Source organism: Bombina bombina, chromosome 5 (assembly GCF_027579735.1).
Source record: "Bombina bombina isolate aBomBom1 chromosome 5, aBomBom1.pri, whole genome shotgun sequence".
Classification (NCBI taxonomy): Eukaryota; Metazoa; Chordata; class Amphibia; order Anura; family Bombinatoridae; genus Bombina; species Bombina bombina.
Window position 1 is genome coordinate 87,272,415 of NC_069503.1, and position 144,179 is coordinate 87,416,593.

The 144,179-nt window shown below is 37.1% G+C and overlaps 1 protein-coding gene across 1 annotated transcript; it reads right to left on the minus strand.

Annotated features, from left to right (window-relative positions):
* Nucleotides 1-31,104: 31,104 nt before the first annotated feature.
* Nucleotides 31,105-104,236, minus strand: LOC128659942 (gastrula zinc finger protein XlCGF26.1-like). The gene is made up of 3 exons (XM_053713532.1): nt 104,133-104,236; nt 34,735-34,901; nt 31,105-33,892 (listed from the first exon to the last, which is right to left on the minus strand). The coding sequence occupies exon 3, from the start codon at nt 33,435-33,437 to the stop codon at nt 31,638-31,640; it is 1,800 nt and encodes a 599-aa protein (XP_053569507.1). The 5' UTR covers nt 33,438-33,892; nt 34,735-34,901; nt 104,133-104,236; the 3' UTR covers nt 31,105-31,637.
* Between the last annotated feature and the right edge of the window lie 39,943 nt (nt 104,237-144,179).

A 144,179-nucleotide genomic window follows, 5' to 3' on the forward strand; every position in this document is an offset into this window, starting at 1 on the left:
AAGTCTGGTGGCAAAAAAGCTGTGAAACTTAAGAGACCTATTTCAATTGGTTCAAAAATCTCGCCAGCTTGTTTCTAGTTCTCATGTTCCTTTCAGAAATGGAAGGAAAACCCCTGCTAAATCCTCTTCTTCCAAGAGGTTACTGATGGGAGATGCTATAGACACTAAAAATACTTTGGAAATGTCTTCCTCTTCTGAATTCAAGTCAGATAATTCAGATGGCTATATCATCCAATTTTCATCAGAAGATTCTAATGCCTTTCCTAAAATGAAAAGACTTCCTTTGAAGGGATTCAGAGGAAGGACATTTTTATTATTACTTGGGAAACCCAAGATTTAATGCTGATGAGTTACAACATCCCAGATCAGCAGAATGGTGTCCATCTTTGAATTTTGACAATTTTATCGATTACCAATTACGCAAACCATTAAAAAGAGACTCACAAAATAAAACAAAGGCTGAATGCCCCAGGCATATCCTTCCCAATAATGCTGGATGTACCCCCGGAGTAAGATCTGGAAATCTTAAAATTTATAGGTACTCCTGGTTTTAAATTTAAAAAAACTAATGGATAGAGAATGATAAATTTGCCAAGACAAAATGTTAGACACTATTGTTCCTTTGTCTAAACTTTTTGAGTTAATGGAACAAGCTGTTTTTGATAATTCATTTTTGGATCCAGTTATCGTTAGAGAATGGCTCCAAAGAATGCTTAGTTTTCTTGGAAACAGGAATACAGCTATGTACACTGAACAAAGACGCAATATTCTCAGAAGGATTGACCCCAAGGTTATTAACTTTGCAGTCAATGCAATTCTTCCTGACACCAATGGTTTACTTTTTGGAGACACTTTTATTAAAGATTTAAATAGTTATGTTAATACGTTTTCCAATCTAAATAAAATGAGAACTTCAATGAAGAAAATCATTTTTCTGATCAGGCCAGGAAAGGTAAAGGCTGTTTTCCTTGCCATGCATCCTACCCCATTGGTCTTAATTCTCATATAAACAATTTCAACATCAAAGACAGTTACAGAAACTTCCTGTGGAAGACCCTAGAATCCTAGATTTTAACTTTCAAGGCAAAGATCTCAAACTCTTCAAGGTAAACCTTCTTTCTTTCCTAAGATATGGTGAGTCCACGAAATCATCAATTACTAGTGGGAATATCACTTCTGGCCAGCAGGAGGAGGCAAAGAGCACTACAGCAAAGCTGCTATATATGTCACTTCCCTTACCCATAATCCCCAGTCATTCTCTTTGCCTGTGGTGCAAGGAGGAGGTGAACATTTGGTATCTGATCTACAATCAAGATTTTTTTATTTTAAAAGCAGAGTAGGTTTGCTCTGATCTTTCTAAATAGTCTAGCCTTAGCCCATGTCAGTCTCTTCAGGCAATGGTGGCTTTTAAGCAATTGGGAACTTGTGGGGTACAATCCTCACTGCGTTTTCCCAAAACATTTTGCTGCCCTATTTAGAGTAAGTAGAGTGAGTAAGTGCCAGTTTTATTTTTTTATGTAGCAGGGAAAAATGTGGCACTTATTCAGCTGAAACGCTGCAGTGGGACATTTTCTATTATTCCTGTCAGGGGGCAGGTTTTATTGCAGTTTTATGGCAGTGTTTTGCAGGCACTGTTAGTGTGAGAAGTTATTTATTTTATTGATGACTCAGTGAGGATCCATTTTTAGTAACGGATTATGTACTTTTATTTAGGGGTTTTATTTATTATTTATTTATTTTAAGCCTGTTTTCAAGAAAGTTGTTAAAAAAAAATAAATCATAATTTATGTAAGACCTTACCTGATAAATTAATTTCTTTCATATTGGCAAGAGTCCATGAGCTAGTGACGTATGGGATATACAATCCTACCAGGAGGGGCAAAGTTTCCCAAAACATCAAAATGCCTATAAATACACCCCTCACCACACCCACAATTCAGTTTAACGAATAGCCAAGTAGTGGGGTGATAAAGAAAGGAGTAAAAAGCATCAACAAAGAAATTTGGAAATAATTGTGCTTTATACAAAAAATCATAACCACCATAAAAAGGGGTGAGCCTCATGGACTCTTGCCAATATGAAAGAAATGAATTTATCAGGTAAGTTCTTACATAAATTATGTTTTCTTTCATGTAATTGGCAAGAGTCTATGAGCTAGTGACGTATGGGATAGCAATACCCAAGATGTGGAACTCCACGCAAGAGTCACTAGAGAGGGAGGGATAAAATAAAAACAGCCATTTTTCACTGACAAAAATTAATCCACAACCCAAAATATAAGTTTATTCTCAAAAATGAAAAGAAAAACTTAAAACATAAGCAGAAGAATCAAACTGAAACAGCTGCCTGAAGAACTTTTCTACCAAAAACTGCTTCCGAAGAAGCAAATACATCAAAACGGTAGAATTTAGTAAATATATGCAAAGAAGACCAAATTGCTGCATTGCAAATCTGATCAACTGAGGATTCATTCTTCAAAGCCCATGAAGTGGAGACTGATATAGTAGAATGAGCTGTAATTCTCTGAGGCAGGGCTTGACACAACTCCAAATAAGCTTGAAGAATCAAAAGCTTTAACCACAAAGCCAAGGAAATAGCAGAAGCCTTCTAACCGTTCCTAGAACCAGAAAAGATAACAAATATACTAGAAGTATTCCTGAAATTTTTAGTAGCTTCAACATAATATTTCAAAGCTCTCACCACATCCAAAGAATGTAAGGATCTCTCCAAGGAATTCTTAGGATTAGGACACAAGGAAGGGACAACAATTTCTCTATTATTGTTGTTAGAATTCACAATTTTAGGTAAGAATTTAAATGAAGTCCGCAAAACCGCCTTATCCTGATGAAAAATCAGAAAAGGAGATTCACAAGAAAGAGCAGATAATTCAGAAACTCTTCTAGCAGAAGAGATAGCCAAAAGGAACAACACTTTCCAAGAAAGTAGTTTAATGTTCAAAGAATGCATAGGCTCAAAAGGAGGAGCCTGTAAAGCCTTCAAAACCAAATTAAGACTCCAAGGAGGAGAGATTGATTTAATGACAGGCTTGATACAAACCAAAGCCTGTACAAAAGAGTGAATATCAAGAAGTTTAGCAATCTTTCTGTGAAATAAAACAGGAAGAGCAGAGATTTGTCCCTTCAAGGAACTTGCAGACAAACCCTTATCCAAACCATCCTGAAGAAACTGTAAAATTCTAGGAATTCTGAAAGAATGCCAAGAGAATTTATGAGAAGAACACCATGAAATATAAATCTTCCAAACTCGATAATAAATCTTTCTAGAAACAGATTTACGAGCCTGTAACATAGTATTAATCACTGAGTCAGAGAAACCTCTATGACTAAGCATTAGGCGTTCAATTTCCATACCTTCAAATTTAATGATTTGAGATCCTGATGGAAAAACGGACCTTGAGACAGAAGGTCCAGCCTTAATGGAAGTGGCCAAGGTTGGCAACTGGAAATCCGAACAAGATTCGCATACCAAAACCTGTGAGGCCATGCTGGAGCCACCAGCAACACAAACAATTGTTCCATGATGATTTTGGAGATGACTCTTGGAAGAAGAACTAGAGGCGGGAAAATATAAGCCGGTTGATAACACCAAGGAAGTGTCAACGCATCCACTGCATCTGCCTGAGGATCCCTGGACCTGGACAGATACCTGGGAAGTTTCTTGTTTAGATGAGAAGCCATCAGATCTATTTCTGGAAGCCCCCACATCTGAACAACTTGAGAAAACACATCTGGCTGGAGGGACCACTCCCCCGGATGTAAAGTCTGATGGCTGAGATAATCTGCCTCCTAATTGTCTATACCTGGGATATGAACCGCAGAAATTAGACATGCGCTGGATTCCGCCAAAGCAAGTATCCGAGATACTTCTTTCATAGCTTGAGGACTGTGAGTCCCACCCTGATGATTGACATATGGCACAGTTGTGATATTGTCTGTCTGAAAATAAATGAACAGTTCTCTCTTCAACAGAGGCCAAATCTGAAGAGTTCCAAAATATTGAATGGTAATCTCACCTCTTGAGATTTCCAAACCCCTTGTGCTGTCAGAGGTTATGGAGCAGCGGTCTATGTGTTTCTGGTGAGTCTGAAGACTCACCAGAAACATGGGCCCACAAGCTCCATACGGAGCTTGATAAATGGGCCCCTTAGGGTTAGGGTTACGTTAGGATTAGGGGTTAATATATTTATGTAGAGTTAGTGATGTGGGAGGTCAGAGGTTTAGAGGTTAATACTTTATTATAGTATATTTCAATGTGGGGGGCTTGCGGTTTAGGAGTTAATAGGTTTATTATAGCGGGTGTGTGGGCGGATGGCAGATTAGGGGTTAATAATATTTAAATAGTGTTTGCGATGCGGGAGAGCGGCAGTTTAGGGGTTAATAGGTTTATTATAGTGGCGACGATGTCGGGGAGCAGCGGAATAGGGTTAATAAATTTTAATAGTGACAGTGATGTCCGGCTCAGCAGATTAGGGGTTAATAATTGTATTATAGTGTTTGTGATACGAAAGGGCCTCGGTTTAGGGGTTAATAGGTAGTTTATGGGTGTTAGTGTACTTTTTAACACTTTAGTTAAGAGTTTTATGGTACAACTTTGTAACGTAAAACTCATAACTAGTGACTTCAGATGGCGGTATGGGATCTTTTCGGTATAGGCTGCACTGCTCACTTTTTGGCCTCCCAGGCAAACTCGTAATACGGGCGCTATGGAAGTCCCATTGAAAAAGGATTTTTTTTTTAAAGTGTGGTGCGGACGTTGCGTGACGGCCAAAAAGGTGTGCGGTACAGTTATAACTACAAGATTTGTAATACCGGCGGTAGTGAAAAAGCAGCGTTATGAGCCATAACGCTGCTTTTCACTCATAACGCCAAACTCATAATCTGGCTGTTTATTTCTAAAATAACTAATCTTTTTCTACCTCTATTTATCCATGCTTACCCTCTGAACCTTCTCTTTAGGTGGTTCTATGTCTATGTCTTCTTCTTCTAATCAACTTTTGCTAACTTTTTTTCATCCTCATTCTCCTGTGTCTTCTACCTCTATTGCCAGGAGGGTTAAATGGGTTATGAGTGAAGCTGGTATAAATTTATCTTTTTCTGCTCACTCTGTTAGAGGATTAGCCGCTTCTAAAGAATTTTTGAAAGCTGCTACCCTTCAACAAATTTTGGATGCAGCTGACTGGTCTTTGGATTCCATTTTTAACAATTTTATTTTAAACCCATTGAACATGCCTCTCTAAAATTATTTTGTTAGTTTGCTTTAAACTAGCAAAATATGAGTCTCTGGTCTTGTAATAAAATTCTAATTATCCTAAGTTATGAAGGTATAATCTAGATTTTATTAAAGACACAGAGACTAGTATTTTCGCTCCTCTACATATGTGTTATCCCTCCCAAATGTTTTTATCATTTAATTAATCATATTTTAGTGTAGATTTTGTTTAAGTTTCCAATCAATAATCAGGAGCTTATCTCAAGTGGTTTCGTTCCATCTCATGTGATCTGCAAGTCTTTGCTTCAATCAAAACCCTTTTGGTTTCTAAAGTGTTCCAGTTAGTTTTCAAATAGTTCAGATCATCTTGATACTTCCATCTGGAGGGTCATCGTCTTCAGGATTTTTCTTTTCAGTCTATTTTGTTGCCTTTTAGGCTTCAGTTATCTATATGTTATGGACCTGTTTTCTTCAACACCACTTTGAAATGGCTGCATCACTATGACATCATGATCTGGGCTGCATATGGCATCCAAACACAAAATCTCACTAGTTGGACTATCATTGTTATTCAGCAGAGTGCCCAGATGCAGCCCAGATCTTGATGTCATCAATGGGCGGAGCTTGGCAGCCATTTCAGTCACCAGAGACAATATTCATTTTAAAATAACTTTTTTACCATTCCTGCTGCATGATATAGAAAAGGTGCAGGAGGCTTTTAAGATCACCAAGGTGTAGACTGTCCCTTTAACTCCTACAAAGTCAGCTATAGAGCAGCAATGTACTAGTGGGAGCTAGCTGAGCATATCTGGTGAGCCAATGACAAGAGGCACATGCATGTAGCCACCAGTCAGCTCTCAGTAGTACATAAGTTTGATAGCAGAAGTTAAATTAAAAGTGTCATAAAATGACAAATTCAATCTGAATCATGAAAATGTATAATTTCTTATCCCTTTAAGTATGATTTAAGTAACAGAAAATGTCTGTGTATAAAGTCTTGCTGGTGATTAATTATCTGGGTTGGTGAAGGTTGGGGGTTAATTTGATATTGTTTTATGTACTGTTAAAGGGACAGTAAAGTCAAAATTAAACTTAAATGGATTGGATAGAACATGACATTTCAAACAACTTTCCAATTTACTTATATTATCATTAGTACTTAGTTCTCTTGGTTTCCTTTGTTAAAGAGTAATCCTAGGTGAACTCAGGAGCGTGCACGTGTCTTCAGACAGCAGAGTTTGCAACAACATTTATAGCTGTTATACATAGTTACAAACACTAGAAACTAGATAAATAAAAGAGTAGTCACAGCTACAAAATACTTGCTGTGAAAAAGAATGACAAGGCAGCACTCAAATTGCATAAATAACAAGTGGTTTATTTGGTAAACCTGCACATGTCAAAAACAATTCCCAAAACCCTTAATTAAACTAAAAAGGAGTAACTAATAAACCCAGGCCTGGTTTGTGCTTTATCTAACACATTACCGTAAAGCTACGGTTAATACAAATGATTGTTCGAAGTATATGACATATTAGAACTATGCACTGTTACAAACAAACAAAAAATGTGTGAAAGATACACTGTTGCAACAATATCCAAAGGAGACACAGATAAACAAATGTCCGTTTGACAGAGCACTTAGTGTGAATCACACGCTCTGCAATTGAAATATGTTACAAAGAAGCAGTTCCTGCGTTACTGATTGGAAGGTCAACTGTTATAGATTACTGAGCAAACAGTCTCACCACATTCGCGGTACAAAGTTCCAGTATTCGCTTCAACACTAGCTTGTATAGTTACCACTTGATCACTCCAGACTCTGCATTTTTCTCATGCCGGATCCTGGTAATTCTCCAAACAAAGCAATGTGTGTTGAAAGCTCCATAACGGTTTCAGTACCTCCTTGTATTATAAACCGGAACTCCTCTTCAAGACTGCTGCATGCTTTTCAGTTGTCAGAACCACATAAAGGTAACACAGTATGCTTTTAATCAGCTGCCAGGGATTTAGGGATTTAGTACTCCACTTCAAACAGTTGCCGCTTCACAAAACGTCAGACATGACGCGTTTCGCCCCTCCCCTTAGTGGGCTGACTTTAGGGCCTCATCGGATGCTTACTTGTGGTGAAAACACCCCTTTTATAGCACTATAGCTAATTTAAATATTTGATTGACAGTTTTAGCACCATATTGCAACCTTATATTCGAAGATAAACAAAAACTTATTATTGCACAAACATCATATTTGTTAAATAGTTACATGTTATGCAACATATACTTGGGTTTTACTTTTTCATTCTGGGATGGCAAAATCGACGCTACACCATTTTTCTACCTTTGCAATTTATTACATCTCAAAACCTTTACTTATCATTAAGGCTAAACAAATGACTATTATATACACAACCAAAATAATGCATGTATGAAGAGTCCAACAGGTTCTTTTACAGTTGTCCCCTACTAGGGTTAATTCTACAGAAAGCATGAGAAATCTATTTTTTCATTAAGGCCATTTGGAGCCAGAGTGTTTAATCGATAAATCCATCGAGATTCATTCCTTAATAACATATTATCCACATCACCCCCTCGGCGGTGCTGTTTTATGTGCTGGATGCCAGTTACTTTCATTATGGTAAAATCAGAATTATGATATAATTCAAAGTGTCTAGCCACTGGGCTATCCTGCTCTTTATTCTTAATGTCATCCCTATGCTCTCTGACTCGATCTTTTAGATCACGTTTAGTTTTCCCTATATAGAATAGGGGGCATGAGCAGTGCAAGAGGTAAATGACACCTGTAGTGTTGCAGGTTATCCATTGTTTTATATTATATTGTTTACCTGTTAAAGTTTCAAATTTACATGTTTTTTGTATAAACCTGCAATACACACAATGCCCACAAGGACTACAGCCTTGCCATTTGCCTCTTGTGCTTAACCAATTGGTTTTCGGTTCTCTTGTATATTCACTTCTAACAAGCTTATCCTTAAGACTGTCAGCTCTGCGTGCTGTCAACAATGGAAAGTCTCCTACATAGTCTTTTAGTTCAGTATCAATAGTCAGCATGTGCCAATATTTATTCATGATGTCTCTAAGTTTGCCCCAGTGTGCGTTATATTTAGTTATGAGGCGTACTTTATCACCATTCCTTTTAACTACATTCTGTTTATAGAGCAGTTCATTTCTTGTACTGTTCCTAGCCCTTGTCCAGGCCCTTTTTACCTGTCTTTTAGAATATCCCCTTTCAAGGAACCTAGACGACATGTCTTTGGCCTGTGATTCAAACTCCTCTAAGTCGGAACAATTCCTTCTCAACCGAAGGAATTGGCCAACTGGAATGCCAGTTTTTAGGCATTCAGGATGGTGGCTAGTAGCATGTAAAAGGCTATTAGTGGCCGTTGATTTACGATGGACCCTAGTGGTTAAGTGTCTACCTTCTTTCCTAATTGATAGATCTAAGAAAGTTGCTTCATCTTTACTCATTTCACATGTAAGAAAGATGTTGTACCCATTGTCAGAGTTTAGTATACTCAAGAAATTTTCAAACAACTCTTTACTGCCCCGCCACAGGAGTAGAATATCATCCACATAGCGGAGCCAGAGTGCCACATGTGCCTCCACTAGGGACTCAAAACACGAAAAAACCTCTCGTGCCTCCCATAAGCCTAGATGTAGACAGGCATATGTGGGTGCACATGTGGCACCCATGGCTGTGCCTTGAAGCTGTCTATAATATCTTCCATCAAATTGGAATATATTATTATTCAAAATGAGTTGTAACAAAGAGATTACAAAATCAGTATGCTTTTGAAAATCATGCCCTCTCTGTTCTAGAAAATATCTAGTTGCTCTGATTCCCACATTATGGGGGATCGAGGAGTATAACGACTCGACATCGAGGGTCACTAACCATGTGTCTTCATCAACCTCAATGCCATCTAATTTCCTGAGGACATCTGAAGTATCTTGGACATAGGAGGGCAGTGAACTTAGAAACGGTCTCATAAAGTAGTCTATATATCTACTCGCTCCTTCCATAGGCCCCCCTATGCCCGAGATAATTGGTCGTCCCGGCGGTTTGCTCATGCTTTTATGCAGCTTGGGGATGCAGTAAAAGGTTGGCACAATAGGAAACTTTTTGAACATGAATGCATGTTCTTTGGTTGTTATTAGCCCTTCTCTCAAAGCATCATTGAGAATGAACAAAAGCTCATTACAAGATGTATCAAATGCAATTCTGTTTGTCAATTCATACTGTGTAGTGTTGGATGATTGCCTCTGGATTTCTGTCACATAGTCATTATCATTCATGACCACCAAGTTACCACCCTTATCGGATGATTTAAAAATGAGTCCCTTCCTACTGAGTAATTCTTTGAGAGACTTTCTCTCATCTAAACTCAAATTATCCTGAACGACTTCACATCCTTGTAAATCCCCAATCTCTCTTTCAACGCATCTTACAAAGTTTTGAATCTCTGGAGCTGTTGAGAGTGGGGGCATATATTTGGAAGTCGGTCTTAGATTGGATTTTTTAGGGTGTTGAGTAATATCAACATCCTCATTTTGCTCCTCTAAAAGTGACAGTAAGTCATCCAGAGCAGGTTTGTCACTTCTGTCCAGAGGCACATCCGGACCCATTTTTCTATTCATAACTTTTTTAAGTACCAGTTTCCTGGCAAATAAATTTAGGTCTTTTATGAATTCAAATTTGTCCAGATGTGCCGATGGGCAGAACGACAAACCTTTACTTAGCAGTGACATTTGTGTGAGGGACAGGGGGACGGAAGACAAGTTCACAACCCTGAGGGTGTCAACACCCCCAGATCCATGTGAGCCAAGAATAGAGCTCATACCCTCTGATTCCTGGTTAACATCCGTGTGCCTCTGTTGTTCTTGTACCTCCCACCACCTCTTCTCTTGTTTGAAGAGCGTCCACCTCCCTCTCTTTCTCCTGCCCCCCCTCCTTGTTTTCCGCCTAAAGGGAGCAGGTCTGAAGAAGAGCCAGCCACAATTTCATTTTGTTCATTATCTGAGTTGTCAGTCCCTGAGTCATATGAAAACCTACTGTTATTACTATTTCTGTAGATGTAGATCTTATTTTTCCTTTCATCATCCTGATCTCTCATTAATTTTTTCCTCTTTCTAAATTTCACTTCATTTTGTAATTTATCTAGATTCCTTTGAATCTCTTTGTTTAGTTTTTCGAAAGCTGGATCTACAGAAAAAATATTCACAGCTAGATATGCCTTTTCTACTTCAATCTTACTTTCTTCTAACTTAATTTTATCCTCTGATATCATTAATTCCATCAGTTCAATTGTGCATTTTGTTAGAATTGCATTCCATTTTGCAATAAATTCATTATCAGCATTAGGTCCTCTTAAACTAATACCAGGGTCCAGTTTAATCCTTAGACCTCTTGGTATTAGTTTTTCTCTAACATAGTTCTCAAGACTAGCAATCTCCCATTTAAGTTTCAATTCTTTAATGGCTTTAGCTTTATATAATTTGAACGCTGTGAACACATCCTCACTTTTTTCATCAATATTTTGCTCATCAATGATAATTGTGGCTTTAAAAGCTTCACTCACATCACTCTGCCATCTCTCATCAGTAATTTTAAATGCCATTTTACCACCCCAGAACGAAAAACAAAATAGTTCCCGACAATATGAAGGATACCAAACAATAAATAAGCTCCACTCGGTTCGTAATCAAAGATAGGTGCTCAACTGAAACAGCATTAAATCAGCTGTGTATGTCAAAATTTATAAGTTATAAGAATGTGTGCACTCTATCTAGACTACAAACAAAACAATTTTGGTGCTAGCAGTCACAATACAATAGAAACTAGATAAATAAAAGAGTAGTCACAGCTACAAAATACTTGCTGTGAAAAAGAATGACAAGGCAGCACTCAAATTGCATAAATAACAAGTGGTTTATTTGGTAAACCTGCACATGTCAAAAACAATTCCCAAAACCCTTAATTAAACTAAAAAGGAGTAACTAATAAACCCAGGCCTGGTTTGTGCTTTATCTAGCACATTACCGTAAAGCTACGGTTAATACAAATGATTGTTCGAAGTATATGACATATTAGAACTATGCACTGTTACAAACAAACAAAAAATGTGTGAAAGATACACTGTTGCAACAATATCCAAAGGAGACACAGACGGACATTTGTTTATCTGTGTCTCCTTTGGATATTGTTGCAACAGTGTATCTTTCACACATTTTTTGTTTGTTTGTAACAGTGCATAGTTCTAATATGTCATATACTTCGAACAATCATTTGTATTAACCGTAGCTTTACGGTAATGTGTTAGATAAAGCACAAACCAGGCCTGGGTTTATTAGTTACTCCTTTTTAGTTTAATTAAGGGTTTTGGGAATTGTTTTTGACATGTGCAGGTTTACCAAATAAACCACTTGTTATTTATGCAATTTGAGTGCTGCCTTGTCATTCTTTTTCACAGCAAGTATTTTGTAGCTGTGACTACTCTTTTATTTATCTAGTTTCTATTGTATTGTGACTGCTAGCACCAAAATTGTTTTGTTTGTAGTCTAGATAGAGTGCACACATTCTTATAACTTATAAATAGTTACAAACACTGCTGCACAGAGTGCTAAATACACGTGCACGCCCCTAAGCTCATATAATATCAGCCTCCTAGGGTTACTCTCTAACAAAGGATACCAAAAGAACAAAGCAAATTAGATAATAGAAGTAAATTGGAAAGTTGGGTAAAATTGCTGCTCTATCTGAATTATCAGCGTTTAACTTTCACTGTCAGATTTGGTTTCTGTCTTTGATGATATTTTCCTAATTATTCTGTGATATTGTGTTGTTAATTAAACAAAAAACACAAAATACTGGTCTGGATTACAATCACTTTTTATTTGCAGGAAAAAACATTGTATATCATTATAGTAAACAGCAGCATTACATGATCTATGCACACAATGGTATAAATATACCTAACACTTGTGCTCTTGATACAAAGGGATTTATCAGATATATAATGTTTCCCTTTAGTTATAGTAGCCATTTAAATTAAACTGATTATGATCACATGACACACATATTACATACCCAGTATACATGTAGGTTATAGTAGCCATTTAAATTAAACTGATTATGATCACATGACACACATATTACATACCCAGTATACATGTAGGTTATAGTAGCCATTTAAATTAAACTGATTATGATCACATGACACACATATTACATACCCAGTATACATATAGGTTATAGTAGCCATTTAAATTAAACTGATTATGATCACATGACACACATATTACATACCCAGTATACATGTAGGTTATAGTAGCCATTTAAATTAAACTGATTATGATCACGTATGTACCGGTTACTGATATTGTGTCTCCCTACTACTGATATTGTTTCGCCTCAGTAATTCCTCTGGTTTATAACACGTACAATGCTAAGCATCTATTGCTATAAGAAAACCATAATTTATGTAAGAACTTACCTGATAAATTAATTTCTTTCATGTAATTGGCAAGAGTCCATGAGATAGTGACGTATGGGATATACAATCCTACCAGGAGGGGCAAAGTTTCCCAAATCTCAAAATGCCTATAAATACACCCCTCACCACACCCACAATTCAGTTTAATGAATGGCCAAGTAGTGGGGTGATAGAAAAAAGGAGTAAAAAACATAAAAAAAGGAACTGGAAATATAATTGTGCTTTATACAAAAAATCATAACCAGCATAAAAAGGGTGGGTCTCATGGACTCTTGCCAATATGAAAGAAATGAATTTATGAGGTAAGTTCTTACATAAATTATGTTTTCTTTCATAGTGACATATGGGATGGTAATACCCAAGATGTGGTATGTCACAAAAGAGTCACTATAGAGGGAGGGATGAAAATAAAAATAGCCATTTTCCGCTGATAAAATTAAATCCACAACCAACAAAATAACGCCTAGATTACGAGTTTGGCGTTAGCCTTAAAAAGCAGCGTTGAGAGTCAGGCAAGAAAGGGTCTATCGCTCACTTTTCTTCCGTGACTCGAGGCTACCGCAAATCCCCTTACGTCAATTGCGTATCCTATCTTTTTAATGGGATTTGCCTAATGCTGGTATTAAGAGTCTTGGAAGAAGTGAAAGGTAGACCCTCTCCTGGCAAGACTTCTACCGCATTTAAAAGTCAGTAGTTAAGAATTTTATGGGCTAACGCCGGAACATAAAACTCTTAACTAAAGTGCTAAAAAGTACACTAACACACATAAACTACCTATTAACCCCTAAACCGAGGTCCCCCCACATCGCAACGACTATAATAAAATTATTTAACCCCTAATCTGCCGACCGGACATTGCCGCCACTTTAATAAATGTATTAACCCCTAAACTGCCGCACTCCCGCCTCGCAAACACTAGTGAAATTTTATTAACCCCTAATCTGCCTGCCCTAACATCGCCGACACCTACTTACATTTATTAACCCCTAATCTGCCACCCCCAACGTCGCTGCTACTATATTAAAGGTATTAACCCCTAAACCTAAGTCTAAACCTAACTCTAACCCCCCTAACTTAAATATAATTTAAATTAAACAAAATAAATTTAACATAATTAAATAAATTAATCCTATTTAAAACTAAATACTTACCGATAAAATAAACCCTAAGCTAGCTACAATATAACTAATAGTTACATTGTAGCTATCTTAGGATTTATATTTATTTCACTGGCAACTTTGTATTTATTTTAACTAGGTACAATAGTTATTAAATAGTTATTAACTATTTAATAACTACCTAGCTAAAATAAGTACAAAATTACCTGTAAAATAAATCCTAACCTAAGTTACAATTACACCTAACACTACACTATCATTAAACTAATTACCTAAACTACCTACAATTAATTACAATTAAATTCAATAAACTAAATTATGAAAAAAAAACCCACTAAATTACAGAAAAGAAAAAAAAATACAAGAAGTTTAAACTAATTACACCTAATCTAAGCCCCCTAATAAAATAAAAAAGCCCCCTAAAATAATAAAATGCCCTACCCTATACTAAATTACAAATAGCCCTTAAAAGGGCCTTTTGCGGGGCATTGCCCCAAAGTAATCAGCTCTTTTACCTGTAAAAAAAAATTACAATACCCCCCAATATTACAACCCACCACCCACACACCCCTACTCTAAAACCCACCCAATCCCCCCTTAAAAAAACCTAACACTACCCTATTGCGAGGTCAATTCTATTGGCTGATCCAATCAGCCAATTGTATTGAACTTCAATCCAATTGGCTGATTAAATCAACCAATCGGATTTTTCCTACCTTAATTCCGATTGGCTGATAGAATCCTATCAGCCAATTGGAATTCAAGGGACGCCATCTTGGATGACGTCATTTAAAGGAACCGTCATTCGTCGTTAGTCCGTCATGCTGGAAGGATTCTCCACGACGGATGTCTTCAAGATGGAGTCGCTCCTCGTCGGATGGAAGAAGATAGAAGATGCCGCTTGGATGAAGCCTTCTGCCGGTCCGGATGTCCTCTTCTGCCCGGATAGGATGAAGACTTCTGCCGGTCTGGATGTCCTCTTCTGCCCCATCGGATGAAGACTTCTGGATCGGATGACCACTTGTGCCCGGCTGGGTGAAGACGGCTCAAGGTAGGGTGATCTTCAATGGGGTAGTGTTAGGTTTTATTAAGGGGGGATTGGGTGGGTTTTAGATTAGGGGTGTGTGAGTGGTGGGTTGTAATGTTGGGGGGGGTTGTATTTTTTTTTACAGGTAAAAGAGCTGATTACTTTGGGGCAATGCCCTGCAAAAGACCCTTTTAAGGGCTATTTGTAATTTAGTATAGGGTAGGGAAATTTTATTATTTTTGGGGGCTTTTTTATTTTATTAGGCGGATTAGATTAGGTGTAATTAGTTTAAAATTCATGTAATTCTTTTTTCTTTCATGTAATTAGCAAGAGTCCATGAGCTAGTGACGTATGGGATATACATTCCTACCAGGAGGGGCAAAGTTTCCCAAACCTCAAAATGCCTATAAATACACCCCTCACCACACCCACAAATCAGTTTTACAAACGTTGCCTCCTGTGGAGGTGGTGAAGTAAGTTTGTGCTAGATTCTACGTTGATATGCGCTCCGCAGCAGGTCGGAGCCTGGTTTTCCTCTCAGCGTGCAGTGAATGTCAGAGGGATGTGAAGAGAGTATTGCCTTTTTGAATTCAATGATCTCCTTCTACGGGGTCTATTTCATAGGTTCTCTGTTATCGGTCGTAGAGATTCATCTCTTACCTCCCTTTTCAGATTGACGATATACTCTTATATATACCATTACCTCTACTGATTCTCGTTTCAGTACTGGTTTGGCTTTCTACTACATGTAGATGAGTGTCCTGGGGTAAGTAAGTCTTATTTTCTGTGACACTCTAAGCTATGGTTGGGCACTTTTATATAAAGTTCTAAATATATGTGTTTAAACATTTATTTGCCTTGATTCAGGATGTTCAACGTTCCTTATTTTCAGACAGTCAGTTTCATATTTGGGATTATGCATATGGATAATCAATTTTTTCTTACCTTAAAATTTGACTTTTTTTCCTGTGGGCTGTTAGGCTCGCGGGGGCTGAAAATGCTTCATTTTATTGCGTCATTCTTGGCGCAGACTTTCTTGGCGCAAAAATTTCCTTGTCATTTCCGGCGTCATACGTGTCGCCGGAAGTTGCGTAATTTTTTTGACGTTTTTTGCGGCAAAAAATGTCAGCGTTACCGGATGTGGCGCCATTTTTGGCGCCAAAAGCATTTAGGCGCCAAATAATGTGGGCGGCTTTTTTGGCGCTAAAAAATTCGAGCGTCATTGTTGTCTCCACAATATTTAAGTCTCATTATTTATTGCTTCTGGTTGCTAGAAGCTTGTTCATTGGCATTTTTTTCCCATTCCTGAAACTGTCATTTAAGGAATTTGATCAATTTTGCTTTATATGTTGTTTTTTCTATTACATATTGCAAGATGTCTCAATTGGACTCTGAATCAGAAGCCACTTTTGGAAAAACGCTTAACTGAGTTTCAGTTCTACCAAAGCTAAGTTCATTTATTTTAAATGTTATAAATGTTTATCTTTAGCTATGGTTTGTAATAAGATATTTTGTTATACTTTTACATGCGGAATCCATTAGTATTTATGCTTTATATATTTTCTTTTCTTACAAGAAATATTTAGAAGACTTATAAGAAATATTTTTCTGATTCTATGTTAAAGGCTTTGTCTGACTTCGTGCCTTCTAATAACATTTTTAGGTCTTTTTCACTTCTTTTTTTAATTATTGAAGTTTCAAATGACCAACAACATACTAATTTAGCCTTCTCTGATGATGTTTTTTTCAGAAATTTTCTTCATCAGATATTGACACTAACAAATCTACTTTCTTATTATTTTTCAATTATTAAAGTACATTTGTTCTTTGTTGAAAAGGTGTTGATTATTTTGGATATTAAGGTAACTAGTTCTTTAAGACTAGCTGACATCATTTCTGCCTATTTATTTCTTTAGAGGTTTTCTTTCCAATTCAATATACTAGGGAATGGAATAGGCTGAGAATGTTCTTTTATTCCTTTTTCAAAAAGGTTTTTAAACTATATTCTTTGCCAGCAGTTAAACTTAATTTGGAGGGTTCTCCAATTTATTGGGGCTATCTCTAATTCTACTAATTCTACTATTGTTTCTATAGCAAAATAGTATTTATTTTCCTTTAGATAGCTGTATCTTATTTATGGAAAATTATTTAGTTTCAGGCTTGGTCCTGTGATTTATTTCGATATTGCAATTGCTTCATTTTCTCTGTTTACTTTAAGATCAAGTATCAGATTATGATTTATTTTAGCATTGTTTAAGGGACAACATTTACTAGATTGGATGCTGTTGCATTTGTCTTGTTGTTTTGCATTTATTGATTATGCAAGTCCACTGTATTGGCTGGTCCTTTAAACTGAACTATCATGCTAATAATTTCATTTGTGTCTTCATTTTATTGAATATTTTCGCAAATGAGGGTTAATCTATGTGTCTTTTTTAGCTAGAAGAATTTTGTGATTTAAAAAAAATAAATAAATCCATATTTCCTTTGTTCTAAGATAATCAATTATTTGTTTTATAATTGGATTTAATTCTTATCTGTTACTCTGGGCTTCAAGGTTGAGTTCCAAGACTAAACTTTAAGCTTATACTAGTTTGGTTGTTCTTATTAGGAACGACTTCCTGAGTTCTTTCCCAAGTAACATGTCTATATTTGGAGTTCGAAATCAGCTCCCTAAATTTGCGATGTACGTGCCGTATTCCAGCTTGGCTGGTAAGGGGCAGGTTAAGGCTTCTTTGAAATTTATTTCCAAATTTCTTTGATTTTATTCCAGCAAGGCTAACACTTTCTTTAACTGTGTTTCTGTCCTATGTATTTTGGGTACTGTTGAAGCATGGCTGGGCACCCATGGGGTTCAAGCGCTGCTCAGACCTGGAATCTTCTGGGCTATTTCTTCCAGTTTCTTTTGAGAAACCGGGTTTTGAAGTTTTATTCAAATTATTTTGCCTTTTTATGGTCTTTGATAGCATTATTTGTTTTCATTAGATACAATAAATGCATATTTTCATTTTTCTGTTTTCATTCAGATTATTTTCTGAGGATGCGGAATCTCATATGATTCACTTACTCTTCAGGACATAGTTAGAGGATCTTCTTTTCTAAAGCTCTTGATTCCTCACACAAGGGTCACCTTTTTTTAGGTTTCCAGATAGTTTGTGTCACTGTCCTTGTCTCTATCAGACAAGGGATAATGTTATTGGGTTCCGTCTATCGGTACCTTTAGTCTCTATTATTTCCTTCAGTTGCTATATATGCATAGAAGTTTTAGGTCTTATGACCACAGCATTGGATTCAATTCCCTTTGCTCATTTTCTCTAGAAAGAACCTTCCAGTCTTTTATAAGTGTTGTTTCTTCAAGAACATGATTCGAGGATCAATTTGCCTTAAAGTTCGTTTGATTCCTCAGATAAGGGTAACCTTTTTAGGTTTCCTAATAGATTCAGTGTTCTTGATTCTGTCTCTGACGGACAAGAGGCATCTGAAATTGGTTTCAGCTTATCGAAACCTTCAGTCTCAATCATTCCCTTCGCTAGTCTTAAGCATGGAAATTCTAGGTCTTTGACTGCTGCATTGAACGCGATTCCCTTTGCTCGTTTTCACATGCGACCTCTTCAGCTCTGTATGCTGAACTAGTGGTGCAGGGATTTTACAAGGATATCTCAATTATTATCTTTAAAACCGATTGTTCGATACTCTCTGACGTGGTGGACAGATCACCATCGTATAGTTCAGGGGGCTTCTTTTTGTTCCTCCAACCTAGACTATGATCAATAGATGCAAATCTGACAGGTTGGGGAGCTGTATGGGGGTTTCTGACAGCACAAGGGGTTTGGGAATCTCAGGAGGTGAGATTACCAATCAACATTTTTGGAACTCTGTGCAATTTTCAGAGCTCTTCAGTCATGGCCTCTTCTAAAGAGAGAATCGTTCATTTGTTTTCAGACAGACAATGTCACAACTGTGGCATACATCAATCATCAAGGAGGGACTCACAGTCCTCTGGCTATGAAAGAAGTATCTTGGATACTGGTATGGGCGGAATCCAGCTCCTGTCTAGTTTCTGCGGTTCATATCCCAGGTATAGACAATTGGGAAGCGGATTATCTCAGTCGCCAAACGTTACATCCGGGCGAATGGTCTCTTCACCCAGAGGTATTTCTTCAGATTGTTCAATATGGGGACTTCCAGAAATAGATCTGATGGCTTCTCATCTAAACAAGAAACTTCCCAGGTATCTGTCCAGATCCAGGGATCCTCAAGTGGAAGCAGTGGATGCATTGTCACTTCTTTGGAAGTATCATCCTGCCTATATCTTTCCGCCTCTAGTTTTTCTTCCAAGAGTCATCTCCAAGATTCTGAAGGAATGCTCGTTTGTTCTGCTGGTGGCTCCAGCATGGCCTCACAGGTTTTGGTATGCGGATTTTGTCTGGATGGCCTCTTGCTAACCGTGGACTCTTACGTTAAGACCAGACCTTCTGTCGCAAGGTCCTTCTTTTCCATCAGGATCTCAAATCCTTAAATTTAAAGGTATGGAGATTGAACGTTTGATTCTTAGTCAAAGAGGTTTCTCTGACTCTGTGATTAATACTATGTTACAGGCTCGTAAATCTGTATCTAGGGAGATATATTATAGAGTCTGGAAGACTTATATTTCTTGGTGTCTTTCTCATCATTTTTTCCTGGCATTCTTTTAGAATTCCGAGAATTTTTCAGTTTTTTCAGGATGGTTTGGATAAAGGTTTGTCTGCAAGTTCCTTGAAAGGACAAATCTCTGCTCTTTCTGTTCTTTTTCACAGAAAGATTGCTAATCTTCCTGATATTCTTTGTTTTGTACAAGCTTTGGTTCGTATAAAACCTGTCATTAAGTCAATTTCTCCTCCTTGGAGTTTGAATTTGGTTCTGGGGGCTCTTCAAGCTCCTCCGTTTGATCCTATGCATTCATTGATCATTAATTACTTTCTTGGAAAGTTTTGTTTCTTTTGACCATCTCTTCTGCTAGAAGAGTTTCTGAAATATCTGCTCTTTCTTGTGAATCTCCTTTTCTGATTTTTCATCAGGATAAGGCGGTGTTGCGAACTTCTTTTGAATTTTTTCCTAAGGTTGTGAATTTTAACAACATTAGTAGAGAAATTGTGGTTCCTTCATTGGGGCCTAGTTATCAAGCCGTCAACCTCAAATACGCTGGAATTCCGCAGCGTATTTGTGGCGAGGCTGATTCGCCTTAGTTATCAAAGGCTCGAGACTGGCAAAAGTAGAATTTTGTGACGTAAGCATCGATCCGCCGGACTCAGTCCGACACAGATCGATTCTTACGTCACTCCAGATGTTCCGCACACAAGTGCGGCACATTCTCACTACTTTTGCTAGCTATCAAAAAACTAGCAGGTACGCTCGGCACTTTTACGGCCCAGCGTACCTGGTTTTCAAAGCGCCAGCCTGGAGGCGGCGGATCCCATAGGAATCAATGGGAGTCTGACCATAGCGAAAGTACAAGTTCGCTGCTGACAGACATCCCATTGATTTCTATGGGAGCTGTCTACACCTAACACCCTAACATGTACCCCGAGTCTAAACACCACTAATCTGACCCCCCCTACACCGCCGCAACTAAATAAAGTTATTACCCCCTAAACCGCCGCTCCCGGAGCCCACCGCAAGCTACTCTATACATATTAACCCCTAAACCGCCGCTCCCGGAGCCCACCGCAACTATAATAAATGTATTAACCCCTAAACGGCCGCTCCCTGAACCCGCCGCAACCTATATTAAATGTATTAACCCCTATCCTGCCCCCCCTACACCGTCGCCACCTATAATAAATTTATTAACCCCTAATCTGCCCCCCTACAACCGTCGCCACCTATAATAAATTTATTAACCCCTATCCTGCCCCCCACTACGCCGCCGCCACTGTAATAAAATTATTAACCCCTAAACCTAAGTCTAACCCTAACCCTAACGCCCCCCTAACTTAAATATTAATTAAATAAATCTAAATAAATTAACTCTTATTAACTAAATGAATCCTATTTAAAACTAAATACTTACCTTTAAAATAAACCCTAATATAGCTACAATATAAATAATAATTATATTCTAGCTATTTTAGGATTTATTTTTATTTTACAGGTAACTTTCAATTTATTTTAACTATGTACAATAACTATTAAATAGTTATTAACTATTTAATAGCTTACCTAGCTAAAATAAAGAGAAATGTACCTGTGAAATAAATCCTAACCTAAGTTACAATTACACCTAACACTACACTATACTTTAATAAATTATTCCTATTTAAAAATAAATACTTACCTGTAAAATAAACCCTAAGATAGCTACAATGTAATTAATACTTATATTATAGCTATCTTAGGATTTATATTTATTTTACAGGTAACTTTGTATTTATTTTAGCTAGTTAGAATAGTTATTAAATAGTTATTAACTATTTAATAACTACCTAGCTAAAAGAAATACAAAATTACCTGTAAAATAAATCCTAACTTAAGTTACAATTAAACCTAATACTACACTATCATTAAATTAACTAAATAAACTACCTACAAAGAACTACAATGAAATACAATTACATAAACTAACTAAAGTACAAAAAATAAAAAAAGCTAAGTTACAAAAAATAAAAAATTAAGTTACAAACATGTTAAAAATATTACAACAATTTTAAGCTACTTACACCTAATCTAAGCCCCCTAATAAAATAACAAACCCCCCCAAAATAAAAAAACTCCCTACCCTATTCTAAATTAAATAAATTTCAAAGCTCTTTTACCTTACCAGCCCTTAAAAGGGCCATTTGTGGGGGCATGCCCCAAAAAGTTCAGCTCTTTTGCCTGTAAAAGAAAAATACAACCCCCCCCCAACATTAAAACCCACCACCCACAAACCCCTAATCTAACCCAAACCCCCCTAACAAAAACCTAACACTAATCCCCTGAAGATCATCCTACCTTGAGTCGTCTTCACTCAGCCGAGCCACCGATGGAACTGAAGAGGACATCCGGAGCGGAAGAAGTTAATCCTCCAAGCGGCGCTGAAGAAATCTTCCATCCGATGAAGTCATCATCCAGGCGGCGCTGAAGAAGTCTTCGATCCAGCCGATGTCATCTTCAAAGAGGCGCTGAAGAGGTCTTCTATCCGGGCGAAGTCATCTTCCAAGCCGGGTCTTGAATCTTCCTTCCGCCGACGCGGAACCACCTTCTTCACCGACGGACTACGACGAATGACGGCTCCTTTAAGGGACGTCATCCAAGATGGCGTCCCCTCAATTCCGATTGTCTGATAGGATTCTATCAGCCAATCGGAATTAAGGTAGGAAAAATCTGATTGGCTGATGGAATCAGCCAATCAGATTGAGCTTGCATTCTATTGGCTGTTCCGATCAGCCAATAGAATGCGAGCTCAATCTGATTGGCTGATTGGATCAGCCAATCGGATTGAACTTGAATCTGATTGGCTGATTCCATCAGCCAATCAGATTTTCCTACCTTAATTCCGATTGGCTGATAGAATCCTATCAGCCAATCGGAATTGAGGGGACGCCATCTTGGATGACGTCCCTTAAAGGAGCCGTCATTCGTCGTAGTCCGTCGGTGAAGAAGGTGGTTCCGCGTCGGCGGAAGGAAGATTCAAGACCCGGCTTGGAAGATGACTTCGCCCGGATAGAAGACCTCTTCAGCGCCTCTTTGAAGATGACATCGGCCGGATCGAAGACTTCTTCAGCGCCGCCTGGATGATGACTTCATCGGATGGAAGATTTCTTCAGCGCCGCTTGGAGGATTAACTTCTTCCGCTCCGGATGTCCTCTTCAGTTCCATCGGTGGCTCGGCTGAGTGAAGACGACTCAAGGTAGGATGATCTTCAGGGGATTAGTGTTAGGTTTTTGTAAGGGGGGTTTGGGTTAGATTAGGGGTATGTGGGTGGTGGGTTTTAATGTTGGGGGGGGGTTGTATTTTTCTTTTACAGGCAAAAGAGCTGAACTTTTTGGGGCATGCCCCCACAAATGGCCCTTTTAAGGGCTGGTAAGGTAAAAGAGCTTTGAAATTTATTTAATTTAGAATAGGGTAGGGATTTTTTTTATTTTGGGGGGGTTTGTTATTTTATTAGGGGGCTTAGATTAGGTGTAAGTAGCTTAAAATTGTTGTAATATTTTTAACATGTTTGTAACTTAATTTTTTATTTTTTGTAACTTAGCTTTTTTTATTTTTTGTACTTTAGTTAGTTTATGTAATTGTATTTCATTGTAGTTCTTTGTAGGTAGTTTATTTAGTTAATTTAATGATAGTGTAGTATTAGGTTTAATTGTAACTTAAGTTAGGATTTATTTTACAGGTAATTTTGTATTTCTTTTAGCTAGGTAGTTATTAAATAGTTAATAACTATTTAATAACTATTCTAACTAGCTAAAATAAATACAAAGTTACCTGTAAAATAAATATAAATCCTAAGATAGCTATAATATAAGTATTAATTACATTGTAGCTATCTTAGGGTTTATTTTACAGGTAAGTATTTATTTTTAAATAGGAATAATTTATTAAAGTATAGTGTAGTGTTAGGTGTAATTGTAACTTAGGTTAGGATTTATTTCACAGGTACATTTCTCTTTATTTTAGCTAGGTAAGCTATTAAATAGTTAATAACTATTTAATAGTTATTGTACATGGTTAAAATAAATTGAAAGGTACCTGTAAAATAAAAATAAATCCTAAGATAGCTAGAATATAATTATTATTTATATTGTAGCTATATTAGGGTTTATTTTATAAGTAAGTATTTAGTTTTAAATAGGATTCATTTAGTTAATAAGAGTTAATTTATTTAGATTTATTTAATTAATATTTAAGTTAGGGGGGCGTTATGGTTAGGGTTAGACTTAGGTTTAGGGGTTAATAATTTTATTACAGTGGCGGCGGCGTAGTGGGGGGCAGGATAGGGGTTAATAAATTTATTATAGGTTGCGGCGGGTTCATGGAGCGGCGGTTTAGGGGTTAAACTATTTATTTAGTTGCGGAGAGGTGCGGGATCAGCAGGATAGGGGTTAATAATTTTATAATAGAGGGCGACGGTATAGGGGGGGCAGGATAGGGGTTCTAGGTATAATGGTAGGTGGCAGCGGTGTCCGGGAGCGGCGGTTTAGGGGTTAATACATTTATAAGAGTTGCGGCAGGGTCTAGGAGCGGCGGTTTTAGGGTTAGTAACTTTATTTAGTTTGCGGGGGCCTCCGGGGGCGTGCCGGGTATAGGGGTAAGAACAGTGTAGTTTAGTGTGAGTGCTTAGTGACAGGCTAGCAATAAAGCTGGGAAAAAAGCCGAAGGGCAGCGAGATCGGATGAGGTGATAACTGTCACAGTCCGCTGCTCATCGCCCCGCGGCTTTTTGACAGCTTTATTTGATAACTTAGGCGCACGTATTCAAGGTCCGCGGTGGCGAAGGTAGGCGAGCTTAGGCGGACGTATTGGGCCGGCGAAGCCAGAAAAGTAGACGGCTTGATAACTCCCCCCCATTATGTCCTAATCCTAAGAATTCTAAGGAGAGATCATTGCATTCGTTGGATGTAGTTAGAGCCTTAAAATATTATGTTGAAGCTACTAAGAGTTTTCGAAAGACTTCTAGTCTTTTTGTTATCTTTTCTGGTTTTGGAAGGTCAGAAGGCCTCTGCCATTTCTTTGGCATCTTGGTTGAAATCTTTATTTCATCATGCTTAGTCGAGTTGGGGTTAAACTCCGCCTCAAAGGATTACAGCTCATTCTACTAGGGTCAGTTTCTACTTCCTGGCATTTAGGAATGAAGCTTCGTTGATCAGATTTGCAAAGCAGTAACTTGGTCTTCTTTGCATACTTTTACTCATTCTACCATTTTGATGTGTTTGCTTCCTTCTGAAGCAGTTTTTGGTAGAAAAATACTTCAGGCAGCTGTTTCAGTTTGGATTCTTCTGGCCTATATTTTTAGTTTATTTCATTATAAGATTTAAACTTTATTTTGGGGTTGGATTATTTTCAGCGAATTGGCTGTCTTTATTTTTATCCCTCCCTCTCTAGTGACTCTTGCGTGGAAAGATCCACATCTTGGGTAGTCATTATCCCATAACGTCACTAGCTCATGGACTCTTGCTAATTACATGAAAGAAAACATAATTTATGTAAGAACTTACCTGATAAATTCATTTCTTTCATATTAGCAAGAGTCCATGAGGCCCACCCCTTTTTTGTGGTGGTTATGATTTTTTTGTATAAAGCACAATTATTCCAATTCCTTATTTTTTATGCTTTCGCACTTTTTTCTTGTCACCCCACTTCTTGGCTATGCATTAAACTGATTTGTGGGTGGGGTGAGGGGTGTATTTATAGGCATTTTGAGGTTTGGGAAACTTTGCCCCTCCTGGTAGGAATGTATATCCCATATGTCACTAGCTCATGGACTCTTGCTAATATGAAAGAAATGAATTTATCAGGTAAGTTCTTACATAAATTATGTTTTTATTTCTGTAATTTTAGTGTGTTTTTTTTTCCGTAATTTAGTTTATTGAATTTAATTGTAATTAATTGTTGGTAGTTAGGTAATTAGTTTAATGATAGTGTAGTGTTAGGTGTAATTGTAACTTAGGTTAGGATTTATTTTTACAGGTAATTTTGTACTTATTTTAACTAGGTTAGTTTATTAAATAGTTAATAACTATTTAATAACGTATTGTACCTAGTTAAAAAATAAATACAAAGTTGCCTGTAAAATAAAAATAAATCATGAACGCTAGCAACAATGTAACTAGTTATTTATATTGTAGCTATCTTATGGTTTATTTTATAGGTAAGTATTTAGTTTTTAAATAGGAATAATTTATTTAATTGTAGATATTTTATTTAGATTTATTTAAATTATATTTAATTTAGGGGTGTGTAGGGTTAAGGGTTAGACTTAGGTTTAGGTTTAATAACTTTATTATAGGTGGCGGCGACGTTGGCGTGGGGCAGAGTAGGGGTTAATTAATTTAATATAGGTTTGCGCGACATTGGGGGGTGGCAGATTAGGGGTTAATAACTATAATGTAGGTGTCGGGCGGATGTTGGGGGCAGGCAGATTAGGGGGTTATAAGTATAACGTAGGGTGGCGGCGGTGTCCGGATGGCAGATTAGGGGTTAATAGTATAATGCAGGGTGGTGACGATGTCGGGGGGTGGAAGATTAGGGGTTAATAAGTGTAATATTAGGGGGTGTTTAGACTCGGGTTCATGTTAGGGTGTTAGGTGCAGACATATTTTTTATTTTCCCATAGGGAAACAATGGGGCTGCGTTAGGAGCTGAACGCTGCTTTTTTGCAGGTGTTAGTTTTTTCTTCAGCCAGCGTAGCCCCATTGTTTCCTATGGGGAAATCGTGCAACAAGCACGTTTTGCCAGCTTACCACTACCGTAACAACGCTGTATTGATGTGAGATGTGGAGCTAAATTTTTGCTCTACGCTCACCTTTTTGCGGCTAACGCCAGGTTTAAAAAAAACCTGTAATACCAGTGTTGTCTTAAGGGAGTGGTGGGAAAAAAAGGAGCGTTAGCCCCGCAAGCCTTACCGACAAAAACTTGTAATCTAGCAGTAAGTTTTTCTCATAATTGAAAAGAAAAAACTTAAAACATAAGCAAGGAATCAAACTGAAAACAGCTGCCTGAAAAGACTTTTCTACCCAAAAACTGCTTCCGAAGAGCAAATACATCAAAACGGTAGAATTTAGTAAATTTGCTGCTTTGCAAATCTGATCAACTGAAGCTTCATTCTTAAAAGCCCATGAAGTGGAGACTGATCTAGTAAAATGAGCTGTGATTCTCTGAGGCGGGGTTTGACCTGACTCCAAATAAGCCTGATGAATGAAAAGCTTCAACCAAGATGCCAAGGAAATGGCAGAAGCTTTATGACCTTTCCTAGAACCAGAAAAGACAACAATTTGACTAGAAGTCTTCCTGAAATCTTTAGTAGCTTCAGCATAATATTTCAAAGCTCTTACAGCATCCAGAGAATGTAAGGATCTTTCCAAAGAATTCTTAGGATTATGACACAAAGATGGAACAAACAATTTCCCTTTTATTGTTGTAAGAATTCACAACCCTTAGGAAGACATTTAACTGAAGTCTGCAAAACTGCCTTATCCTGATGGAAAGTCAGAAAAGGAGACTCAAAAGAAAGAGAGCAGATAATTCGGAAACTCTTCTAGCAGAAAGGAACAACATTTTCCAAGAAAGTAGTTAATATCCAAAGAATGCATAGGCTCAAAAGGAGGAGCCTGTAAAGCCTTCAAAACCAAATTAAGACTCTAAGGAGGAGAGATTGATTTAATGACAGGCTTGATACGAACCAAAGCCTGCAAGAAACAGTGAATATCAGGAAGCTTAGCAATCTTTCTGTGAAATAAAACAGAAAGTGAAGAGATTTGTCTCCTCAAGGTACTTGCAGACAAACCTTTATCCAAACCATCGTGAAGAAACTGTAAAATTCTAGGAATTCTAAATGAATGCCAGGAGAAATAATGAGAAGAACACCATGAAATATAAGTCTTCCAAACTCGATAATAAATCCTCCTAGAAACAGATTTACGAGCTTGAAACATAGTTCTCTCTCCCTCCTCCCTATGTATTTTTGCTGTATTTTACTGTATTCTGCTTGCTTTGTTTTTATTTCACACCTACCCCTATCCAGCTAACCAGCCCGCCCACCTTCCTGCTGTATTTAATGCTGCTCCCAGCACCATTGAAGTAAGTTCTCTCTCCCTCCTCCCTATGTATTTTGCTATATTTTACTGTACTCTGCTTGCTCTGTTTTTATTTCACACCTACCCCTATCCAGCTAACCAGCCCGCCCACCTTCCTGCAGTATTTAATGCTGCTCCCTGCATGACCGCACAGCGGACGAGTGCAGCGGGCGTGCCGCTGGTGCGCCAAAGGCATGCCAAATGCAAGCCCATCAGCGCCCGTCTGCTCCTTGACCGCACCCAACGCCATGAACCACGACGCCAGCACCCTCCACATGCTCAACACCGGTAGATCATCCGCCTGCCACCACGCATCCCTGACCAACACCTTCTGACCTTTTACCTGCTGCAACTGCTCCTTCACCTCCCTCCGGACCACAACCCAACCAACTAACCCACCCAAAAACAGCCGCAATTACTTGAACTGCATCCTCCTCAACACCCACTCCATCCACAAGCACGCCCTCGAAATCTGGAACCTGCTAGACTCCACTTCCCCAGACATCGCCTTCCTCACCGAGACCTGGCTAATCCCCACATCAGTGCCGGACACCACCACTGCAATATCCAAAAGCTACAAGATCTGCCACAAAGACTGCAGCAACCGACCTGGAGGAGGCATCGCCATCATCCACAAACACACCATCCAAGTCGCAACCAGCTCAGATGAGCACTCACCAGGCCTAGAACACCTACACTTCAAGATCCAGGTCAACCCCAACACCACCCTCCATGGCACCCTCATCTACAGACCTCCTGAACCTCGTCCAGCCTTCTGCGACTCCATCACCGACCACATCGCACCCCATGCCCTCGCCTCAACAGACTACATCCTCCTCGGTGACCTCAACTTCCATCTTGATAACCCCAATGATCACAACACCTCTACCCTCCCGGAAAACCTCAGAACCATCGGGCTGAAGCAACTCGTAGACTACCCAACCCATGCAGCCGGCCACACACTCGACCCGATCTTCTCCTCAGGCAACCACATCTCAGTCAATAACATCACCGAACTCCTTGGGACTGACCAACACTGCATACACTTCTCCTTCAACAAACCCAACACCCACCTCCGACAGTACCACCCGCCCCGCAGAAACTGGAACAACATCACCCAAGACCAACTACACCGCACCCTAAACAAATCCTCCCCACCTACCTCCACAGATGCCAACTCCTCCACCCACAACCTCCACCTCTAGATTACAGACACCCTTGCCCCCCTCAAAAAATTGTCCAGCCTCCAAGCCACCAACAAGGCCAGTTGGTTCACCCCGGCCCTTCAGGACTCCAAACACCACTGCAGATGATTGGAAAGAACCTGGAGATCAAGCAAGACCCTTCTGGAAAAAGCTGCCTTTAAGGAAGCAATCACCACCCACCACCACCTCATAAAAACCGCCAAAAAAACAGCCATCCGAGACAGAATCAACTCTAACGCACACAACAACAAGGAGTTGTTCTCAGTCATCAAGGAATTATCTAAACCCAACAGCGACACCACCAACATCCCACCCTCCCAGGACCTCTGCAATACTCTCGCTGCACATTTCCACCGCAAGATCCTCGACATCTATGACAGTTTCACATTTCATAACTCAACCTCCACCACCCACTCCCCTACACCCAACGACACATTTCACAAACTCGCCCCCCACACCACACACAGACTATCTAGAGCCCCCTCACCACAGAGGACACCCTCAGAATCATAAAATCCATCCACTCCAGCACACCCTCGGACCCATGCCCCCATCACATATTCAACAAAGCAAGCGACACCATCGCTCCTGAACTCCGCCGCACCATCAACTGCTCCTTCAAAACCGGCACCTTCCCGGATGTCTGGAAGCACGCGGAACTAAAACCCCTGCTGAAGAAACCCTCAGCAGACCCCACGGACCCGAATAACTACCGCCCCATCTCTCTACTCCCCTTCCCGGCCAAAGTCATAGAGAAGTCCATCAACTCGCAACTTATTGACCACATTGAGGCCAACCACACCCTGGACCACTCCCAATCCAGTTTCAGAAGCAACCACAGCACCGAGACCGCCCTCGTGCCATGCTCGACCAAGGAGAAACCGCCATCCTCATCCTCCTAGACCTCTCAGCAGCCTTCAACACTGTCAACCAAAACACCCTCCGCACCCACCTACATGACGTCGGCATCTGCAGAAAAGACCTGGAATGGATTATCTCCTTCCTCCATGGCAGGACCCAGAAAGTCAGACTCCCGACCTTCTCCTCCAAACCCACACCAGTCAACTGTGGTGTACCACAAGGCTCTTTGCTGAGCCCCACCCTCTTCAACATCTATATGGCTCCTCTCGCAGCCATCATCCGACGCCACAACCTCAACATCATCTCCTATGCCGACGACACCCAGTTAATCATCTCACTCACCCAAGATCCCGCCACCGACAAACAGAACATCCACAAAGGCCTGACAGCAGTCGCCGCCTGGATGAATGACAACCGGCTCAAACTGAACACAGACAAAACCAAAGTCCTACTCCTCGGACCCAATAAATCTGCATGGGATGACTCCTGGTGGCCCACAGCCCTCGGTCACCCTCCAACCCCAACCGACCATGCACAAAATCTAGGCTTCATCCTGGACTCCTCACTCTCCATGAACTGACAAATCAATGCCATCACCTCAACATATTTCCGCATCCTCCACCAGCTACGAAAAATCTTCAAGTGGACCCCTACCGAAACCAGGAAAACAGTCACCCACGCCCTTGTCAGCAGCCGGTTGGACTACGGTAACACACTCAATGTCGTCTCCACCATCAAACTCCAAAAGAGACTCCAATGTATCCAGAACGCCTCAGCCAGACTCACCCTCGACATCCCTCTCCAATGCCACATCACCAAACACCTAAGGAACCTTCACTGGCTCCCCATCAACAAGAGAATCACCTTCAAGCTCCTTACTCACACGTTCAAGGCCCTACACAACATCGGACCTGAATACATCAACCACCGCGTAAATTTCTACAACCCCGCCAGACAACTCCGATCGGCCAACCAAACACTCGCAGTCACCCCCCACATCAGAAAATCCACAGCGGGTGGAAGATCCTTCTCCAACATGGCAGCAAAGCCATGGAACACCCTCCTGCTTAAGCTCAAAACCTGGCTCTTCGACTGAATGCCTATACCCCCCCCCTCCTATCTGCTTTCCCTTAGTGCCTTGAGACCCTCACGGGTGATTAGTTCATGCTCTATAAGTACCCAATAGACAGTAGAAAATCAAGCACAAACTTACTTCAGCACCTCCATAGGGAGGCAAAGTTTGTCAAACTAAATTGTGGGTGTGGTGAAAGGTGTATTTATAGGCATTTTGAGGTTTGGGAAACTTTCCCGCTCCTGGTAGGATTGTATATCCCATACGTCACTAGCTCATGGACTCTTGCCAATTACATCAAAGAAAGGTTTATCCACATGATTTGCACATTAAATATATCTCCCAGATGTCAATCATTTGAGACTGATATTCTTGTTTATATAATTGTCTAACACTCTATTCATATAAGAGTATTTATTCTGTAAATGTAATTATTTTCTCCCATATGTAAATCAAATGTACAACTCCTAACACTGGCATATTAATAAACAACACTGGGGGTGCTTTGGTGGTGAATGGTTGTGTAAACTGGTCAGTATGAGGACAGATTTGTATATTCCTGTGTGGTATTTGGATTCTATCACATTTATATGAGAGAAACTGAGGTGCACATATATAGAGGAACAAAGAACAGCAGGAGATCACTTCCAATCTGGGGCTTTTATAACTGGGATTTAGTAAGAATTATTTACAATAACATATTTTTTGATGCTTCTATTTAGAGAGTTTGTCCTCTTTAGGATAATTGTAAAAAGGTTTGTACACTGTGTATATAAAATGTATTTGTGTGTAAATATTTGGTGTTTTGTGATACCCAATTTCAATAAAACCTTTTCCCACTTTCTAAACATGTGAAAGGTTTCTTCCCTAGTGAATCCTTTCATGATTTCTCAGATTACTTTTATCTCTAAAACTTTTTCCACACTCTGTACATGTAAAAGGCTTTTCCCCTGTGTGAATCCGTTCATGTTTACTCAGACTACTCTTCTCTGTAAAACTTTTTCCACACTCTGTACATGTAAAAGGCTTTTCCCCTGTGTGAATCCTTTCATGTTTACTCAGACTACTCTTCTCTGTAAAACTTTTTCCACACTCTGTACATGTAAAAGGATTTTCCCCTGTGTGAATCCTTTCATGTTTACTCAGACTTCTCTTCTGTGTAAAACTTTTTCCACACTCTGTACACTTGAAAGGCTTTACTCCTGTGTGACTCATTTCATGATATTTCAGATCACTCTTTTGTGTAAAACTTTTTCCACACTCTGTACATGTGAAAGGCTTTTCTCCTGTATGAATCCTTTCATGATATGTCAGACTACTCATTCGTGTAAAACTTTTTCCACATTCTGTACACGTGAAAGGCTTTTCTCCTGTGTGAATTTTTTCATGAGATTTCAGATGACCCATTTGTGTAAAACTTTTTCCACACTCTGTACACGTGAAAGGCTTTTCTCCTGTGTGATTCCTTTCATGATATTTCAGACTACTCTTCTCTGTAAAACTTTTTCCACACTCTGTACATGTAAAAGGCTTTTCCCCTGTGTGAATCTGTTCATGTTTACTCAGACTACTCTTCTCTGTAAAACTTTTTCCACACTCTGTACATGTAAAAGGCTTTTCCCCTGTGTGAATCCTTTCATGTTTACTCAGACTACTCTTCTCTGTAAAACTTTTTCCACACTCTGTACATGTAAAAGGATTTTCCCCTGTGTGAATCCTTTCATGTTTACTCAGACTTCTCTTCTGTGTAAAACTTTTTCCACACTCTGTACACGTGAAAGGCTTTACTCCTGTGTGAATCCTTTCATGAGATTTCAGATTATCCATTCGTGTAAAACTTTTTCCACACTCTGTACACGTGAAAGGCTTTTCTCCTGTGTGAATCCTTTCATGAGTTTTCAGACTACTTCTTTCTGTAAAACTTTTTCCACACTGTGTACATGTGAAAGGCTTTTCCCCTGTGTGAATCTTTTCATGATATTTCAGTCTACCCATTCGTGTAAAACTTTTTCCACACTCTGTACATGTGAAAGGCTTTTCTCCTGTGTGAATCCTTTCATGATATGTCAGACTACTCATTTGTGTAAAACTTTTTCCACACTCTGTACACGTGAAAGGCTTTTCTCCTGTGTGAATTTTTTCATGAGATTTCAGATGACCCATTCGTGTAAAACTTTTTCCACACTCTGTACACGTGAAAGGCTTTTCTCCTGTGTGAATCCTTTCATGATATTTCAGACTACTCTTCTCTGTAAAACTTTTTCCACACTCTGTACATGTGAAAGGCTTTTCCCCTGTGTGAATCATTTTATGATTTTTCAGATTACTCGTTTGTGTAAAACTTTTTCCACACTCTGTACATGTGAAAGGCTTTTCCCCTGTGTGAATCCTTTCATGCTTTATCAGGTCATTCTTTTGTGCAAAACTTTTTCCACACTCTGTACATGTGAACGGCTTTTCCCCTGTGTGAATCCTTTCATGCTTTTTCAGGTCACTCTTTTGTGTAAAACTTTTTCCACACTCTGTACATGTGAAAAGCTTTTCTCCTGTGTGATTCTTTTTATGAGTTTTCAGATTATCCATTTGTGTAAAACGTTTTCCACACTCTGTACAGCTAAATGGTTTCTCCCCTGTGTGGGTCCTTTCATGAGCTATACGTTTTGTCATTTGTATAAAACATTTGCCACACTCAGGACATGTGTTTGGCTTCTCATTTGTGTGAATTCTGTGGTGTTCTAGGAGATGAGACTTATATCTAAAGCTTTTCTCTCATTCTGTAGATTTGAAAGGTCTCTCCTTTGTATGAATTATTTGGCTAGACTGTAGACTTTTCTATCCTTTAAAAATTTTTGAAAACTCAGTAAATGTTTGTGGCCTATCCTCAGGGATAATCATCTCACTAAATAAGGCCTAATTCTCGTCCTCTTGTTTGATGACTAAATTACTCTATGTACATAACGATTGCTGTCCAGTTCCTGACAATTCACCATGTTCTTTAAATATCTGCTGTGATTTCCCCATTGTTGGTGAATAGTCATTGGTGTCTAAAAATGTTTAAGTCTGTGGTATCACTCTGATTCTTCCTGTAGTGAAGGATGGATATGAACTATTCCTGTGTTTGTCTACATAAAAAGAAATTAAATAAAGAAAAATAACAATATTTATTCTTTTTAATATAATCCATTTAAATAAAAAGTCATATTATTTGTTTATATGCAACAAAAAGTCTTCAATTTTTTTGTTTATTTTTAAATTTACCTATAAATCACAAATTAAAAAATGACGACAAAGAATGTTGCATAATGTTCTCAGCCAGGGAATAAGTAAAACTGTATTCTGGGCAAGAGAGGTGGCATCCACCATCCTCATTTAACATTGCACAAGCAACTGCACATGCAGTCCTGCACGACTCATGCTCAACAAGTTGGGTGAGAACATGATGTCTTAATCATCACAGACTATTAATCAGTTTGAGATGTTTTGAGAGGGTAAGAAGCAGTTATTTTACAATACTTTTAAACTTCAGCTGTGGTTGTTTAATTTATATAAACTGCCAAAAACTTTATTACTTTAATAATATTTACTGCAAAATTAAGTACACAAATCAGGGGCGGTTCTGGGGTGGGGAACACTCACTGGGAACAAGGTAGTCATTTAAGTGTAGCTATGGGAGTTCCATGAGCGAGGTTAGGGCAGGGGAAGGTGGAGTTGCAGGTGTTCTGAGTACAGAAGTCTGGGGTGAGGTTAGGCAGTTGTTAAACATAATCTGTCTAAAAGGACAGAGGGGGAGTAGTAGTTTTTACCCTGATCCTCATCCCAATGGGGGTTGCACCTTCTTTATAATGTCACTGACACAAATGTTCTTAATAGATGCAGATATAAATATAATAGTTTATATTTGTTTAATGAGTGATCTATTCTATTTTCCCAGTAATAAAATCAGCATAATATCTATTTTACTCACCCAACACATATGAGTTCATGCTGATAACAGGCTCCAATATCTTTGCTCAGGAAGAAGGTTCCCTTATTCACTTCAGTTACATCAATACCTGATATTATTATTATCGGTTATTTGTAGAGCGCCAACAGATTACGCAGAGCTAATATCTCTCAGTGCTCTGGCCGAGTCTGTAAAAAGTATATTAAATGGTTTAGACAAATAATAATAAATAATGGTTCTTATTAACTGTACGTATGGTATATATAAAGGCACGCATAACCATTCATGTGATACAGATCAGCTGATTAGATTATTACATATGTGATGTTGATTCACCACAAGCATTTAGTAAAGTTAACACTGTGTGTTATAATTGCCCCTTAAAGGGAAATTAAAGTCCAAATTAATCTTTAATGATTCAGATAGGGCATGTAATTTTGAACAACTTTCTAATTTACTTTTATCATAACATTTGCTTTGTTCTCTTGGTATTCTTAGTTGAAAGCTAATCCTAGGAGGCTCCTATGCTAATTTCTAAGCCCTAGAATACTGCCTCTTATCTAAATGTATTTGACATTTTTTCACAGCTAGAGGGTTCATGTGTTTTATATAAATAACATTGTGCTTATGCACGTGGAGTTATTTTAGGGTCAGCACAAATTGCCTGAAGTGCAAGTCTGTCAAAATATCTGAGATAATGAGGCAGTCTGCAGAAACTTAGATACAAGGTAATTACAGAGGTAAAAAGTATATTTCTATAACAGTGTTGGTTATGCACAACTAGGGAATAGCAAATAAAGGGATTATCTATTTTATTAAACAATAAAATGTTGGGTGTTTACTATCACTTTAAATATGAATCTTCCAGATTTATACAACATAATGTTAGAAAATCTATTTATGAGTGAGGCCATATCACAACTTTACAAATATATTATAATCTTTGTTTTCTGTCATTTATATGAAACAATATTTTCTCCTGAAATAAATGTTAAATATCATTTGTTTAAATATAAGTTAAATTGGATACTGCAGTATGGGTATTTTACTTCCTACTAATTCTCACTGTCAGACATTTTGTATTTGTCATGTGCTCCACCCCTGTCCTTTAACTTCTCTTGGTCAATACTGTGTTTTCTTAAATCCCACTGCAATTGGGTATGAGAGAGATAGGCACTAAAATGTTCATTTCAATTGCTATCTTATATATAGAAAAGAAAAGGAAGTGTTTTGTGTTTACATAGAGTAATAACACAGTGAGATATGTTTTTTGACAAGTTCAGTCCATTTAAAAGGACCATAACATAGAATTACAAAACTACAGATGCATAATAAAAATACAATGCAATAAAACGTACTATTAATTTAAAAAGAGAAGTAGATTGTTTTCTGATAAATGTAGTTCTGCACCTGTACCATGTGACAGCTATCAGCCAATAACAGACTCATATTTTTATATAATGTGAACTCCTGCATATGCTAAGTAGGAGCCGGAGCCTGAGGTCATTTAAAGGCTGTGTACAATTTAATAATGAAAATAAATTACAAACAGCTATTTTACATAAAAAAATAAACCTAAAGGTGAAATTTCCCATACACTTTATACTATTTTATACACCGGTAAAACAAGTCATTAGAAACACATTAAAGCAGGGGTACACGCACTTTTTTGTGCTGGGATCTACTTTTCAAATGAGCAGCGCAAATAAAGATAATGAATAAAAATTGATAATAGGAGTAAATTAGAAAGTTGTGTGAAATTGCTTGTTCTAGATCTGAATCAAGAAAAAATAAAATGTGTTTCATATCCCTTTAAGGTTGCATGATTTAGCAGCACATGGATGTGCAAAAGCATAAAGATGTCAGAATTAGGGGTTAGTGATAGGCGCTTGGTTAAATACCTATATAAGACCACAAATAAGAGTATTTCTCCTCAATACTACCCAAATTAAGCTAACAGTATAAATCTAACCTAAAGTGAACTAGGTCACACTAGGAAAATAAATTGTGGCTTCGCAAGAATGGTCGTAAACTAATGCATATACAGGTGGTCCTCGTTTTACAACGGTTCAATTTACACTGTTGCAGAATAATAACCTTTTTTTCCAGTCATGTGACTGCTACTGAAAAGCATTGAGAAGCAGTGCATTTATTAAAGTAGCCAGTAGGTGGAGCTGTCCGCTTGTGTTGCAGCAAAGCCAAGCAAGCTGAAATTAATCAGTTTAACCAGACCTGAGCTATCGAGCAGATTTCAAAGGAACAAGATCTTCCTGTCTATAAATCAGTCCAGATTGTAATGCATAGAAAGAACTGTTTGCAGAAAAATGCAATTGAAGTCTGTGTTGTGTGATTATTTTATTAGGTTTATAATGCTGTTTAGCAAATGTTTTTGTTCATTTAACTTAGTTTAATTATATATTCTGTGTTGTGTGATTATTTTATTAGGTTTATAATGCTGTTTAGCATTTAAAAATCTTCATTTCAAAGCTTTAAAAATAATGTATTAGATGTTACTTATGACATTTTTGAGAGGGGCCTGGAACCTAACTCCCTCGCGTCCCATTGACTTACATTATAAACTGGGTTTCAATTTACAACGGTTTCGATTTACAACCATTCCTTCTGGAACCTAACCCGACGTAAACTGAGGGCTACCTGTAATTAAACCTAAAAGATGAGGGAATGAGAGACTCACTATGTGAAGACTTGCTATATATAAATTAAGCCTCTAAATCAATCAGTGTGGCTAGTATATTTAATGGATATATGTGCGTTTGTGGAACATATGCGTGTAAATAAATATATGTAAGTAATGGAACATATATGGGTTAATAACCCGGTATCTCTAGACCCAGATGGGGTCTGTATAAGCAAGTGGATTAAGCGTAGTATCAGACCTATATAAGACATCTGGTAAAAGATATATTTAATTATAAAATACGGTAGGAAAAAAATAAAACAATATGTTTAAACCACAAAAATAAAATAAAAACAGAGAGGTAAAAATGCGATAACAAATTCACATTATCAAGTAAAAATAAGGAAGTCTAAAAAGTTCCAATAAAGTTCCAAAAAGAGTTCAATATGTATGAGGCAGATCCGGGTATTTCCTGCAGTGATATAGAGCGACAAGAAATTATTGTCAAAGTATGGCAAAGTATACGCTTTAAGGTGCTTACATTTACTTACACCATAAAGTTTAAAGTTGTATCCCACTGGCTCATACCAGGCTTGTCTTAGCCGTTGATGGTTTTCAACTCCGACCAAACTACGGATCCTTCCGGCGTTCAAATTGGTGCCAGACTCTTGATTACACTACGGGTCCTTCCCGCAGTCAAACTCATGCAGAAAAACTCATGCAGAATATTCAGCGATGTATCTTCGGCTTAAACGAGCTACGGATTCCTTACAGGTTCAAAAGCAGATTGCAGCAGAGTAACGTGTTTCAGCTTCAAGCCTTTGTCAAACTCTCAAACTTTGACAAAGGCTTGAAGCCGAAACGCGTTACTCTGCTGTAATATAAATTAAACTTTTATGATTCAAATTTAAACAACTCTACAATTTCCTTCTATTACCAAATCTGCTTTACTCCCTTGGAGACCTTTGTGGCAAAGGTGCTGATTAGTGGTCACACATACAAGCTTCTTGCCATTCTCTCACCTTATGTGCTCAGCTAGCTCCCAGTAGTGCATTGCTACAGGATATCTAGAGAATGAAGTAAATATCATAAAAGAAGTAAAATGGAAAGTTGTTTAAAATATGTTCTTTTTAACCCTTTGAATGCTAATGACAGCTCTGAGCCATCACAGAGTTTCCCACTAGTCACTAGCACTCTCCCACCTTGAGGGAGATCTGGGGGCTCCCAACCGCTTCTACCATGGCGATTGTGCCTATAGAGTGACAGGCATCACTGGGGCTTCCCGTTTTGCGTGGTGACGTCACGCGCAATAACGTGATGACGTCACCGCACAACTTTATTTATACTTAACAATATTAAGTTCAGGAGCAGGGGGCATGCTGCTTAGAAGCCTGTATCTCAGGCATCTAAGCAGCTACAGACCCCCAAGACCCACCATTGGAAAGATAATCGCCTAACCTTTCCAACATTGTAAGTCTTGGGGGTCTAAAAAAAATAAAATAAAATTGTTCAAAAAATAAAAAAAACATAAAAAAAATTTGCACCCGGGGTGGAGTCTAGCCACGCAGGCGGATGGCAGCATACTAAGAGAGCTCCAAAACCCTTAGGCTAGACAATAAATATAAATGGCATAATTCTACCTTAATTTGTTAATTCCTACTTGGGAGAATCTTATCACAGACCGGTTCCGTATTGAGGCACGCCTGCAAAAGAGAAAAGGGGAACAAAGAGCCTGTATCGGCAGTAGACACGGAGGCCTGATAATGAGTCGTGGCATAAGAGCGGATAGAAGCTGAGGCCCTGCAAAATGGGAGTGACTCCCCGCGTGATAAAACTGACAGACCCCTATCAGCACGTATACATAACAGAGTTGCATAAAAGGTGTGAAATCTGCTGGAACAGTTTGATCTGATCTCTAACTAATTGCAGGAAGTGTGGATGAGGGATGCCTTGTAAAAAGCAGAACAAGGTAGATAAACATACACCTATGCGCACATTGAACAAATATTTAACACAAGTAGAGAGTCCTAACCCCTCTTCATGTGAAATCATGGAGACTGCAGCACAAGTACACACAGCACAACCACAGAACGCTGAAGGACAGGCACAAAACTTAATTAATAAAGAAGATCTGCAGCATCTGTCTTCAAAAGAGGATATCAAAAACACAGTCCGTGAAATGCGTGAATTATTTAACGATCTCAGGAAAGATATCAACACGTTGGATACTAGAGTATCGCAGGTTGAAACAGCACACACTGCAAGCTCAACTTCTATTATGCTTATGAACACGGAAATCCAAGGGCAATCAGAGGTAATACAACAACTATCAGACAAGCTCAAAGACTTAGACAATAGAGGCCGTAGGAACCATCTACGAATAAGAGGGGTTTCAGAGACTATCCACCCGCTGGCTATTGAAGGCTACTTACAAAGCCTATTCCGCACGCTAAAGGGAACGCCATCCTCCCCAGAAATACCACTAGAACGCGCCCATAGAGCACTGAGAGCAAAACCTACACCGAAAGCGCCCCCCAGGGATATCATCATTCGTTTTTTAAACTTCAAGGATAAAGAAGATATCCTACGCTGTGCACATGCAAAACACCCGGTGCAACATGCGGGTGAGGATCTACAAATCACCAACAACACTACAAAAGAGAAGAGAGCTGGGCCAAATTGCAACTAAACTGAGAGCACAAAAAGTTCAATACAGGTGGGGCTTCCCAGTGTCTCTGGTGGCTACTCATAACAACAAAAGCGCCATATACAGGCCTGGATCGGATGTACAGGCATTCTATTCGAGTCTCTCAATTGGAGAAAGCTGGCAGTGACAGGACAGTTCTTCTGAACCAGTTGACTCAACCCCTTAAAAGTAACTGCAATTGCGTAGTATGCTCTTTGATGAGAAGATGAGAGAACCTCCACCAGATTGACTTACGCAGTATCCTTTTTGACTTGGTAAAATGCTTTGCCTTGGTATCATTGTCTTAGTGCAGCTATAAATGTTTTGTTATTAAAAAGGATGATTGCTCTAATAATGTTTACTCTAAGTCACAAGCTGCTTTTAGAGCGAAAAGCTGCACTCATGTGAAAGTGTTTCTATATCACGTAGGGAGAAGGGCAAAACGAAAGACTAGACTGTATATAAAAATTTGGACTGTTCCAAGTTAGTACAATGCAAGGTGTACTTATCTTACACAGTATAACTCCTATAAAATATGTTTGCTACTCTTGGTGTATACAGTTAAATAATTGAAAGTAAATTTACTATGAGGGAAGTGGTGCAATGTTATGAGGTCACGAATCTAAACTCAATCCCTCCCCCCTCCCCTACCCCCCCTCTCCCTACCTTGTCATCTTTCCCATACCCCCCTTCCCCCTCACTGTTAATACCATCCTCCTTTTTGCCATTCTAAATATCACCTCTTGGGTAAGTGGCTTTTCAGTCACCAAGAGTTTAGCATCTACTTAATATTGTACTAGTTTAAGGGTTACTACCCCTGTTTAACTTGTTTTGCAATCACACTACAGTTGGTTTCCGATTGTAAACAAAGGCTATTACCTTATCTGTAGTGTATTGTCTGGATGTGATTGTGCACCGGGCTCTTTTTCTTCTACTGCTTTTTATCTAAATCCTTTGTAACAAACTTTTCTTATCTACTTTATTCTCTTCTTGAGACTCTCTTCCCCTTCCTTTCCTTCCCCCCCCCTTTTTTTTTTTTTTATTTAAGGATGAATCCTCAAAGCAGCAGGTTTGTCTCTCATGGTCTTACCTTAACCACAATCAACACTAAAGGATTGAACAATCCAGGTGAGGTAAGAGATCTATAGCTTTTAATTCACTTAAAAGTTTACACAGCCATGTTCTCTTTATCCAAGAAACGCATTTCCGTAGAGGTAAGGAACCGAAGTTGTTCAATACGCAATACCCAACAGCCTTTTTTGCCTCTGGCACATCAAAAAAGAGTGGAGTTGGAATACTGATCCACTAATCTATTCCCTTAAAGATCACACACATAGAGAGGGATCCAGAAGGCAGATACTTGGTTTTGATAGGTATCTATATGATCATCTAATAACTCTAGCAACACTCTACAGTCCAAACACTGATCAGCATCTGTTCATGACCAAAATTTCAAAACTCCTCCTAGATCTTGCGTAGGGCCCGATATTTCTCTCTGGTGACTTCAACTTGACAATGGACTCACGACTTGACACGTCCAATGGTACTACCAGTACTCCCAATCTATTAAGACAACTATCTCAAATCTCTTATTGCATGATGCATGGAGATTTATGCACCCAACAAGTAAATATTTCACATACTACTCCCCCCCACATAATAAATACTCACGTATAGACTATTTTTTCACTGACACGATTGGACTTGATATGGTCACATCTTGCTCAATTGGATCAATTACCTGGTCAGACCATGCACCTGTCACTTGCACCATACAGTTGTCCGATCTTCCCTCCACAACATATATTTGGAGATTAGATGACACCCTGTTGGACAATCCTGTCATAAAACTAGAAATTCAAAAGTCTCTGACTGACTATTTAGCACATAATGACCCCTCATATACTTCGCTTAAGAATTTTTGGGAAGCACACAAATGTGTTGTGTGAGGGGAATTCCTCAAGCACAAGGCGCGCCTTAATAAGCAATACAGATTAAAACATAACCAACTGCTGAAAGATATCGCGCACTTAGAAGAGACACATAAGACGAACCCGCTGGACAAGGACACTAGAAAAAGCTTAGAGACTGCCAAAAAAGAACTTAACGACCTATTAATGCTGGCTTACCAGTGTAAGATGTTGGCGGTAAGGCAGCAATACTATGAGGGTGGTAATAAACCAGGGAAATTGCTAGCTAGGTCCATACGCAGATAACAACTAAAAACACACATACACTTTATTCAAGAGTCAGATGACAACGACCAAGGTAATTACTTGTCGGCAAGACAACAAAAGTTAGATCAATATTTGGCTGCAATTAAGTTGCCACAATTAGACTCTGAACACAGGGATAGTCTTGATGCACTCATTTCTTTAGAGGAACTCACCCAGGCTATTAAGGACTTCCCCAGCGGTAAGAGCCCTGGACCAGATGGGGTTTCCCCTAGCTATGACAAGTCATTTATTAAAACCTTAGGCCCTCTGATTCTCCAACTTTTTAATGATTTGGTGAAAGACCCCACAATTGCCAGTACGATGCTGGAAACCCACATTGCAGTCATTCCTAAACCGGGTAAACCTCCCACTTCCCCAGCAAATTTCAGGCCTATTTCGTTACTAAACACGGACGTTAAGATACTAGCCAAAATACTAGTGAACCATCTTAATAAATACCTACCTGGTCTGATCTCAACAGATCAAGTGGGTTTTGTACCAGGTTGAGAAGCGCGGGATAATACCAATAAAGTGATCTAACTGATAAATTATGCACAGGTTGAGGGTGTGCCTATGGCCCTATTCTCGACAGATGCGGAGAAAGCCTTTGATCGCGTTGATTGGCTTTTTCTGAGGCAGGTCATGAAGGTAATGAACTTCGGAGAATCCTTCATTAATATGACCTTTGCATTATACTCGGCCCCAAATGCTCGGGTGAGATTAAACGGAACATTGTCAGATACACTTATCATAACAAATGGGACCAGACAGGGTTGCCCCCTGTCCCCACTACTTTTTGCCCTATCAATTGAAGAGCTGGCACATAAAGTCAGGAATAACCTAAACATCAAAGGGATACAAGTAGGCAACATGGAGCATAAACAAGCACTTTATGCTGATGATGTTCTCTATACTCTCACTAACATTGATACTTCCATTCCTGAGCTATTGAGAGAAATTGAGGAATATGGTACGCTTTCAAATTTTCATTTAAACCTCTCAAAATCTGAATTGCTCAATATTAATGCCCCAATTGAACATACTCAGCTCCTGGCTACAAAATACAAAGTCCCTATAGCAGCCTCAAAATTGAAGTACCTAGGTATATACCTATCCGCTAGCCCCTTAGACCTTTATAAATACAACTATCTGACTCTGCGGAAAGAAATAATAAATTACTTGTCTTCTTGGAGAAATAAATCATTGTCCTGGCTAGGAAAAATAGGCCTAATTAAAATGAATATATTGCCGCGTATTTTATATGTGATGCAAACAGTCCCAATTTATTTACCAAAAGATTTCTTACCCCCACTTACAACGGGCTACAGAACAATTTATATGGACGGGTGTAAAACCGAGAATACCTAGAAAAACGTTGTATCTTCCTCGTGATAATGGAGCTCTGGGGTTTCCTGACTTGTCTTTGTACAGACGGGCCATACTGCTACAGAGACTGATTGAGTGGTCACATAACACCACACAGAAACAGTGGGTTAGGCTAGATGGGCAGATTCTTCAGATGCATAATGTTGGAACCTTGGTGTGGGTCCCCGGGCCGAAACGCCCTAAATTACTCTATAAATACCACTTAACATTAGAGACTCTGCGCGTGTGGGATAGGTTATTAGCCACCAGCACACACATATCTTCACTTCACTCACCGATGACCCCAGTTATAGAAAACCCTGAAATACCATACCACGTGCTAAGTAAACGCATGTCCTCGCCTTACAGTTTAAGAGCAGGCATCTTACACTTTGCGCTAGAGGATGGTAGGTTGCGTTCACAACACAACATGTTAGAACATTATGGAGAAATCTTTTCTTCCTTGCTACGGTACCACCAATTAGCTCATTTCTTGATACACCACAAAAAAAAAGTCAATTTCCTTAGGGAACTCACACCATTTGAGCTTTTATGCACGGGGTGCCTCCCGGGAAAAAGATTGATATCAAAAGTTTATAAATTGCTTCTGGTGCCGCCAGAACAGGGACCTCAATAATATAATAGATGATGAGGATTGGCTGAGATTGTTCAGATTGGTGAGACGCTCTTCTGTTTCAGCTAGGGTGCAGGAAATACAACTCAAGCTGCTGACTAGATGGTATTATACTCCAACAAGACTACATCAGTTGTTCCCATCGGCTAGTGCCTTGTGCTGGAGAGGATGTGGTGAACCAGGCACGCTTATGCATATATGGTGGTCATGTCCTAGACTTACAAACTACTGGACGTCAGTTCTCAGGGAAATGTCAAATAGATTAAAATCACAGATACCAAATACGCCAGAAACAATATTATTCTTACATCTCCCTGACACTAAAACAACTCACACTCTGGCCCTTCTCTTGATAATGCTAACTGGAGCCAAAAAAATTATCACTAAAAAATGGAAATCTACGGAGGTCCCAACACTCTCCGATTGGCACTCCTCAGTAGAGGAATTGTTGACATTAGAAAGACTACATTATCTTAAGACTAACCAAATGGCTACATATGATATGATGCTGGCTGTCTGGAACTCTGCTCCCTTGTGACACCTATAAATGTACTCTATCACCCAAAATGCCGTTTCGCTTGAGCAGCTGTGGGAGCCATTCCCCCCCCCTCCTTTCTTGTTCTTATCCTCTTTTCCAGCCTGTCCCAGGCGCATCTTTGTATCAAAAAATAATTGTTATGTTTATGTACGTTTATATAATTGTTTTTGAAAAATTGTTAAAATTTCAAGCTGGATATGAAAAGAACGAACTAAGAAAATCTAGGATATTGTAGTTCTATTGATCTCACATTTGTTCCAATTACAGACTAGATTGATACATTGTCAAGTACATGATTCTGCTTTAAAGTCCTGTATATGTAAGGATTTACTTGAATTCTGTATAACTGAACAATACGTTTAATAAAGCTTGTTTTTAAAAAAAATAAAAAAAATAAAAAAAAAATCTTAGCACCCAGGTGGGAAAGTGCTTAGCACTCAAAGGGTTAAATAATGAAATACATTTGGGGTTTCTTGTTCTTTTAAGCGAAAACCAAATTTACAGGACACTGTCCCTTTAAGTCTGTGATCATGTGACATAAACAGCAGCAGCTGAAGGTGCAGAATACACTTACTAATGCCTAGATTTAGAGTTCTGCATTAGCCGTCAAAACCAGCGTTAGGGGCTCCTAACACTGGTTTTGGCCGCCCGCTGGTATTTAGAGTCAGTCAGGAAAGGATCTAAAGCTCACTTTCCAGCCGCGACTTTTCCATACCGCAGATCCCCTTACGTCAATTGCTTATCCGATCTTTTCAATGGGATCTTTCTAACGCCGGTATTTAGAGTCTTGGCTGAAGTGAGCATTAGAAATCTAACGACAAGACTCCAGCCGCAGAGAAAAGCCAGGAGTTAAGAGCTTTCTGGGCTAATGCCGGTTCATAAAGCTCTTAACTACTGTGCTCTAAAGTACACTAACACCCATAAACTACCTATGTACCCCTAAACCGAGGCCCCCCCACATCGCCGCCACTCTAATAACATTTTTTAACCCCTAATCTGCCGACCGCACACAGCTGCAACCTACATTATCCCTATGTACCCCTAATCTGCTGCCCCTAACACCGCCGACCCCTATATTATATTTATTAACCCCTAATCTGCCGCCCCCAACGTCGCCGCCACTACACTATCAATAAATTAATTAAATAAAATACCTACAATTATCTACAATTAAACCTAACACTACACTATCAATAAATTAATTACATACAAATACCTACAAATAAATACAATGAAATAAACTAACCAAAGTACAAAAAATAAAAAAGAACTGTTACAAAAAAAATAATAATTTACAAACATTATAAAAAGATTACAACAATTTTAAGCTAATTACAACTACTCTAAGCCCCCTAATAAAATAACAAAGCCCCCCAAAATAAAAAAATGCCCTACCCTATTCTAAAATAAAAATTGAAAAGCTCTTTTACCTTACCAGCCCTTAAAAGGGCCTTTTGCGGGACATGCCCCAAAGAATTCTGCTCTTTTGCCTGTAAAATAAAACATACAATACCCCCCCAACATTACAACCCACATACCCCTAATCTAACCCAAACCCCCCTTAAATAAACCTAACACTAAGCCCCTGAAGATCTTCCTACCTTGTCTTCACCACGCCGGGTATCACCGATCCGTCCAGAGGAGGCTCTGAAGTCTTCATCCAAGCCCAAGCGGGGGCTAAAGAGGTCCATCATCGGGCTGAAGAGGTCCATCATCCGGCTGAAGTCTTGATCCAAGCGGGGGCTGAAGAGATCCATCATCCAGCTGAAGTCTTGATCCAAGCGGGGGCTGAAGAGATCCATCATCCGGCTGAAGTCTTGATCCAAGCGGGGGCTGAAGAGATCCATCATCCGGCTGAAGTCTTGATCCAAGCGGGGGCTGAAGAGATCCATCTTCCGGCTGAAGTATTCTATCAAGAGTTATCTTCAATCTTCTTTCTTCCGGATCCATCTTCATCCCATCGATGCGGAACATCCATCCTGGCCGACGACTTCCTGACGAATGACGGTTCCTTTAAGGGACGTCATCCAAGATGGCGTCCCTCGAAGTCTTCATCCGATGGGGCAGAAGAGGACATCCAGACCGGGAGAAGGCTTAATCCAAGCGGCATCTTCTATCTTTATCCATCCGACGAGGAGCAACTCCATCTTGAAGACATCCGGCGAGCATCCTTCCAGCACAACGACTAACGACGAATGACGGTTCCTTTAAATGACGTCATTCAAGATGGCGTCCCTCGAATTCCGATTGGCTGATAGGATTCTATCAGCCAATCGGAATTAAGGTAGGAAAATTCTGATTGGCTGATGGAATCAGCCAATCAGATTCAAGTTCAATCCGATTGGCTGATCCAATCAGTCAATCAGATTGAGCTCGCATTCTATTGGCTGATTGGAACAGCCAATAGAATGCGAGCTCAATCTGATTGGCTGATTGGATCAGCCAATCGGATTAAACTTGAATCTGATTGGCTGATTCCATCAGCCAATCAGAATTTTCCTACCTTAATTCCGATTGGCTGATAGAATCCTATCAGCCAATCAGAATTCGAGGGGCGCCATCTTGGATGACGTCCCTTAAAGGAACCGTCATTCGTTGGGAAGTCGTCGGCCAGGATGGATGTTCCGCATCGGCGGGATGAAGATGGATCCGGAAGAAAGAAGATTGAAGATGCCGCTTGATAGAAGACTTCAGCCGGATGATGGATCTCTTCAGCCCCCGCTTGGATCAAGACTTCAGCCGGATGATGGATCTCTTCAGCCCCCGCTTGGATCAAGACTTCAGCCGGATGATGGACCTCTTCAGCCCGATGATGGACCTCTTCAGCCCCCGCTTGGGCTTGGATGAAGACTTCGGAGCCTCCTCTGGACGGATCGGTGATACCCGGTGTGGTGAAGACAAGGTAGGAAGATATTCAGGGGCTTAGTGTTAGGTTTATTTAAGGGGGGTTTGGGTTAGATTAGGGGTATGTGGGTGGTGGGTTGTAATGTTGGGGGGGGCATTGTATGTTTTTTTTACAGGCAAAAGAGCAGAATTCTTTGGGGCATGCCCCGCAAAAGGCCCTTTTAAGGGCTGGTAAGGTAAAAGAGCTTTTCAATTTTTATTTTAGAATAGGGTAGGGCATTTTTTTATTTAGGGGGGCTTTGTTATTTTATTAGGGGGCTTAGAGTAGGTGTAATTAGCTTAAAATTGTTGTAATCTTTTTATAATGTTTGTAAATTATTTTTTTATTTTTTGTAACTTAGTTCTTTTTTTATTTTTTGTACTTTAGTTAGTTTATTTCATTGTATTTATTTGTAGGTATTTGTATGTAATTAATTTATTGATAGTGTAGTGTTAGGTTTAATTGTAGATAATTGTAGGTATTTTATTTAATTTATTTATTGATAGTGTAGTGTTAGGTTTAATTGTAACTTAGGTTAGGATTTATTTTACAGGTAATTTTGTAATTATTTTAACTAGGTAGTTATTAAATAGTTATTAACTATTTAATAGCTATTGTACCTGGTTAAAATAAATACAAAGTTGCCTGTAAAATAAATATTAATCCTAAAATAGCTACAATATAATTATTATTTATACTGTAGCTATATTAGGGTTTATTTTACAGGTAAGTATTTAGCTTTAAATAGGAATAATTTATTTAATAAGAGTTAATTTATTTTGTTAGATAAAAATTATATTTAACTTAGGGGGGTGTTAGTGTTAGGGTTAGACTTAGCTTTAGGGGTTAATAAATTTATTAGAGTAGCGGTGAGGTCCGGTCGGCAGATTAGGGGTTAATACTTGAAGTTAGGTGTCGGTGATGTTAGGGAGGGCAGATTAGGGGTTTAATACTATTTATTATAGGGTTATTGAGGCGGGAGTGAGGCGGATTAGGGGTTAATAACTTTATTATAGTAGCGGTGAGGTCCGGTCGGCAGATTAGGGGTTAATAATTGTAGGTAGGTGGTGGCGACGTTGGGGGCGGCAGATTAGGGGTTAATAAATATAATATAGGGGTCGGCGGTGTTAGGGGCAGCAGATTAGGGGTACATAGGGATAACGTAGGTTGCAGCGGTGTACGGCGCGGCAGATTAGGGGTTAATAATAATATGCAGGGGTCAGCGATAGCGGGGGCGGCAGATTAGGGGTTAATAAGTGTAAGGTTAGGGGTGTTTAGACTCGGGGTACATGTTAGAGTGTTAGGTGCAGACATAGGAAGTGTTTCCCCATAGGAAACAATGGGGCTGCGTTAGGAGCTGAACGCTGCTTTTTTGCAGGTGTTAGATTTTTTTCCAGCTCAAACGGCCCCATTGTTTCCTATGGGGGAATCGTGCATGAGCACGTTTTTTAAGCTGGCCGCGTCCGTAAGCACCGCTGGTATTTAGAGTTTCAGTGGCGGTAAATATGCCTATACGCTCCCTTTTTGGACAGGAAAAAAAATAACAGGCACTGCAAGCCAGGTAATATTGCCTATAAAAAGTCCCAATTTTATTCAAAGATAAATATGGTAAATACCAATCCAAAATACAGGAGACCAACATGAAGGTAACTCACAACAGGTAAGGGTGACACACAGGAGACTGTCTCCTGTGTGTCACCCTTACCTGTTGTGAGTTACCTTCATGTTGGTCTCCTGTATTTTGGATTGGTATTTACCATATTTATCTTGGATTGGTATTTACCATATTTATCTTGGATTGGTATTTACCATATTTATCTTGGATTGGTATTTACCATATTTATCTTCAAATAAAATTGGGACTTTTTATATGCAATATTACCTGGCTTGCAGTGCCTGTCATTTCTTTTCCTGTACAACTTTGGTGCTGGATTCGGCACATCCCGAATACGGCACTCCTAGGGCAGCCCAAGCGGCCTTGCGGCCCCACAGCACACTTCCGGTTGGACGGATCGAGGAAGCGTCTGTGCTAGAGCAGTAGGATTCTACACTCTTTTGCTCCCTTTTTGGAGCCTAACGCAGCCCTTCTGTGAACTCTAAATACCAGCGGTATTTAAAAGGTGCGGGGGGAAAAAAGCATGCGTAGCTAACGCACCCCTTTGGCCGCAGAACTCTAAATCTAGCTGTAAGGTCTTTACTAACAACAAGAATCAGTCACAGATCAGTGGGATAAACGTTCTGATGATAAACAGGTGCAGCTAATAGAAATAAGAAATGTATTATAAAATAACCTCATTAGAAATAAAATAATATGCAGATCACAAGATATTTATGATTAGATCAGTAAATGTGATGAAACTGATACAACAGGGCCATAAGCTGAGTGATATTTATTACTGGAGCAAATAGCAGCTTCAGACTAATATTAAATGAAAAGGGTTAATCTGGGCTCTACAGTTAATTATAAACCTATAGGGAAATACAGGATTCTAGTTGGCTGATAGTTAAAAATCTATTGCTCATTGGATAACAATCCCCACACATGTATTATTGGACAGACCTACTCAAGCTTCAAAATATTGTCATATAGATGTCTATTGTCCCCTCTGGTGTCACATGAATACAGAGTCCCTGCCTCCTCCTCAGGGTGTGATTATCATATGGATAAGTAAGGAGGAAACAAACTGTTTATTTAAATGTGAGAGATTTTTCTGTTGTGCCCAAAAATATCTCAGGATACAACAAAATATTATCAGCCAGATTACGAGTTTTGAGCGCTATAGGGATTTAAACGACCGCAACAAAAGCAGCGTTATTTCACCCCCTTATATCGCTGCTATTATGAGTTTAAAAAAAGCAGGCTTGTGCAATCAATATGGTTGCGTTGAGCTCCATATCGCACCGAAATCAAGCGCTACTTTGACGTGCTCATGCACGATATCCCCATAGACATCAATGGGGAGAGCCGGCAAAAAAAGAAGCCTAACACCTGCGATCGCGGAATGAAAAGCTCTGTAACACAGCCGAATTGATGTCCATGGGGAAAACGTATTTAATGTAAAAACCTAACACCCTAACATAAACCTAGAGTCTAATCTGCTGCCCCTAACATACAGTTATTAACCCCTAATATGCCACCCCCAAAATCGCCGCCATCCACATACAGTTATTAACCCTTAATCTGCCGCCCCCAACATTGCCGCTACCTACATACAGTAATTAACCCCTAATCTGCCGTCCCCAACATCGCCGCCACCTACATACAGTTATTAACCCCTAATCTGCCACCCCCAACATTGCCACCACCAACATAAATTATTAACCCCTAATCTGCCACCCCCAACATCGCCACCATCTACATACATTTATTAACCCCTACACAAAGATTAGACAAAGGGCACTATATATGCAAGCTCCTCCTGTATTCAAGTTAAACGTGGTATTGAGTTTACCCTATCTACTGTGTTCCTATGTGTGGCGGAGTGGTGCTAGCATTAATTCAACATACAAAAAGGACCATCGGAACTAGGTTCCACAAAAAGAAATGCTATTTTAGCACTCTGTGCCCAGACTAGTATATAAGTTGGGACTTAGGCTAAATAAAATATAACTTTTATTATTACAGTTAAAAGATGGGATACAACTCACAAATTAAAATCCCTATCAGAAATTATTATTTTTATTAACCCCTAATCTGCCACCGCCACCATCATCGCCACCCATACATACATTTATTAACCCCTAATCTGCCGCTCCCAACATCGCCGCCACCTACATACAGTTATTAACCCCTAATCTGCTGCCCCCGACATCCCCAACACCTACCTACATTTATTAACCCCTAATCTGCCGCCCCCAATGTTGTCGCTACCTACCTACACTTATTAACCCCTAATCTTCTGCCCCAACGTCACCGTCACTATACTAAAGTTATTAACCCCTAAGTCTAACCCTAACCCTAACACCCACTAACTTGAACATAATTAAAATAAATCTAAATAAAAATTACAATTAATACCTAAATAATGCCTATTTAAAACTAAATACCTATAAAATAAATCCTAAACTAGCTACAATATAACTAATAGTCTACCTAGTTAAAATAAATACAAACTTACCTGTAAAATAAAAAGAAAACCTAAGATACATACAATATAACTATCAGTTATATTGTAGCTAGCTTAGAGTTTATTTTATACATATTTAGTTTTAAATAGGAATTATTTAGGTATTAATTGCAATTTTTATTTAGATTTATTTTAATTATATTAAAGTTAGTGGGTGTTAGGGTTAGATTTAGGGTTAGGTTTAGGGGTTAATAACTTTAGTATAGTGGTGGCAATTTTGGGGGCAGCAGATTAGGGGTTAATAACAGTAATGTAGGTTGTGGCGATGTTAGGGACAGCAGATTAGGGGTTAATAATATTTAACTAGAGTTTGCGATGCAGACATATGGCGGTTTAGGGGTTAATATGTTTATTTTAGTGGCGTCGATGTCGGGAGCAGCAGATTAGGGTTTAATAATTTTATTTTAGTGTTTGTGATGTGGGAGGGCCTCGGTGCGATATGGGAGGGCCTCGGTTTAGGGGTTAATAGGTAGTTTATGGGTGTTAATGTACTTTTTAGCACTTTAGTTATGAGTTTTATGTTACGGCTTTGTAACATAAAAGCCATAACTACTGACTTTCAGTTTACGGTATGGATCTTGATGGTATAGGCTGTACCGCTCACTTTTTGGCTGGACAGGCAAATTCGTAATACCGGCGCTATGGAAGTCCCATTGAAAAAGGACTTTTGGAAAGCTGCGGTAGTTACGTTGCATGACGGAAAAAAATGTGTGCTGTACAGCTGTACCTACAAGACTCGTAATAGCAGTGGTAGTGAAAAAGCAGCGTTATGAAGCTTTTTCACTCATAACGCAAAACTCGTAATCTAGCCGAAAGGAAGGGACTCTGATTTACGATAACTTATTTTGATCTCCGTACACATTTTTTGCCATGCATGAATAATATATTTAAATGAGTACAAGCAAGATATATTGCTAGGAATTTTTTGCGAAGGGATGATGTACAATCGATTTCAAAGCGAAAGGAGTGACCAGTCTAGATTCTACTTCATAGAAAGTGACATAATCGTTCTCCGTTATCCAGTCTAATGCAAACTTACATAAAGCTGCATAATTATGTGTGTAATAATTTATGTATTTACTCTGCTGATATCTTGTCTTCATCTATGTGATGTTTAAATCTTGCAAATATGTATTATAGTTCCTAAATTTATAATTTCACTAATGGTATAACCCTAGCCTCTCCCAAATTCTATTGTCTGGTTTTTTTAACTTATCTCACTGTGAATAAAAATTTCCCAATTTGCCTTTGACTGTCTTTGATCATGTCATTACCTAATGTATTGCATTCAGCTGAATGCTCTGGCCTATAAATTTAAACACTGCTATGGGGAAAGCAATGCAGGGGTCGCAATAAAGGCTTAGGTAGAAATATTGTAAGATCAATCTTTTAACATCTCTTAAGTGAACATTTATAAGTGAGGCACATAGAATTATACAAGAATTGAACAAGGATTGTACAAGGGATAAGGCAAGTTCTGTTTCAATACTGAGTTTTATACACTGTTTGACTATTTTGTAAAAATGCTAAATATCTTATTATTCCTTTTTGCCACCTTTTGTCTGTTTAAAAAACTACTTTACTCAATTACTCCTTACCCCTCACCACCTGCACTGCTCATTAGCCCATCTCTCTTAACCTCACCTTACTTTTGTATTCATGAACTTCACACATTCCTAAAGACTCTCTCTCCCCCTTGCAACTCATCACAAAAACAGTCTCACTACTGCAAATCCGCATCTCATCTCATGTCACTCTCCCTCTTGCTCATACTAGCTGCTGGCGACATCTCCCCTAATCCTCATCCCTCACAACTTCCTTGCCCCACACACCCATGTGTACCCTTCAATAGACTTCAAAAACAAAACTTTGGTAACCTTAATCTCATTCCTCTTGCATCTAAAGCCACCACCCCCTTCAATTGCGCACTTTGGAACTCTCGCTCTGTTTGCAACAAGCTCACTTCTATCCAAGACCTCTTTATCTCCCACTCTCTCAATCTTCTGTCTCTCACAGAAACCTGGCTCTCTCCTTCTGACACTGCTTCCTCTGCTGCACTGTCACATGGGGGTCTCCACTTCAGCCACACTCCTAGGTCTGACAATAGACAAGGAGGTGGTGTTGGTATTTTATTTTCCTCTCATTGCACCTTTCAATAAATACAGTCCTCCTCTTCCCTCACATTTTCTTCATTCGAAGCACACATGATTTGCTTATTCTCTGCCTTCTCTTCACACGTTGCAGTCATATACTGCCCCCCCCCCCGGCTCCACAACTATATTTCTAGATCACTTTGCCACCTGGCTACCTTATTTCCTTTCCTCAGATACCCCTGCACTCATTCTCAGTGACTTCAACCTCCCTGTTGATAATCCACTGCCTCCTCTGCAAAACAACTTCTGCAACTCACTTACTCTTTCGACCTGTCACAATGGACTGACTCTCCCACTTACAAAGATGGTCACTCCCTTGATCTGATTTTCAGCTATCAATGCACTATTTCAAACTCACCTTTTTCTCTTTCTGACCACCACCTACTCACTTGTAACATCACCTCCCTCCCTACAACTCTCCCTCCTTCTACCCCTCAGACTAAACTTCACAGAAGTATCAAGTCACTAGATCAGCAACAGCTCGCTAGCTCTCTTGAACCTCTTCTCTCTTCCACCCCCTTTTTTTCTGTCCTGATGAATCTATCTGCCACTATAACTCCACCCTTACATCGGTCCTTGATAATCTGGCCCCACCTACCATAGCTCGGAAAACATACACTCATCCTCAGCCCTGGCATACTCCTCTGACACGGTACCTACGTAGATGTTCCCGTACTGCTGAGTGACACTGGAGGAAATCTCTGAGTTCTGCTGACTTTCTTCACTATAAATTCATCTTGAACTCTTACTATTCTGCCCTTAATCTATATAAGCAACATTCCTTCTCTACTTTTATCTCTACTCTTTTTTCAAACCCAAAATGCCTGTACTCCACATTTAATACTCTTCTCTGTCCACCCCCACCTCCCACCACAACTTTTCTCTCAGCTCAAGATTTTGCCAGCTACTTCAACAACAAAATCGACTCTATCAGAAATGAAATCAGCTCTCAACATACTACCGGTCTCCCACCCCCTCAAAAGCTCACAATCATCCAAAACCCACATAGCCATATATTTAGCTCTTTTGCCCCTGTTACAGAGGAAGACGTTTCTGCCCTTATACTATCCTCTCACCTCACTACCTGTCCCCTCGACCCCATCCCCTCACAACTACTCTCCTCACTCTGTTCTACTCTTACCCCTATACTCACACACATCTTCAACCTCTCCCACAGCACTGGTATATTTCCCACATCTATTTAACATGCATAAGTCACACCTATCCTCAAAAAACCTTCTCTCGATCCAACCTCCCCATCCAAATACCGCCCTATTTCCCTACTCCCTCTTGCCTCAAAGCTTCTTGAAAAGCTAGTATATGCACATCTATCCCATTTCCTTATATTAAACTCCCTCCTTGATCCACTGTAATCTGGATTTTGATCCCTTCACTCCAGTGACGTGCAGTAATAGGAGGCAGGGGAGGCAGTGCCTCCCCTGTCCAATGAGGAAAAAAAAAGATTTAAAATCATATTTAATAAAAAAAAAAAGTGGTTTTTATTTTATTTATTTTTGGCCACGCCCACCTACGTCCCAAGGGTACCACCCCTTACTTTATTTCCAGTATGTAACTGTGTGTAATGTGCGTTGAACGTACACTGCGTTGTGCGCTACTGCGCTTGCGCTGAAAAAGTGAAGTAACACATCCAATGTTGCGCAATTAGGAGGCAGTGAGCCAGTCCGCTGCCATCCATTGAATTGCGCAACATGGATCAAAGTGTTGAGTCTGCTTCACTTAGCTGCTGCGCCACCTACTGGTGACTCGCCGGGCACTCTACAAGCTCAATGGAGGCGGTTCTCAAAACCGCCTCCATGATGAGCTAGTTCACTGACCCAATCAGCATTCAGCAGCACTGTGGGGAGGCGTGCCTGGGCTGCTGAATGACAGGTGGGTCATGTGACCGTTTGTGACGTCGCGCAACGCGCGCAAAGAGAGTGAGACAGACTGGCGGGAAGCGACTCAGTGTTGTGGAGGGAGTTCCTGAGCTGCTCTGCGTGCTGCTGCCTAGTGTGCCACAGTCTACCTAGTTGTTGTGGCTGACTGTGTTTAGGAGGTAACCGTTTGTCCTGAGGAGAGGACAGGACTGTCACTGTGTGCTGCACTTAGCGCTACCGTAGTGGCTCTGTGCTGCCTGGAGGAGTGGGGACTTGCCGGGACTCTCAGAACTTCTTCTTGGACTCAGACTCGAAACAGTTACAGAAACTAGGAGGAGGAGGACGGAGGAGCGGATCCCCAGTGCCACGTGGGGTGGACCCGGTGCAGTCAGACCAGAGTCAGTGACTGTGAAGTGAGGCGAGCTGTGACAGTGACAGAGTCAGTCACCGGACCGGATTCAATATTCTCAGGTAAGTAAGCACTGCAGTCAGGAGACTCAGGTCCTCCCAGTCCCACTTGGAATAATATATACAATGCATATTTTAAGTATTTTAGCTTTTTGTAGTGATCTCTGTTTAGATTAGACAACCAAACCAATCAAGTATGTTTTCAAAATAAATTATGCAGGATTTTTGTTGTACCTTATTTTATCACTAGTACCATTGTAAATTATTTTTGAATTCCATTATATATAATGCAGTTAAGTAAGTTAAATATTTTTTACAGTACTGCTATTTTATTTAGTAGATAAAATGAATGAAAAACAAACATAAATTAATTATTAACATCAACAGAAGATAATGAGGGCTATGTATATATTAATTTATGTTTGTTTTCCATTCATTTTATCTACTAAATAAAATAGCTGTACTGTACAAAATATTTTACTTACTGATTATATATAATTAATGGAATTCAAAAATAATTTAAAATGGTAGTAGTGATAAAATAAGGTACAAAAATCCTTCATTGAAAACATACTTGATTAGTTGTCTAAAAGAGATCACTACAAAAAGCAAGTTAAAATACTATTATTATTAAAAAAAGCAATAAGCATTAATAAATTTAGCAGCACTGCACATATGAATAAATAGTTCAGAATAAAGGGAAGAGATAAGATTTAGGCCTTGGTAAGGAAAATGTATAATCTAGACTTGAACAAGCAGCAAATTAAAATTATAAATATAAAGAAATAAAGCAACTAATAAAAAAGGTGCAAAGATTAGATAAAAGGAAAAATGCTGGAACACTATATATAACTATATAACTGGTAGTGCTGGAAACAAGAGCTTATTGTCCTGTCAGGTTTCCAGCAGCAAATTGTTACTTGTCTATTGCAATCAGTATATTGTTATCTTGATGCTTGCTTATATTCATTATCCAAGCAAAGAATATGTTAAACTTAAGGGTTGTAAAAAAAAAAATTGTTTTTTTTGCTTCCAGCCTTCCAACTGTTACTAAAGTGACTGTAAATCTTGATGATAAAGTGCACGTTTTTTAAAAATTTGATTAAAAGCATGGGCTCTTTATCATCAATATTTACATTCACTTTAAGTGCAAACTTAATTGTAAAATGTGTTCTCTCTCTCTTCTCTCCCCTCTGTCTGACTCCGCTCTCTCTCTTCTCTCCCCTCTGTCTGTCTCCGCTCTCTCTCTCTCTCTCACTCTTCTCTCTCTCTCTTCTCTCTCTTCTCTCTCTCTCTCTTCTCTCTCTCTCTTCTCTCTCTTCTCTCTCTCTCTCTCTCTCTCTCTCTTCTCTCTCTCTCTTCTCTCTCTCTCTCTATTCTCTCTCTTCTCTCTCTCTCTATTCTCTCTCTTCTCTCTCTCTCCGCTCTTTCTCTCTCTCTCTCTCTCTCTCTTCTCCTCTCTCTCTCTCTCTCTCTCTCTCTCTCTCTCTCTCTCTCTCTCTCTCTCTCTCTCTCTCTCTCTCTCTCTCTCTCTCTCTCTTTTCCTCTCTCTCTCTTCTCCTCTCTTTCTCTCTCTCTCTCTCTCTCTCCCCCTCTCTCTCTCTTTCCTCTTTTTTCTCTCTCTCTCCTCTCTTTTCTCCTCTCCCTCTCTCTCTCTCCTCTTCTCTCTCTCTCCCCTCTCTCTCTCTCTCTCTCTCTCTCTCTCTCTCTCTCTCTCCCCCCCTCTCTCCTCTCCTCTCTCTTCTCCTCTCCCTCTCTTCTCCTCTCTCTCTCTCTCCCCTTCTCCTCTCCTCCTCTCTCTCTCTTCTCTACCCTCTGTCTGTCTCCTCTCTCTCTGTCTCTCTATCCCTTTCTCCTCTTTCTTCTCCTCTCTCTCTTTCTCTCTCTCTCTCTCTCTCTCTCTCTCTCTCTCTCTCTCTCTCTCTCTCTCTCTCTCTCTCTCTCTCTCTCTCTCTCTCTCTCTCTCTCTCTCTCTCTCCTTTTTTCTCTCTCTCTCCTCTCTTTTCTCCTCTCCCTCTCTCTCTTCTCTCTCTCTCTCCCCCATCTCTCCTCTCCCTCTCTTCTCCTCTCTCTCTGTCTCTCTATCCCTCTCTCCTCTCCCTTCTCCTCTCTCCTCTCCCTTCTCCTCTCTCCTCTCCCTTCTCCTCTCTCTCTCTCTCTCTCTCTCTCTCTCCCCACCTCTCCTCTCCCTCTCTTCTCCCCTCTCTCTCTCTTCTCTCCTCTCCCTCTCTCTCTCCTCTTCTCTCTCTCTCTCTCTCTCTCTCCCCCTCTCTCCCCCTCTCTCTCTCTCTCTCTCTCTCTCTCCCCCCTCTCTCTTCTCCTCTCCCTCTCTTCTCCTCTCTCTATATCTCCCCCTCTCCTCCTCCTCTCTTTCTCTCTTCTCCCCCTCTCTCTGTCTCCTCTCTCTCCGCTCTCACTCTGTCTCTCTATCCCTCTCTTCTCCTCTCTTCTCATCTCCCTCTCTTCTCCCCTCTCTCTCTCCCCCTCTCCTCCTCTCTCTCTCTCTCTTCTCTACCCTCTGTCTGTCTCCTCTCTCTCTGTCTCTCTCTCCCTCTCTCCTCTCTCTTCTCCTCTCTCTCCTCTTTTCTCTCTCTCTCTTTTCTCTCTCTCCTCTCCTTTCTTTTCTCCTCTCCCTCTCTCTCTCTCCTCTTCTCTCTCTCTCCCCCCCCCCTCTCTCTCTCTCTCCCCCATCTCTCCTCTCCCTCTCTTCTCCTCTCTCTCTCTCTCTCTCTCTCTCTCCTCCTCTCCTCCTCTCCCTCTCTTCTTCTCTCTCTCTTCCCCTCTCCTCCTCTCTCTCTATCTCTCTCTCTCTTCTCTACCCTCTGTCTGTCTCCTCTCTCTCTGTCTCTCTTTTCTCCTCTCTCTCTGTCTCTCTTTTCTCCTCTCCCTCTCTCTCTCCTCTTCTCTCTCTCTCTCTCCCCTCTCTCTTCTCCTCTCCCTCTCTTCTCCTCCCTCTCTCTCTCTCTCCTCCTCTCTCTCTCTTCTCTTCCCTCTGTCTGTCTCCTCTCTCTCTGTCTCTCTATCCCTCTCTCCTCTCTCTTCTCCCCTCTCTCTCTCTCTCTCTCTCTCTCTCTCTCTCTCTCTCTCTCTCTCTCTCTCTCTCTCTCCTCTCTCTTCTCCTCTCTTTTCTTTCTCCTCTCTCTCTTCTCTCTCTCTCTCTCTCCCCCCTATCTCTCTCTCCCCCCATCTCTCCTATCCCTCTTTTCTCCTCTCTCTCTCCCCCTGTCCTCTCCTCCTCTCTCTCTCTTCTCTACCCTCTGTCTGTCTCCTCTCTCTCTGTCTCTCTATCCCTCTCTCCTCTCCCTTCTCCTCTCTCTCTCTCTCTCTCTCTCTCCCCATCTCCTCTCTCTCTCCCCATCTCTCCTCTCCCTCTCTTCTCCTCTCTCTCTCTCTCTCTCTCTCTCTCTCTCTCCCCCTCTCTCTCCCCCCCCTCTCTCTCTCCCCCCATCTCTCCTCTCCCTCTCTTCTCCTCTCTCTCTCTCTCTCTCTCTCTCCCCCTCTCTCTCTTCTCTACCCTCTGTCTGTCTCCTCTCTCTCTGTCTCTCTATCCCTCTCTCTCTCTCTCTCTCCCTCTCTCTCTCCCCCATCTCTCCTCTCCCTCTCTTCTCCTCTCTCTCTCTCTCTCTTCTCTCTCTCTCCTCTCTTTTCTTTTCTCCTCTCCCTCTCCCTCTCTCTCCTCTTCTCTCTATCTCTCCCCCCTATCTCTCTCTCCCCCCATCTCTCCTATCCCTCTCTTCTCCTCTCTCTCTCCCCCTCTCCTCCTCTCTCTCTCTTCTCTACCCTCTGTCTGTCTCCTCTCTCTCTGTCTCTCTATCCCTCTCTCCTCTCCCTTCTCCTCTCTCTCTCTCTCTCTCTCTCTCTCTCTCTCTCCCCCATCTCCTCTCTCTCTCCCCATCTCTCCTCTCCCTCTATTCTCCTCTCTCTCTCTCTCTCTCTCTCTCTCTCTCTCTCTCTCGTTCTCTCTCTCTCTCTCCCCCCCTCTCTCTCTCCCCCCCTCTCTCTCTCCCCCCCTCTCTCTCTCTCTCCCCCATCTCTCCTCTCCCTCTCTTCTCCTCTCTCTCTCTCTCTCTCTCTCCCCCTCTCTCTCTTCTCTACCCTCTGTCTGTCTCCTCTCTCTCTCTGTCTCTCTATCCCTCTCTCTCTCTCTCTCTCTCCCTCTCTCTCTCTCTCTCCCCCATCTCTCCTCTCCCTCTCTTCTCCTCTCTCTCTCTCTCTCTCTCTCTCTCTCTCTCTCTTCTCTCTCTCTCTCTCTCTCTCTCTCTCTCTCCTCTCTTTTCTTTTCTCTTCTCCCTCTCTCTCCTCTTCTCTCTCTCTCTCTCTCTCTCTCTCTCTCTATCTCTCCCCCCCTCTCTCTCTCTCCCCCCCATCTCTCCTCTCCCTCTCTCCTCTCTCTCTCTCTCCCCCTCTCCTCCTCTCTCTCTCTCTCTTCTCTACCCTCCGTCTGTCTCCTCTCTCTCTGTCTCTCTATCCCTCTCTCTCTCTCCCCCATCTCTCCTTTCCCTCTCTTCTCCTCTCTCTCTCTCTCTCTCTCTCTCTCTCTCTCTTCTCTCTCCTCTCTTTTCTTTTCTCCTCTCCCTCTCTCTCTCCTCTTCTCTCTCTCTCCCCCCTCTCTCCTCTCTCTTCTCCTCTCCCTCTCTCTCTCCCCCCTCTCTCCTCTCTCTTCTCCTCTCCCTCTCTTCTCCTCTCTCTCTCTCTATCTCTCCCCCTCCTCTCTCTTCTCTCCCCTCTCTCTGTCTCCTCTCTCTCCGCTCTCACTCTGTCTCTCTATCCCTCTCTCCTCTCTCTTCTCCCTTCTCCTCTCTCTTCTCCTCTCTCTCTCTCCTCTCTCTCTCTCTCTCGCTCTCTCTCCTCTCTCTCTCTCTCTCTCTCTCCCCCTCTCTTCTCTCCCCTCTGTCTGTCTCCTCTCTCTCCACTCTCTCTCTCTGTCTCTCTATCCCTCTCTCCTCTCTCTTCTCCTCTCTCTTCTCCTCTCTCTCTCTCTCTCTCTCTCTCTCTCTCTCTCCTCTCTCTGAGCTTGTGCTTTAGTGAAATGTATCTTAACTGTGGTCCTCAAGTACCCCCAACAGGTAAGGTTTTCATTATAGCTAAACCAGCGCAAAAGTAAAATAATCATCTGATCAGTAACACCATGGTTAATAACATGCTCTCACCCATCAGCTTATTATTTAATCTATGCACTGGTTCAGCAAAAAAATAAAACCTGGCCTGTTGGGGGTACTTGCGGCCCGCGGTATATGTCTTCAGCGTATCATATCTAGTGCCTCACCAGCCTCAGACCTCACCGCACGTCACTGCTTCACTCAACAGAGACAGCAATTGTTAAGGTTACCAACGACCTACTTACAGCAAAATCCAAAGGCCACTTCACTCTACTCATCCTCCTTGATATATCTGCAGCCTTTAATACTGTCAACCACCCTCTTTTGCTCCATATACCCTCCAATGCTTCGGCATCTGCGACACGGCTCTCTCTTGGTTCTCTTCCTATCTGTCTAACTGTACCTTTAGTGTAGCCTTCTCTGGGACATCCTCTGCCCGATTACCTCTTTCTGTTGGGGTACCACAAGGCTCTGTCCTTGGTCCCCTTCTCTTCTCAATCTACACGTCCTCATTAGGTTCCTTAATAAAGTTCCATGGGTTTCACTATCATCTGTATGCCGACGATACCCAAATCTACCTCTCTGCACCAGAACTATCTCCTTCCTTGCTAACCCGTGTCACTAACTGTCTCTCTCATATTTCATCTTGGATGTCCTCTCACTACCTCAAGCTAAATCTCTCCAAAACTGAGCTCCTTATTTTCCACGCTTCTTCCAAAATCTCCACCTCTCATGTCTCTATAACTGTTGATAACTCCATCATTACCCCTACCTCACATGCCTGATGTCTTGGGGTCACACTTGATTCAGATCTTTCTTTCACTCCTCACAATCAGTCCTTGGCTTAAGCCTGCCGCTTCTACCTTAAAAACATAGCTAAAATCAGACATTTCCTTACACAAGACACAACTAAGATTTTCCACTCTCTCATCCTTTCCCATCTTGACTACTGCAACTCCATCCTCTATGGTCTCCCTAGTTGCCACCTAGCTCCTTTACAATCCATAATGAATACCTCTGCCAGGCTCATCTTCCTTACACGTCACTCTTCATCTGCTGCACCTCTCTGCCAATCCCTTCACTGGCTTCCTCTTGCCTCCAGGATTAAACACAAAATTCCCAGCCTGACTTATAAAGCTCTCAATTGCATTGCTCCCCCCTACATCTCAGACATTGTCTCCAGATACTCTCCCTCCTGACCCCTTCGCTCCACTCATGATCTCCTAATCTCCACCTCTCTTGTTACCTCCTCACATTCCTGTTTACAAGATTTCTACAGACTGGCTCCCATCTTATGGAACTCTCTGCCTCGCTCCACAAGACTCTCCCCTAGTTTAAAAAGCTTCAAGTGCTCCCTGAAGACTCTACTATTCAGGGACGCATACAACCTACACTAACTTTCCTATCTCCACTGCTATCCCCTTAAAACCCATAGCATGTAAGTCTATGAGCCCAGCTGTTTGTAGTCCACCTTCATAAGAGCCGACTACAACAGTGCAACTATCGGCAGGACCCTCTACCCATTTGATCCCTGTAATTGTTTTTATATACCACCTATGTTCATAGTGCTGAGGAACCTGTTTGCGCTCTACAAATACCTGATAATAATAATAATAATAATAATAATAATAATTATAAAATGTAATATTTGGGCATGCCAAGCCACCATAAGATTTTGCTAGAGTTAGTGTAAATAGGGAGATGCGTGTTTTTTTTACTCTGCCAAATAAATTGGCTAAAGATCCTATTAAGAAAAGCTATATCTTTTTAATATAGCAGAAGTGGTAGATTCTGCAAGAAATAGACACCTAGATTATGAGTTTGGCATTAGCCTTAAAAAGCAGCATTGAGAGGTCCCAACGCTGCTTTTTAACGCCCGCTGGTATTACGAGTCAGGCAGGTACAGGTGTACCGCTCACTTCTCTTCCACAACTCGAGACTACTGCAAATCCCCTTACGTCAATTGCGTATCCTATCTTTTTAATGGGACTAACCTAACGCCAGTATTACGAGTCTTGGAAGAAGTGAGCGGTAGACCCTCTCCTGTCAAGACTTCTACCGCATATAAAAGTCAGTAGTTAAGAGTTTTATGGGCTAACGTCGGAACATAATAAAGCTCTTAACTAAAGTGCTACAAAGTACACTAACACCCATAAACTACCTATTAACCCCTAAACCGAGGCCCCCCACATCGCAAACACTCTAATAAAAATTTTTAACCCCTAATCTGCTGACCAAACATCGCCGCCACCTACATTATACCTATGAACCCCTAATCTGCTGCCCCTAACATCGCCGACACCTACATTATATTTATTAACCCCTAATCTGCTGCCCCCAACGTCGCCGCCACCTACCTACAATTATTAACCCCTAATCTGCCGATCGGATATTGCCGCCACTTTAATAAATGTATTAACCCCTAAACCGCCGCACTCCTGCCTCGCAAACACTAGTTAAATTATATTAACCCCTAATCTGCCTGCACTAACATCGCAGACACCTACTTACATGTATTAACCCCTAATCTGCCACCCCCAATGTCACTGCTACTATATTAAAGGTATTAACCCCTAAACCTAAGTCTAAACCTAACCCTAACCCCCCAAACTTAAATATAATTTAAATTAAAGGAAATTAATTTAACAAAATGAAATAAATTATTCCTATTTAAAACGAAATACTTACCAATAAAATAAATCCTAAGCTAGCTACAATATAACTAATAGTTTCATTGTAGCTAGCTTAGGATTTATATTTATTTCACAGGCAACTTTGTATTTATTTTAACTAGGTACAATAGTTATTAAATTGGTATTTAATAACTACCTAGCTAAAATAAGTACAAAATTACCTGTAAAATAAATCCTAACCTAAGTTACAATTACATCTAACACTACACTATCATTAAATAAATTACCTAAACTACCTACAATTAATTACAATTAAATTCAATAAACTAAATTACAAAAAACAAACAAACACTAAATTACAGGAAAAAAAAAATTACAAGAAGTTTAAACTAATTACACCTAATATAAGCCCCTAATAAAATAAAAAAGCCCCTCAAAATAATAAAATGCCCTACCCTATACTAAATTACAAATAGCCCTTAAAAGGGCCTTTTGCGGGGCATTGCCCCAAAGTAATCAGCTCTTTTACCTGTAAAAAAGAATACAATACCCCCCCAACATTACAACCCACCACCCACACACCCCTACTCTAAAACCCACCCAATACCCCCTTAAAAAAATCTAACACTACCCCATTGAAGATCACCCTACCTTGAGACGTCTTTACCCAGCCGGGCACGAGTGGTCATCCGATCCGGCCAGAAGTCTTCATCCGATGGGGCAGAAGAGGATATCCAGACCGGGAGAAGGCTTCATCCTATCCGGGCAGAAGAGGACATCCGGACCGGGAGAAGGCTTCATCCAAGTGGCATCTTCTATCTTCATCCATCCGACGAGGAGCGACTCCATCTTGAAGGCATCCGGCGCAGAGCATCCTTCCAGCACGACGACTAACGACGAATGACAGTTCCTTTAAATGATGTCATCCAAGATGGCGTCCCTCGAATTCCGATTGGCTGATAGGATTCTATCAGCCAATTGGAATTAAGATAGAATGACCTCGCATTCTATTGGCTGATCCAATCAGCCAATCAGATTGAACTTCAATCCGATTGGCTGATTAAATCAACCAATCAGATTTTTCATACCTATTCTAAAATAAAAATTGAAAAGCTCTTTTACCTTACCAGCCCTTAAAAGGGCCTTTTGCGGGGCATGCCCCAAAGAATTCTGCTCTTTTGCCTGTGAAAAAAACATACAATACCCCCCCAACATTACAACCCACCACCCACATACCCCTAATCTAACCCAAACCCCCTTAAATAAACCTAACACTAAGCCCCTGAAGATCTTCCTACCTTGTCTTCACCACGCCGGGTATCACCGATCCGTCCAGAGGAGGCTCCGAAGTCTTCATCCAAGCCCAAGCGGGGGCTGAAGAGGTCCATCATCAGGCTGAAGAGGTCCATCATCCGGCTGAAGTCTTGATCCAAGCGGGGGCTGAAGAGATCCATCATCCGGCTGAAGTCTTGATCCAAGTGGGGGCTGAAGAGATCCATCATCCGGCTGAAGTCTTCTATCAATCTTCTTTCTTCCGGATCCATCTTCATCCCGCCGATGCGGAACATCCATCCTGGCCGACCACTTCCCGACGAATGACGGTTCCTTTAAGGGACGTCATCGATCAGCCAATAGAATGCGAGCTCAATCTGATTGACTGATTGGATCAGCCAATCGGATTGAACTTGAATCTGATTGGCTGATTCCATCAGCCAATCAGAATTTTCCTACCTTAATTCCGATTGGCTGATAGAATCCTATCAGCCAATCGGAATTCGAGGGACGCCATCTTGGATGACGTCATTTAAAGGAACCGTCATTCGTCGTTAGTCGTCGTGCTGGAAGGATGCTCGCCGGATGTCTTCAAGATGGAGTTGCTCCTCGTCGGATGGATAAAGATAGAAGATGCCGCTTGGATTAAGCCTTCTCCCGGTCTGGATGTCCTCTTCTGCCCCATCGGAGGAAGACTTCTGGCCAGATCGGATGACCACTTGTGCCCGGCTGGGTGAAGACGGCTCAAGGTAGGTCGATCTTCAATGGGGTAGTATTAGTTTTTTTTAAGGGGGTATTGGGTGGGTTTTAGAGTAGGGGTGTGTGGGTGGTGGGCTGTAATGTTGGGGGGTATTGTATTCTTTTTTTACATGTAAAAGAGCTCATTACTTTGGGGAAATGTCCCACAAAAGGACTTTTAAGGGCTATTTGTAATTTAGTATAGGGTAGGGCATTTTATTATTTTGGGGGGCTTTTTTATTTTATTAGGGGCTTAGATTAGGTGTAATTAGTTTAAACTCTGGTATTGAGGTGAGATGTGGAGCTAAATTCTGCTCAACCCTCACCCTTTTGTGGCTAACGCCAGTTTAATAAAAAACCTGTAAAACCTGTAATACCAGCATTGGCTTAAGGGAACGGTGGAAAAAAAAGGAGCATTAGAGCCGCAAGCCTTACCGACAAAAACTCGTAATCTAGCCAAGAGTAATTTAGGAAATAGGATAACTGATCAGCATCACACGAGCAGTAATTGAAATAGGAAGGTTATCGGCATGAAGGGAGAGCACCATCTTTCATCCCCCTATATTAATTCCTTTTAATTCCTGCCTCAGGTAAATCGCTAAAGGCTTCAAAGATGGATTGAACAAGAGGGGAGACAATGGGCACCCCTGTCGTGTACCTCTCTTCAAGGTGAATCTGTCTGAAAGACCCCCATTAACTATTATTGCTGAGAGGGGGGCCTATAAAGCCTAACAAATTGTGGAAAAGGACCTATTAAGCCAAACCCTTCTAATAAGGAGAAAAGATGTTCCCAGATAATAGAATCGAATGCTTTCTCAGCATCGACTGTGAGAATGGCTAGATCTAGCTTAGCATGTGAATTTTTTTATCTACAGTTTTATTCCAGAAAAAGTCTATCACCATTTGCACCTTCTGTATATTCTTAACTGGGTTCATACCTGTCATAAAGCCAGTCTGGTCTGGATGAATAATATAATCTAGACAGGATTTTAATCTTTTGGCATTGATGGCTGTTAGAATCTTGTAGTCCTGATTCAAAAGGGATATAGGCCTATATGATGATGGTAGTTTTGAATATTTGCCTTTTTTTAAGAATCAGAGTTATATTTGATGCGGCAAAGTGTGGTGACTGAAGTTTATTCCCTATAAAGTATTCATTATATAGGGTGCATAGGATAGGTGAGGTTTGCTCAATTTGTAATTTATAAAACTCAGCTGGCAAGCAGTCTGGTCCTGGAGATTTTTCCTAGTTTCAATTTCCTAATAGTTTCCACAATTTCTGCTTCCATGATAGGTTTATTTAAACTCTGAAGGTCAGAATTCTTGATCTGGGGGAGAATTACGCTATGCCAAAAACGCTTTTTTTTCACTTTCAGGTAGATTATGAATTATGCGCGCTATAGGGAATTTAACGAATGCAACAAAAGTTGTGTTATTTCACCCTCTATAGCGTAGCCATTACAAGTTTCGAAACAGCTGACTTGTGCATGCGATATGGTTACGTAGAGCTCCATACCGCACAAAATACCAGCGCTGCTTTGACGTGCTCGTGCACTCTTTCCCCATAGACATCAATGGGGAGAGCGGGTTAGAAAAAACACAAAACTTTCGATTGCAGAATGAAAAGCTTCATAACACAACCCCATTGATGTCTATGGGGGGGAAAAAAGTAACGTTTAAACCTAACACCCTGACATAAACCCCACATCTAAACACCCCTAATCTGCCCCGCACCAACATTGCAGACACCTACATAATGTTATTAACCCCTAATCTGCCACTACCGATATTGCTGCCACTATACTAAAGTTATTAACCCCTATTCCCTCGCACCCCAACATTGCCCACACTATAATAAACCTATTAACCCTTATTCAGCCATTCACCGACATTGCCACCACAAAATAAAGCTATTAGCCCCAAAACCACTGGCCTCCCACATCACTACCACTAAATAAATCTATTAACCCCTAAACCGCCAGCCCCCTACATCGCAACAACTTAAATTAAACTATTAACCCCTAAACCTAACCCTAACGTAACCCTAACCGTAACCCTAAACCTAACACCCCCTAACTTTAACATAATTAAAATAGAGCTAAATTAAAGTTACAATTATTAACTAAATAATACCTATTTATAACTAAATACATTCTTACCTGTGAAATAAAACCTAAGCTAGCTACAATATAACTAATAGTTATATTGAAGCTAGCTTAGGTTTTATTTTTATTTCACAGGTAAGTTTGTATTTCACAGGTAAGTTTGTATTTGTATTTCACAGGTAAGTTTGTATTTATTTTAACTAGGTAGACTAGTTAGTAAATAGTTATTAACTATTTGCAAACTACCTAGTTAAAATAAATACAAACTTAGCTGTGAAATAAAACCTATGCTGCCTTACACTAAAACCTAACATTACATGTTTACATGTGCAGGACTAACGTTGCGTTACAGGCTAAAAGGGTTGAGGTACAGCTATACCGACAAGACTTGTAATGACTGCGGTGCTGTTTTAACTCTGACATGACCATTTTTTCTGCTTTAAAACCCGAACGCAAAACTTGTAATTTAGGTGTATGTTAGTCAGACTTGGGGAATATAGTTCCTGGTAAAAATTCAAAAATGTCTGCCTTATCTCCTTAATATTGGTGATTCTTTTATTCTGGTATATCAATGATGTTATATAGTTTTTCTGATGCCTAATTTTAGATATCTTGGCCAAGTATTTGGCTGAAGTGCCTTGCATGCCAGACAAAACGCTTTCTGCTTTTGTTCCTCAAAAATCATATTTTGTTTAAGAAATACATCACATTCTGCTTTACTTTCTTTATATTTATTCCATAGGGCGATGGATGGGTTATTGAGATACCTCCTATAGCTATTCTTAACCATATTCGCAAGTTGTTCCTCCTTCCTTTTCCTTATCGCCTTCATCCTCACTAAATATGCTTTAATATCCCCTCTAAAGACTTCCTTTGCAGTTTCCCAAAATACTTCTGGCCTATCCATATAATCGCTATTATCATCATAGAAATGCTTCCATCTATTTTGTAACCAGGACTTAAAGTGCATATTCTGTATAAGATATTGTGGAAAAAATGAGTCTAGCATTACCCGCTGAGCACCGATTTCCATAGCCCATCTTCAGCGAGATAATAGCATGGTCTGATACCGCTATTTCTTGAATATCTGATTTAATTTCCATTCCAATCATATGTTTTGCTATTAGAAAAAAATCTATTCTAGAAAAAGATCTGTGAACATTGGATACACACGTATACTCTCTGCTATCAGGGTTTTGAGTTTGCCAGATATCATTTAGTGCCAATTTCTGGCAGAGTATTCATGGTATTTTCAATTCGCTTTTTTTCCTATATGTATATCTCATATTAGATCTAAGGTATATGAAAAAGCCATATTAAAATCACCCACTATCACTATATTTTTCCCGATAAATGAAATTTGTTTAGGATTAGGCCCTCCCAAAACTCCTTCTCCACCATATTTGGCCCATATACATTACAGAATACAAACTAATTTCTGTTTATCTCTATTACTATTATCTGGTATCTCCCTTCTGGTTCATTATCTAATGATACTATATGATAATCCAACTGCTTATTGATCAACAAAGCTAAGCCTCTTTTGGATTTGTCATAGGGGGTAAACACCATCTCTCCGAACCATTTAGATATGAGTTTAATAGCTTTCTGTGGCCTGAGATGTGTCTCCTGGACAAACGCTATATTCGGTTTCTGTTCTCCTAAATGCTTAATCATAAGCTTCTGTTTAATAGGGGATGAGATCCCTCCAATATTCCATGACACTAATTTAAGTGTATTCATTAGCCTTTAGAGCAGGGAACCCCCAAAATATGTGAGAAGGAGGAAAAACAGAGAAAAAAAACAAAGGAAAGAAAAGAGATAAGGTGTTATAAGAGCCTATAAAAACCCATTCCTTATCAGAATGATACATGTAAAACAGCAAAGGAGCCCCTTCACTCACATAGGAATACATAAATATCTGGAGATCTTCATCATTGTTCAACCAGCATACAATTATCAAGTACATTATATAGACAGACAGGGTAGAGGCCTTGTTCATTATGTATTTCAAACTAGACACTTTAACTTCTGGATATTTACTCCACACCATTCTTGTGACAAAAATCCTGAGCTTCCTCAGTTTTATTAAATATTAGCACATCACCATCTTTATCTAATATTATTTTGGCTGGGTAGATCATTCTTGCCTTAAAGTTGGCTTTAATTAACTTAGAGCAGTATGGCGCCATTTCCCTTGTCCTGTGTCTCTACTGAGAAGTCCTGTAACAGCAATACTTTACTGGTCCCTATCATAATGTTATTATTTTTATGGTATAACCTAAGTATATGGAATTTATCCCGAAATTTCAGGAACTTGATTACTACTGTTCTTGGTCTTGCTGTGCCATCTATATTTCTTAGTACAGGTCCCACTCTATGGGCTCTTTCTATAGGGATCCTCACATTATCACGATTACTACCTACTAATTGGGGCAATGTAACTGATGCAACATTTAAAAGGTCTTGAAAATCCCCTGTCTTTGGGAGTCCAATAACCCTAAGGGTATTGCACCTGGACCTGTCCTCTAGTTCTTCTATTCTGTAATTTGCTTTCCTGAGATGTAATAGCCTGGTCATGGACTATAGATCGATCCTACAAGTCTGAGCCACATGTTTCTAATTCAGTCATATGTATCAAAAATTGTTTGACTCCTGTTTAAGGGAGTCAAATCAAGGTATTAATAACTCTGAGATCTGTTGTAGTAATACATTGGAGCCTAGATTGCCAGTATTGGTTTCATTATGAATTTCTGCTGAACTATCATTGGGCTTAAGTTTCCTATCTTTCGCCTAGATTTAGAGTTCTGCGGTAGCCGTCAAAACCAGCGTTAGGGGGTCCTAATGCTGGTTTTTACCGCCCGCTGGTATTTAGAGTCAGTCAAGAAAGGGTCTAACGCTCACTTTCCAGCCGTGACTTTTCCATACCGCAGATCCCCCTACGCCATTTGCGTATCCTATCTTTTCAATGGGATCTTTCTTACGCCGGTATTTAGAGTCTTGGCTGAACTGAGCGTTAGAAATCTAACGACAAAACTCCAGCCGCAGAAAAAAGCCAGGAGTTAAGAGCTTTATGGGCTAACGCCGGTTTATAAAGCTCCTAACTACTGTGCTCTAAAGTACACTAACACCCATAAACTACCTATGTACCCCTAAACCGAGGCCCCCCCACATCGCCGCCACTCTATTAAATTTTTGTAACCCCTAATCTGCCGACCGCACACCGCCGCAACCTACGTTATCCCTATGTACCCCTAATCTGCTGCCCCTAACACCGCCGACCCCTATATTATATTTATTAACCCCTAATCTGCCCCCCACAACGTCGCCGACACCTACCTACACTTATTAACCCCTAATCTGCCGACCGGACCTCGCCGCTACTCTAATAAATGTATTAACCCCTAAACCGCCTCACTCCTGCCTCAATAACCCTATAATAAATTTTATTAACCCCTAATCTGCCCTCCCTAACATCGCCGACACCTAACTTCAAGTATTAACCCCTAATCTGCCGACCGGACCTCACCGCTACTCTAATAGATTTATTAACCTCTAAATCTAAGTCTAACCCTAACACTAACACCCCCCTAAGGTAAATATAATTTAAATCTAACTAAATAAATTAACTCTTATTAAATAAATTATTCCTATTTAAAGTTAAATACTTACCTGTAAAAAAATCCTAATATATCTACAATATAAATTATAATTATATTGTAGCTATTTTAGGATTAATATTTATTTTACAGGCAACTTTGTAATTATTTTAACCAGGTACAATAGCTATTAAATAGTTAATAACTATTTAATAGCTACCTAGTTAAAATAATTACAAAATTACCTGTAAAATAAATCCTAACCTAAGTTACAATTAAACCTAACACTACACTATCAATAAATTGATTACATAAAATACCTACAATTAAATCTAACACAACACTATCAATAAATTAATTACATAAAATACCTACAATTAAATCTAACACTACACTATCAATAAATTAATTTCATGAAATACCTACAAATAAATACAATTAAATAAACTAAAGTACAAAAAATAAAAAAAGCTACGTTACAAAAAATAAAAAAATTAATTACAAACATTATAAAAATTTTACAACAATTTTAAGCTAATTACACCTACTATAAGCCCCCTAATAAAATAACAAAGCCCCCCAAAATAAAAAAAATGCCCTACCCTATTCTAAAATTAAAATAGAAAAGCTCTTTTACCTTACCAGCCCTTAAAAGGGCTTTTTGCGGGGCATGCCCCAAAGAATTCAGCTCTTTTGCCTGTAAAAAAAAACATACAATACCCCCCCAACATTACAACCCACCACCCACATACCCCTAATCTAACCCAAACCCCCCTTAAATAAACCTAACTCTAAGCCTCTGAAGATCTTCCTACCTTGTCTTCACCATGCCAGGTATCACCGATCGTTCCAGGCTCCGAAATCTTCATCCAAGCCCAAGCGGGGGCTGGTGATCCATCATCCGGCTGAAGTCTTCTATCAAGCGGCGGCTGAAGAGATCCAGAAGAGGCTCCAAAGTCTTCATCCTATCCGGGAAGAAGAGGAGATCCAGACCGGCAACCATCTTGATCCAAGCGGCATCTTCTATCTTCATCCGATGACAAGCGGCTCCATCTTGAAGACCTCCAGCGCGGATCCATCCTCTTCTTCCGACGTCCTAAGTCCGAATGAAGGTTCCTTTAAATGACGTCATCCAAGATGGCGTCCCTTGAATTCCGATTGGCTGATAGGATTCTATCAGCCAATCGGAATTAAGGCAGGAAAAATCTGATTGGCTGATGGAATCAGCCAATCAGATTCAAGTTCAATCCGATTGGCTGATCCAATCAGCCAATCAGATTGAGCTCGCATTCTATTGGCTGATCAGAACAGCCAATAGAATGTAAGCTCAATCTGATTGGCTGATTCAATCAGCCAATCAGATTTTCTTTACCTTAATTCCGATTGGCTGATAGAATCCTATCAGCCAATCGGAATTCGAGGGACGCCATCTTGGATGATGTCATTTAAAGGAACCTTCATTCGGACTTAGGACGTCGGAAGAAGAGGATGGATCCGCGCTGTAGGTCTTCAAGATGGAGCCGCTTGTCATCGGATGAAGATAGAAGATGCCGCTTGGATCAAGATGGTTGCCGGTCTGGATCTCCTCTTCTTCCCGGATAGGATGAAGACTTTGGAGCCTCTTCTGGATCTCTTCAGCCGCCGCTTGATAGAAGACTTCAGCCGGATGATGGATCGCCAGCCCCCGCTTGGGCTTGGATGAAGATTTCAGAGCCTGGAACGATCGGTGATACCTGGCATGGTGAAGACAAGGTAGGAAGATCTTCAGGGGCTTAGAGTTAGGTTTATTTAAGGGGGGTTTGGGTTAGATTAGGGGTATGTGGGTGGTGGGTTGTAATGTTGGGGGGGTATTGTATGTTTTTTTTTACAGGCAAAAGAGCTGAATTCTTTGGGGCATGCCCCACAAAATGCCCTTTTAAGGGCTGGTAAGGTAAAAGAGCTTTTCTATTTTAATTTTAGAATAGGGTAAGGCATTTTTTTTATTTTGGGGGGCTTTGTTATTTTATTAGGGGGCTTAGAGTAGGTGTAATTATCTTAAAATTGTTGTAATATTTTTATAATGTTTGTAATTAATTTTTTTATTTTTTGTAACATAGCTTTTTTATTTATTGTACTTTAGTTAGTTTATTTAATTGTATTTATTTGTAGGTATTTCATGTAATTAATTTATTGATAGTGTAGTGTTAGATTTAATTGTAGGTATTTTATTTAATTAATTTATTGATAGTGTAGTGTTAGGTTTATTAGGATTTATTTTACAGGTAATTTTGTAATTATTTTAACTAGGTAGCTATTAAATAGTTATTAACTATTTAATAGCTATTGTACCTGGTTAAAATAATTACAAAGTTGCCTGTAAAATAAATATTAATCGTAAAATAGCTACAATATAATTATCATTTATATTGTAGCTATATTAGGGTTTATTTTACAGGTAAGTATTTAGCTTTAAATAGGAATAATTTATTTAATAAGAGTTAATTTATTTCATTAGATTTAAATTATATTTAATTTATGGGGGTGTTAGGGTTAGACTTAGCTTTAGGGGTTAATACATTTATTAGAGTAGCGGTGAGGTCCAGTCGGCAGATTTAGGGGCTAATACTTGAAGTTAGGTGTCGGTGATGTAGGGAGGGTAGATTAGGGATTAATACTATTTATTATAGGGTTATTGAGGCGGGAGTGAGGCGGATTAGGGGTTAATACATTTATTAGAGTAGCGGTGAGGTCCGGTCGGCAGATTAGGGGTTAATTATTGTAGGTAGCTGGCGGCGACATTGTGGGGGGCAGATTAGGGGTTAATAAATATAATATAGGGGTCGGCGGTGTAAAGGGGCAGCAGATTAGGGGTACATAGGGATAACGTAGGTTGCGGCGGTGTACGGAGCGGCAGATTAGGGGTTTAAAAAAATATGCAGGGGTCAGCGATAGCGGGGGCGGAAGATAAGGGGTTAATAAGTGTAAGGTTAGGGGTGTTTAGACTCGGGGTACATCTTAGGGTGTTAGGTGCAGACGTAGGAAGTGTTTCCCCATAGGAAACAATGGAGCTGTGTTAGGAGCTGAACGCTGCTTTTTTGCAGGTGTTAGGTTTTTTTTCAGCTCAAACTGCCCCATTGTTTTCTATGGGGGAATCATGCACGAGCACGTTTTTGAAGCTGGCCGCGTCCGTAAGCACCGCTGGTATTGAGAGTTGCAGTGGCGGTAAATTATGATCTACGCTCCCTTTTTGGAGCCTAACGGAGCCCTTCTGTGAACTCTAAATACCAGCGGTATTTAAAAGGTGCGGGAGAAAAAAAGCATGCGTAGCTAACGCACCCCTTTGGCCGCAGAACTCTAAATCTAGCCGTTTGTGTTTAGGTGACATGATAGGTGAGTTAGATTTAGCATGTGAGATAAATCTTTCCATAGAGAAAGACACGTGCAACAGAGGCTTAAGAATCCTCTTATCGTGGTAAAAATGTGTCCACTTATATCAAAATAATCACTTAATTGATTACAAAAGAACCTAAAAAATTACCCTGGTGAAACAGAAAAATGAAAGAAAACATGTGTCAACAACACTCCTTCTCCCTACCCTACTGTATAAGGATATGTGAGCTGTGTCACAAATAGTAAAATAGTGTACAGTTATTTATGTGAACAGAATAAATAAGCACAATTAATTGAATACACTTAGCACTTGATGTATCAGTAAACTCGTACTTGTGTGAAAAGGAGTTGTGTAAAGGAAAAAAAAAGAAATATTAAATTACCATAATTTAGGAAACTTTTACCCACTAAAGTTTGTCTAGTATGATAGTCGCTTACCAAAGTAATTACCAGTGTCAAACACGTATGAGTTTACTACAATAGAATATGCAATGCCCCTCATATATTTCCCTACATCCAGTATGGTTGTTTGCTTGTTACCTGCTCCAGATACACATCAGTGGTTATGCATATTTAGGTGTAATCCACATCACATATATGGGCAACAACAACAACAAAAAAAGACAACAAAAGAGCAACCTTATCCCTAAATAATTTGAGAAAAGATTCCACCACAGTGAGTCGTTGATTTCACAAACTCCAGTAAAGGGCTGGTTATTTATGTTGTAAACCAGTTTTAGAGGATAATATTAGACACTCCCTTTTACTGTCCTTCTTCCAACAAATTTAAATAAACCAGCATCAGGTACTGTTCAACCAAATTAATGGCGTTTGTTCTGTGTCCAGTATGGCAGTCTCTATAAGACTTTTATACTCAGCTTTCGCAGTAATAATGTAGGGTCAGATCCACTTTTGAATCAGTTCCACTCAGAGTAGACTATGCCCCCCAAGGTACAGGGGATTCTGATCATCAAATTGGATAATCATCCTAGTAAATATTACCCTATATACAGAGTGGTATCTCAGGTGTAGTACCTTACAGCTTTCTTACACTTGTGGTTTATACACACAATCATATAAAACAATACAGTTCTCAGGCTTAAACACCTCCTTCAAGGAACTTTAATAACCAGACTTTTGCAGCCAAGTATATCTCCAGACTCTCTTGCTAGCCTTTATCCCACAGCTTTAGCTGCATCCCAGCTGATCAACACACTTCTAATCGACACACAAAGTCAGGATCATTGTACAGGGTTTTAACATGGGTAGCCTTGTAGTAGGTTAAAACAAGCACCTTAGGTAAAACGTAGGCAGACCAAGCTTATACTTGCACTTTTTGTGATCATTTGTGGGAGCCAAGGTCCTTCCAGGACTGTGGGAGCCGTTTCCAGCTATGGTGGGAGGGAACTGCTTGGACTGGACACCTCTGATACCTGCAGCCTTTGCCCAATCCATCCAGATATCTTGCTCACCCTTCCTTCCACTCCTCAGATATATCTTCCAAGCTTAGCAGTCTCCTCACCCTTTCTCAGTCAGCCGTTTTGCTGGTGTCACCATTTGGATAGGTGAGAATGCCCAATGGCATACTGACTCTGCAAAGTGAGTCCGTCTGCAGAGCGTGGCTTCCGGCTTCTCTATGGTTCTCCTGAAATGTGTATCCAGACCAGGTCTAGCCTTGACTGGTCAAGGATTAAGCGCAACAAGGGTAGGTCAAAAGCATTCTTCAATTCAGAGCCCAAAGCTAGCGTTCCACGTTCCTTCTAGCTCCGCCCCTGTCTGGAGTCCCCAGGTGCCCTCTTTTTGATAGAGATAAATTTTATTTTCTCCAGGCCAAACACTATCTATTGCAGATGGTTAGAAGATATATCATAGTTTTCATCAAAAACATCCATTACTAGATTGTCATAAGCTTAAAGGGACAGACAAGTCCAAAAAAACTTAAATTTTTCAAATAGGGCATGTAATTTTAAACAACTTTCCAATTTACTTTTATCAACAATTTTGCTTTGTTCTCTATTTTAGTTGAAAGCAAACCTAGGAAGGCACATATGATAATTTCTTAGACCTTGAAGGCAGCTCTATTTTATTTACTTTTCACAGCAGGGGAGAGCAAGCTCATGTAGGTCATATAGATAGCATTGTGATCACAACCGTGGCTAGTGGCAGACACTGCACTAATTGGCTAAAATGCAAGTCAATAGATAATAACTAAAAGTCATGTGATTAGGGGCGGTCAGAAGATGCTTAGATACAAGTTAGTCACAGAAGTAAAAAGTGTATTAATATAACAGTGTTGGTTTTGCAAAACTGGGGAATGGGTAATAAAGGGATTATCTATCTTTTTAAATAACAAAAAATCTGGAGTTCACGGTCCCTTTAAGGAGGGCTCCCTATCCTTTATATATAAAGCATTGATAACCTCCCTAGAGGAAAAAATGGTGAGGGAATACACTGCAAAATGGAACAAACTCCTTCCAAACTCTAATATTGAGAAAACCATCCAAAGAAGTTTTCTACCTTACAAGGCCTAGCAAATCTGGGAATCACAATTTAGACTCATCTATTTTGATTATGTTACCTCTAGAAAAATACATAAATGGAGAAAAGATTTTGAAAGCATTTGTTAGAAATGCCTAGAACCAGATCCCAATATGCTTCATTTACTATATAATTGCCCGAGATTAAACCAATCCTGGGCAAAAATTGAATTCTGGATTTCAACAATATTAGGTAAGAAAATTAATATTACAATAGAAAACATACGGCTAGATTTAGACTTCTGCGGCCAAAGGGGTGCGTTAGCTACGCATGCTTTTTTTTCCCCGCACCTTTTAAATACCGCTGGTATTTAGAGTTCACAGAATGGCTGCGTTAGGCTCCAAAAAAGGGAGATAAGAGCATATTTAACGCCACTGCAACTCTCGATACCAGCGGTGCTTACGGACGCGGCCAGCTTAAAAAACGTGCTCGTGCACGATTCCCCCATAGAAAACAATGGGGCTGTTTGAGCTGAAAAAAAACCTAACACCTGCAAAAAAGCAGCGTTCAGCTCCTAACGCAGCTACATTGTTTTCTATGGGGAAACACTTCTTAAGTCTGCACCTAACACTCTAACATGTACCCCGAGTCTAAACACCCCTAACCTTACACTTATTAACCCCTAATCTGCCGACCCCGCTATCGCTGACACCTGCATATTTTTTTTAACCCCTAATCTGCCGCTCCGTACACCGCCGCTACCTACATTATACCTATGTACCCCTAATCTGCTGCCCCTAACACCGCCGACCCCTATATTATATTTATTAACCCCTAATCTGCCCCCACAGCGTCGCCTCCACCTTCCTACAATAATTAACCCCTAATCTGCCGACCGAACCGCACCGCTACTATAATAAATGTATTAACCCCTAATCCGCCTCACTCCCGCCTCAATAACCCTATAATAAATAGTATTAATTATTATATTATTATTATTATTATACTAATACATTTTTTAACCCCTAAAGCTAAGTCTAACCCTAACCCTAACACCCCTCTAAGTTAAATGTAATTTTTATCTAACAAAATAAATTAACTCTTATTAAATAAATTAACTCTTATTAAATAAATTATTCCTATTTAAAGCTAAATACTTACCTGTAAAATAAACCCTAATATAGCTACAATATAACGAATAATTATATTGTAGCTATTTTAGGATTAATATTTATTTTACAGGCAACTTTGTATTTATTTTAACCAGGTACAATAGCTATTAAATAGTTAATAACTATTTAATAGTTACCTAGTTAAAATAATTACAAAATTACCTGTAAAATAAATCCTAACCTAAGTTACAATTAAACCTAACACTACACTATCAATAAATTAATTAAATAAAATACCTACAATTATCTACAATTAAACCTAACACTACACTATCAATAAATTAATTAAATACAATACCTACAAATAACTACAATTAAATAAACTAACTAAAGTACAAAAAATAAAAAAGAACTAAGTTACAAAAAATAAAAAAATATTTATAAACATTAGAAAAATATTACAACAATTTTAAACTAATTACACCTACTCTAAGCCCCCTAATAAAATAACAAAGACCCCCAAAATAAAAAAATGCCCTACCCTATTCTAAATTAAAAAAGTTCAAAGCTCTTTTACCTTACCAGCCCTGAAAAGGGCCATTTGCAGGGCATGCCCCAAATAATTCAGCTCTTTTGCCTGTAAATAAAAACATACAATACCCCCCCCAACATTACCACCCACCACCCACATACCCCTAATCTAACCCAAACCCCCCTTAAATAAACCTAACACTAAGCCCCTGAAGATCTTCCTACCTTATCTTCACCATGCCAGGTTCACCGATCGCTCCAGGCTCCGAAATCTTCATCCAAGCCCAAGCGGGGGCTGGCGATCCATAATCCGGCTGAAATCTTCTATCAAGCGGCAGCTGAAGAGGTCCAGAAGAGGCTCCAAAGTCTTCATCCTATCCGGGAAGAAGAGGAGATCCGGACCGGCAACCATCTTGATCCAAGCGGCATCTTCTATCTTCATCCGATGACGAACCGCTCCATCTTGAAGACCTTCAGCGCGGATCCATCTTCTTCTTCCGACGTCCAATCAGATTGAGCTCGCATTCTATTGGCTGTTCCGATCAGCCAATAGAATGCGAGCTCAATCTGATTGGCTGATTGGATCAGCCAATCGGATTGAACTTGATTCTGATTGGCTGACTCCATCAGCCAATCAGAATTTTCCTACCTTAATTCCGATTGGCTGATAGAATCCTATCAGCCAATCGGAATTCGAGGGATGCCATCTTGGATGACATCCCTTAAAGGAACCTTCATTCTTCAGTTGGACGTCGGAAGAAGAAGATGGATCCGCGCTGAAGGTCTTCAAGATGGAGCCATTCGTCATCGGATGAAGATAGAAGATGCCGCTTGGATCAAGATGGTTGCCGGTCCAGATCTCCTCTTCTTCCCGGATAGGATGAAGACTTTGGAGCCTCTTCTGGACCTCTTCAGCCGCCGCTTGATAGAAGATTTCAGCCGGATTATGGATCGCCAGCCCCCGCTTGGGCTTGGATGAAGATTTCGGAGCCTGGAGCGATCGGTGAACCTGGCACGGTGAAGATAAGGTAGGAAGATCTTCAGGGGCTTAGTGTTAGGTTTATTTAAGGGGGGTTTGGGTTAGATTAGGGGTATGTGGGTGGTGGGTTGTAATGTTGGGGGGGTATTGTATGTTTTTATTTACAGGCAAAAGAGCTGAATTATTTGGGGCATGCCCCGCAAATGGCCCTTTTCAGGGCTGGTAAGGTAAAAGAGCTTTGAACTTTTTAATTTAGAATAGGGTAGGGCATTTTTTTTATTTTGGGGGTCTTTGTTATTTTATTAGGGGGCTTAGAGTAGGTGTAATTAGTTTAAAATTGTTGTAATATTTTTCTAATGTTTGTAAATATTTTTTTATTTTTTGTAACTTAGTTCTTTTTTATTTTTTGTACTTTAGTTAGTTTATTTAATTGTAGTTATTTGTAGGTATTGTATTTAATTAATTTATTGATAGTGTAGTGTTAGGTTTAATTGGAGATAATTGTAGGTATTTTATTTAATTAATTTATTGATAGTGTAGTGTTAGGTTTAATTGTAGATAATTGTAGGTATTTTATTTAATTAATTTATTGATAGTGTAGTGTTAGGTTTAATTGTAACATAGGTTAGGATTTATTTTACAGGTAATTTTGTAATTATTTTAACTAGGTAACTATTAAATAGTTATTAACTATTTAATAGCTATTGTACCTGGTTAAAATAAATACAAAGTTGCCTGTAAAATAAATATTAATCCTAAAATAGCTACAATATGATTATAATTTATATTGTAGCTATATTAGGGTTTATTTTACAGGTAAGTATTTATTTTTAAATAGGATTAATTTATTTAATAAGAGTTAATTTATTTCATTAGATAAAAATTATATTTAACTTAGGGGGGTGTTAGGGTTAGGGTTAGACTTAGCTTTAGGGGTTAAAAATTTATTAGAATAGCGGTGAGCTCCGGTCGGCAGATTAGGGGTTAATGTTTGAAGTTAGGTGTCGGCGATGCTAGGGAGGGCAGATTAGGGGTTAATACTATTTATTATAGGGTTATTGAGGCGGGAGTGAGGCGGATTAGGGGTTAATAACTTTTTTATAGTAGCGGTGCGGTCCGCTCGGCAGATTAGGGGTTAATAAGTGTAGGTAGGTGGCGGCGACGTTGGGGGGGGCAGATTAGGGGTTAATAAATATAATATAGGTGTCGGCGGTATTAGGGGCAGCAGATTAGGGGTACATAGGGATAACGTAGCTGGCGGCGGTGTACGGAGCGGCAGATTAGGGGTTAAAAAATTTAATAGAGTGGCGGCGATGTGGGGGGACCTCGGTTTAGGGGTACATAGGTAGTTTATGGGTGTTAGTGTACTTAAGAGCACAGTAGTTAAGAGCTTTATAAACCGGCGTTAGCCCAGAAAGCTCTTAACTACTGACTTTTTTCTGCGGCTGGAGTTTTGTCGTTAGATTTCTAACGCTCACTTCAGCCACGACTCTAAATACCGGCGTTAGAAAGATCCCATTGAAAAGATAGGATACGCAAATGGCGTAGGGGGATCTGCGGTATGGAAAAGTCGCGGCTGCAAAGTGAACGTTAGACCCTTTCCTGACTGACTCCAAATACCAGAGGGCGGTAAAAACCAGCGTTAAGAGCCTCTAACGCTGGTTTGACGGCTACCGCCCAACTCTAAATCTAGCCGATTTTTTTTTAATAAAGATCGGAATTTGGGTATCAACCATAAATTTTTTTCAATTAGTAATCTTAGAGATTGGGGAACACATTTTGTACAATTGAAAAGTTAGAGAAAGTCCCCTCTATCAGTAACGTAAAAAATATGCTTTGAAAACAAGCATAAGCATCTTAGAGGCTTATGATAATAAGTTTTATAAATTAAATGGCCCTGCTGAATATATTAAAATAGGGGGAAAATGTATAACTTATATATGATCAGACCTTAAGAATAAAATATTACAGATCCTCCCATAAAGGAAGCTTGCGGGACTATATAGGGATGAGGGAGTATGAGAGGGGGAGAGAGTGTGTGAGGGTGATTTTTTTATATATTTTTTTAAGCCCTTAAGGAACAGTGTCGTACCCTGTATGACACTGCTGTCCTTGGCTTCTCTCTGCTTCAATCTTGCTAAAAGAAGCAGGGGTGGTGCCAATTGTTGGTGGCATGGGAGGGTTAGAAGGGAGGCGGGTGGGTGGCCCATCACTGCAGTGGGGCGGGCTGGACCGCTACAATACAGAAAAGGGCAGGGAAGGGGAAGGAGGGAAGAGCGAGAGGGGGACTCCTATAGTGGAGGGGGGATATGGATCTGGGAGGGCTATATGGATCTGGGAGGGTCTAGAGTAATGAGGGGGTAGCTACACTACAGACAAAATAAAATAAAAAAATCTATACAAAATTGGGATTTATTGGTACTGGCAGACAGCTGCCAGTACCTAAGATGGCGGCAATAGTTAGAAAGGGGAGGGTTAGAGAGCTATTTGGGGGAAGATCAGGGAGGTTGGAGGGTTAGGGGGGATCCTACACTGCAGAAAGAAAATTAATTTTAAAAAAAGTTTTATTTTTTTTTTATTGTCAGACTGTCTGCCAGTACTTAAGATGGCGGTGACCAGTAGGGGGTGGGGGAGGGAAGAGAGCTGTTTGAGTGGGATCAGGAAAGAATCAGGGTGCAGGAAGTGTCAGGTGGGAGGCTATTCTCTATACTAAAGCTAAAATTAACCTTTTAAAATAACTGATTAACCACTTCACTGCTGGGAATAATAGGTGTGGCGTGCAGCTGCAATTAGCGGTCTTCTAATTACCATAAAGCAATGGCAAAGCCATATATGTCTGCTAATTCTAAACAAAGGGGATCCCAGAGAAGCTTTTATAACCATTGTGCTTTACGGCACAATCGGTATATAAATAAATAATTTAAGTGAGAAACCCAAAGTTTGTGATAAAGTTAACAAATTTTTTTATTTGATCGCATTTGGCAGGGAAACGGTGGCATGAAATATACCAAAATACTTTGGGTTGTCTACTAAAATAAAATATATATAATTTTGATAGGTAAATAAAAAAAAAACAAGGCTCTATTTCTATTTAAATATAGTGGTGGCAAAAATGCTCTGGTCTTTTGGTCTTCTTAGTCAGAAATGCTTAGTCCTTAAAGGGTTAAGTTGTGGGTGATGAGTGGGGGGTGGGGGAGGCAAGAGAGCTGTTTGAGAGGAATCAGGGAGGGATCAGGGGGTGGAAAGTGTTAGGTGGGAGGTTAGTCTGTACTCTAAAGATAAAATTAACCTTTACAGGCCTCCTAATAGTATGCTTCACAGCTGCAATTAGTGTCCTTCTGATTACCAAAAAGGAGGAGGAGGCGGCTGCCATCGTTGGGAAGAAAGATACACTTCTTAATCTGAAATTGAACTTTCCCTTAATATGCCAAATATTATATGCTGGCAATTCTAATTGTATTTATATGCTCATATATAGTGATGTCGCGAATTGTTCGCCGGCGAATAGTTCCCGCCGAACATAGCATGTTCGCGATTGCCGCGGCGGGCGAACATATGCGATGTTCAATCCGCCCCTATTCGTCATCATTGAGTAATACTTTGACCCTGTACCTCACAGTCAGCAGGCACATTCCAGCCAATCAGCAGCAGACTCTCCCTCCCAGACCCTCCTATCTCCTGGACAGCATCCATTTTAGATTCATTCGGAAGCTGCATTGTTAGTGAGAGGAGGGACAGTGTAGCTGCTGCTGATTTAGTAGGGAAATCTATAGCTAGGCTAGTGTATTCAGTGTCCACTACAGTCCTGAACGACTCATCTGATCTCTGCTGTAAGGACAGCACCCCAAAAAGCCCTTTTTAGGGCTGCTTTTTTTTTCCCTGTGTAATCTAATTGCAGTTGCCTGCCTGTCAGCGTGTGTGTCAGGCTCACAGCGTATACTGTGCCCACTTGCCCAGTGCCACCACTCATATCTGGTGTAACAGTAGTGTAGATTTAAAAAAAACAACACTTTTTTTACTGTGTTAAATAATAGCAGTCAGTTTCCTTCACACGTGTGCGTTTAAGTGCCTGCCTGCCAGGGCACAGTGTCACCCCAGTGCAACTCATATGTGGTGTAACAGTAGTGTAGATTTAAAAAAAAAAACACTTTTTTGACTGTGTTAAATAATAGCAGTCAGTTTCCTTCACAGGTGTGCGTTTAAGTGCCTGCCTGCCTGCCAGGGCACAGTGTCACCCCAGTGCAACTCATATCTGGTGTAAAAGTAGTGTAGATTTAAAAAAAAACAACACTTTTTTGACTGTGTTAAATAATAGCAGTCAGTTTCCTTCACACGTGTGCGTTTAAGTTCCTGCCTGCCAGGGCACAGTGTCACCCCAGTGCAACTCATATGTGGTGTAACAGTAGTGTAGATTTTAAAAAAAAACAACACTTTTTTGAATGTGTTAAATAATAGCAGTCAGTTTCCTTCACACGTGTGCGTTTAAGTGCCTGCCTGCCAGGGCACAGTGTCACCCCAGTGCAACTCATATCTGGTGTAAGAGTAGTGTAGATTTTAAAAAACACAAACACTTTTTTGACTGTGTTAAATAATAGCAGTCAGTTTCCTTCACACGTGTGCGTTTAAGTGCCTGCCTGCCAGGGCACAGTGTCACCCCAGTGCAACTCATATCTGGTGTAAGAGTAGTGTAGATTTAAAAAAAAAAAAAACACTTTTTTGACTGTGTTAAATAATAGCAGTCAGTTTCCTTCACACGTGTGTGTTTAAGTGCCTACCTGCCAGGGCACAGTGTCACCCCAGTGCAACTCATATGTGGTGTAACAGTAGTGTAGATTTTAAAAAAAAACACCTTTTTGACTGTGTTAAATAATAGCAGTCAGTTTCCTTCACACGTGTGCGTTTAAGTGCCTGCCTGCCTGCCTGCCAGGGCACAGTGTCACCCCAGTGCAACTCATATCTGGTGTAACAGTAGTGTAGATTTAAAAAAAACAACACCTTTTTGACTGTGTTAAATAATAACAGTCAGTTTCCTTCACACGTGTGCGTTTAAGTGCCTGCCTGCCTGCCAGGGAACAGTGTCACCCCAGTGCAACTCTTATCTGGTGTAACAGTAGTGTAGATTTAAAAAAAAAAAACACTTTTTTGACTGTGTTAAATAATAGCAGTCAGTTTCCTTCACACGTGTGCGTTTAAGTGCCTGCCTGCCAGGGCACAGTGTCACCCTAGTGCAACTCATATCTGGTGTAACAATAGTGTAGATTTAAAAAAAAAAACACTTTTTTGACTGTATTAAATAATAGCAGTCAGTTTCCTTCACACGTGTGCGTTTAAGTGCCTGCCTGCCAGGGCACAGTGTCACCCCAGTGCAACTCATATGTGGTGTAACAGTAGTGTAGATTTAAAAAAAACAACACTTTTTTGACTGTGTTAAATAATAGCAGTCAGTTTCCTTCACACTTGTGAGTTTAAGTCCCTGCCTGCCAGGGCACAGTGTCACCCCAGTGCAACTCATATCTGGTGTAACAGTAGTGTAGATTTAGAAAAAACAACACTTTTTTGACTGTGTTAAATAATAGAAGTCAGTTTACTTCACACGTGTTCGTTTAAGTGCCTGCCTGCCAGGGCACAGTGTCACCCCAGTGCAATTTATATCTGGTGTAACAGTAGTGTAGATTTAAAAAAAAAAAAAAACTTTTTTGACTGTGTTAAATAATAGCAGTCAGTTTCCTTCACACGTGTGCGTTTAAGTGCCTGCCTGCCAGGGCACAGTGTCACCCCAGTGCAACTCATATCTGGTGTAACAGTAGTGTACATTAAAAAAAACAACACTTTTTTGACTGTGTTAAATAATAGCAGTCAGTTTCCTTCACACGTGTGCGTTTCAGTGCCTGCCAGGGCACAGTGTCACACCAGTGCAACTCATATCTGGTGTAACAGTAGTGTACATTTAAAAAAAACAACACTTTTTTGACTGTGTTAAATAATAGAAGTCAGTTTACTTCACACGTGTTCGTTTAAGTGCCTGCCTGCCAGGGCACAGTGTCACCCCAGTGCAATTTATATCTGGTGTAACAGTAGTGTAGATTTAAAAAAAAAAAAAACTTTTTTGACTGTGTTAAATAATAGCAGTCAGTTTCCTTCACACGTGTGCGTTTAAGTGCCTGCCTGCCAGGGCACAGTATCACCCCAGTGCAACTCATATCTGGTGTAACAGTAGTGTACATTAAAAAAAACAACACTTTTTTGACTGTGTTAAATAATAGCAGTTAGTTTCCTTCACACGTGTGCGTTTCAGTGCCTGCCAGGGCACAGTGTCACACCAGTGCAACTCATATCTGGTGTAACAGTAGTGTACATTTAAAAAAAAAAAATTTTTTGACTGTAATAGATTGAATAGCAGTTAGTTGTCTGCAAGCGTGTGTGTCAGGCCTACAGTGTCTACTCTGCCAAATTCTGCCAGTGCACAGTGCCGCTCATATCTGTTGTCACAGTAGCTTGCATGCATAGTACCACTAATCGGAAAAAAAATGACAGGCAGAGGCAGGCCACCCCGCAGGGGCCGTCGTGTTCGTGGTGCTATGATTCCCTTTGGCCCTAGAATAATGCCCAGTGTTCAGAGGCCACGTACCCCGAACTCGAACATTTCTGACTCTGAGGACATAGTTGACTGGCTAGCACAGGACACCCAATCTTCTACAGTTCCGCTCGGAACCTTGACGCACCATCCTCCTCCAGCTTAGCTTCGGGCACCTCTCAAGTTACCACTCGCCCGCCTGCCGCCACCAACACTAGCACCACAGCCGCTTCACTTGATCTGTCAGAGGAGTTATTTACACATCAGTTGGAAGAAATGAGTGATAGTGATGCGCAACCATTATTGCCAGAGGATGTAGATAACAGGGATATGTCTCAGTCAGGCAGCATTACACACATGGACGTACGGTGTGATGATGATGATGATGTTGTACCCGCTGCTGCTTCCTTTGTTGAGTCAGATACAAGTGAAGCGGTTGATGATGACGATGTGTCCGTGGATGTCACGTGGGTGCCCGCTAGAAGAGAAGAAGAAGAGGGGGAAAGTTCAGATGGGGAGACAGAGAGGAGGAGGAGACGAGTTGGAAGGAGGGGGAGGTCGTCGCAAGGAGCTAGTGGCACAGTCAGACAGCATGCATCGTCACCCGGGGTCAGCCAGACACGTTACTGGATGCTCATGCGCAATGCCTGTAGGCTCATGCGTCCTTTTGAGGAGGGGACAAACCTAGTCAGTCGCACCGAAGGCACCATCAGCAACATCATACCATTTGTTTTCTTCCTGGAGCATGCCCTGTGAAGAGTGCTGGATCAGGCCGTAGATGAGCGTGAAGAGGAAGAGGAAGAGTTGTGGTCACCATCACCACCAGAAACAGCCTTATCAGCATCGCTTGCTGGACCTGCGGCAATGCTGGAAGAGGATTGTGAGGAAGAGGATTCAGAAGAGGAATGTGACTTTGAGGAGGAGGAGGAGGAGGAGGAAGACCAACCACAACAGGCATCCCAGGGTGCTCGTTGTCACCGATCTGGTACCCGTGGTGTTGTACGTGGCTGGGGGGAAGAAGATACCTTCAGATACCTTCAGTGAGATCACTGAGGATGAGGAATGGGACATGAGTAGCATATGCACAACCTTGTGCAAATGGGGTCTTTCATGCTGTCGTGCCTGTTGAGGGACCCTCGTATAAAAAGGCTGAAGGAGAACGACCTGTACTTGGTGTCCACGCTACTAGACCCCCAGTATAAGCATAAAGTGCTTGAAATGTTACCGCAAGTCGGAAAGGATGCAGCAGTTCCAAAATAAATTAAAAAGTATGCTTTACACAGCGTATAAGGGTGATGTCACAGCACAACGGGAATCTAACAGGGGAAGAGGTGAAAGTAATCCTCCTCCTCCCACCACCACGCCGGCAAGGACAGGACGCTTTACAGACGTGTTGTTGATGGAGGACATGCAGAGCTTTTTAAGTCCTACGCATCACCACAGCCCTTCAGGGTCCACCCTCAGAGAACAACTTGACCGACAGGTAGCAGACTACCTCGCCTTAACTGCAGATATCGACACTCTGAGGAGTGATGAACCCCTTGAGTACTGGGTGTGCAGCCTTGACCTGTGGCCTGAGCTATCCCAATTTGCGATAGAACTTCTGGCCTGCCCCGCTTCAAGTGTCCTGTCAGAAAGGACCTTCAGTGCAGCAGGAGGTATTGTCACTGAGAAGGGAAGTCGCCTAGGTCTAAAAAAGTCTAGATTACCTCACCTTTATTAAGATGAATGAGGGATGGATCCCGAAGGGACTGACAGTGCTGCCTTGGGCTAAAAATGGTCCACATGCTGCTGTATTTTGATCTCTGAATGCCGGATGACTTGCGTGACTTATCCGCCACCAACTAGGGTTCAAGCCGCAATGTTTTAGGGCACTTTCTGCCTGGGAAACAAACATCAATTTTTCTGGCCGCTGCTACAGCAGCAGCTGCAACAATACCTAATTTTTCAGGCATGTGTACATGCCTAATTTTTCTGGCCTCTGGTGCTGCACTGTGGCTTCAAAAACCAAACCAAAAAAAGGTACATAACAGGGATTAAACTGATAGGAATAGTACTACTTAACACACCACTCATATCTGGTGGCACATTAGATTGCACGCGCAGTGCCCCAAATTTGAAGTAGGAGGACCGACCAAGCATCTTTTTCCATCTCCCGGTTCCTAAAATCAATGCCATATACACGTCCCCTGATAGGGGACGTAACAGGGATTAAACTGATAAGAATAGAACTAATTAACACACCACTCATATCTGGTGGCACATTAGATTGCACGTGCAGTGCCCCAAATTTGAAGTAGGAGAACCGACCAAGCATCTTTTTCCGTCTCCCGGTTCCTAAAATCGATGCCATATACACGTCCCCTGATAGTGGACGTAACAGGGATTAAACTGATAAGAATAGAACTACTTAACACACCACTCCTATCTGGTGGCACATTAGATTGCACGCGCAGTGCCCCAAATTTGAAGTAGGAGGACCGACCAAGCATCTTTTTCCATCTCCCGGTTCCTAAAATCGATGCCATATACACGTCCCCTGATAGGGGACGTAATAGGGATTAAACTGATAGGAATAGTACTACTTAACACACCTTATAATAATGCAGAGAGAGGCAACGCAGAGAGAGGAGTCTGAAGAAGAGGAGTCAGAGGAGGAAGGTGGCTTTGAGGAGGTGGAAGACCAAACACAGCAGGCGTCCCAGGGGGCTTGTTGTCACCTTTCGGGGACCCTTGGTGTTGTAGGTGGCTGGGTGGAGGAAGAGACCTTCAATGACATCAGTGAGGACAAGGAACGGGACATGGCTAGCTTGGTATCCAACCTTGTGCAAATGGGGAGTTTGTAGTTGTGCAAATGGACTGTTTGCGGTTGTTTGCGGTGCGTTAAAGGGACAGTCTAGGCCAAAATAAACTTTCATGATTCAGATAGAGCATGTAATTTTAAACAATTTTCAAATTTACTTTTATCACCAATTTTGCTTTGTTCTCTTGGAATTCTTAGTTGAAAGCTTAACCTAGGAGGTTCATATGCTAATTTCTTAGACCTTGAAGCCCACCTCTTTCAGATTGCATTTTAACAGTTTTTCACCACTAGAGGGCGTTTGTTCACGTATTTCATATAGATAACACTGTGCTCGTTCACAAGAAGTTATCTGGGAGCAGGCACTGATTGGCTAGACTGCAAGTCTGTCAAAAGAACTGAAAAAAGGGGCAGTTTGCAGAGGCTTAGATACAAGATAATCACAGAGGTTAAAAGTATATTATTATAAATGTGTTAGTTATGCAAAACTGGGAAATGGGTAATAAAGGGATTATCTATCTTTTAAAACAATAAAAATTCTGGTGTAGACTGTCCCTTTAAACGGGGAGTTTGGTCAGTCACTGTGAAGCGGGCATAACCCTTACACTACCTGATCGATACAACATCATACCTGATGTTTTAAAGCATGTTATTCCAAACAATTTAGTTAGAATGTTAGGTGATTTATGCCCTTTATGGATTAAAACCAGACTCTGCATCAACTATGTCATTTTCCATGGGAGTTTTGCCATGGATCCCCCTCCGGCATGCCACAGTCCAGGTGTTAGTCCCCTTGAAAGAACTTTTCCATCACTATTGTGGCCAGAAAGAGTCTCTGTGGGTTTTAAAGTTCGCCTGCCTATAGAAGTCTATGGCGGTTCGCCCGGTTTGCCCATTCGCGAACAGTTGTGGAAGTTCGCGTTTGACGTTCACAAACTCAAATTTTGAGGTTCACAACATCACTACTCATATATCATCGAGGTTATTACTAGCTATTTATTAGCGCTCACCCTTTTGTTGTGCAGATTGTTTAGTTTGCAATACTTTTGTGATATTGAGGGGTGCTGCTTTTTATTAACAACGTATATTTAACATGTTGTCTATATCTGAAAGATCATCTAGGAGACTCTCTTATGAAAGTCATACTAATCAGGGATTATATGTAACACCCATAGATACATCTATAGAGGGGTTATTTACTACACTTGAGGGCTTTCTGAAAACTGAAAACAGACATTGGTGGGATTTAGATACCCTGAACTTTTGGAAAAATATTTCTCTGTTTTAGACAACTGTTCTTTTCTACTAATAGATCTATTAATCCATCATAGACAACAATAAGTTGATGAAACTGCCAAAGAAATTGAAAAAATTCAGAAAGATCTTGATCATTTAAAGGGCCACACAGAATATTCTAGACTTAATAGTCAGACAATTAAAGCATCTGATGATTTTCAGATAGAGCTCATTGAAAGGAAAAATTCTAAATTAGCAAGGGATGATGAAGATTACACTAAAGGGATTGTATATACCTATAATAATAATAAGAAATCTGAATCAGATGACATTGAGAATAAAGACCCCACTTGGATAACAGTACAAAGAAAGAAAAATAAAAATAAAAATAGATCTCAAAATAGTGGGAATGCTAATCACTATCACCAAGTTGGGAATCAACAAAACAAACAGCATTTCATTGATCAAAGATCACACTTTAATTATGAAAATAATGCTGTTTCCCATACTGGGAATAGTGATTGGAGAACACAAGGGTACCAACCATACAATAGCAATGGAATGCATAATAGACAGAACCATAATTGGAGACCTGTACACCAAGAAAAGGTTAACAGACAGTAAACCAATTACAACGAATCATATGAATATAACTCTCCTCCACATCAGAGACCAAATGAGAGAATACACCAGGGATCAAATGGTAGAAACAATTGGAGACATCAGGGTGACTATTATAGTCACCATGAAACCCCTTTACCAAATAGACTTCATCCACCACCTAATGATGGTAGTAACTCATCAGATAGAACATGTAAACCCCGAAATATGCATGAAGAGAGATCCTCTACCTCAGCTGGGAATAATTTTTTAGGTGACAGACCCCTGGCCCCTTTATGGGACAAATCAAAATTAGCCCAAAACCACAAAAAAAGATCTTTCCCAAACGAGGGAGAAGAGGGAGAGGGTACACCCTCAAAAAAACAAAACTACTGAAACTAAAAGAAGGCATTTTTAACTTATCTTCACATGACCTATCTGACGATGAAATAAGAATTTTGGGTAGGGGACTATCTTATTGTCCCCCTTCCCAACCTTATATGTTTAATATTTTTGTTGATATTAATTCATTTACACGTAAACTATCACTACAAAGATATTTCGTGGCTAAGGAGATTAGAAAACATAGACTGGAAGGGACACCCATACTAACGAAATGAATCCTAGAAATTTAGAATAAGTAGTTTATACAGAAACAAATGATCTGGCTGATCTACTTGAACAGATAACACCCATCACACTAGCACCACTATCCACCTTCAACCCCCCCAGAGAAGAGGGTTCATATATTGACCTCTTCCAACAATTAGTATTAGATGATCTAACTAAAGCATTCCAAAGTAAAACCTATAGAAAAGGAGCACGTAATGTTAAACGGTTTTGGCCCAATGAAGTACACACCCTTAACAGCTTAATGAATGACAAAAACTTGGTGATACGCCAAGCTGACAAAGGTGGAGGAATAGTCCTTCAGGACTATGAGGATTATGTAATGGAGGCTAAACATATTGTATGTAACACTGAATATTACATTAAACTTAGAAGTGACCCAACACCGCTATATGGAAGAATTCTTATTGATTTGATTTTAGAGGGGTTTGATAAAGGTATTCTTAATAAAAAAGAAAAAATATATTTACTACCTGATCATCCCAGTATCCCCTTCTATTATCACCTCCCTAAGATACACAAAATCGCACCAGACCACCTGGAAGACCTATCATTGCAGGGATAAATAGCCTAACGGATAGACTATTGGAATATATCGATCTCCAGTTACAAAAGTATGTTATCAAACTATCTTCATACATTAGAGACACCACTGACCTGTTGAATAAATTAGCAATGATAAAGAAAAAAGGTGAACAATGTCTATGGATAACATGCAATGTTGGATCTTTGTATTCTAATATAAACCATCAGTTGGGTCTAGACGCTGTGGGAAGTTATCTTGAAGACGATATATACTTACCATTGAGGCAACAAGAGTTTATTCTAACGTGTATTGAATATATACTATCACATAACTATTTCCAGTTTTTAGATGACTGTTACTTACAGATCAAAGGAACGGCCATGGGTACCAGATTCGCCCCCAGCTTCGCCAACTATTTATGGACAGATTCGAAGAAAGATACATTTATGCTTCTAGCTGGGAGGCGAATCTGGTATTCTATGGCCGTTACATAGATGATCTGATCTTCATATGGAATGGTACCTCAGAGAATGCAATATTATTTTTGGATAGTCTGAATTCAAACAATATGGGTATATCATTTAATCATAATATACAAAAAGAAACAATTTAATTTTTAGATGTAAATCTAAGGTGGACTTGTATGAGGGGTGTTGAGTCTTCCACCTATTTCAAGGAGGTAGCAGGCAGGTAAAATCACTCACAAGAGTATTTTTACAAATTAAAAAATACTATTTATTAAAAACAAATTAAAATACATGTACATAGGAGTGAACTAGGGGCATATAGTCAAGCCCCCTGTAAATGCAACGCGTTTCTCGGCTCATACGCCGTTTCCTCAGGCATATTTTTTACCCTGCTACTGTCCTGCTTTATAGACCTACTATCTAGTGCCAACTAACATTTTTCCTCTCTATCCTAAGGCGTGTACCCTTAATTGGTAACCTTCAACACCTGACTGTTTCAGTGTTTCATTGCAAAGATGTCAGTCTTGTGTGTTAAAATAAAACAAAGGCATAAAGTGAAACTCTATACAGCAATTCATATACAGCAATTTATATACACCTAATAATTCTAAACAATAATCTCTAAACATGTGGAAACAATTTAATCATGAATATAAAACATTCTTTCACATTCATATTATACAATGTATGATATCTATAGTAGGGAGCAGGGGGAGCACTTTAAAATTAAAATCCTGCAGCCAATATAACTCACATTACGCTGCTTTCTGCTTATAGCATCTTACATTCGCCTATATTTAGTATGCATTTGTTTTTCTCTTGGGGTTATAAGTGTCCGTATTGTTTTGAGAAAAAACTGGGAGATCTGCAGTGTGAAAATCTTTATAGAATTACGCTGGGATTAGACATTTTCATATACGCCCATGGAACGCCCATGTTACGAAAAAACAACAATTACGCTTTGCATTTTGTATTTATAAGTTCAAATTTCTGTGTGATTTTTGCACATCCAGTGTACTACAATTACTATTTACACTGTGCATGTTTAATTTGATTTATTCCTGTGTAAATTACATACTAATTTTACTTTTTTGTTAACATACGATTTTTGGTGAATAATTTTGTTACGATTTTTGATGCACCTTAACAATATAATTTTTCCCTGCTTATTTTTGTGAGAATGGTTCAAATATTTGTTTTGTATGATGTTTAAAATACTAATTTTGTTGTGAACATTTCATATGAAAATGCAGTATACGCCCCTTAGCGAGACACCCTGTTTTCAGGGTAAAAAGTGGCTTTAGATCATTCCACCAGGGAAATAGAAAGACTGGTGAGCATTGTTTAATAATCTCGCCAGCCCAGAGAGCTTTTAATCATCGAGCCCATTGAATGAATTCTCTGAAATACTCAGCGGATTACCAATGTCAAAGATGCTGTATCTGGTACTGCACCCTATAAGGGCCCAGACACCCTTGTGCTTGTTTTTTAAATCAAAATAATTTATTTTGTTTTTGAAATAAAGATGTAAAATATCAGATTCTGAGCTTATATAGCCGGTAGCGGCGAGCTGGCTAAATGTGCTTGTGCACGATTTCCCCATAGGAATCAATGGTGCAGATCCGGCTGAAAAAACAACTAACACCTGCAAAAAAGCAGCGTTCAGCTCCTAACGCAGCCCCATTGATTCCTATGGGGAAATACTTTTTATGTCTACACCTAACATGAGCCCAGAGTCTAAACACCCCTAATCTTACACTTATTAACCCCTAATCTGCCGCCCCCGACATCGCCGACACCTGCTTTATATTATTAACCCCTAATCTGCCGCTCCGGACACCGCCGCCACCTACAATATACTTATGAGATAAATTCAGTATAGACGTAAATTAGAATATTGCTTAAAATTGTATCCTCTATCTGTATCATAAAAACATAATTTATGTAATAATTTACCTGATAAATTAATTTCTTTCATATTGGCAAGAGACCATGAGCTAGTGACGTATGGGATATACAATCCTACCAGGAGGGGCAAAGTTTCCCAAACCTCAAAATGCCTATAAATACACCCCTCACCACACCCACAATTCAGTTTAATGAATAGCCAAGTAGTAGGGTGATAAAAAAGGAGTAAAAAAGCATACAAAAAGAGGAACTGGACTCTTGGCAATATGAAAGAAATTAATTTATCACGCAAGTTCTTACATAAATTATGTTTTCTTTCACGTAATTGGCAAGAGTCCATGAGCTAGTGACGTATGGTATAGAAATACTCAAGATGTGGATATCCACAGAAGAGTCACTAGAAAGGGAGGGATAAAATAAAAACAGCCATTTTCCGCTGAAAACATTTAATCCACACAAAAAAATAAGTTTTTCTCATAAATTTAAAGAAAAAAACTTTAAACATTAGCAGGAGAATCAAACTGAAACAGCTGCCTGAAGAACTTTTCTACCAAAAACTGCTTCAGAAGAAGCAAATACATCAAAACAGTAGAATTTAGTAAATGTATGCAAAGAAGACCAAGTTACTACTTTGCAAATCTGATCAACCGAAGCTTCATTCTTAAGAGCCCAAGAAGTGGAGACTGATCTAGTAGAATGAGCTGTGATTCTCTGTGGTGGGGACTGAGCCGCCTCCAAATAAGCCTAATGTATCAAAAGGTTTAACCAAGATGCCAAAGAAATGGCAGAAGCTTTCTGACCTTTCCTAGAACCAGAAAAGACAACAAATAGACAAGACGTCTTTAGTAGCTTCAACATAATATTTCAAAGCTCTTACAACATCCAAAGAATGTAAGGATCTCTCCAGAGAATTCTTAGGATTAGGACACAAGGAAGGAACAACAATATCTGTATTAAAGTTGTTAGAATTCACAACCTTAGGAAGAAATTTAAACAAAGTCCGCAAAACAGCTTTATCCTGATGAAAAATCAGAAAAGGAGACTCACAAGAGAGAGCAGACAATTCAGAAACTCTTCTAGCAGAAGAGATAGCCAAAAGGAACAACACTTTACAAGAAAGTAGTTTAATATCCAAAGAATGCATAGGCTTAAAAGGAGGAGCCTGCATAGTCTTCAAAACCAAATTAAGACTCCAAGAAGGATAGATTGATTTAATAACAGGCTTGATATGAACCAAAGCCTGCACAAAACAGTGAATATCAGGAAGCTTAGCAATCTTTCTGTGAAATAAAACAGAAAGAGCAGAGATTTGTCTCTTCAAAGTACTTGCAGACAAACCTTTATCCAAACCATCCTGATTAAACTGTAAAATTCTAGGAATTGTAAAAGAATGCCTGGAGAATTTATGAGAAGAACACCATGAAATATAGATCTTCCAAACTCGATAATAAATCTTCCTCGAAACAGACTTACGAGCCTGTAGCATAGTATTAATCACTGAGTCAGAGAAACCTCTATGACTAAGCGCTCAATTTCCATATCTTCAAATTTAACGATTTGAGATCTTGATGGAAAAACGGCCCTTGAGACAGAAGTGGCCAAGGCTGTCAACTGGACATCCAGACAAGATCCACATGCCAAAACCTGTGAGGCCACGCTGGTGCTACCAGAAACACAAACGATTGTTCTATGAGGATCTTGGGGATCACTCATAGAAGAAGAACTAGAGGCGGAAAGATATAAGCAGGTTGGTAAAACCAGGGAACTGCTAAAGCATCCACCATCTCCACCTGAGGATCCCTGGACCTGGATAGGTACCTGGGAAGTTTCTTGTTTAGATGAGAAGCCATCAGATCTATTTCTGGAAGACCCCACATCTATATAATCTGACAAAATACATCTGGATGGAGAGACTAATCCCCCGGATGTAAGGCCTGATGGCTGATATAATCTGCTTCCCAATTGTCTACACCTGGGATATGCAGCGCAGAAACTAGACAAGACCTGGATTCTGCCCAAGAAAGTATCTGAGATACTTCTTTCATAGCTAGGGGATTGCGAGTCCCACCCTGATTATTGACATATGCCACAGTTGTGATATTGTCCGTCTGAAAACAAATAAATGGTTCTCTCTTTAACAGAGGCCAAACCTGAAGAGCCCTGAAAATAGTAGCGAGCTCTAAAATATTAATTGGTAACCTTACCTCTTGAGGTTTTCAAACCCCTTGTGCTGTCAGAGATCCTCAGACAGCTCCTCAACCTGAAAGACTTGCATCTGTTGTGATTACAGTCCAGGCAGGATGAACAAAAGAGGCCCCTTGAACTATATGATGATGGTCTAACCACCAAGTCAGAGAGAGTTGAATGTTGGGATTTAAGTATATCAATTGTGATATCCGAGCATAATATCTGCACCACTGATTCAGCATACAAAGCTGTAGAGGTCTATCAGCCAATAGGATTGACTTCGCATTCTATTGGCTGATTGGAAGAGCCAATAGAATGCGAGGTCAATCCTAATGGCTGATTGGATCAGCCAATCGGATTGCACTTCAATCCGATTGGCTGATTACATCAGCCAATAGGATTTTTCCTACCTTAATTCCGATTGGCTGATAGGATTCTATCAGCCAATCGGAATTCAAGGGACACCATCTTGGATGACGTCATTTAAAGGAACCTTCATTCTTCGTTAGGACTTCGTTTGAAGTGGATGCTCCGCATCGGCTGGATTGAAGATGGACCCGCTTCGGAAGGATGGAGATAGAAGATGCCGCCTGGATGAAGCCTTCTGCCGTCTGGAGGACCTCTTCTGCCCTGATCAGATGAAGACTTCTGCCGTATGGAGGACCACTTGTGCCCGGCTGGGTGAAGACGGCTCAAGGTAGGGTGATCTTCAAGGGGTTAGTGTTAGTTTTTTTTAAGGGGGGATTGGGTGGGTTTAAGAGTAGGGGTGTGTGGGTGGTGGGTTGTAATGTTGGGGGGGGGGTATTGTATTTTTTTAAATTACTTTGGGGCAATGCCCCACAAAAGGCCCTTTTAAGGGCTATTTGTAATTTAGTATAGGGTAGGGAAATTTTTATTATTTTGGGGGGCTTTTTTATTTTATTAGGGGGATTAGATTAGGTGTAATTAGTTTAAAATTCTATTGTACCTAGTTAAAATAAATACAAAGTTGGCTGTAAAATAAAAAATAAACCCTAAGCTAGCTACAATGTAACTATTAGTTATATTGTAGCTAGTTTAGGGTTTACTTTATAGGTAAGTATTTAGTTTTAAATAGGATTAATTTATTTAATTATGTTAAATTAATTTTGTTTAATTTAAATTATATTTAAATTAGGGGGGGTTAGGGTTAGGGTTAGACTTAGGTTTAGGGGTTAATAAATGTATTATAGTAGCGGCGACGTTGGGGTCGGAAGATTAGGGGTTAATAAATGTATGTAGGTGTCAGCGACGTTGGGGGGGGCAGATTAGGGGTTAATAAAATTTAACTAGTGTTTGCGAGGCGGGAGTGTGGCGGTTTAGGGGTAATTACATTTATTAAAGTGGTGGCAATGTCCGGTCGGCAGATTAGGGGTTAATAATTGTAGGTAGGTGGCGGTGACATTGGGGGCGGCAGATTAAGGGTTATTAAATATAATGTAGGTGTCGGCGATGTTAGGGGCAGCAGATTAGGGGTTCATAGGTATAATATAGGTGGTGGCGATGTCCGGTCGGCAGATTAGGGGTTAAAATTGTTATTTTAGTGTTTGCGATGTGGGGGGGCCTCGGTTTAGGGGTTAATAGGTAGTTTATGGTTGTTAGTGTACTTTGTAGCACTTTAGTTAAGAGTTTTATGTTCCGGCGTTAGCCCATAAAACTCTTAACTACTGACTTTTAAATGCGGTAGGAGTCTGGACAGGAGACCGCTCACTTCTTCAAAGACTTGTAATACCAGCAATAGGCAAGTCCCATAGAAAAGATTGGATACGCAATTGACGCAAGGGGATTTGCGGTAGCCTCGAGTCGCGGAATAAAAGTGAGCGGTACACCTGTACCTGCCAGACTCATGATACCAGCGGGCATTAAAAAGCAGCGTTGGGACCTCTCAACGCTGCTTTTTAAAGCTAACGCCAAACTCGTAATCTAGGCGTATGTTTGCGCAATTTTCTTTTTTCATTGACTTCTATAGGGGAATAAATGCACATGCGTGCAATAATCTAAGTTCGGATTTTTGCACTAGTCAGGTTACCGCTTGCGCAAAATATGTTTTTTTTTACTTTTAATACGAGCGCAACCTGACTAATGCAGAAAGCTTAACTCTAGTGAAGTTTTCACGATCGCAAGAACACAGTATACAGCGTTTATCTAATCTATTAACTGGCTATTAAGTTCAGATAAAATATTTGAGCACTAAAAAATATGCACAAATTAAACAAAGTCATCTAAATAATCCTCAATGATTACAATTAAGTGCAGGATTAGATTAATTATGAATGTAATAAAAATAATGTGAAATTATTAACTGGACATAAATTGGTTAAGTGAAAACGATGCATTTTCCAGCATTACTGAATAATTTATCTTTACACTAATTTATTTGTTGGAGATCATAATAGGTTAAAAAGTAACGTATTTAGAAAAAAAGTAAAAAGGCAGCAAATAGTAGCAATATCTTGCTGCTCACACACACGTTAAAAACACATCACCTGTGTTGTATCCATATGATACGTTAAATACATTTCTACAGTGACACAAACACTATGTCATTTTTAATATTTCAAATTGACTACAGTAGTATATGTACGGAGGTTATGTCAAACTTTTTTACAGGTGGACACGCCCCCTTCTCCTCCCCTAATCCCGCCCTTTCTACTCCCACTTTTACGCCCCTTTTTGATATCAATTTGATATAAAATTTATATAAAAAGGATTTTGATTTAAATTTGATATAAAAAAGTAATTTTGATATAAATTTAATGTAAAATTTATATAAAAAAGGAATTTTGATAAAAGTTTAACCCCTTAATGACCGAGGACGTGCAGGGTACGTCCTCAAAAAAAAGGCAGTTAATGCCTGAGGACGTACCCTGCACGTCCTCTGTGTGGAAAGCAGCTGGAAGCGATCCTGATCGCTTCCAGCTTCTTTCCGGTTATTGCAGTGATGCCTCAATATGGAGGCATCCTGCAATAACCTTACATGGCCTTCCGGTGCAGAGAGAGCCACTCTGTGGCCCTCTCTGCACCGGACATCGATGGCCGGTATCGTTGGTGGGTGGGAGCCGGCTTGGGAGGCGGGTGGGCGGCCATCGGTGTGTGCTGTGAAGTCAAGGGGGGCGGGATCGGGGGCGGGAACGTTAGGGGGCGCGCGCGGGCGCGCGCGCGTGCACGGAGGGTGGCGGGCGGGCGCGTGCACGGGCGGGAGCGGGTGGGAACCGCTACACTACGGCAAATATATTTAATAAGAAATGCCCAAATCTTGTTTGTGCAAAAGCACAAAAAGAGATCGTGGAGGGGTGGGGGGTTGGTTTGGTGTGGGGGGAAGCTACACTACAGAAAAAATTAGTAAAAATTAAAAAAAAGCATGTTTTTCTTCTAAACTGGGTACTGGCAGACAGCTGCCAGTACCCAAGATGGCGCAGATTAAGTTAGAGTGGGAGGGTTATAGAGCTGTTTGGGGGGGATCAGTGAGGTTAGGGGCTAAGGGGGGATAGTACACAGCAGCATATGTAAATATGCCTTTTTAAAAACACATAAAAAAACCAAATATAGCTTTTATTTTAGTACTGGCAGACTTTCTGCCAGTACTTAAGATGGCGGGGACAATTGTGGGGTGGGGGAGGGAAGAGAGCTGTTTGGGAGGGATCAGGGGGTCTGATGTTTCAGGTGGGAGGCTGAGCTCTACTCTAAATGTGATATTAACCCTGCAAGCTCCCTACAAGCTACCTAATTAACCCCTTCACTGCTAGCTATAATACACGTGTGATGCGCAGCGGCATTTAGCGGCCTTCTAAATACCAAAAAGCAACGCCAAAGCCATATATGTCTGCTATTTCTGAACAAAGGGGATCCCAGAGAAGCATTTACAACCATTTGTGCCATAACTGCACAAGCTGTTTGTAAATGATTTCAGTGAGAAACCTAAAATTGTGAAAAATGTTACGTTTTTTTTTAATTTGATCGCATTTGGCGGTGAAATGGTGGCATGAAATATACCAAAATGGGCCTAGATCAATACTTGGGGTTGTCTACTACACTACACTAAAGCTAAAATTACCCCAAAAAGCTCCCTACATGCTCCCTAATTAACCCCTTCACTGCTGGGCATAATACACGTGTGGTGCGCAGTGGCATTTAGTGGCATTCTAATTACCAAAAAGCAACACCAAAGCCATATAAGTCTGCTATTTCTGAACAAAGGGGATCCCAGAGAACAATTTACAACCATTTGTGCCATAATTGCACAAGCTGTTTGTAAATAATTTCAGTGAGAAACCTAAAGTTTGTGAAAAAATTTGTGAAAAAGTGAACAATTTTTTTTATTTGATCACATTTGGCGGTGAAATGGTGGCATGAAATATACAAAAATGGGCCTAGATCAATACTTTGGGATGTCTACTAAAAAAAATATATATATATGTCAATAGATATTCAGAGATTCTTGAAAGATATTAGTGTTCTAATGTAACTAGCGCTAATTTTGAAAAAAAATGGTTTGGAAATAGCAAAGTGCTATTTGTATTTATTGCCCTATAACTTGCAAAAAAAGTAAAGAACATGTAAACATTGGGTATTTCTAAACTCAGGACAAAATTTAGAAACTATTTAGCATGGGTGTTTTATGGTAGTTGTAGATGTGTAACAGATTTTGGGGGTCAAAGTTAGAAAAAGTGTATTTTTTTTCAATTTTTCCTCATATTTTATATATTTTTTATAGTAAATTATAAGATATGATGAAAATAATGGTATCTTTAGAAAGTCCATTTAATGGCGAGAAAAACGGTATATAATATGTGTGGGTACGGTAAATGAGTAAGAGGAAAATTACAGCTAAACACAAACACCGCAAAAATGTAAAAATAGCCTTGGTCCCAAACGGACAGAAAATGGAAAAGTGCTGTGGTCATTAAGGGGTTAATATAAAATAATATAAAAAAGGAATTTTGGTAAGAATTTGATATAAAATTCACATAAAAGTGTTTTTTTTAGGTATTTAATATAAAATTTATATAAAAAGTGTTTTTTTAATAAGGATATGGATTAAAAGGTTATAAGAGGATATAAAGTGTAATGTTATTTTGGTTTAATGTTATTGAATTAAAAGGGGATGTAAATAGAGTATATAAAAAGTGCTATCATTTTAATATTGTCTTTGATTAAAAGGGTTATGAAATCTTTATATATTTATCCTCTATAATGTTTATTAACATGTTGTTATAACATTTCTATGAGTTAAATCATTAATTCAGTATTGCATCATATATTCTCTGTCTTCATCAGTACATTGTATTAACAAAATTATCTGAATGCACAGGCTATTTATATGCTCTGACAGATTATTTTATTTTAAAGAATGCTGACATGTCTAATACGTCATTTGTTAAATGATGACTAAGTCATTTATTAAATAACTAATATTTATGCAGGGTGTCCATGCCTCTCCCCATATTAGTAGCCAAAAGGATATGTGGTAAAGGTATATGATAACACCCTTTCTTAATAAATGTATGTTTGTGATTTAAGATAATAAAAATAATTAAATATGCATAATAATGAAATAAGATGACATTTCCATGAGTTAACAGTAAATTGTCTATTAAAGTTTATGGGATATACAATATTTATTTAGCAAATTTATAATAATAATGAATAGCTAAATGTGTTTAGCTGTACTTTTATAGAGGTCTCATTTATTATTTGGCATGCTATATGCAGGCACACACAACATGCATGTTATAATGCATACATTTACTCTATATAATTGTATATATTTTATACAAGATTAATATATTGTTTATTTTGTAATAGATCAAAAGGTTCAGAAGAGTTTTTATTTTCATTTTTTGGATATTTGACTTGTATTTTGAAATGTAAAGAGTGCTTCGCTAACATAAACCACACCCAAACTCTAATCTAAGAGCAAAAATGTTGCTGGCCTGTCCATTAATCTTTTGTGGACACTTGATAGCCTACATCCTACGTTAGCCAGGCACAAAAAAACAACCAACAACTAGATATACATGTAGTATCAGTCTAAATCAATACTTTGTCAATATACGCAGCTTTCATTTCATCAATCATCATCAAGGTAATGATTCACGTCTCTTCTATGTTGTTTATGAAACTTTGTTAGGAATTATTAGATAATTAAAAGTAGATCTATAGGTTTTTAAAATATCTTCTTATTGAAAAAAAAAAAGTTTTAATATAAAATACAGATAACTACACCAAAAAAAATAAAAATGTTTTAGTTATTCAAGTAATTATATAAATTTAAAAAGTATACTTGATTTTCGGATATGGATTAAAAGGTTATAAGAGGATATAAAGTGTAATGTTATTTTGGTTTAATGTTAGTTAATTAAAAGGGGATAAAACTTTATTATTTTTATATTGTCTGATTAAAATGGATATGAAATCTTAATATATTTATCCTCTATATGTTTATTAACATTTTTTTATAACATTTCTATGAGTTAAATAATTAATTCAGTATTGCATCATATATTCATTGTCTTCATCAGTTAATTGTATGAACAAAATTATCTCAATGCACAGGCTACTTATATGCTCTGACAGAATATTTTATTTTAAATAAGGCTGACATGTCTAATATGTAATTTGTTAAATAACTCATTTTTTTCTCATCACATATCTTTGTCAGCCAATATCATCATATTACTTTCAGACGTCATTGAGTTCACACATTATTAAAAAAAACTGACATACATCATTTTTGTAGATATTTATCTATACAAAAAACAAACTCTCACTTATCTTTTTAAAACACACATTGTTTTTTTTTTTCACTTTTATCCCCCTTATAACCACAAAGCAAAAATAACCATTTATACATCACAAATACAAATAAGCATAATGCAAACATCCTAATAAAATGATTTACTCAGCCTATTAAAAAGCAAATTCTCAATTATTTTTTAAATTAACTTATACTCACAAAACAAAAATAAACATTTACACATCACAAATACAAATAAGCATAATGCAAACATCTTAATAAAATGATTAACTTACCATATTATTTTATTTTGAAATCACATATCTGTACACAGCTGATGAAGAAATTAAAAACAAATACAAACGCACAAATACAATATTTTTTAAAACATTGCATTTACTACCTCTGACCACATTTATGTAACAACAAGATAATTTAATCTGAACATATTGCTGTGTTAAGTAAAACGGTGGGGGTGGTTGTGGGCGTGAAACTTAAAAATCGCTGTCCCTGATCTTTTGGATCTTTTGGTGTGAGTATAAAAGTTATGATATTTACCCTAAACTGTCTTTTATAATAATTAAGTCTAAAAATTTAAACTAAGTAATGTTATCTTAGCTGAATAAAAAATAAATACATTTCTTATAGAAATATTTTTTTTTCTATCTTATTTTAAAAACCTCTCCTTTTACCAACCCTGCTTGGATGACAATATGTGTACCAACAACCTCTTTTATATTTTTTATTGTAAAGTGTTACACTAAGTAATTAAGCTTAACTTATATTAATGAAACTAATGTTACCATCAGTTTACACAGTTTACAACAGCAATTTGTTTTTATTGTGACCACTTAAAATATCTAGTGATTTTTAAACTCTTATACTAATAATATATCACTTAATGCACTTGTTTGCTATATCAGATGAGTCACTCTATTTTCATCTTGTTTACTAAGGACAAACTGCATTTTTATATAAGGTATGGTGTATATAAGCATATTTATATTAGGTATGGTGTATATGAGCATATTTATATTAGGTATGGTGTATATGAGCATATTTATATTAGGTATAGTGTATATAAGCATATTTATATTAGGTATGGTGTATATGAACATTTTTATATTAGGTATGGTGTATCTGAGCATATTTATATAAGGTATGGTGTATATAAGCATTTTATATTATGTATGGTGTATATAAGCATATTTATATTAGGTATGGTGCATATGAGCATATTTATATTAGGTATGGTGTATATGAGCATATTTATATTAGGAATGGTGTATATAAGCATTTTTATATTAGGTATGGTGTATTTGAGCATATTTATATTAGTTATGGTGTATATGAGCATATTTATATTAGGTATGGTGCATATGAGAATATTTATATTAGTTATGGTGTATATGAGCATATTTATATTAGGTATGGTGCACATGAGCATATTAATATTAGGTATGGTGTTTATAAGCATATTTATATTTGGTATGGTATATATGAGCATTTTTATATTAGGAATGGTGTATATAAGCATATTTATATTAGGTATGGTGTTTATAAGCATATTTATATTAGTTATAGTGTATATAAGCATATTTATATTAGGTATGGTGTATTTGAGCATATTTATATTAATTATGGTGTATATGAGCATTTTTATATTAGGTATTTTATTTATGAGCATATTTATATTAGTTATGGTGTATATAAGCATATTTATATTAGGTATAGTGCATATGAGCATATTTATATTAGGTATGGTGTATATAAGCATATTTATATTAGGTATGGTGTATATAAGCATATTTATATTAGGTATGGTGTTTATGAGCATATTTATATTAGGTATGGTGCATATGAGCATATTTATATTAGGTATGGTGTATATGAGCATATTTATATTAGGTATGGTGCATATGAGCATATTTATATTAGGTATGGTGTATATAAGCATACTTATATTAAGTATAGTGTATATAAGCATATTTATATTAGGTATGGTGCATATGAGCATATTTATATTAGGTATGGTGTATATGAGCATATTTATATTAGGTATATGGTGTATATAAGCATATTTATATTAGGTATGGTGTATATGAGCATATTTATATTAGGTATGGTGTATATAAGCATATTTATATTAGGTATGGTGCATATGAGCATATTTATATTAGGTATATGGTGTATATAAGCATATCTATATTAGGTATGGTGTATATGAACATTTTTATATTAGGTATGGTGTATATATAAGCTTATTTATATTAGGTAGGGTGTATATAAGCATATTTATATTAGGTATAGTGTATATGAGCATAGTGTATATAAGCATATTTATATTAGGTATAGTGTATATGAGCATATTTATATTAAGTAAGGTGCATATGAGCATATTTATATTAGGTATGTTGTATATGAGCATATTTATATTAGGTATGGTGTATATGAGAATTTTTATATTAGGTATGTTGTATATGATCATATTTATATTAGGTATGGTGTATATGAGCACATTTATATTAGGTATGGTGTATATGAGCATATTTATATTAGGTATGGTGTATATAAGCATATTTATATTAGCTATGGTGTATATGAGCATATTTATATTAGGTATGGTGTATATAAGCATATTTATATTAGCTATGGTGTATATGAGCACATTTATATTAGGTATGGTGTATATAAGCATGTTTATATTAGGTATGGTGTATATGAGCATATTTATATTAGGTATGGTGTATATGAGCATATTTATATTAGGTATGGTGTATGAACATATTTATATTAGGTATGGTGTATATAAGAATATTTATATTAGGTATGGTGTATATAAGCATATTTATTTTAGGTATGGTGTATATGAGCATATTTATATTAGGTATGGTGTGTATGAGCATATTTATATTAGGTATGGTGTATATGAGAATATTTATATTAGGTATGGTGTATATAAGCATATTTATATTAAGTAAGGTGCATATGAGCATATTTATGCTAGGTATGGTGTATATAAGCATATTTATATTAGGTATGGTGTATATGAGCATATTTATATTAGGTATTGTGTATTTGAGCATATTTATATTAGGTATGGTGTATATAAGCATATTTATATTAGGTATGGTGTATATAAGCATATTTATATTAGCTATGGTGTATATGAGCATATTTATATTAGGTATGGTGTATATGAGCATATTTATATTAGGTATGGTATAAATAAGAATATTTATATTAGGTAGGGTGTATATAAGCATATTTATATTAGGTATGGTGTATATAAGCATATTTATATTAGGTATGGTGTATATAAGCATATTTATATTAGGTATGGTGTATATAAGCATATTTATATTAGGTATGGTGTATATAAGCATATTTATATTAGGTATGGTGTATATGAGCATATTTGTATTAGGTATGGTGTATATGAGCATTTTTATATTAGGTATGGTGTATATAAGCATATTTATATTAGGTATGGTGTATATGAGCATTTTTATATTAGGTATGGTGTATATAAGCATATTTATATTAGGTATGGTGTATATGAGCATATTTATATTAGGTATGGTGTATATGAGTATATTTATATTAGGTATGGTATATATGAGCATATTTATATTCGGTATGGTGTATATGAGCATAATTATATTAGGTATGGTGTATATAAGCATATTTATATTAGGTATGGTATATATAAGCATATTTATATTAGATATGGTGTATATGAGCATATTTATATTAGGTACGGTGTATATGAGCATATTTATATTAGGTATGTTGTATATGAGCATATTTATATTAGGTACGGTGTATATGAGCATATTTATATTAGGTATGTTGTATATGAGCATATTTATATTAGGTATGGTGTATATGAGCATATTTATAATAGGTATGGTGTATATGAGCATATTTATATTAGGTATAGTGTATATGAGCATATTTATATTAAGTATGGTGTATATAAGCATATTTATATTAGGTATGGTGTATATGAGCATATTTATATTAGGTATGGTGTATATGAGCATATTTATATTAGGTATGGTGTATATGAGCATATTTATATTAGGTATGGTGTATATGAGCATAATTATATTAGGTATGGTGTATATGAGCATATTTATATTAGGTATGTTGTATATGAGCATATTTATATTAGGTATGGTGTATATGAGCATATTTATAATAGGTATGGTGTATATGAGCATATTTATATTAGGTATGGTGTATATGAGCATATTTATATTAAGTATGGTGTATATAAGCATATTTATATTAGGTATGGTGTATATGAGCATATTTATATTAGGTATGGTGTATATGAGCATATTTATATTAGGTATGGTGTATGAGAGAATATTTATATTAGGTATAGTGTATATGAGCATATTTATATTAAGTATGGTGTATATAAGCATATTTATATTAGGTATGGTGTATATGAGCATATTTATATTAGGTATGGTGTATGAGAGAATATTTATATTAGGTATAGTGTATATGAGCATATTTATATTAGGTATGGTGTATATAAGCATATTTATATTAGGTATGGTGTATATGAGCATATTTATATTAGGTATGGTGTATATGAGCATATTTATATTAGGTATGGTGTATATAAGCATATTTATATTAGGTATGGTGTATATGAGCATATTTATATTAAGTATGGTGTATATAAGCATATTTATATTAGGTATGGTGTATATGAGCATATTTATATTAGGTATGGTGTATATGAGCATATTTATATTAGGTATGGTGTATATAAGCATATTTATATTAGATATGGTGTATATGAGCATATTTATATTAGGTACGGTGTATATGAGCATATTTATATTAGGTATGTTGTATATGAGCATATTTATATTAGGTACGGTGTATATGAGCATATTTATATTAGGTACGGTGTATATAAGCATATTTATATTAGATATGGTGTATATGAGCATATTTATATTAGGTACGGTGTATATGAGCATATTTATATTAGGTATGTTGTATATGAGCATATTTATATTAGGTACGGTGTATATGAGCATATTTATATTAGGTACGGTGTATATGAGCATATTTATATTAGGTATGTTGTATATGAGCATATTTATATTAGGTATGGTGTATATGAGCATATTTATATTAGGTATGGTGTATATGAGCATATTTATATTAGGTATGGTGTATATGAGCATATTTATATTAAGTATGGTGTATATAAGCATATTTATATTAGGTATGGTGTATATGAGCATATTTATATTAGGTATGGTGTATATGAGCATATTTATATTAGGTATGGTGTATATGAGCATATTTATATTAGGTATGTGTATGAGAGAATATTTATATTAGGTATAGTGTATATGAGCATATTTATATTAAGTATGGTGTATATAAGCATATTTATATTAGGTATGGTGTATATGAGCATATTTATATTAGGTATGGTGTATGAGAGAATATTTATATTAGGTATAGTGTATATGAGCATATTTATATTAAGTATGGTGTATATAAGCATATTTATATTAGGTATGGTGTATATGAGCATATTTATATTAGGTATGGTGTATATGAGCATATTTATATTAGGTATGGTGTATATGAGCATATTTATATTAGGTATGGTGTATATGAGCATATTTATATTAAGTATGGTGTATATAAGCATATTTATATTAGGTATGGTGTATATGAGCATATTTATATTAGGTATGGTGTATATGAGCATATTTATATTAGGTATGGTGTATATGAGCATATTTATATTAGGTATGGTGTATATGAGCATATTTATATTAGGTATAGTGTATCTGTGCATATTTATATTAGGTATGGTGTATATAAGCATATTTATATTAGGTATGGTGTATATGAGTATATTTATATTAGGTATAGTGTATATGAGCATATTTATATTAGGTATGGTGTATATGAGCATATTTATATTAGGTATGGTGTATATGAGCATATTTATATTAGGTATGGTGTATATGAGCATATTTATATTAGGTATGGTGTATGAGAGAATATTTATATTAGGTATAGTGTATATGAGCATATTTATATTAAGTATGGTGTATATAAGCATATTTATATTAGGTATGGTGTATATGAGCATATTTATATTAGGTATGGTGTATGAGAGAATATTTATATTAGGTATGGTGTATATGAGCATATTTATATTAGGTATGGTGTATATAAGCATATTTATATTAGGTATGGTGTATATGAGCATATTTATATTAGGTATGGTGTATATGAGCATATTTATATTAGGTATGGTGTATATGAGCATATTTATATTAGGTATGGTGTATATGAGCATATTTATAATAGGTATGGTGTATATGAGCATATTTATATTAGGTATGGTGTATATGAGCATATTTATATTAGGTATAGTGTATCTGTGCATATTTATATTAGGTATGGTGTATATAAGCATATTTATATTAGGTATGGTGTATATGAGTATATTTATATTAGGTATAGTGTATATGAGCATATTTATATTAGGTACGGTGTATATGAGCATATTTATATTAGGTATGGTGTATATGAGTATATTTATATTAGGTATGGTATATATGAGCATATTTATATTCGGTATGGTGTATATGAGCATAATTATATTAGGTATGGTGTATATAAGCATATTTATATTAGGTATGGTGTATATAAGCATATTTATATTAGATATGGTGTATATGAGCATATTTATATTAGGTACGGTGTATATGAGCATATTTATATTAGGTATGTTGTATATGAGCATATTTATATTAGGTACGGTGTATATGAGCATATTTATATTAGGTACGGTGTATATGAGCATATTTATATTAGGTATGTTGTATATGAGCATATTTATATTAGGTATGGTGTATATGAGCATATTTATAATAGGTATGGTGTATATGAGCATATTTATATTAGGTATAGTGTATATGAGCATATTTATATTAAGTATGGTGTATATAAGCATATTTATATTAGGTATGGTGTATATGAGCATATTTATATTAGGTATGGTGTATATGAGCATATTTATATTAGGTATGGTGTATGAGAGAATATTTATATTAGGTATAGTGTATATGAGCATATTTATATTAAGTATGGTGTATATAAGCATATTTATATTAGGTATGGTGTATATGAGCATATTTATATTAGGTATGGTGTATGAGAGAATATTTATATTAGGTATAGTGTATATGAGCATATTTATATTAAGTATGGTGTATATAAGCATATTTATATTAGGTATGGTGTATATGAGCATATTTATATTAGGTATGGTGTATATGAGCATATTTATATTAGGTACAGTGTATATGAGCATATTTATATTAGGTACAGTGTATATGAGCATATTTATATTCGGTATGTTGTATATGAGCATATTTATATTAGGTACGGTGTATATGAGCATATTTATATTAGGTACGGTGTATATGAGCATATTTATATTAGGTATGGTGTATATGAGCATATTTATATTAGGTACGGTGTATATGAGCATATTTATATTAGGTATGTTGTATATGAGCATATTTATATTAGGTACGGTGTATATGAGCATATTTATATTAGGTACGGTGTATATAAGCATATTTATATTAGATATGGTGTATATGAGCATATTTATATTAGGTACGGTGTATATGAGCATATTTATATTAGGTATGTTGTATATGAGCATATTTATATTAGGTACGGTGTATATGAGCATATTTATATTAGGTACGGTGTATATGAACATATTTATATTAGGTATGTTGTATATGAGCATATTTATATTAGGTATGGTGTATATGAGCATATTTATAATAGGTATGGTGTATATGAGCATATTTATATTAGGTATAGTGTATATGAGCATATTTATATTAAGTATGGTGTATATAAGCATATTTATATTAGGTATGGTGTATATGAGCATATTTATATTAGGTATGGTGTATATGAGCATATTTATATTAGGTATGGTGTATATGAGCATATTTATATTAGGTATGGTGTATGAGAGAATATTTATATTAGGTATAGTGTATATGAGCATATTTATATTAAGTATGGTGTATATAAGCATATTTATATTAGGTATGGTGTATATGAGCATATTTATATTAGGTATGGTGTATGAGAGAATATTTATATTAGGTATAGTGTATATGAGCATATTTATATTAAGTATGGTGTATATAAGCATATTTATATTAGGTATGGTGTATATGAGCATATTTATATTAGGTATGGTGTATATGAGCATATTTATATTAGGTATGGTGTATATAAGCATATTTATATTAGGTATGGTGTATATGAGCATATTTATATTAAGTATGGTGTATATAAGCATATTTATATTAGGTATGGTGTATATGAGCATATTTATATTAGGTATGGTGTATATGAGCATATTTATAATAGGTATGGTGTATATGAGCATATTTATATTAGGTATGGTGTATATGAGCATATTTATATTAGGTATAGTGTATCTGTGCATATTTATATTAGGTATGGTGTATATAAGCATATTTATAATAGGTATGGTGTATATGAGTATATTTATATTAGGTATAGTGTATATGAGCATATTTATATTAGGTACAGTGTATATGAGCATATTTATATTAGGTATAGTGTATATAAGCATATTTATATTAGGTATGGGGTATATAAGCATATTTATGTTAGGTATAGTGTATATAAGCATATTTATATTAGGTATGGGGTATATAAGCATATTTATATTAGGTATAGTGTATATAAGCATATTTATATTAGGTATGGTGTATATGAGCATATTTATATTAGGTATAGTGTATATAAGCATATTTATATTAAGTAAGGTGCATATGAGCATATTTATATTAGGTATAGTGTATATGGGCATATTTATATTAGGTATGGTGTATATGGGCATATTTATATTAGGTATGGTGTATATGAGCATATTTATATTAGGTATGATGTATATGAGCATATTTATATTAGGTATGGTGTATATGAGCATATTTATATTAGGTATAGTGTATATAAGCATATTTATATTAGGTATGGTGTATATAAGTATATTTATATTAGGTATGGTGTATATAAGCATATTTATATTAAGTATGGTGTATATAAGCATATTTATATTAGGTATGGTGTATATAAGTATATTTATATTAGGTATAGTGTATATAAGCATATTTATATTAGGTACGGTGTATATGAGCATATTTATATTAGGTATAGTGTATATGAGCATATTTATATTAGGTATGGTGTATATAAGCATATTTATATTAGGTATGGTGTATATGAGTATATTTATATTAGGTATGGTGTATATGAGCATATTTATACTAGGTACGGTGTATATGAGCATATTTATATTAGGTATAGTGTATATGAGCATATTTATATTAGGTATGGTGTATATGAGCATATTTATATTAGGTATAGTGTATATAAGCATATTTATATTAAGTAAGGTGCATATGAGCATATTTATATTAGGTATAGTGTATATAAGCATATTTATATTAGGTATGGTGTATATGAGTATATTTATATTAGGTATGGTGTATATGAGAATTTTTATATTAGGTATGGTGTATATGATCATATTTATATTAGGTATGGTGTATATGAGCACATTTATATTAGGTATGGTGTATATAAGTATATTTATATTAGGTATAGTGTATATAAGCATATTTATATAAGGTATGGGGTATATGAGCATATTTATATTAGGTATAGTGTATATAAGCATATTTATATTAAGTAAGGTGCATATGAGCATATTTATATTAGGTATAGTGTATATGAGCATATTTATTTTAGGTATGGTGTATATAAGCATATTTATATTAGGTATGGTGTATATGAGCATATTTATATTAGGTATGGTGTATATAAGCATATTTATATTAGGTATGGTGTATATAAGCATATTTATATTAGGTATGGTGTATATGAGTATATTTATATTAGGTATAGTGTATATAAGCATATTTATATTAGGTATGGTGTATATGAGTATATTTATATTAGGTATGGTGTATATAAGCATATTTATATTAGGTACGGTGTATATGAGCATATTTATATTAGGTATGGTGTATATGAGCATATTTATATTAGGTATGGTGTATATAAGCATATTTATATTAGGTATGTTGTATATGAGTATATTTATATTAGGTACGGTGTATATGAGCATATTTATATTAGGTATGGTGTATATGAGCATATTTATATTAGGTATGGTGTATATAAGCATATTTATATTAGGTATGGTGTATATGAGCATATTTATATTAGGTACGGTGTATATGAGAATATTTATATTAGGTATGGTGTATATGAGCATATTTATATTAGGTATGGTGTATATAAGCATATTTATATTAGGTATGGTGTATATAAGCATATTTATATTAGGTATGGTGTATATGAGCATATTTATATTAGGTATGGTGTATATGAGCATATTTATATTAGGTACGGTGTATATGAGCATATTTATATTAGGTACGGTGTATATGAGCATATTTATATTAGGTATGGTGTATATAAGCATATTTATATTAGGTATGGTGTATATGAGCATATTTATATTAGGTATGGTGTATATAAGCATATTTATATTAGGTATGGTGTATGAGAGAATATTTATATTAGGTATGGTGTATATAAGCATATTTATATTAGGTATGGTGTATATGAGCATATTTATATTAGGTATGGTGTATATGAGCATATTTATATTAGGTATGGTGTATATGAGCATATTTATATTAGGTATGGTGTATATAAGCATATTTATATTAGGTATGGTGTATGAGAGAATATTTATATTAGGTATGGTGTATATAAGCATATTTATATTAGGTATGGTGTATATGAGCATATTTATATTAGGTATGGTGTATATGAGCATATTTATATTAGGTACGGTGTATATAAGCATATTTATATTAGGTACGGTGTATATGAGCATATTTATATTAGGTATGGTGTATATGAGCATATTTATATTAGGTACGGTGTATATGAGCATATTTATATTAGGTATGGTGTATATAAGCATATTTATATTAGGTATGGTGTATATGAGCATATTTATATTAGGTATGGTGTATATGAGCATATTTATATTAGGTATGGTGTATATGAGCATATTTATATTAGGTATAGTATATATAAGCATATTTATATTAGGTATAGTGTATCTGAGCATATTTATATTAGGTATGGTGTATATAAGCATATTTATATTTAGGTATGGTGTATATGAGCATATTTATATTAGGTATAGTGTATATGAGCATATTTATATTAGGTATGGTGTATATGAGCATATTTATATTAGGTATGGTGTATATAAGCATATTTATATTAGGTATGGTGTATATGAGCATATTTATATTAGGTATGGTGTATATAAGCATATTTATATTAGGTATGGTGTATATAAGCATATCTATATTAGTTATGGTGTATATGAGCATATTTATATTAGGTATGGTGTATATGAGCATATTTATATTAGGTATAGTGTATATAAGCATATTTATATTAGGTATGGTGTATATGAGCATATTTATATTAGGTATGGTGTATATAAGCATATTTATATTAGGTATGGTGTATATAAGCATATCTATATTAGTTATGGTGTATATGAGCATATTTATATTAGGTATGGTGTATATGAGCATATTTATATTAGGTATGGTGTATATGAGCATATTTATATTAGGTATGGTGTATATGAGCATATTTATATTAGGTATGGTGCATATGAGCATATTTATATTAAGTAAGGTGCATATGAGCATATTTATATTAGGTATGGTGTATATAAGCATATTTATATTAGGTATGGTGTATATGAGCATATTTATATTAGGTATGGTGTATATGAGCATATTTATATTAGGTATGGTGTATATGAGCATATTTATATTAAGTAAGGTGCATATGAGCATATTTATATTAGGTATGGTGTATATAAGCATATTTATATTAGGTATTGTGTATATGAGCATATTTATATTAGGTATGGTGTATATGAGCATATTTATATTAGGTATGGTGTATATGAGCATATTTATATTAGGTATGGTGTATGTGAGCATATTTATATTAGGTATGGTGTATATGAGCATATTTATATTAGGTATGGTGTATATGAGCATATTTATATTAGGTATGGTGTATATGAGCATATTTATATTAGGTATGGTGTATGTGAGTATATTTATATTAGGTATGGTGTATATGAGCATATTTATATTAGGTACGGTGTATATGAGCATATTTATATTAGGTACGGTGTATATGAGCATATTTATATTAGGTATGTTGTATATGAGCATATTTATATTAGGTATGGTGTATATGAGCATATTTATAATAGGTATGGTGTATATGAGCATATTTATATTAGGTATGGTGTATATGAGCATATTTATATTAAGTATGGTGTATATAAGCATATTTATATTAGGTATGGTGTATATGAGCATATTTATATTAGGTATGGTGTATATGAGCATATTTATATTAGGTATGGTGTATGAGAGAATATTTATATTAGGTATAGTGTATATGAGCATATTTATATTAAGTATGGTGTATATAAGCATATTTATATTAGGTATGGTGTATATGAGCATATTTATATTAGGTATGGTGTATGAGAGAATATTTATATTAGGTATAGTGTATATGAGCATATTTATATTAAGTATGGTGTATATAAGCATATTTATATTAGGTATGGTGTATATGAGCATATTTATATTAGGTATGGTGTATATGAGCATATTTATATTAGGTATGGTGTATATAAGCATATTTATATTAGGTATGGTGTATATGAGCATATTTATATTAAGTATGGTGTATATAAGCATATTTATATTAGGTATGGTGTATATGAGCATATTTATATTAGGTATGGTGTATATGAGCATATTTATAATAGGTATGGTGTATATGAGCATATTTATATTAGGTATGGTGTATATGAGCATATTTATATTAGGTATAGTGTATCTGTGCATATTTATATTAGGTATGGTGTATATAAGCATATTTATATTAGGTATGGTGTATATGAGTATATTTATATTAGGTATAGTGTATATGAGCATATTTATATTAGGTATGGTGTATATGAGCATATTTATATTAGGTATGGTGTATATGAGCATATTTATATTAGGTATGGTGTATATGAGCATATTTATATTAGGTATGGTGTATATGAGCATATTTATATTAGGTATGGTGTATGAGAGAATATTTATATTAGGTATAGTGTATATGAGCATATTTATATTAAGTATGGTGTATATAAGCATATTTATATTAGGTATGGTGTATATGAGCATATTTATATTAGGTATGGTGTATGAGAGAATATTTATATTAGGTATAGTGTATATGAGCATATTTATATTAAGTATGGTGTATATAAGCATATTTATATTAGGTATGGTGTATATGAGCATATTTATATTAGGTATGGTGTATATGAGCATATTTATATTAGGTATGGTGTATATGAGCATATTTATATTAGGTATGGTGTATATGAGCATATTTATAATAGGTATGGTGTATATGAGCATATTTATATTAGGTATGGTGTATATGAGCATATTTATATTAGGTATAGTGTATCTGTGCATATTTATATTAGGTATGGTGTATATAAGCATATTTATATTAGGTATGGTGTATATGAGTATATTTATATTAGGTATAGTGTATATGAGCATATTTATATTAGGTACGGTGTATATGAGCATATTTATATTAGGTATGGTGTATATGAGTATATTTATATTAGGTATGGTATATATGAGCATATTTATATTCGGTATGGTGTATATGAGCATAATTATATTAGGTATGGTGTATATAAGCATATTTATATTAGGTATGGTGTATATAAGCATATTTATATTAGATATGGTGTATATGAGCATATTTATATTAGGTACGGTGTATATGAGCATATTTATATTAGGTATGTTGTATATGAGCATATTTATATTAGGTACGGTGTATATGAGCATATTTATATTAGGTATGGTGTATATGAGCATATTTATATTAGGTATGTTGTATATGAGCATATTTATATTAGGTATGGTGTATATGAGCATATTTATAATAGGTATGGTGTATATGAGCATATTTATATTAGGTATAGTGTATATGAGCATATTTATATTAAGTATGGTGTATATAAGCATATTTATATTAGGTATGGTGTATATGAGCATATTTATATTAGGTATGGTGTATATGAGCATATTTATATTAGGTATGGTGTATGAGAGAATATTTATATTAGGTATAGTGTATATGAGCATATTTATATTAAGTATGGTGTATATAAGCATATTTATATTAGGTATGGTGTATATGAGCATATTTATATTAGGTATGGTGTATGAGAGAATATTTATATTAGGTATAGTGTATATGAGCATATTTATATTAAGTATGGTGTATATAAGCATATTTATATTAGGTATGGTGTATATGAGCATATTTATATTAGGTATGGTGTATATGAGCATATTTATATTAGGTATGGTGTATATAAGCATATTTATATTAGGTATGGTGTATATGAGCATATTTATATTAAGTATGGTGTATATAAGCATATTTATATTAGGTATGGTGTATATGAGCATATTTATATTAGGTATGGTGTATATGAGCATATTTATATTAGGTACGGTGTATATGAGCATATTTATATTCGGTATGTTGTATATGAGCATATTTATATTAGGTACGGTGTATATGAGCATATTTATATTAGGTACGGTGTATATGAGCATATTTATATTAGATATGGTGTATATGAGCATATTTATATTAGGTACGGTGTATATGAGCATATTTATATTAGGTATGTTGTATATGAGCATATTTATATTAGGTACGGTGTATATGAGCATATTTATATTAGGTACGGTGTATATAAGCATATTTATATTAGATATGGGGTATATGAGCATATTTATATTAGGTACGGTGTATATGAGCATATTTATATTAGGTATGTTGTATATGAGCATATTTATATTAGGTACGGTGTATATGAGCATATTTATATTAGGTACGGTGTATATGAACATATTTATATTAGGTATGTTGTATATGAGCATATTTATATTAGGTATGGTGTATATGAGCATATTTATAATAGGTATGGTGTATATGAGCATATTTATATTAGGTATAGTGTATATGAGCATATTTATATTAAGTATGGTGTATATAAGCATATTTATATTAGGTATGGTGTATATGAGCATATTTATATTAGGTATGGTGTATATGAGCATATTTATATTAGGTATGGTGTATATGAGCATATTTATATTAGGTATGGTGTATGAGAGAATATTTATATTAGGTATAGTGTATATGAGCATATTTATATTAAGTATGGTGTATATAAGCATATTTATATTAGGTATGGTGTATATGAGCATATTTATATTAGGTATGGTGTATGAGAGAATATTTATATTAGGTATAGTGTATATGAGCATATTTATATTAAGTATGGTGTATATAAGCATATTTATATTAGGTATGGTGTATATGAGCATATTTATATTAGGTATGGTGTATATGAGCATATTTATATTAGGTATGGTGTATATAAGCATATTTATATTAGGTATGGTGTATATGAGCATATTTATATTAAGTATGGTGTATATAAGCATATTTATATTAGGTATGGTGTATATGAGCATATTTATATTAGGTATGGTGTATATGAGCATATTTATAATAGGTATGGTGTATTTGAGCATATTTATATTAGGTATGGTGTATATGAGCATATTTATATTAGGTATAGTGTATCTGTGCATATTTATATTAGGTATGGTGTATATAAGCATATTTATAATAGGTATGGTGTATATGAGTATATTTATATTAGGTATAGTGTATATGAGCATATTTATATTAGGTACGGTGTATATGAGCATATTTATATTAGGTATAGTGTATATAAGCATATTTATATTAGGTATGGGGTATATAAGCATATTTATGTTAGGTATAGTGTATATAAGCATATTTATATTAGGTATGGGGTATATAAGCATATTTATATTAGGTATAGTGTATATAAGCATATTTATATTAGGTATGGGGTATATGAGCATATTTATATTAGGTATAGTGTATATAAGCATATTTATATTAAGTAAGGTGCATATGAGCATATTTATATTAGGTATAGTGTATATGGGCATATTTATATTAGGTATGGTGTATATGGGCATATTTATATTAGGTATGGTGTATATGAGCATATTTATATTAGGTATGATGTATATGAGCATATTTATATTAGGTATGGTGTATATGAGCATATTTATATTAGGTATAGTGTATATAAGCATATTTATATTAGGTATGGTGTATATAAGTATATTTATATTAGGTATGGTATGGTGTATATAAGCATATTTATATTAAGTATGGTGTATATAAGCATATTTATATTAGGTATGGTGTATATAAGTATATTTGTATTAGGTATAGTGTATATAAGCATATTTATATTAGGTACGGTGTATATGAGCATATTTATATTAGGTACGGTGTATATGAGCATATTTATATTAGGTACGGTGTATATGAACATATTTATATTAGGTATGTTGTATATGAGCATATTTATATTAGGTATGGTGTATATAAGCATATTTATATTAGGTATGGTGTATATGAGCATATTTATATTAAGTATGGTGTATATAAGCATATTTATATTAGGTATGGTGTATATGAGCATATTTATATTAGGTATGGTGTATATGAGCATATTTATAATAGGTATGGTGTATTTGAGCATATTTATATTAGGTATGGTGTATATGAGCATATTTATATTAGGTATGTTGTATATGAGCATATTTATATTAGGTACGGTGTATATGAGCATATTTATATTAGGTACGGTGTATATGAACATATTTATATTAGGTATGTTGTATATGAGCATATTTATATTAGGTATGGTGTATATGAGCATATTTATAATAGGTATGGTGTATATGAGCATATTTATATTAGGTATAGTGTATATGAGCATATTTATATTAAGTATGGTGTATATAAGCATATTTATATTAGGTATGGTGTATATGAGCATATTTATATTAGGTATGGTGTATATGAGCATATTTATATTAGGTATGGTGTATATGAGCATATTTATATTAGGTATGGTGTATGAGAGAATATTTATATTAGGTATAGTGTATATGAGCATATTTATATTAAGTATGGTGTATATAAGCATATTTATATTAGGTATGGTGTATATGAGCATATTTATATTAGGTATGGTGTATGAGAGAATATTTATATTAGGTATAGTGTATATGAGCATATTTATATTAAGTATGGTGTATATAAGCATATTTATATTAGGTATGGTGTATATGAGCATATTTATATTAGGTATGGTGTATATGAGCATATTTATATTAGGTATGGTGTATATAAGCATATTTATATTAGGTATGGTGTATATGAGCATATTTATATTAAGTATGGTGTATATAAGCATATTTATATTAGGTATGGTGTATATGAGCATATTTATATTAGGTATGGTGTATATAAGCATATTTATATTAGGTATGGTGTATATGAGCATAATTATATTAGGTATGGTGTATATGAGCATATTTATATTAGGTATGGTGTATATGAGCATATTTATATTAGGTATGGTGTATATGAGCATATTTATAATAGGTATGGTGTATTTGAGCATATTTATATTAGGTATGGTGTATATGAGCATATTTATATTAGGTATAGTGTATCTGTGCATATTTATATTAGGTATGGTGTATATAAGCATATTTATAATAGGTATGGTGTATATGAGTATATTTATATTAGGTATAGTGTATATGAGCATATTTATATTAGGTACGGTGTATATGAGCATATTTATATTAGGTATAGTGTATATAAGCATATTTATATTAGGTATGGGGTATATAAGCATATTTATGTTAGGTATAGTGTATATAAGCATATTTATATTAGGTATGGGGTATATAAGCATATTTATATTAGGTATAGTGTATATAAGCATATTTATATTAGGTATGGGGTATATGAGCATATTTATATTAGGTATAGTGTATATAAGCATATTTATATTAAGTAAGGTGCATATGAGCATATTTATATTAGGTATAGTGTATATGGGCATATTTATATTAGGTATGGTGTATATGGGCATATTTATATTAGGTATGGTGTATATGAGCATATTTATATTAGGTATGATGTATATGAGCATATTTATATTAGGTATAGTGTATATAAGCATATTTATATTAGGTATGGTGTATATAAGTATATTTATATTAGGTATGGTATGGTGTATATAAGCATATTTATATTAAGTATGGTGTATATAAGCATATTTATATTAGGTATGGTGTATATAAGTATATTTATATTAGGTATAGTGTATATAAGCATATTTATATTAGGTACGGTGTATATGAGCATATTTATATTAGGTATAGTGTATATGAGCATATTTATATTAGGTATGGTGTATATAAGCATATTTATATTAGGTATGGTGTATATGAGTATATTTATATTAGGTATGGTGTATATGAGCATATTTATACTAGGTACGGTGTATATGAGCATATTTATATTAGGTATAGTGTATCTGAGCATATTTATATTAGGTATGGTGTATATGAGCATATTTATATTAGGTATAGTGTATATAAGCATATTTATATTAAGTAAGGTGCATATGAGCATATTTATATTAGGGATAGTGTATATAAGCATATTTATATTAGGTATGGTGTATATGAGTATATTTATATTAGGTATGGTGTATATGAGAATTTTTATATTAGGTATGGTGTATATGATCATATTTATATTAGGTATGGTGTATATGAGCACATTTATATTAGGTATGGTGTATATAAGTATATTTATATTAGGTATAGTGTATATAAGCATATTTATATAAGGTATGGGGTATATGAGCATATTTATATTAGGTATAGTGTATATAAGCATATTTATATTAAGTAAGGTGCATATGAGCATATTTATATTAGGTATAGTGTATATGAGCATATTTATATTAGGTATGGTGTATATAAGCATATTTATATTAGGTATGGTGTATATGAGCATATTTATATTAGGTATGGTGTATATAAGCATATTTATATTAGGTATGGTGTATATAAGCATATTTATATTAGGTATGGTGTATATGAGTATATTTATATTAGGTATAGTGTATATAAGCATATTTATATTAGGTATGGTGTATATGAGTATATTTATATTAGGTATGGTGTATATAAGCATATTTATATTAGGTACGGTGTATATGAGCATATTTATATTAGGTATGGTGTATATGAGCATATTTATATTAGGTATGGTGTATATAAGCATATTTATATTAGGTATGTTGTATATGAGTATATTTATATTAGGTACGGTGTATATGAGCATATTTATATTAGGTATGGTGTATATGAGCATATTTATATTAGGTATGGTGTATATAAGCATATTTATATTAGGTATGGTGTATATGAGCATATTTATATTAGGTACGGTGTATATGAGCATATTTATATTAGGTATGGTGTATATGAGCATATTTATATTAGGTATGGTGTATATAAGCATATTTATATTAGGTATGGTGTATATAAGCATATTTATATTAGGTATGGTGTATATGAGCATATTTATATTAGGTATGGTGTATATGAGCATATTTATATTAGGTACGGTGTATATGAGCATATTTATATTAGGTACGGTGTATATGAGCATATTTATATTAGGTATGGTGTATATAAGCATATTTATATTAGGTATGGTGTATTTGAGCATATTTATATTAGGTATGGTGTATATAAGCATATTTATATTAGGTATGGTGTATATGAGCATATTTATATTAGGTATGGTGTATATGAGCATATTTATATTAGGTATGGTGTATATGAGCATATTTATATTAGGTATGGTGTATATGAGCATATTTATATTAGGTACGGTGTATATGAGCATATTTATATTAGGTACGGTGTATATGAGCATATTTATATTAGGTATGGTGTATATAAGCATATTTATATTAGGTATGGTGTATATGAGCATATTTATATTAGGTATGGTGTATATAAGCATATTTATATTAGGTATGGTGTATGAGAGAATATTTATATTAGGTATGGTGTATATAAGCATATTTATATTAGGTATGGTGTATATGAGCATATTTATATTAGGTATGGTGTATATGAGCGTATTTATATTAAGTATGGTGTATATGAGCATATTTATATTAGGTATGGTGTATATAAGCATATTTATATTAGGTATGGTGTATGAGAGAATATTTATATTAGGTATGGTGTATATAAGCATATTTATATTAGGTATGGTGTATATGAGCATATTTATATTAGGTATGGTGTATATGAGCATATTTATATTAGGTACGGTGTATATAAGCATATTTATATTAGGTACGGTGTATATGAGCATATTTATATTAGGTATGGTGTATATGAGCATATTTATATTAGGTACGGTGTATATGAGCATATTTATATTAGGTATGGTGTATATAAGCATATTTATATTAGGTATGGTGTATATGAGCATATTTATATTAGGTATGGTGTATATGAGCATATTTATATTAGGTATGGTGTATATGAGCATATTTATATTAGGTATGGTGTATATGAGCATATTTATATTAGGTATAGTATATATAAGCATATTTATATTAGGTATAGTGTATCTGAGCATATTTATATTAGGTATGGTGTATATAAGCATATTTATATTTAGGTATGGTGTATATGAGCATATTTATATTAGGTATGGTGTATATAAGCATATTTATATTAGGTATGGTGTATATGAGCATATTTATATTAGGTATGGTGTATATGAGCATATTTATATTAGGTATAGTGTATATGAGCATATTTATATTAGGTATGGTGTATATGAGCATATTTATATTAGGTATGGTGTATATAAGCATATTTATATTAGGTATGGTGTATATGAGTATATTTATATTAGGTATGGTGTATATAAGCATATTTATATTAGGTATGGTGTATATAAGCATATCTATATTAGTTATGGTGTATATGAGCATATTTATATTAGGTATGGTGTATATGAGCATATTTATATTAGGTATAGTGTATATAAGCATATTTATATTAGGTATGGTGTATATGAGCATATTTATATTAGGTATGGTGTATATAAGCATATTTATATTAGGTATGGTGTATATAAGCATATCTATATTAGTTATGGTGTATATGAGCATATTTATATTAGGTATGGTGTATATAAGCATATTTATATTAGGTATGGTGTATATGAGCATATTTATATTAGGTATAGTGTATATAAGCATATTTATATTAGGTATGGTGTATATGAGCATATTTATATTAGGTATGGTGTATATGAGCATATTTATATTAGGTATGGTGTATATAAGCATATTTATATTAGATATGGTGTATATGAGCATATTTATATTAGGTATGGTGTATATGAGCATATTTATATTAGGTATGGTGTATATGAGCATATTTATATTAGGTATGGTGTATATGAGCATATTTATATTAAGTAAGGTGCATATGAGCATATTTATATTAGGTATGGTGTATATAAGCATATTTATATTAGGTATGGTGTATATGAGCATATTTATATTAGGTATGGTGTATATGAGCATATTTATATTAGGTATGGTGTATATAAGCATATTTATATTAGGTATGGTGTATATGAGCATATTTATATTAGGTATGGTGTATATGAGCATATTTATATTAGGTATGGTGTATATAAGCATATTTATATTAGGTATGGTGTATATGAGCATATTTATATTAGGTATGGTGTATATAAGCATATTTATATTAGGTATAGTGTATATGAGCATATTTATATTAGGTATGGTGTATATGAGCATATTTATATTAGGTATGGTGTATATAAGCATATTTATATTAGGTATAGTGTATATGAGCATATTTATATTAGGTATGGTGTATATGAGCATATTTATATTAGGTATGGTGTATATGAGCATATTTATATTAGGTATGGTGTATGTGAGCATATTTATATTAGGTATGGTGTATATGAGCATATTTATATTAGGTATGGTGTATATGAGCATATTTATATTAGGTATGGTGTATGTGAGCATATTTATATTAGGTATGGTATAAATAAGAATATTTATATTAGGTATGGTGTATATATGCATATTTATATTAGGTATGGTGTATATGAGCATATTTATATTAGGTATGGTGTATATGAGCATATTTATATTAGGTATGGTGTATATGAGCATATTTATATTAGGTATGGTGTATATAAGCATATTTATATTAGGTATGGTGTATATGAGCATATTTATATTAGGTATGGTGTATATAAGCATATTTATATTAGGTATAGTGTATATGAGCATATTTATATTAGGTATGGTGTATATGAGCATATTTATATTAGGTATGGTGTATATAAGCATATTTATATTAGGTATGGTGTATATGAGCATATTTATATTAGGTATGGTGTATATGAGCATATTTATATTAGGTATGGTGTATGTGAGCATATTTATATTAGGTATGGTGTATATGAGCATATTTATATTAGGTATGGTGTATATGAGCATATTTATATTAGGTATGGTGTATGTGAGCATATTTATATTAGGTATGGTGTATATGAGCATATTTATATTAGGTATGGTGTATATGAGCATATTTATATTAGGTATGGTGTATATGAGCATATTTATATTAGGTACGGTGTATATGAGCATATTTATATTAGGTATAGTGTATATAAGCATATTTATATTAGGTATGGTATATATAAGCATATTTATATTAGGTATGGTGCATATGAGCATATTTATATTAGGTATGGTGTATATGAGCATATTTATATTAAGTATGGTGTATATAAGCATATTTATATTAGGTATGGTGTATATAAGCATATTTATATTAGGTATGGTGTATATGAGCATATTTATATTAGGTATGTTGTATATGAGCATATTTATATTAGGTATGGTGTATATGAGCATATTTATATTAGGTATGGTGTATATGAGCATATTTATATTAGGTATAGTGTATATGAGCATATTTATATTAGGTATGGTGTATATGAGCATATTTATATTAGGCATGTTGTATATGAGCATATTTATATTAGGTATGGTGTATATGAGCATATTTATATTAGGTACGGTGTATATGAGCATATTTATATTAGGTACGGTGTATATGAGCATATTTATATTAGGTATGGTGTATAGGAGCATATTTATATTTTTCCACAGGGATCCCAGTTTTATAGCAATTCAATGCAATCTCTAGGATTTTATTTGTATCTTCTACTATTAACAAAGAACATTTAGTATCTGAAGATGCTGGTGTGACTGTTATTTGCTATAACAATGAGTGAATTTATTGTGCAAGGGTAGTGCAGGGCAAGATCCACCTATTTCTTTTCTCTCTCTATTTGTTTGTGTGTATACATTTAGCTTTTTACCCCCATGCACTGCCCCTGGATATTGTTTTGGGACCATGTGCCTTAGTAACTGTCTAACTCACACACATTCATTTGTGAAGGGGAGCGCTAACCTAGTTGCATAATATTTCCTAACATCAGCTCCCAGGGATTGAGAGAAGCCACATTTAAAGTAGTGAAGCTTGTGGTATAGTGAGGGCTCACCGATCAGCCCTTAAAGGGCCACTGTAAGTAAATATTTTCTATGCCTGTTACTAACTAACTACCCCAAATACGCTTTTTATCAATAGCATTTCATTAACATATCTCTACCGTATATCAGAACTCTTGTCTGCAAATGTAATTGTTTTCCAAACCCACTCCGTGGGTATCCTTTGCTCTGTACCAATCAGTTTACAATACCTAGGTTTCAAAATGGCACTTTAAACACAATTTCATTGGTTTAAGTATTTTGAACACGCAGTGCTGAAAATAGTGGGCAGGATAACGTGACATCATCGGCGAATAAAAGATATAACTTTTAGAACGTTATGAAACTTCGTTTTGGAGAAAATATAGGTCAGTAGGTTTTAATTAATGTTTATTAACTTTAATATGTTAGTTGTTTAGCTTAAAAATTATAACAGAAAGTAATCCTTTAAGCTCTCAAATTAAGAAGGAGAGGATTACCAATTTATCTCCAGAAAACACATTTTGGCTATCTTCTCTTTTAAAACACATCCACTCCCTTAATATTTCCAATTCCCCATTTATCAACCACATAAATAGTAGATTTAAACAGTATGGGCTGTTTTATGAAGCTGGGGATGCATCATATTACTTTCAGATGTCATTGAGTTCACACATTATTAAAAAACTGACAAACATCATTTTTGTAGCTATTTATCTATACAAAAAAACAAACTCTCACTTATCTTTTTAAAACACACATTGTTTTTTTTTTCACTTTTATCCCCCTTATAACCACAGAGCAAAAATAAACATTTATACATCACAAATACAAATAAACATAATGCAAACATCTAATTAAAATGATGAACTCACCTTATTATTTTATTTTGAACTCACATATCTGTACTCAGCTGATGAAGAAATTAAAAACAAATACAAACGCACAAATACAATATTTTATAAACATTGCATTTACTACCTCTGACCACATTTCTGTAACAACAACATAATTTCATCTATACATATTGCTGTGTTAAGTAAAACGGTGGGGGTGGTTGTGGGCGTGAAACTTTTGGATCTTTTGGTGTGAGTATAAAAGTTATGATATTAACCCTAAACTGTCTTTTATAATAATTAAGTCTAAACTTTTAAACTACGTAATGTTATCTTAGCTGAATAAAAAATAAATACATCTCTTATAGAAATATTTTTTTCTATCTTATTTTAAAAACCTCTCCTTTTACCAACCCTGCTTGGATGATAATATGTGTACCAACAACCTCTTTTATATTTTTTATTGTAAAGTGTTACACTAAGTAATTAAGCTTAACTTATATTAATGAAACTAATGTTACCATCAGTTTACACAGTTTACACCAACAATTTGTTTTTATTGTGACCACTTAATATATCTAGTGATTTTTAAACTCTCATACTAATAATATATCACTTAATGCAATTGTTGGCTATATCAGATGACTCACTCTATTTTCATCTTGTTTACTAAGGACAAACTGCATTTTTATATTAGATATGGTGTATATAAGCATATTTATATTAGGTATGGTGTATATAAGCATATTTATATTAGGTATGGTGTATATGAGCATATTTATATTAGGTATGGTGTATATAAGCATATTTATATTAGGTATGGTGTATATGAGCATATTTATATTAGGTATGGTGTATATGAGCATATTTATATTAGGTATAGTGTATATGAGCATATTTATATTAGGTATGGTGTATATGAGCATATTTATATTAGGTATGGTGTATATGAGCATATTTATATTAGGTATGGTGTATATAAGCATATTTATATTAGGTATGGTGTATATAAGCATATTTATATTAGGTATGGTGCATATAAGCATATTTATATTAGGTTTGGTGTATATGAGCATTTTTATATTAGGTATGATGTATATGAGCATATTTATATTAGGTATGGGGTATATAAGCATATTTATATTAGGTATGGTGTATATGAACATTTTTATATTAGGTATGGTATTTATGAGCATATTTATATTAGTTATGGTGTATATAAGCATATTTATATTAGGTATGGTGTATATGAGCATATTTATATTAGGTATGGTATAAATAAGAATATTTATATTAGGTAGGGTGTATATAAGCATATTTATATTAGGTATGGTGTATATAAGCATATTTATATTAGGTATGGTGTATATAAGCATATTTATATTAGGTATGGTGTATATGAGCATATTTATATTAGGTATGGTGTATATAAGCATATTTATATTAGGTATGGTGTATATAAGCATATTTATATTAGGTATGGTGTATATAAGCATATTTATATTAGGTATGGTGTATATGAGAATATTTATATTAGGTATGGTGCATATACGCATATTTATATTAGGTATGGTGTATATGAACATTTTTATATTAGGTATGGTGTGTATATAAGCATTTTTATATTAGGTATGGTGTATATAAGCATATTTATATTAGGTATGGTGTATTTGAGCATATTTATATTTGTTATGGTGTATATGAGCATATTTATATTAGGTATGGTTCATATGAGCATATTTATATTAGGTATGGTGTATATGAGCATATTTATATTAGGTATGGTGCATATGAGCATATTTATATTAGGTATGGTATAAATAAGAATATTTATATTAGGTAGGGTGTATATAAGCATATTTATATTAGGTATGGTGTATATAAGCATATTTATATTAGGTATGGTGTATATAAGCATATTTATATTAGGTATGGTGTATATGAGCATATTTATATTAGGTATGGTGTATATAAGCATATTTATATTAGGTATGGTGTATATAAGCATATTTATATTAGGTATGGTGTATATAAGCATATTTATATTAGGTATGGTGTATATGAGCATATTTATATTAGGTATGGTGCATATACGCATATTTATATTAGGTATGGTGTATATGAACATTTTTATATTAGGTATGGTGTGTATATAAGCATTTTTATATTAGGTATGGTGTATTTGAGCATATTTATATTTGTTATGGTGTATATGAGCATATTTATATTAGGTATGGTGTATTTGAGCATATTTATATTTGTTATGGTGTATATGAGCATATTTATATTAGGTATGGTTCATATGAGCATATTTATATTAGGTATGGTGTATATGAGCATATTTATATTAGGTATGGTGCATATGAGCATATTTACATTAAGTAATTTTCATACGAGCATATTTATATTAGGTATGGTGTATATATGCATACTTATATTAGGTATAGTGTATATAAGCATATTTATATTTGGTATGGTGCATATGAGCATATTTATATTAGGTATATGGTGTATATAAACATATCTATATTAGGTATGGTGCATATGAATATATTTATATTAGGTATGGTGTATATGAGCATATTTATATTAGGCATGGTGTATATGAGCATATTTATATTAGGCATGATGTATATAAGCATATTTATATTAGGTATGGTGTATATGAGCATATTTATATTAGGTATGGTGTGTATATTAGCATATTTATATTAGGTATGGTGTATATAAGCATATTTATATTAGTTATGGTATATATGAGCATTTTTATATTAAGTATGGTATATATATGAGCATTTTTATAGTAGGTATGGTGTATATGAGCATATTTATATAAGATATGGTGTGTATGAGCATATTTATATTAGGTATGTTGTATATGAGCATATTTATATTAGGTATGGTGTATATGAGCATATTTATATTAGGTATTGTGTATATGAGCATATTTATATTAGGTATGGTGTATATGAGCATATTTATATTAGGTATGGTGTATATACGCATATTTATATTAGGTATGGTGTATATACGCATATTTATATTAGGTATGGTGTCTATGAGCATATTTATATTAGGTATGGTATATACAGGCAGTCCCCGGGTTACGTACAAGATAGGGACTTTAGGTTTGTTCTTAAGTTGAATCTGTATGTAAGTCAGAACAGGCACTTTTTTAGGTGAAACTCTAGCCAAACAATCTTTCTAATGAGGATACAGACAGCAGTGAAACCTCAAGTGGCTCTAACCCCATACCATACTCAACAGAACTAAATTGAATGGCGTTCTACTCAGGAAATGCAACAAATGCAACTTGGACAGATGTTTGTCTTAATATATTATTTATTTTTAACTATGCATATAAATGCTTAAACATTTTCAAATACAGGTATTGTACAGTACAGTACAGTACTGTACACTACAACCTTAAACAACCTTAAACAAACATTTTCAAATATTGCAGTACAACTTGAAACAATCTTAGTAGAGGATGATGGACTTGTTGGAGAGTTGGATTTTGCTACTGGAGTTCATTTATTGAAGTATGCATCAAGGGAGGTTTGTATAGAGCTTTTCTTTTTCTCATCATAAATAGCCCTGTAGCATTTCAGACCTTCAGTAACTGTACGGTAAACTTTTGCAAACCTCTCTGTATCAGAATCTTGCTCCTCTAACTTTGCCATTCCTGCTTCAATAAGACGAAAAGCATCAGCTAACTCTTTTGAAGGAAACTTTTTCAGTTGTGGAGTTTATATGTCCTGGGTTTTTTCCCTCAGTTCTATCTCCTGCTCTAGTTCCATTAGGTCTTCATTGGTTAGTTCCTGGCTATGGGAGTCGAGAACCTCAATGACATAATTTTCAGTGATGTTTAACTGCAGTTGATTACCCATAGCAACCACAGTTTGCCTGGTTTCAGCGATTTCATCATCCGTAAAACCCAGAAATTCTTGTGTCAATTGGGGGCAAAATTTGTTCCAAACTCCTCTCATATTTGTCTCTTTCACTTCATTCCAAACATCAGCAATATTTTTGATGGCATCATAAATGTTATAATTTCTCCAGAAATCCCTTAAGGTCATCTCATCATTTTGGGTAGCCCTGACAGCTTGTGAGAATGTTCTCCGTAAATAATAGGCCTTAAAGGAGGCTATGACTCCCTGATCCATTGGCTGAATAAGTGATGTGGTGTTGGGGGGCAGAAATACCACCTTTACATTGGGGTGCATGTCATCTAAAGTGGTTGGATGTCCAGGGGCATTGTCAAGGAGAAGGAGAATGTTAAAAGGAATGTTTTTGGCTAAGCAATAACGTTCAACAGCAGGGATAAAATGGTTCAAAAACCATTCTTCAAAGAGTGCCAATGTAACCCAAGCCTTTGAATTTGCCCTCCAAATAACAGGAAGAAATGCCTTGGTGACATTACGTAGTGACCTCGGATTTAGGGAGCGATGCACTAGCAAAGGCTTGAGCTTTAAATCCCCTGATGCATTACCCCCAAGTAATAAAGTCAGCATGTCCTTTGATGCCTTATGTCCTGGTGCACTTTTTTCTTCTTTTGAAATGTATGTCCTCTCAGGCATTTTTTTCCAAAACAAGCCAGTTTCGTCTACATTAAAGATTTGTTCTGGCAAATAGTCTCCATCGTCAATAATATCTTCCAATATCTTGTTAAAATCACTTGCAGCACTTGCATCGGCACTCGCTGCTTCGCCTTGAACTTTAATATTATGCAAATTTGCTCTTTTTTTAAAGCGATAAAACCAACCCCTACTTGCAACAAATTCTTCATTACAAACACCTTCAATTGCTGTATGAGGTGTACCTGCAGCTTTTAAATCATTAAAAATGCTTCGAGCCTTTTCTTGCACTAAAGAAAGACTGATAGGTATATTATGCTGATTTTGGTCTTCTATCTAAATTGTCAGCAGCCTTTCCATCTGGATAACTAAACCACTGCGTTGCTTAGTAATAATTGTAGCATTCATTGGGGTGTAGACTTTCACATGGTCCATTATTCTACCTTTATCTTTTAAAATTGTTGCAATTGTTGACCTACTGTAACCCAATTCTTTGCCAATGGCTGATGGATTTTCACCTCTCTCTGATCTCTTTATTATTTCTACTTTCAGTTCCATGGTGATGTTTTTTCTTTTTTTTGCTGTATCACCAGCACTTGTTTGGGAGGCAGATTTGTTTTTGGGAGGCATTTTTGCAGGGTACAAAAACACTGTACAATACTGTACAGAACAGGTAATGTATGCAGTATGTACTGTCCTGTAACTTCCTGTACAGTAACTTCCTGTGTACGTACAGAATTTTTGTTCCCTCATCTCAACTACTGTAATTGAACGATCCATTCAGAAACATCAGGACTGACTTGTTACATAAGTCAGTCCTGATGTTTCCGAATCAAGCTATGACCTCACGCCAGCTTATCTGGACATACCCTGTACTATGCTTTTTCACATCACAGTAAGGATAACAAATTATTTTACCTGTAATGTACACGTACAGTAATAGGACAGCTCCGCCTCCGGACTCTTCTTCTTTGTTCAAGTTTGAGTCACAGAGTTCTTCTAGGTAGACGCATCCACAGACCAATGAGAAGAGGGGTGTGTACAGGTCATGTGACCGGCGAGTGCAGACGTCAGTTCTTACGGAGGCGATGAACCGACTTGAGGAGGGAATCCCTTGATGACACAGAGGAGCGACGGCACTCTCTGTGATGTTTAGGTACACTTTTTTTTTTTTTTTTAAATTCTCTTTATTAATGTTGAGGATACAACAAAATGTTACAGATTTCACAGGTACATTCGCATGTTTTACATTCAATAAGCGGGTACATACATAGTTTGAATCAGCACAGAATATATATTGAATCACGATATCGTCTTGGCCCTTATAGCAGGGCAGGTACATCCTTGCAAATGCACTATAAATCTGTTAGATACAGTTATCATTGTATTGCATTCAGTTGACAGTTTGCACGTATCCCTCAACATATTTTATTGTTTATATAGTATTAATCCAACATCTTAACACCTAGCTTAACCTAAACAAAAACAAAACAAACAAACAAAAAAACAATACCTAGTCTAAGTTTGAGAAGCCTCATCCTAATGGCGCTTAGTAGGGTCTAGTGTTGAAGGAGGTGTATGAGCAGCCATGTCTGTAAAAGGTTGAAGGTGGGGGAGAGAGAGATAGAGAGAAGGGAAAAAAAAAAAAAAAAAAAAGAAAGGTTAATAAGGGTTAAAAGAAAGATTCAATAAGTATTGTTTCAGAGTCACCAGGCCTGTTCTGGGGGTGTCTCTCCATTGTCAGTGTGGTCCACTCACCCCTAAGCATCGCCTCTAGTATGATCTCATGGTTTGCGAATGGTCTAAGGATCTGGATCTGCTGCCCAGGGGGCAGCCGCTCCAGGAAGTCCGTCCATTTTTTCAAAAAGGGTAGGAGTCTATGTTTGGTATCCCAACAGGCGTCTTGTCTTTCTATAAACAGGTGTTTAAGTAGTGTTTTCTTAAATTGTGGTATAGTCGGGGCACGACTGGAACACCACAAGGTCAGTATGCAGTGTCTTGCTAGCAGTGTACAAAGTGTTAGTAAGGGCTGGACTTTATTGCCAACCGCAGTCCATGTAAATAAGTATATATTCGTGAGGTTAAAGGAAATATCAATGCCTAAATTAATTTTAAGCCAATATTGTAGGCGATTCCAAAATTGTCTAATCAAAGGGCAATCAAAAAAGTAATGCGTCAAGGGGGGATCGGAGATCTGACACTTCACGCATTTATTGGGGTGCTCGGGGTTCCACCTCGCCCTTCTGCTAGGAGTGATGTAATCCCTGTTGATCATTCTAATCTGTGCCTCTCTCAACCCCAGTGCCAGAGTGGCTGACTTAGCTTTTATGAGACTGTTTTTAATATCTTGGATGGAGATTTCTTGGGTGGTATCTAGTTTCAACCTCTCCAGTGTCACTTCCTGAGCTTTAATGGTGTTGTGGCGGAGCATCTCTTGATAAATCTCCGACATGGAGAAGCACCCCATCTTAAAAGCAATCTGGGGGATTGCAAATGGGGCTTGGCTCCAAAACTTTGGGTTGGCATCCATTAGTGTTTTAACGTAATGTCGAAGTTGCAGGTATGCATAAAAATGTGTGTTTGGAAGTTCAAATGTGGCTTTCAGTTCCTGAAATGTTCTGACAGTGCGCAACAACGGATCCAGGACATCCCCCACCCTCTGCAACCCCTTCGCATGCCATACATTGAAGGGGGCTTGTTCACTGCCGCTGGGGAAACCAGCGTTGCCCTTAATAGGTATATACTTAGGAGCGGGGCATGAGTGCCCCAGTGCTTTATGGGCCTGAGACCAGGTCTTAAGGGGGTCCCTATACAAGAGATTATTACGTATGTGTTGAGGCAGATCTCCCAGAGGACAATAGGGCAGATATGTCAGGCTACATATTCCAATTACAGTTTCCTCCAATTGTTTATCCGAGAAATGTCCCGTGCCCATTTGCCAATCCAATACTAGTCGTATAAGAGATGCCCAGTTATAGTATTGAACATGTGGTAATCCAAGGCCTCCATTCAAAAAGGAGGCGTGCAATTTGTTAGTTGCTATTCTGGGTTTCTTCCCCTTCCATATGAATCGCCGCAGCGTTCTGTCTAGTCTCACAATGTCACCTTTAGACATCATGAAGGGCAGCATTGATAGGGGGTATAAGATTTTCGGCAGGAGCGACATTTTAAATAGATTTATTCGTCCTGTAAGGCTTAGTGGGAGATTTTGCCAGTTATTCAGCTGAGAGCAAATCCGATCACACTGGCCCGTAATATTAAGTTCGTAAATACGATGCGGGTTTCGGTGCAGGTTGATACCCAGGTAAGTGAGGAAATCTGTCACTTCCACAAAGGGGAAAGCAATAGTCTTAGAAGAGTGTCTATGCAACCAGAGTATCTCAGACTTGGTGGTATTTATTTTGTACCCTGAGAATCGTCCAAACGATTCCAGCGTATCCAGAACAGTGGGGATGACCTTCGTGGGAGAATCCACAAAGAGCATCATATCGTCCGCATACAGCGCCAGATGCAGGGTCACATTGCCTATTGTGACTCCTGGAAAGACCCGTCGTAGCCTCAACGCCAAAGGCTCCAAGGCCAGATCAAAAATCAGGGGGGAAAGAGGGCACCCTTGCCTAGTGCCCCTCTCCAGGGTAAAGCCTGAAGAGAAACACCCGTTAACCAGAATTTGGGCATCAGGTGTTGAATAGAGTTTTTTCAACGTTTCTAGATAGGAGCCACTAAAATTAAAGTGGCCCAAGGTATCAAAGAGGTAGGGCCATTCAACACGGTCGAAGGCCTTTTCCGCATCTAAGGATAGCAGAAAGGCCTCCGAGTTTCCTCTCCCTGGGTGGGCCTGTTCTCTTTCCCAATAGTGACTGATGACGTGGAGCACACGCCTCAAATTGATAACCGGGGTCCTTCCATACACAAAACCAGTTTGATCAGGGTCAAGTAGGGTGGGCAATATAGTTTTTAAACGATTTGCAAGAAGTTTGGTGAAAATCTTGTAGTCCGAATTTAGGAGCGATATGGGGCGATAAGATCCCGGTTCCAAAGGGTTTCTACCTGGTTTCGGGATTAGGGTTATGTGCGCGGAGGAGAAAGTAGCAGAGGGGAGACCATCTCCCTCGAAAAGAGCAACATACATTTTGGTGAGTATAGGGGACACCTGTGGCATAAGCAGACGATATAGTTCTACCGGTAGGCCATCAGGACCCGCCGCTTTGCCCAGAGCTAGCGATTTGATAGTAGCTTGTACTTCCCCCAAGGAGATAGGGGCATTAAGAGAGCTCAACTGGTCGTCAGTTAAACTCGGGGGTGATACTGATCTCCAAAACGTCTCCAGTATCTCTGCTGGAGGTTCGGCTTGTCTAGCATACAAATGTCTATAATACATAGCAAAGCCTTCCGCAATATCTATTGGAGCGGTATAGACGTTGTCTTGTAATTGTATGGCTGCTATCTCCCGCCCAACTTCTCTTTTGTTCACTAAGTTGGCAAGCAGTCTGCCCGATCTGTTGCCATATCTATGAAACCTGGCAGCTGATTTCAGCAGTTCTGACGCCGCTCTCTGCTTTAAGAAGGTGTCTAGCTCCTCCTTTGCAAGCACGAAGGAGCTATGCGTTTCCCTGGAGTTAATTGCAATGTTTCTCTGAAAAGAGCATTCCAGTGCTTTCTGCAACTCCGTATATCTTTGCTGCACTCTGTGTTTCAAATTAGCTACATAAGAGATGATGTGTCCCGTAAGAACCGCTTTAGCGGTGTCCCAGAACAATTGTGGTTCATTCAAGTGTTGTTGGTTGTCTGTATAATAGTCGTTCCAACAGTGTATAAGATATTTTTGGAAAGCTTCCGAGGTCACAAGATATGATGGGAATCTTAGTGTATTCTTATTTGGCCTAGGTTTAGCGAGTCCCAGTGTCAAGCCCACTGGGGCATGGTCTGAGAGCAGGATCGAATATATTTTTTCCCGGTCTAACCCTGGGTATCAGAGATTCCGATATCCAGAACATGGTCTATTCTAGACAACGAGCCCGCTGCCCTAGATAAGCACGTGTAATTCCTATCCAGGGGGTGCCTCCTTCTCCATATGTCGCACACCGCCAGATCAGACTGTAATTTAGCGAAGATTTTTGATTCGAATTTCCCCTTGTGTCTTGTAGGCTGGTACCGGCAGCCCGCGAGCCGAGCCATGATCTGTCTAATTGAGGGTTTGGAGCAAGGTTAAAATCCCCTCCGATTATAAGCGGGGTTCCCATAAAGGGGGCCAATGTTTGTATCAATGTATCCCAGAAAGCTAGTGTTTTAGTGTTTGGGGCATATAAGTTACAGAGGGTATAAGTGGTATGGTGGAGCTTGACTTGTAGTATCAGGAACCTACCCTCCCTATCTTTATGTGTATGTAGAATTTCTATTGCTGAGCGTTTGCCAAATAGAATAGCCAAACCCCTGCTAGAGCTAGTATATGAGAGGTAAGAAATCGCCCCTACCCATGCCTGTTGCAGTTTGTCATGTTCAGAGTCTATTAGGTGGGTTTCTTGAAGAAACGCAATGTCAGAGTCCAACTTTCGCAAGTGGGACAGAATCGACCTCCTCTTTACTGGGAGTTAATACCTCCCACATTCCAGGATGTCAGTTTAAGCGTCATTTGCAGTATCCGTCAAGGAGGGTCTGTAGAAGAAGAGAGATGGGGAGGAGGGGGGAGAGATAGAGAAGAAAGAGGGGTGGAGAGCGAGAGAAAGAAGAAGAGGGAAAGAAAAAAAAAAAAAAAAAAAAAAAAAAAGCCTGATGCTGTTCTGTGGGTGTGAATGTGTTGGGATAGGGAACACTTAATTGGCTTTAACACTAATGTAATCTTGTTCAATGACAAAAGCGTAGATGTAAGTAGGTCTATGTATATAGTCTTCCCAAGCCTCAAGCTACTTCTCATAGGTATAAAGATAAAGTGTGAGAGTTTCCGTCCTCTGTGACTCTGATATATCTATACAAAAACATATAAGGGTACAGTACAGTGGTAAAGCCAAAAATGGGAATTATCACAGCTGGCATTCAAACATGTGTCTGCTCCCCACCAATCCATCAAACATGAAAGCTTCTATAAACAAAACAGACATAACTTCCCATATGACAGTAAGAACATTTCAGCAGATGGAAGCATTGATGTGCACAACATGACATAATACGATATAGTATAATAATAATAATAATAATAGGGCCCAGAGCCATGTACAGAACTCTCTGTTTTCTTAGGTTAAGTTGACTCAGGTACAAGGGGGCTGCATGGCTCTGCATCCCCTGTAGCTCTATAAACGTGTGCCATATCATGAAAAGAAGGTATATACTGACACAGTGCAATGATGGGAGGCTAGTATATCCATATAATGCTAGTGGGCCCCAACAATAAAGGCGATATATAACAGGGTTCATACATGGTATGCTGCTCATGGTTAAAGCAGACACAGCTTATAGAAGGTCTTGGGAAGCCCCTGGTAAGGGGGGTCGGGTCATATTTAAATTGTGTGTGGAAGTGGGGCCATAAGTGAGTCAGTTGACTGTCTATTCGCCACAGAGCATCAGGGCACACCCCAGGGACAGTTAAGCAAGGATGTGGAGGTTAAAATTATAGTTATCATCAGTCTGCAAGATATTGGTTGGCAGTTAATCATACACCCATGGACCACACATCTATCAAATACCAACATAGTCATGAACAGAGCAAACATGTTCCCCCATGCAGCAGAGAGAGTACCTAGTTGTTTAGACATATAAGTGCAGATAATGGTAGGCATAAATTGTCATATTGCAGTAATAAAATCCTAGTATGTATATGAAATACTGACAGGCATTGACATAGTTGATGATATATAGTAAAACAATATTCTATCTATTAATAGGATAAATACAGCACAAAGAGTGGGCTGGTTGTATACAATTTGCATGTGAGGGATAGGCCATAGATAATCCATATATCTGTCCATCTGTCTCAGAATTGCATAAGGGCCACTGAGATCTAAGACCGGATCCAGGATGCATGATCTAGTTTTGCATATAATAAGATAGTGCAATGTCTGCTTGTCTACAGTTAAGTTAGGGGACATAGAGGCTAAGGCTCTCAATCTAGGTACCTTTAACTTCAGTAAAATATTTGAACAAGTAAAAAACACAGTCAAACTTAAAACTTTTAACCTGAATTGGCACAACAGGTGCAACTGTATTGGGCCTATGCAAGCACAGCACCCTTGGGTGCCCGAGGAGGAGCACATCTGGGCCACCTTATCCATTAATAATGATAAACAATATATAGTTACGTATTAGCTCCTGTCCATGGATCTCAGCCAGCTTCCTGCTGTCGCCTTTCCGATTCCAGGTAGCTCTCCACCGCCTGGGGGGAGTGGAAAAACTTAGGGCCTGAGGATGTTTGTAAGCGGAGTTTAGCTGGGAACAGCAAGGCCACTTGTCGGCCCTGCTCGTACAGACGTGAGCAGATCGGTGAAAAATCTTTGCGTTGTTTGGTGACCTCTGTCGAGAAGTCCTGAAACACCAAAAGTCTAGTACCTTCATACAAGACTTCTTTTTTCATCCGGTAAGCTCTCAGGATCTTCAGCTTCTCTTGGAAGTTAAGGCATTTAAAGATCAGTTGCCTTGGTTTCTGATTGCTGGTTTCCAAACTTCGCTCAGGGCCCACTCTGTGAGCTCTTTCGATATCCAGGGGTAAGAGATCCTGCGGTATACCCAAAAGCTTTGGAAGAACAAGTGCCGCAAAGGCCAGCAGGTCTTTACCTTTGACCTTCTCCGGTAGTCCAACCACTCGTAAATTGTTACGGCGGCTGCGGTTCTCCAAGTCATCCACTCGTTCCTGCAATAGTTTGTTTTGGCGGAGGATTTGTTGTATGGAGTTGCTAGTTTCCACTTGCCTGTCTTCTATTTCTGATATACGGCCTTCTGCGTCAGAGAGACGCGTGGAGTATTGTCTGACTTCACTAGTCAAGGTGTCTAGGCCCTGCCTGCAGAGTCTCCATTTTAGGCAAAAAAAAGGATTTCAGTTCCTTCAGTAATTGAGTGTGATCTCCCCATGGTCTTGGCACTGGTGTCAGGGTTTATCTCAACCACCGCCTGGGTCTCCATTTGATATTTAGATTTTCTATCATTTTTTTTATCCTTCTGGCTCAAGGTGTCAGTCTGAGGGGGAGTCAGCTTAAAGAAATATTTATCCACTTTCATCAGTGTGTCCTGTGCAAATTGACAGTGCAGATATTAAAAAGGAGTGTTGGATAAGGCAAGCACAGTATATGTCTAGAGAATGTTCCCTTATGTTGAGATGGCAGATTATAAAGGTATCTGAAGTGCGCAGCTCACAGAGTCAGGGGGGCAGCAGATTTTCACCACTTGTGCTGTGGGTGTTGAGCCTTCCGCAGTTCAGTTTGTAAAAGTGTGCGGTGCTTCTGCAGTCCGGTCCCCCACCCAGCCTCACTGTCTCTGTGCAGTCGTAATATCTCTCTGCAGGGTTAGCTATGTCTAAGGCCTAAGCCACGTGGGATCATATTGGTGCGGTAGAATAGAACCAGGTTAGTAGGTGCTCTGTCCCTCAGTAGCTTCTGATATACGTGTCTTTGTATGTGTCCTTATACAACCGGACAGTGGGGGTCTGTGCTGCAATATCCCTTCTAAAGAAGTTTAAATTGTAGGGGGGTGGTTAGCAGTCCTTGACTTGTGTATCTCCCCTGCCCCCCTTTGTGACCTCTCGGTACCCCTTATCTGGGGTTCAGCAGAGTCTCTCACCCTTCGTAACTCCTAGGGATGTATCTCCTCTCTGGATGTGAGGTTGATGGCCATGCATTCAGAAGCGGGCTGTAGCTGTAGGGATTCCAAGATGGCGCCGCAGCGTCTAGTGTCCTTTATGTTCCGGAGCTCCCGGCGGCCAGGATCGTTGTTATTGGTCCTGCACACTAAAGTAAACGGCCGGCAATGTGTGTCCTCCATCCGGCAAGTCTGTTGTGTGGGGTCAGGCAGCTCAAAAAATAGCGTTATATGAGGTCATTTAACTCCGTTTTTGCGGAGCTCTCTTTCTCTGCGGCTGCACAGGAAGCCCGCCTACCGGAAGTCTTAGGTACACTTTTATTTCCCCCAGGACCGAGCAGCACTGAAACATCAGTAAGTGTTTATTGCCACCTAGTTCACTTTGCTTGTGGGGCTTGATTTAGAGGCGATAATACTAGAGGCTCAAACATGTGAAAGGCTCCGGTTCGTAAGTGCGAGTTGTACGTAAGTCGGATGACTGTATAAGCATATTTATATTTAGGTAAGGTGTATATAAGCATATTTATATTAGGTATGGTGTATATAAGCATATTTATATTAGGTATGGTGTATATAAGCATATTTATATTAAGTACGGTATATATAAGCATATTTATATTAGGTACGGTGTATATAAGCATATTTATATTAGGTATGGTGTATATAACCATATTTATATTAGGTATGGTGTATATGAGCATATTTATATTAGGTATGGTGTATATGAGCATATTTATATTAGGTATGGTGTATATGAGCATATTTATATTAGGTGTGGTGTATATAAGCATATTTATATTAGGTATAGTGTATATAAGCATATTTATATTAGGTATGGTGTGTATAAGCATATTTATATTAGGTATAGTGTATATGAGCATATTTATATTAGGTATGGTGCATATGAGCATATTTATATTAGGTATGGTGTATATAAGCATATTTATATTAGGTATGGTGGTATATAAGCATATTTATATTAGGTATGGTGTATATAAGCATATTTAAATTAGGTATTGTGTATATGAGCTAATTTATATTAGGTATGGTGTATATGAGCATATTTAAATTAAGTAAGGTGTATATGAGCATATTTATATTAGGTATGGTGTATATGAGTATATTTATATTAGTTATGGTGTGTATATGAGCATATTTATATTAGGTATGGTGTATATAAGCATATTTATATTAGGTATGGTGTATATGAGCTAATTTATATTAGGTATGGTGTATATGAGCATATTTAAATTAAGTAAGGTGTATATGAGCATATTTATATTAGGTATGGTGTATATGAGCATATTTATATTAGGTATGGTGTATATGAGCTAATTTATATTAGGTATGGTGTATATGAGCATATTTATATTAGGTATGGTGTATATAAGCATATTTATATTAGGTATGGTGTATATGAGCATATTTATATTAGGTATGGTGTATATAAGCATATTTATAATAGGTATGGTTTATATGAGCATATTTATATTAGATATGGTGTATATGAGCATATTTATATTAGGTATGGTGTATATAAGCATATTTATATTAGGTATGGTGTATATGAAGCATATTTATATTAGGTATGGTGTATATAAGCATATTTATATTAGGTATGGTGTATAGAGCATATTTATGTTTAGGTATGGTGTATATAAGCATATTTATATTAGGTATGGTGTATATAAGCATATTTATATTAGGTATGATGCATATGAGTATATTTATATTAGGTATGGTGTATATAAGCATATTTATATTAGGTATGGTGTATATGAGCGTATTTATATTAGGTATAGTGTATATGAGCATATTTATATTAGGTATAGTGTATATAAGCATATTTATATTAGGCATGGTGTATATGAGCATATATTTATATTAGGTATGGTGTATATATAAGCATATTTATATTAGGTATGGTGTATATAAGCATATTTATATTAGGTATAGTGTATATGAGCATATTTATATTAGGTAAGGTGTATATATAAGCATATTTATATTCGGTATGGTGTATATGAGCATATTTATATTAGGTATGGTGTATATAAGCATATTTATATTAGGTATGGTGTATATGAGCGTATTTATATTAGGTATAGTGTATCTGAGCATATTTATATTAGGTATGGTGTATATGAACATATTTATATTAGGTATGGTGTATATGAGCATATTTATATTAGGTATTGTGTATATGAGCATATTTATATTAGGTATAGTGTATATAAACATATT

Bases quoted from the DNA above. Each gene is read 5' to 3' on its own strand.
- LOC128659942 (XM_053713532.1), bottom strand. From the start codon at position 33,437: ATGACAAAACGTATAGCTCATGAAAGGACCCACACAGGGGAGAAACCA.